The 144,179-nt window shown below is 35.7% G+C and overlaps 2 protein-coding genes across 2 annotated transcripts; both read left to right on the top strand.

Moving 5' to 3' along the window:
- Positions 1-17,400: 17,400 nt before the first annotated feature.
- Positions 17,401-25,751, top strand: LOC137922915 (uncharacterized). The gene is made up of 5 exons (XM_068766026.1): positions 17,401-17,504; positions 20,145-20,413; positions 20,760-21,416; positions 22,856-23,296; positions 25,324-25,751. Exons 1-5 carry the CDS (start codon positions 17,498-17,500, stop codon positions 25,669-25,671), a joined length of 1,722 nt encoding a protein of 573 aa, XP_068622127.1. The 5' UTR covers positions 17,401-17,497; the 3' UTR covers positions 25,672-25,751.
- A 29,209-nt stretch (positions 25,752-54,960) lies between these two features.
- On the top strand, positions 54,961-127,994 carry LOC137923052 (uncharacterized). The gene is made up of 19 exons (XM_068766174.1): positions 54,961-55,047; positions 55,860-55,976; positions 59,847-59,905; positions 60,592-60,819; positions 62,172-62,236; positions 64,553-64,581; positions 90,573-90,675; positions 91,405-92,206; positions 93,112-93,307; positions 94,458-94,897; positions 95,510-95,755; positions 97,179-97,408; positions 98,127-98,514; positions 99,089-99,234; positions 101,202-101,309; positions 102,673-102,807; positions 102,910-103,040; positions 103,883-103,966; positions 127,917-127,994. The coding sequence occupies exons 1-19, from the start codon at positions 54,961-54,963 to the stop codon at positions 127,992-127,994; spliced, it is 3,672 nt and encodes a 1,223-aa protein (XP_068622275.1).
- The last annotated feature ends 16,185 nt before the right edge of the window (positions 127,995-144,179 follow it).

The raw sequence follows: 144,179 nt of genomic DNA, 5'->3' as shown, positions 1-144,179 counted from the left end.
TATTTATCTATCTACATATATATGTCACGATATCTCTTATACCATAAGTCGTTAGGGGGCAGGCGATTGAACCTCGACGCGCTACCGAAGGCTCTCTCTGATGAGGCGTTTAGGCCTCATCTTCTTGCTTTTATAGAAAATGTAGTAGGATAGATAGGAGCAATGCTTGATAACATTGCTTCCTTTTTGAAAGAGAAGGAGAGCCGCCATACTTGCGGTTTTGTTGCAGGGTGCTAAAGTAACTAGGCAAAATAAAACTGGCTTACAGGAAGTGTCGCGAGGGATGGAAGGCGATGCATTATTGTAATGTGGGTGAATGCTTTATGTTGAATGTATGCTGAATTATAGAAAATATGAAGGATGAAAGAGGGAATAAATATCGAAATTGTAAAGGATGAGAGAGAGAGGGTGAAAGTAGGATGATAGATATCCCTAATATGGCGAAAAGAGTATTTTTAGAACAAAACAATGTATGATAACTATAGGATAATTTGTTATATACGAACTGTAATCAACACTTTTGTGAATATGAATTTATGTGGTATGCCAGACTATTTTTAATAGGTCATGCGGTAAGATAATAAACAAAAGAAACACATGCGTTCGCCGCTGTGCTCGAGATCTCACTAGGACGATGGATATTTGCGAGCACCGACGTCATCGATGGTCACCGCCTGCGCACACGGCTCTGCGCTTTGCACCCAACATCGTTCACTGCAACTCTGCTAGATGACGCAGAGTAACACTGTCAAAAGAATGCTGTCTCTCCCATGGGAGCCCTCGAGAAAAGAAAACATAACCTATCAAATAATAACCCAGACTGAATACAACCTCAGTAGGTATTTTAAACCTATGTAAAAAAAGGTTTAACTACTGTTGGCACTTAAAAAACCTTCACGGTAATATATCGCTAGAGATGTAAGCTTTGTAAATAATTTTCCTATTATATTTAATGGAATCAGGCGTTACCTCGCGGAAGTCCATCCTAAGTAAGAAAAGGACCAATATTTAGCCACTTCCGCACATGCAGTGGTAGTCGTGCAATAAAGTGCACCGCCCGCCAACACAACACACTCTGTGTTTGGCACTAATCGGTGTAACATAACTCTTGAAGATGTCCCGTGGAGGGGTGAAACACGTGTTGAGTAATTTGGTGGTGGCGGTTGTGTGATTCGCATTGTTTGCCGCATACGCATTTATCAGCGGGCTGGCGGGCGGTGCATTTTGTTGCACGACTACCACTGCATGTGCGGAAGTGGCTAAATATTGGTCCTTTTCTTAAATAAGTTTCCTTTTCGGTAACTTTAAATGATAATAAATAAATAAGCAAAACTGCATGCCTCAGTAATCGTGACTAATGCTCCAATGTATTTCTACTATAATTAAGTGTTAAAAAATATGAATTTGATAAGAGTTATTTAAGAGATAAAATCTCTACCGAGAATTAATATGGACGATCGCGATCAAATCAACGAACACCGTTGTACACAATCTTTGAAATCTATCGTTACGTATTAATGACGTAATATTACTTATTTGTTGAATGATAATAGATTCTCGGGATTTCACTGTCTTTTTTATTCTACACCTTCATATATTGATCCTATTTTTTCCTTGACCTCCAAATTTAATGATTTTACCTTCTTCATCGTGACCTCCAAATTTAAAATATATATATCTATACGTACTTTTGTATCGTCAATTATTGTAACATTACATGGTAATTTACCAACGGCTCGGAATGCTGATTTGAGAAGAACCTTCCAATAAGAAGAGACGTGCCTACGAAACTCAACTTTCTCTTTTGTAAACAGACCTTAACGGTATTTGATGTATCGTGATTTCACACCACAGATGCCCGCTGCAAGGCAAAGGCCGCCCACAAAAATTTATCAGTCGATGATAATGGCCACGCTTAGCCGACGGGTTGGAGATCGCAGTATGGTATTATGGTATGCAGAGGTCGCAGCTGCAAATCATCTGGAAACTTGATTATCAGATGTGGCATTCCTATATATTTAATGCACGAAGTGTGTATTACATAAGATTGTTTTCCAGGCATCGAACCTGTGATCTACTACTGTTTGGTGTATACATTATGATATTAACCGTGTACATAAGTCAAAGAATAAAGTTCAATACATTAGATTAACTATAAATTCATTGCATGTTATAATATATTTATTTAATAATATACTTACACGCTATGTTTCTATTGATGTTTTTGCTGCTAGTCTGGCTACAATAGCATCATCGGAATTAAGTTCACGAAACGGAAAAATCTGTGAACTTAAAAAAATATTACTTGATAAACTTATTCCAGTTGCACGATTACGTTTGCACTAAGACAAAGGTTCTACACGTGTTGAAAGAGGGCTGTGAAGTTCTCTCGTTACCAGGCTTTGTTAAGTCGATGGTACAGAACGAGCAGTCATGGAGCGCCGGTATAATCTCGGAGAGAGACAGAGAAAGAACATCTGAGCTCTCCATCCGCAGTCGGAGACCTGGACGTCGGAGGGTATTATACCGCGCCTTTCTCCAACCTATTTATCATGGCCTTGGCGACGGAGTCCGGGTGATCTGACGCAAGTAAGGAATCTAGGCCCTGGGCCACCGCTGTTGAAACTATGGTAGTATACAAAAGCTTCTCCATAGTTTCAACAAAAGGCGATAAAGAAGACCGTGGAATTTTAACCGGTAGGAGTCCGGCATATCCCCCCCCCCTACCCCCGCAGCGGAGTGGTATCCCATGCAGGATTTCCTCACGAGTAAAAAAAGGTTTGAGATGTTCTATAAATGTATAGTGTAATTAGTGTGTGGCTTTGGATGGCAGCGTGGATCACTTGGCAATATTTGATATGATAAGGATCCTATGTCGGATCTTGAATTCTGATCCGATTGTAATATACCTTTAATTTATGACTTAAAACAAAGAAACGAAAGGTTTTAGATATCTTGAAGAATTTTTTATGTATGCATACATTTGTTGGGCATTTCTTTGTCAAAAGTAGGAATATCATTTGGCTCAGGTCAAACTATGTTGAACAATGTTTTGTGTCTTAAGCACTTTAAGACTCGATTGGTCGTAATTATTCTTAATTCTGTGACAAAAATTCAATTGATATCGTTCCGCAAACTCCGTATTCGTCTGATTTGGCTCCGTGCGACTTCTGGCTGTTCAGCAAAATCAAAAGGTCAATGCGTGGATGACACTGACATGATTGAAAAGGTAAAAACCGAGACAAACTAGGTTTTGAAATTTATATCGTAAGAAGACTATTCCGAGTGTTTCGACAACTGGAAAAGGAGATGGCAAAAGTGTGTTTGATCTGACGGGGATTTTTCGGAAGGGGTTGAAATTTATTTGGAAGAATAAATAAAGGATTTACATTTTATAAATAGATGCATCCTACTTTTTGATCGCAATATTATATATGTTATATGTTATATCTCTTATCGCAAGTTTACTATATCTACGATATTTTTAAAGGTATTTGTAAATAGAAAAGTTTACAGAACAAAAGCTTGTAAGCAGGACATTCGTATATAATATATAAGCCTAATGTTTCTGAGGTCATGTTCCCAATATATGTAAAATCGATGGTAGACTATCAAATTGGACTCATGGTGACATCATCAGATAACAGGTTAAAGGTGTTGTGAAGTATGATTTAAGATCTTATCCCTCGATCCTTCTTTCTCTAAAGAACTAGCAGAGGAGTCTGCCAATTGCTACACTGTGGATGTTGGAGGTATACCAGGCCGAGTATGGAACGATCTGCCGGCTTCCTTATTCCTGAAGAATTATAACCCAGGTCCCTTCAGGGTCAGAGTGAATAGGTACATAGTCGCATCAGATGAGTTAGTGGTCAAAAGCAGACGAGGGTGTTTTTAAAAAAAATCTTCGGAATCGAACCCGTGACCTACTTTCTACTTGGTACTTTAACGCAGAGCTACCATTGCTTACATACATATACTCGTACACACATATATATATATATATATGTGTATATATATATATATATATATATATATATATATATATATATATATATATATATATATATATATATATATATATATATGTGTGTGTGTGTGTGTGTGTGTGTGTGTGTGTGTATATATATATACTACTACATATCGTTTTGTATGATTTAACTGAATCTCTAGAATCGAACCGGTGCCCTACGCTGGTTATTCGCAGTCATTAACCACAATACTATCAGCTCCTAGAAATTTTCCTAGTACTGACACAAAGTACATTATCAATAGATAATGTGATAAATTTTTCCATTGTTTTATTTCGGTACAGATTTTAAAACAAACGTTACATTCCGTATTAAAGTTTTCAGATTGATATAATTCGAATTATATTTTTTGTTAATATTTAAAATCCAATTTTTAGTTTCGATCACATCAAAAACATCATCGAAAACGGTGATAAATTTTTATTACGGGATAAGTGAATAGAAGGAAATCACGACTCGAGGATCACACGACGAGGCAAATCGCTCGCCCAAGTCATTTACACTATAGTGAAGTTTAGTGTTTATTTAATGAATTTTAGTTGAGGCATTTATTAGAAAATAATGAATATAGGACCTCATAAGGCTCAAGGTCGTCCAGAGAACAATGGAGAGGGCTATGCTCGGCTCGCTGTGAGATCGAACCAGAAATGAGCTCGAAGAATTGCTCGTCTGAAATGACAGTGGGCGGTGACGCTCGTGTAACCGGTGGCTGTTGGGGCCTAAAGATTCTCAGAGATGTGGGCAGACCCCGTACTAGGTTATTGACGGCATACTTAAGGTCCCAAGACGTCGTAGCGTAAGGCTGGTCATCATTGCAATCTTTGTGAATGCCTATCCTTTGCAATGGGCGTCTATCAGCTGTAAAGAAGATGGGAGAAAGAAGAAGGGAAGAGAAGACCAATATGCCGCAGCCCCATGCTCTGTTACGATCAGATCTGTACCACAGTAGCCGAAGGAATACACACCTAATACCGGCACAGATGACGTAACAGTGTGCGATATAAGAGGAAACAATAGCCTCTCTGATAAAAGAAAAATCGACGAAAGATGACTTCCTGTCATACTGTAGAGAAATAATTAAAAAAGCAATTCACAAAAACCAAAGCTAAATAAGATTAATAAAAATGTGAATAAAAAATAAGTAATAATGATAATAACTCTAAGTAAATTGTAAATAAATAAAATTATAAAGCTAATGTGCAATAAATATAAAACAAAAAAAAAAGGAATGTATATAAACAGAAATAAAATGATAAAATGCTAATGTGTAACGAGAGAGGAATGGAAGGTCACAGAGCGAAAGAGAATGGAAGAAGAAATGTGGAATGAACTCCGAATAAAAGTTCATAAGATGCATAAATGAAGAGTAAGAAAATAAAAAAGACTGTGAAAAATTAAATAAATGTAAACAAAAGTCCCTGTCCCACACCAGATGGGGGTACGAGAGGCTCCCAATAGCGGGGGCCACAAAAAAAATAGTGTGCGATAAACTTTCCAAGAAAGATCCACTATATATAGTGAAGAATACGTTGCATGGAGGAGGTCAAAATGCACCATTACTGCAAGCAATAGACAAACACTTGAATCATACTGTCAAAATCAAAATACTAAATGTATTGTAATGTCTTATATTTAAACTAAATGATATAAGTACTATTTTTTAGTCGCCTGAAATTCCTTGCCTGACCTTTTATATAAAGTAATTATTTGTGCATTTATTTTACTTATCTTGTTTTATTTTGTTTATCTGTTCAAAGCTTTGTTTTTTACCTTCGTTTGTTTATATATCTGTTTATTCCAGATTCGATCTCGTGGTGAAATATCAAGTCTAGCCATCTCCACGGGTCTTTAAGAGATGTGATCTTACTAATGAGGAATCTTTTATAAAGATTTGGTAATGTTTAACATGATTTGGTTTCGGGTCGGCAAGATATCTGAGATACAACGTTGATTTTGATTTGAAATCGATTATCAATTAACAGATGATCAAAGTTCGATAGAGTTGCCCGAACTGTTTTTGTTGATGACGCGACCAACATTCCTCAAGGTCTGAACAAAAATTGCTGCAGACACAATTAAAAGAATTGAAAGTTATAAATTGAAGAAAACTGTAAATACTGCAATATATGTAACTGTAAATAACAAAAATAAGTATATAAAACAAACTGTGAAAATAGATAAAAAATTAAAAACTGAGAACCGAGACGATGTAGGAAAGGTATCGAAAAAAAAATGAAAATTGATATAAAAGAAAAAGGTACAGGGAGAGTAGAAAGCAAGAAAAAGAATGAAAGATCATAAGACGAATGACAGAAGAGCGCAAAAATAAATAAAAATAATGTCCTTGTCCCAAAAAAGGTAGGGATACAAGAGGATCCCATTAGCGACCATTAAAAAACCCATGTTGGACAGGTAATTTGTTAACAAAAGCATTTTATTTATTAAGTTTTGATTGTAACTTTATTTACTTCTTTTGTGCTTCATATGCTTCTACAATATCTGTGAATTTCCTTCAGATTTCCTCTTATAACCCTCTCAGCCTTCCGAAGACATCACAGATTTGTTTTAACTATCACATATATACTTTTCTATCGCATACCTAGTTCCTGGAGTACGACTTGGGTCCATATCATGTTTTTATTTTGTTCTTTTTAGTAAACACCTGAATTAATTATAATTATTATCTCAGTTTCTATTTTTGAATCACAGTTATTGAGATCTTATCCGAACATGTCTTCCATAACTAAATCTTATTACTACATATTGTACTGTGTCCTATTGTTCTGCAACCTTAGGAATATATGGCGATGTTCTCCATCACCAACATGAGTGACCATATTACTTGCCATAATGTTTCCTCCTAACTCTATCTCACAGACAGACAGTCCTTTAAATACGGGACAGTCTATGACCAGGTAAATCCGTTGATTTTTTTCTTTTTTCATGGATCCTGTATTTGGGGTCCCAATCATATTGTAGAGACAATGACCTTAAATTTTCGAGTATAATATTTTTTTCATTTATTTCTTTATTTACAGTTTTTCTCTTTCTTCCTTAACAGCATCTTTCGTTTTTCTTCTTTTCTTTCATCCGTTATAAAATCTTCTACTCCTTTTGCGTTGTTGTCATCTTTTCACCTACACCCTTCCATACCGTTACTCGATTCCTAAAATATTATAGTTTTTCCTCAGTATTATTATTTTAGGTGATATGAATAGAAATCTCCCATTTATTCTGATTCCAATGTTTTATGAAGTAACACAGTTACAATACCATTATTGAAAGAAAGGTCTCCTTGTTAATAATATATAAAATACAGAATGAAGGCGGTTTTACTAACAGAGAAATGGTGAGGCGAAGTGTCAATGATGTGTATGACGAATGAATGAGATATCAGAATATCTGTGTGTGAGTGATGTTTTGTGGCGGTGATAATGTCGCCACATCACAGTTATCCCATCACATTTATTTATTTCGTATTTATTATATACAATTTTAATTGTTTCATTTGTCTAGTTTATGATTTACCTTGGATCTTGGAGGCTCCGAAAGAATGCCGAAATTGAGACTTTAGTAGCACAGCCAAATATCATTGGCGAAATAACGCTCAACGAATGCTGGCTGGCCGTTGGCTTGGTCACTTGGAGCGAATGGGATTGGATCGGAGCGTGAAGGTAGCGTACCTGGAAAAACCGAGGAGTCGAAGACCCAGGTATCGCTGGATCGATCGCGTTGAGGCAGACTTGCGCGAATTGAATGTCAACCAATGGCAGACGATGGCGCAAGATAGAGGAAAGTGGAAGTCTCTCGCTTCGGAGGCCAAGACCCACTTTGGGTGACTGAGCCAGCGGAGTAAGTAAGTAAGTAAGTATGATATACATTAAATTCGGCCGATTGCTTGATACTTATAATAGGTAAAAAATATCTTATTATCACTAGTCATCCGATAGAAGACCGCTGCAAGGCATACGACTCTACTAAAGCTTGCATATGCCACAAGTAATTTTATTGCTTTGAATAAAAATACAAATTCGAAAATTCCTTATCCAATATATGATCTATTTACACTTCTTATAGGCACCAAAATAAGTTAACTACCTATTCGGAAAATGAAAGCATTAGATTTGAAACAAGAGAGATAATCTCAGAGGTACTATATGTTTATTTTTAATATAAATTTAATAAAATATCTGTAGGCGAATACATCATAGCTGATGTCTGCGTAATTCTATGCAGTCATTTAGTAAACTTTTTTTTTTCGCCTCCGTTTTTGGGGACCCCACGTTTCATGTCTATTTAGTTGGGAGCAGGGATTTATGGGTGCAATAATGATGTCAGTTTCCTTTTTTATTTACAATCTTTTTTATCGTCTTTCATTATTTTACGTTTATGCTATTACGTTTTATTCATTTTTTCCATCACCCTTCATTCTATCCTTAGTCACTTCATTTTATGTCTATTTTATTATTTTCCAGATATCATAATTTTTATCATTGAAACTACTACATATGTTTTCTACAATTTTCTTCGGTTCTCTTATTTATATTCTGTTGACATTTTATTTATTTTCTAATTTTGACAATGTCATCGTTCTTACATTTAACCTCATATTTGGCCTAAGTTTTATTTCTTGCCGTAACTTCATATATGACACTCTTATAGAAGTTGAGGAATGTAGTAACCATGCATAAGTTCTTTGTCGTTCTATTTTTAAATATCAAATAGGAGTTTTTAAAGATATGATAAAAGAACACTCTAAGACAGAGTTCCCTAAACTTTTTTGTGACGTAGACCCTTTGCCATGTTTTTCCGTGTTCGGTAGACCCCCTACTTACCTGATATTGATTTCCTGTAAATTTCTAACTCTAGTGAAGTTAAGTGTTAAAAACTTAAAGTAAAAACACGTGTTAATTTATACATTTATTAATTGAATTTAAATTAAAACTACTCAAAATAAAATTTTGTATCTATTATTTAAAATATACGTAACATTAAATAAACTATAAATAAAATAACATAAGCAATAAGTCAACATTTTTAGTGAGAAGGATGAACCTGATGCTTTAATAATAAATTATCAACATTTGGCGTCAATTTTGTAAGGGTTAATCTTAAATCTCCTCGGCTAATGATGTCTAGTCTGTGGACCCCCATTCTCATTTCATGGACCCCCAAATTTTTTTTCGCACCCCTTGCAAGTTGTCATAGACCCCTAGGGGTCGATATAGACCATTTTGGGAATCACTGCTCTAGGGGCACTAAAATAGGATATTGTGTTGCATCTGTTATTTATTGGGATTTATGTAATACCTTTTGCATATATATATATATATATATATATATATATATATATATATATATATATATATATAAATATATATATATATATATATATATATATTTATATATATATATAGGTATGTTTGTATATATAGTTGAGGTCCTTGGAACCCGTCATCGTGGCGACCTTCTTGGAAGACACCCTGCAGCAGGTGCCTATAGGCTGAGAAAAAAATGATTCCGAAGTAGTAAAACCGATCAACCTAGTTAAAAATAGTCCAGTATAGATTGCAAATAAATCGTATGATTTCATATCTCTATTACCGTATATAAATTATCAAAACGATAAAATTTAACACAAGTTTACTTTTAAACACAGATCGTTGTTGAGCGAGGCTAGTGGAAGGATATGAGGGGGGTATATTCATTGATTAAATATAATTATTAATAGATCTAACAAAACGCATAAAGTGCAGTTGGATGTACCAGTGACACGGTCAAGATTATAATTTTATCTCTATTTCCGTTCAACATGTTTTTATGTTACGGTAAATGTATTAATTTGGTCATTTTTCGTTGTTGTCGAAAATAATCTGTTATACGTATAAATTATTGTGCTATTATTTAAAATGTAGGAGTAACCTAGTATATTGAGGTTTTTTTTAAATATCACCATAATCTTGTCTGCCCTTTACAAGGCAAAGGCAACAATGACCAGTCTTGCGTAAGTAAGAAAAGGACCAATATTTAGCCACTTTCGCACATGTAGTGGTAGTCGGTAGGATGTGGGTGTAACATAACTCCTGAAGACGCCCCGTGGAGGGGTGAAACACGTGTTGAGTGATTTGGCGGTGGCGGTTGTGTAATTCGCATTGCTTGCCGCATACGCATTTATCAGCGGACTGGCGGGCGGTGCATTTTATTGCACAACTACCACTGCATGTGCAGAAGTGGCTAAATATTGGTCCTTTTCGTAACGCCTGATTCCATTAAATACAGTCTTGCGTAGCTAGTCTTCAAGCGACCTGGACTATCTTCTCGACTGTCTTCGGTTCACTTGTTGAAGAACAACTCATGTCATGTCTACCGGCTTGTGGTAGCTATTCAAGAGCCTTTCGACCCGTAAACAACATTATATTTTTAATTATTATGTTGGTACACATGTACGATCACAAAGTAAGGCGAAATTGTCATTTAAAATTCCCGGACATTTGGAAGGCAGGTATTTATTTTTCCTAACTTCATAAGACTGTTTACACATTTGTTAGACGTCTGTTTGTCTAAAACGTTTAAATATCGAGTTACATATGTTATTATCAAACATGCCAGATCTCAATTTGTGCGAAAGTCGTTCAATTCGTTGAAATAAAAAAGCGTCAAAACCTCGACTGATATCGTTCCACAACCACCATATTTACCTGATTTGACTCCTTGCAACTTCAGGCTATTTAGCAAACTCAAAAAACGGGGATGCCTTTCTGACATAATAGAGGAAATAAAAACCTAATGGAATAAGGTCTGTACTGAAAAAAGACTATTCCGAATGTTTCAAGGATTGGAAAAAGCGTTAGAAAAAGTGCTTTTTAACAGACCAGATTACGTTGAAGGGGATGAAATTGATTTCTTAAAACAAATGAATATTTTATATTTAATTAACAATTTCATCTTAGTTTTGATTGCAGTATAAAGAGTTTTATAAACATTATTAATAAAATGTATTTACATTGCACTTGTTTTATTGTATCTTATAAATAAATAATTACCACTTTGCGTCGTGGTGACGTTCCAAAAACATGACGCAAATCGAAGCGCCGCAAAGTGAATTAAGATTTTCTATAGCAAACCATGTATATATCGAAGATAGGTTCCTGGGTTACGAAAATACTACTTTTTACCAAAGTAAACGTTTAAAAAGCAAAAATAATATAACTCTGCCAATAAATAAATTGGAAAAATATTTTTTTTTGTAACCAGAAACAACACAAAAAAAATTATATAAATTTATTGTTCTTTTTTTTTAAAAAAAAGCACAACACACTAAAATAAGCAAAGTGAAAATAAAACTGTATTCAAATTGCGTTGATTTTTAGTTAGAAACGGATTCCCCGAGTTTTGGTGGCATGGCACAATTAGAAACAAAAGTGTTGAGATCTTTTTGAAAAAAAAGAAAATATCAAAAATAAATTAAAGACTCGAAATCAAAACAACGCAACCTCGAAAATCACAGTGAAAATTAGTACTAATTAAGCAGCGACGCAACTTCGAAAAAAACGCAAAACGATGTATTGGTGTATTTGTTATATGTATAATACTTTGAAGTCGTATATTGGGAATATAAAAGTTATTAATTGCGATAATTAATGCGACATGAAAAAAAACGTGTGGTTAATAAAAAAACTGTTTTAATTTAATAAATCAAATTTAGAACGTCACGTTTACATTTAACTCAATTTAGAATAACATTAAGGAATCTCTTGCTGGTTTAAGGGAGTTAAAACTACCTTCAGGTAGTCTGCAAAGCCAAGGTGGTAATTATTCATTGTATCCAGCAGATTTATAATTTTGATTGAGTATTTTTAAGCACACAGCCTTGAAGAAGGTTGCGCGACGGAAACCTTTTTAAAATTAGGATCTCTTTTGTTGTCTAAAGTCGTAAGAAAGATGTTTCTTCTTCTTTTAATTCTCTTATTTAAAAAATTCTCTTCTTATAATTATCTTAATCATATCTTTTTGTAATATTGTATAAAATAAGCTTTTAATGTCGTTTCGCCTATAAAGTAACACATAACAGAACCATTATTACGGAAACTTTTAATGTAATTTTAACTTACGTGTACTGTTGGTGTATGTAAATAAATAAATAAATATATGTCTCTTCCTAAGCGAAGGCGGAGTGTCGGGGGGAGTCAATTAAGTCGGGGGGAGGGGGGAGTATCGCGGAGGTGGTGGTGATGTGATTGTGGGAGATAATCATTCTTCACAATCAAGGGTTTATTTTGGAATTTTTTTGTTGCTGGATGTACAGACCAGATCCGAGAGAGAGCTGATGAAGGCTTGTGATTACTCTCTCTTTGTATCTCCTTGGACTCTAGGTCTTGGAGTACATTGGTCAGTTCAGGTGGAAAAGAGGAGAAAGAAGGTACATTTTCTTTTACTTGTGGTGTAAAGGTACATAAAATTTATCTTCCTAGAGGCTACATAAGCTACAATCGCTGCAATTGCTTTAAATCAGACGTTTAATTCGGTACAAATCCATTATAATCTGTCGTTGTAAGTGTGATGTGCAACTTTCCTGCAAGTAAAAAAATTAACAGAAACATTTAGACCGTATGATTTTGTATACTTTTAATTTCTGATACTGATAAGATATATTATTAGATAGAGATGAAGGATCCTTTCTTCTCTTCCTGTTTAGATAAGGACATCGTACCGATGATTATAATTACAGTTTTTTTACACCTATATATCCTAGTAAATTAATAAGAAATGCTGAAATAAATTACATATGAAAAATTTTTTTTTTATAAAAACATTAAAGAGTCTTATTTATACATTTATATTAAAATATTACAAATTTTAAAAAGAAATGTTGTCATTGTATAAAACATAATAAAACAGGGCGGTAAATAAAATTTGAATATAGTGATATGATTGCAAAACGCCTTGGGGTAGTGTATCTGACTGCATGCAAAAAGATAAAATCAAAATATTTACACATAAAATGTCGGCATTGTTGTCCCTACAGGAAGCTGCCACCGGCTAGTAAGGCAGTTCTGCTACAGTCTGCGAGAAACTCAACAGTTCCTCTTAACAAATCTAATATATAAAATTCTCGTGTCACGGTGTTCGAACTTGAACTCCTCCGAAACGGCTTGACCTATTTTTACCAAATTTTACATGCGTATTCAGTAGGTATGAGAATCGGCTACTATCTATTTTCCATGCTCCTAAGTGATAAGGGTGGTCCACCCCTAAATTTTTATTTTTATATTTTAAACAATTTTTTTGGTTTTTATTTTATTATGATACAGCATAACAAAATACATACAACTCTAAATTTTCACCCCTCTACGATCAACCCTTACTTTTTATTTGTTAATTAAAAACTTTATTTTTTTTTTTGCAAAACAACGTTTGCGGGATCAGCTAGTAGTTTTATAAAGAGTGCTTGAAAATAATAAAATTTAGGGCTTTCACACCAATTTGCAATTAACCTGTATTAAGTGAACCGTATGATTGTTCCATATGGAACATTATTACGATATCATGGAAGGTTCGCACAGTCATAAATTATAGTCCAGTAGCAGGAGAGCCTTTGCCGGTCGGCACTCGCGGGTTAGCAAGCGATGATAAAATATGATGGTTCAAGTGGCAGCTGTGGACTGCGTTTTTTTATTTATTTTTTAGAAAATCACGAGCAGTGGTTGCCTAGCGGCAGACGACTGAATCGCAATGATTTCGATTCCAGGTTGTTCATCAATTATATAGAATTGCTAACAAATAAGTTTCAAGAGATGGGCAGCAACACACATGCAGGGATGCGCAGTGCCCTGGAAACGTTAACTAAAATGAAAATAGACAGGAAAGCATCGCCTTAATGATGGGCGGCGACAACCTTCGCCCATCATTTCTGTCGTTTGCTCGCAGAGTGGTGAGCAATGCAATAAAAAATAACAAAACCAAATAGGAAAACTTGAACCAAAATGAATAATATGCACATGTAAAAGAACTTATTAAATAATAATAGAATGTAAGACATGACAAGAAAGGCGATGAAAGCAAGAAGGCATGAAAGAACAAAAAAAAATTTCAAGATATTGTGAAGGATAAAAGGAAAGAATAAAAGAAATTAAGAAGAATGAAAGTGAGTGTACAATAAAGATAAAACCTTGAAAAAATTATTTGTAAATAAAGTCCCTGTCTCAAACAAAATAGGGGTACGAGAGGCTCCCAATAGCGAGGCCATAAAAAAAAGAGATGGACAGCAGAATCCTCTGCGTACCACAATACCACACTGCCGACAACCCGTCTGCTAAGGCGATTATGGTATATCCCCCCATAGATTTATTTACAGGAGGTCTAAACCATAAACAACGTAAAAATTCTAATGAATTTCAAATGATGAATAAGGAATGAAAGAATAAAATGAAAGATATTGTGAAGGAAAAAAGGTAAGAACAAAAGAAATTGAGAAGAATGAAAGTGAGTGAAGAATAAAGATAAAAATTTGAAAGACTTATTTGTAACAAAGACCCTGATCCCATCAAATTAGGGGTACGAGAGGCCTCTGATAGCGGGAGCCATAAAAAAAATAAATTTTAAAGGCTTGTTCAATCAGTTATATATAATATGATTAAGGTATTTGTTTTTTCTAATATACATTTATAATCTTTCATTTTTAACGACTCTCCATATAGATTTGTAGAGTGATAATGTATATAAAAATTATGGTTCCACTGTTTCTACTAAGAAATAAAAATAGAATGAATCATTTAATAAAACAATTTTTTTATTTTTCAATCAAATCAAAATATTTTTTTATTATAGGCTGTTACAAACACTTTCAAACTCCTTTTGTCGCTACAGGAAGGTACCTGCTGGGAAGGCAGTTTTGCTAGTCTGCGAGAAACTCAACAGTTATTGTTTACAAATATAGTTTTATAAAGAGCGCGCGACAATAATTAGCTTCCTGAGTGTGCATCGACAACATTTAACTTCATGCATTAACATCAGTATATAATAATATACTTTTTTTAAAAAATGTTTTTTTTTTTTTGGAAAATGGCAGATCTGAAATTACAAGTTATAATATAATAATATATTAGTCTATAATATAATAGTCTTCAAAAAATAATATATTTTAATTTTTGAAGACTAAAACTAATAGATGAATAGATAGTTATTTATTCCCTTCGTTACTTTTAAGAAGTTTCATTACTCCGTAATGGGGAGATGTAATTATCACATGAAAGCGCTCAGTATTTCCGGCTACAACGAACACATTATTTCTTAAAGTATAATTATTACTGCGCGTACGAATTTAAATTTAAATTACAAAATCAAATCAAACATCATCGAGGCAATCGCTTCCATTATGTTAAGGTCAAAATTGTAAATGATCTCGTTTATTTTCCTCACCACCAAGAAGGTACAAATACGTTCACGGGTGATCTCTTGCAGCTTTACAGCAGGCATATGTAGCTGTTATTGACCAAAGGCTTTGTCTGTGTGATAAGATGAAGTCTGAAAATCTATTTTCAATGCCTTCGTATTCGAGAACCTCTCTTTCACTTCTGTATGTGGTATAGTGACTTTGTTCACTAGGTTAGGTTTGAGTTTTGATTTTAATTTCTTTATTTTCTTTCGTGCTTTATTTATTCTTTAGTTCTTCACCATATCTGTGCATTTTATTCAGATTACCTCTTACATCCCCCTTCTGCATTTCCAAGATATCATTGAATTGTTTTTACTATCACATTACTTTGCTTTTACAGACTTTTTTACTGCGTCTTGTTTTTATTGTCTTTGTAGTAAACACAAATATTAATTATAAATTATATCACAGTAATTGAGGTCTTGCTCGACCTTGTTTTACGTAACTAAGTTTTATTACTTCGTACTGCACTTCCTATTGTTCTGGAACTTTAGTAATATGGGGCGATTTTCTTTATCGTCCAACATGAAGGCGATGTTACTTTCCATAATCCTTTCACCTAGCTTTATTTGACAGACAGACTAAAATCCTCTAAATGCTGAAAATAAATATTGTTACTATTATTTTAAATATTGAGACCTTAGAATTTTTCATTTCATTCATATCTTAAAAATATGATAGGTAGATTTGTTTCAATAATGTTTTCTGTAAAAAAAATTATTAGCGATCTTCTATTATCCTTCTCAATTTCTTTTGCTGTTTCTTCTTTCACTTCTCACATTTTCTTCTTTTTATTTCAATGCTTTATTTGATTTTTCTATTACTATTACTGTTTCTAATATTATTCGTTTTGTTTTAATTCCTTTTTTACACGACCTGATATATTAAATTTTATTATTATCTATAAAGTTCTTTATTATTTTATAGTAATATTTTGAAAATTTATGGCCGCATTCTTTATTTCCCATCAGAGAGACGGTACCATTTTCTTTCCTTTCCTGTAGCTCCATTTCTCACTTCCATCTTTCTCTTGCAAACACAGGACAGTTCGTTATTGCGTGCACCTTGGTTTGGTCCACCGCTGGGTCACATTTACACGTGGGACTCTGTACTATTGGAAACATCATCATTTGGTGTAATTCCATATCACACTTTCTCCCTATTCTGTTGAATACTGATAAACTGGCAGCTTTCCATCGATACTCCAAGATTTCAAGTTCAGTACTCACCAAAGCATCGTTACCAATCATCTTGGTTCGTCTCTGGAGTCCAATGCTTCTAGCTGATACTTCGATCTATTCCACAGATGACTAAAATATTCCATACATGAAACTTAACAGCTGCCCTGGTGTACCAAGACTTTTTAAACCACCCAAATTTGAGTTTCTTTAAAATTGTTTGGTTTTTGGAATTGGAAGTCATCATATATCTTAATCACTGTAAATCATGGATGCACAGACCGCGGCCCGCCGGTCGAATACTGGTGGCCCGCCGATAGCAAAAATAATACTCTCGCACATTCCAAAAAAATTGAATTCTATTCCAGAATAAAACCAAAAAAAATTAATTACCTTTACTTCTGGCGGCTGGCCCGCCTTCAGTTCATGATTTGCCCGAGTGGCCCCTAGTCTTAATAAGTCTATGCGATCATGCTTTAAATTATAAATATATAGATAATAATACGAGGCAAACAACAGAAAGCCGTGAACAAGGATATCTACATTCACAATCTTTTGTTTTATTTTCTTTTTTATAATTACACACGGACATACGTCTTCCGGTATAGCTGAGAGTGGATATAGCCTTCGTTATCGAAGCGCCGATGTAAAGTGTTTATTCGTGTACTAACAATGTTTTCCTTACAAGATTTCGGAATCTTTTAAAAGAGATTGCATTGCCGAAATTATCACGATCCTGATAACGTAGTCGAAGCGATATATAACGACGCTGATGAGAGTTAGAACAGTAACAGTGAAGACCAGACTCGAGCTGGAGTGACCCTACGCATCGGAAGCTTCTGCGTCAAGCGGACGCGATGTATGGTACGTAGGTTTAATAATATATCTAAATAAAACCATACCAAATATAAAGCAACTCAAGTGGCCTCCACAAGCAAAAAGATGTTGTGTGGGTAGATCTTCCACTAGTTGAACCAAGTGGCCACCGCGAGCCAGCAGATGTGGTGTGGGTAGATCTTCCACTAGTTGAACCAAGTGGCCACCACGAGCCAGCAGATGTGGTGTTGGTAGATCTTCCACTAGTTGAATAGAGGACATAATCGTCGCGGGAAATAGTTGAACGCGGGCAGCGTAAGACAGGTCATGGTGGTTTTTGGGGGGACATACTCCTTCCAGTGGTGATGTGATTATGATGGTGACAAAATAACTAGTTCATTCAGCTATCAAAAGAACGAAAAAACATACGAAAAGACATATAGTAGTCTTTGCATATCATTATATATTAAATCATATATGACTATGCATTTTAAATTAGTTCAATTATCTATTATTTATAATACTACACTTTATTAATTGTAGTAATAAAAAATATTTACTATCCAACAGTTAAGAGAAGCTATAGTACCCTTTGTATACAGGATGTTCGATTATGAAAGTAAATTCTTTGAATACGTGAATGTGTACCTCATCTGCTACCAATTAGTGTATCGTACGTTCTATTAAAAAATTAAAAGTTTCAATAATAATACATAACGTAATATAGTAAAGAAAACCGTTTTTAAAATTCGAACAACTACACATTAAAATTAATTATTTTTTACTATCTGTGCAGATAACATTGACAATATATACTTATAACAGTTGTAATACACTTTAAAAAATTATTTAACATGTATGACTGTGATATATCTATATTATGTAACATACAATCATTATCTTGAAGAAATTTTACCTTGCAAGCTTTTATAGACTGTAAAGAGGGCGTAATAAAAACCAAATATTTTCAATCCATCCAAAGGTTGTTTATAATAAAACCAGAGCATCCGATAAAGCCACCAATTATACTTCTATATTGTTTACGTGTTAGTTGTATTTTGTTAAAACATTTTTCTCTCTCGATAACACTTCGACTGATTTGACTAATTTATTTTCTTTATGATTTCATTTGGATACAAAAAAATGTTTTTACGTGACAAATAGTTTATTAAAAATAACCATTTATGCTTTACTTTTAATAAGTATTATAATTAAAATCAATTGTTTCTCTACAGTGATAAATGTAACTTAATATATATGAGTTTTCCACTTATGTACAGACTCATCACGATATTTCAGTAACTATTAAACTTAAAAACATAAAGTTTAAATATATATATGGTTTTAGACTAGTAGACATCAGTTAAGAATGGATTTTACATAATTCAATCCGCTAGGGGGTAGAGGTGGCCGTTAATTAAATACCCAAACCGTGTAGTGTTGGAAGTGTGTTGAAAAAGTAAATTCTTATTATTAACAAATCATTAATAAATAGTGTTAGAAAAGCTGTAGTTATACACTGTTTAAAAAGACTTTGTCATATTAAAGATATTTCAAAGTTTAAATCAATTATTGCATTGGTAATAAGTAGTTGTATGTTTTTTAAGGATTTTTTTATGAATTGTGTTCACTTTGTCGGTTATATCTCTGGCACAGATGGTATCGTATTTATCGTTTCAAAGCAGCAATCGATCTCGCGACAACATATTATAATTTAAAATAAATTATCTAAATCGATAATCGATATTTTTAATCTATATACAAAGGACCGCCTCGATTATCACGTAATAATTTTCATAATTTCACAAAACAGTCGATTAAACTTTTTTGAAATCTATTCCATTTGAAAAAGGTGTGTTACGGATTAAAAATTGAACAATAACGATTCAACGTCATTCTAAATTTTAAAAAAAATCTTTATAAATTTATTTTAAAATTTACTTGACTGCACCAAAGAGGTTAACAATTTCATCAAGGAGGTCACTGCAAAAGCACGTGTAAATAAAAGTATATGTTTATTTGTCTCATAGCTGCTTAGAGCGCCATCTATTGCCCTTTTTAGTTGTAGTGATGTTGTCAATATTACAGATGACGTATGAATTATAAGTCTAGAGCATAGATGCGGCCTAAACAGAGTATATATGGTTATTTCAATGATAAAAAAAAACATAATAAGCTAACCGAAAAGTTTTCCTGTTTTAATTATGAATAATCAATTTAAAAATTAATAAAAAACTAGTCATTTATTATTAATTTTTGATGCAAAGTTACTTTCATTGGTGCGTCGAATTTGATGCTTTTAAAATACGGGTATATGCGAAATAAAATTGATGCCACAGCAGTCAATAAATGCATTTGTGATTTATTATTCGATATTGCATATGCAAGCCGTAATGAAAATTGATACATCATTAATATAAGCCTCCTAAAACGTTTTAAGTAACATATAAAGAGGATTAATAATGGTCAAAATTCCACAAACAAATTCGTGTTCAAAATCCACACGAGTCCTAGTATCGTGATGTTTTTATATCGTATTAATAATATACTTTTTCCTTTGTTCCTTATTTATCATGTAGTGAAGACATTTACTAGCTAAATAAGAACAACTTTTTTTAATAGCTTTGTGAACTTGGTACTGCCAATTCCTGTTATAACCAAAGAAATAATAAATGTTTATTCATCCAGAAAAACTATTACTTGTGATGCTCCTGGCGGCGGCCCGTGGGATGCCGTGGGACCAGTATGAAGTCCAGAATCCTGTAATTCCGGATGACGAGGACCTGTTCAACGATGACCGACGCGTGGTCCCCGACGAAAGATGCCCAGCGAACCAAACCCATTACCTTTTGCCCCACGACTATGACTGCACTAAATTCTACTACTGCGAGTATGGTCTGCGATGGGAGACACCCAGGAACTGTGCACCTGGAACTGAGTTCTCTGCAGAACTTCAAGTAAGCACTCCTTCTTGACATATCACTGCTTATCCACACTAGATTTATATTCGGAAATTTGTAGTGCAAGCATTTATGACTTTTATACCATCATGAAACTCAAAATCTACGAACAAACAGTAACGCTGTGATTGAAGAAAGATATGTGTAGATATATATTTTTGCATTTAAACTAAAGATATACAATTTAAATGATAATAATAACATAGAGACAGGAAAAGTTTCACGTGTAAGATACCCGGAATTGGTTACAGTAGTCCGTACTAATTCTATAGTTGTTGTTTAGAGAAATAGTGGTTTTTTGATTTTATCAGACGATTCCAAAGATTAAATTTACCATTTTCAGGTGTGTATCCATCCCACGCTGGCAAACTGTACCCTGCCGGGGTCACCTCCACCGCCTACAGAGTCGACAACACCGACACCGACAACCACTACCACAACAACAACACCGGCGCCGACAACAACTACAACTTCAACAACAACAACTACTACTACGACACCAAGACCTACAACTACTACGACTACTACAACACCTGCACCCACCACAACAACTACGACTACAACACCCGCACCTACCACAACGACCACAACCACTACACCCGCACCTACCACAACAACCACAACCACTACACCAGCACCTACAACTACAACCACAACCACTACACCAGCACCTACAACTACAACCACAACCACTACACCAGCACCCACAACTACAACCACTACACCAGCACCTACCACTACAACTACTACAACAACACCAGCACCAACTACTACAAGCACAACAACGACTACCACACCAGCACCGACAACCACGACCGAGGCCCCGACAACTCCACCTTCATGTGGTCCCATCACCTTACCCAACGGATGCCCCGCAGACTTCACAGTGTACCAACTCCTGCCCCACGAGTCCAACTGCTCTCGGTTCTATTACTGCGTGCGCGGAGAACTAGCGGAGAGGGAGTGTCCTAGAGGCACCCACTTCAACGCCCAGCTGCAGGTATACCTCAGAGTTATTACTTTTATGAAAAGAAACTATAGCAGAATGTATGCCGATATCGGTTGTTTCAAAGTAACTTTGAGATGTTCATAATGGTACTTCTAAAAGATTGATTAAGTTCTAATAATAATTTTGAATCCACTGTGAATCTATTTACTACAAATTGTTTAGCAAACTAGTGGTGGAAATCTGAAACGAAATCTCCAAGTACTTGTTGCAAGAGTTTGACAACGACGGAACAAAGATAAACCTCACCGTATATATCTGATGAAGAATAGCAATTTCAATTCGGTTCCTAATATGTTATTAAAGCCAGATTCAACAAGACAATGGCGTCGTCTGAACCATTTCAAAAGATTTAACTAAGAAGCAAGTTTGATGATGATTTCGAAAAGTAAAAGAGACTTATTAACGATATCATTTACACTATTTAAACCTTTGAAATATTTAATGGGGTATAAAACAGACAGAAATCTGTACAACCAACCAGATTTATTTGTAACATTGTACATTCTCACTTATAAATAAACTAGCTTTGCCTGCGTCTTCATCCTCGCGGAATTTAACAAAAATTTGTTTTTTTTTTCAATTAATAATTTTTCTAAAATTAATGTAGCCTAAGTTACTCCTTATTACATCAGCTATCTGCCAGTATCAGTCCGCACATAATCTGTTCATCTATTTCAGAGATTAACTGGAACAAACAGACAGAAAAAAAATGTTATTTTAGTATATGTACCATATATATTCATATGTATGTAGTGAAAAGCGGTTATTTTAATATTACAAACAGACACTCGCATTTTATTAATTTATATAAGTAGATGACCTAGCTGTTCCTGTGACTTCGTCTGCGTAGATTTTAACATAAATATTTTGATTATTTTTTTCTAAAACAAAAATACCTTAACTTACTCCTTATTACATTAATTACCTACCAGTATAAGTCCCGTTAAAATCGTTCCGACCATTTCAGAGATTAGCCGGAAGAAAAGATATATATATATACCCCACAGGTCGTTTAATGTTACAGATTTAAATAATTGTTATAGTCATACAGATTAAGATAATTGTCGCTTCGTATAGATATACTTAGAGCTTTATGTTTCAATCCTAGAAGCGTAGCAGTCCTTATTGCTGAGGGTCATCTTCTACTCTCAGGCTTTTAGAGCGTTTAGCTCCTCTGAGGTCCTGTAGTCGCTTCGTCCTTTAAATACTACAAAATCGTCAGGATACTCGATCGGCTTCAACTGTTCTATGGCCAGGCTAATAATCATCTTTTTGCATCCAGTCATGGTGCTGGCACGGTGGAATTGTCCTGTAAGTTGCCTTTTACAACATTCCAGGTAGAACAGGAATAATGCTATTCTTCGAGGTAGACTCGGAAGTCACACCGAGGAAATTATTTTGAATTACATTTTTTAAATTGCATTGGGCAGGTTTGTGATTGGCCAGTGAATGCTGGTTGTGATCCCAACGCTGGAGGAGAATGCGATTGTGGAGATGGAGGTGGCGGCGGCGGCGGCGGCGGCGGCGGCGGCGGAGATGGTGATGGCGGCGATGGAGGAGCTGATGGCGGAGATGGAGGAGACGGTGGCGGCGATGGAGGAGATGGAGGTGGAGATGGAGGAGATGGAGGTGGAGATGGAGGAGAAGGAGGTGGTGATGGAGGCTGCGGTGGCGGCGACGGCGACGGCAACGGCGACGGTGATGGCGAAGTAGAAGATATAGAATTATTGCCTAACGGCTGCCCCGCTGACTTCGACATCCACAAACTCCTGCCTCACGACTGCAACTGTACCAAGTTCTACTACTGCGTGCGAGGGGAGAAGGTGGAGCGTTCATGCCCAGCTGGTCTGCACTTCAACCCAACCTTGCAGGTGACTTACATCGTATATTCTTCATCACTTAAGTGTTGTATTAAAAATATCAGCTTATTTTCTGGTACGTAAGATATATGAAGCTGTAACAGATTCGTCTACTGGATGGAATGGACAATCGGATAATTCGACGATAGACGAAATAAAGCACAGGAAAAAGGCACAGAGGATACTGGTCTATCAGTCACTGTGATTAGAAATTTGTGTAAAAACCTTAAAGGAATGAATTCAAGTTAATTAATATATCGTACACTATCTAAAATTCAATTGCTTCAGTAATAATAAATAACTTAATGATAGTAGTAAAGTAGAAAGTATAGTAAGAAATAGCGCTTACAAAATTCGGATTGCTAAGTATTAAAATTATTGTTTACTGTCTGTCCTTGCAAACGTTGTATTGTCAGAATTTATTGGTCTGTTGCATTGCAATAGAAAAAATGAACTAATGTCACATATCTCACAGTGATTGCTTTATATAAGTTGATTGGATATACGTGTTATGATTCTTGCTGACAAATGAGCTGTACATTTACCAAACTGCTTGTACCATATATATAATGCAGTACCTATAAGACATTTTTTGAAATTGACTAGCATTTAGCAGGTGTCCAGTGTTGATACAAATTTTGTAGTTGAACTGGATTTTTACGCCAAATTTGTACTGTACCCGGCGATTAATATTGCACATCGGCATCTTAGAGCACTATTTCTGTCTCACACTACCTATGTGACGGTCTGTCAGTTGTTGTTTTTCGTGCGACAGCGATAAAGCTCTACGAAGCCGAAATTAGCCGATCGTCTCTTTCCAATGGTCGATGTGCAATGTTTATCGCCGGGTATTGTAAATAGCTTCATTGTCAAATTTGGCAATTCCATAGATACAATGTCAAAGATTTTTCCAGATTCATTCAAGAAAACCACAGAAAATTTGTGGCATGAAATGTTAGAATTAGTGAAATTTTTATTATTTCTTAAAGCATTTTTGCTAGAGCGAGAGATCAAAACATACATGAAAGCGACAAAAATCAGAATCCTTATGTCATCAATCATTTCATTTATTCTTAGCTATATTTAAAGTTGAAGGAAATTATCACAGATGATCCAAATTTTTTTAATTTGCATCTTGCGGCGTTTTCGATCTACAAAAATGATCATAACTGTAAAACTGAATTAGAAATAATTTAATTGAATACCCTTTATTATACACGCTAGAAAATACATAAATAGTCATGTAACAGTAAAGAAAAATTATAATGGTCGGCCTAATTACACGAGAAAATCTACTAGATAACCATAGTATGGAAACAGAAGAGCATAAATAATGGGTAGTTAACCTTTACACCTATAAAACACACATATATATGTTACATTGATAATTTTATTTATAAATATGTGAAAATTCTTATAGTTTACGTATAGTAATATCTGCTGGAATACAACATTTATTGAATAAAGTTGAATTAGTTGGTAGATTAGCAAAGAAAGCATGTTGTCTTTCAGGAAAAGGATTCGTACCATTTCAGTCTTAGACGAGATGGCTTATTCAAGATGATTTCTTTAACTTATACATATAGATTAATCTATAAAGGCTGCTCCTTTATAGATTAATCATCAAAGCGCCCAGTTTAATAGAAAATAGAATTGTATTGAACTTCCCAAAGCAACCTTCAACTTAAAGCCTGATATGAGAAGAGCCAATAACGAACGGGAATTCTTTCTGGGTAATTTTACAATATCAGAGCAAGTTATTTTCAAGCCCCTCCTTCGCATTATAAGTATCTGTTTTATGAATTTGATGGATTAACTACAAGATAATAAACGGAATCGTATTGTAATACCGTATTCAGTTGTCTACATGAGTCACTAATATTATGAACCCCAGACAAAAGTTTTTATTTGCTAACCTTATTTACTTGTCTTTGTTCCTTTAATTGTGCATCGTTTAGATTCTGATATGTATTGATAATGTTCTGTTGTGTAATAAGAGGTATTTGTGTTTGTAGTAATGTGTGATTTATTTTATACAGGTGTGCGATTGGCCTGCGTCCGCAGGCTGTGAAAGTGGTGGCGGTGATGGTGGCGTTGGTCCCCCAGGCAGCGATAACCGCTGTGAAACCGGCTGCAACGTGATGCCGTGGGCCCATGAAACTGACTGCGACAAATTCTGGCAATGCGACGGCAAGACCCCAAAGCTGGTGGTCTGCTCTGAAGGTTTACACTTCAACGCAAACACCCACACTTGTGACTTCATATGCTACGCCAACTGCGAGAGGACTCACATCCAAGCTACTTCCCTAAGAACAGGCCTGAAATTATACATACCCTGGGATAGGGTAGACCATGATTGGGTCGGACGATATCTTAACATTTACTGAAATTCGTAATTAAATTTGTTAAAACTGAGGCAAATTATTTATGGAAAAGTTTCTTTAATAAATCAATGAAAATATAACAATTTTTATTTTTAAAACTAAAATAGTTTTCGAATATATAAAATCAGCATTTCACTTTTATTTATGATTATTGTCACGATTATTTCATTCTAAAAAATATTTTTATAACGTTGTCATATTTTTTCATAAATTAAATAACACGCCATCTAGTACCCTCTTAATATAACGCGTAAATTTAATTTTATTTCTTTCTGTCAAAACTAAATAATTTAATATTTTATACTAGATGGCTCTAGTAGTCTCGAAATGTACTTTATACCACAATAATTATATAATAGGTGTATTTAAAAGCTTCAAAATTTGAGTACTAAATATTGAAATATAAACGTAATGAATAACTATTTTTATAATTATTATAATGTTTAATTTTATTAATGTTAGCTTTCTGCTGCTCGACAACAGATGTCGCTACAAGTCATTAAAATTGAAAATTTCTGGTCATTCGATTCATTATGGAATTCAAATTTAAGTTGCCTATTTCTTTCAAGATTAGAGTCTGGCAGGCCTGTACGTAATCACTGCTTGCCACTGACATCTGGAACATATCATCGTGCAGTGTGTATAAGAATGGGCAAATATAATAATTTATATGGATTGACAAAATTTAAATATTACTATCCATTACGCATAGCGAATGACCCGCATTCATAAGACTAACATATGTGACACTGAATCTTGCAAACTGACTTTATGTTGCGAAATTATTTCGTACTCGATTTATACAAGATCCGTTTTTTTTCATCGTCAGTTCTGTTTTAATACTTCCACAGCTGGACATTGGATTCTCCTGTAGATTTACTACTACTACTACTCTCATAATCCCATAATATGCAGCACAGGGTCTCTTTTTAACTTGTGTTTTCTTATCATTTTCCTCTTCTGTTCACACCTTGTATCTCTTTCTTCGCTACACACTTTTGGTATATTACAGTACAATTTCAATTTTGATTTTTATTTAAGTGCTTACACTTTTGTTATATTATTTCCATATTTTCTTTGTTCATATTAACAATTCGATATCTTACCTTATTCTAATCTGAACTACGTTGTATTTTTAATTATCTCCTCCACCTATAATCACCTCCTTTATAATATTTCGGCAACACCTCAGAAAGATATGGCCACATTCTATGTCTTCCAATAGGGAGGTGATAATGCCACTTTCCTACCTTCTTCCTAACTCTAGATTACAGTGTACGCTTACACTTGTAAATACGGGATAGCAAGTGATCGTGTGCACCACGGTCTGGTCCATCGCAAGGTCAAGCAAATAATAGAAAAAAAAAATCGAAAATAACAAACGTGCATGTCTTAGAAACATGAGTCATAATAAAAAAAATGTTACTGCGACTTCCGGCGACCTGAATTATGGCGTCGGTCAAACTAGTCGGGGTCTATCGTGTCTACCGTCTCATTGCCACTTCAGACGGTCAATTCTTCAAGTAATGTCGGTGATTTTGGTTCATCAACAGATCTCCTTATTTCTGATTCGATAGATCATAGCCTTATCTATTGCTCTCTGGGTGATTTTGAGCCTTCTTTATGGCCCGTGGTAGTTGACCACTTGGATCCGTATGTCATCATCGGCAACACACAAAGACCTTCGTCTCCAAACACTGGTATTTTGGATAAAAAGAGTTTTCAAGGCTTCCTGAACGCTGCCCATATTAGTTGGATTCTAGTAATATCTTTCTCGAAGTTGGATTAACCAAGTTAGACGGTTTGTCCCATATATACAATTTCAAGCGTAGCACCTCCATATTTCAAAATACTTCATAACAATACGACATTTTTTTTTTATGTATTCGATTTAGAACTTGATTTAGAATCCAGCCCAACTGTAATATCTGATGTAGAAAAAATTAAAACTTTTTTAATTATTCTGGCCATGGAAGATAAGATGATTCGAAATAGATATAACAGTTTTAAAACAGTGAATTTATAGCTCATTTATTGTCAATTAATGTTAAGTACAACATATTAAAAAATCAAAGGTTTCAGATATAATAAATAAGGTAATGATAACATAGTTATAAATAGCGTTATTAATCCAAAATGATTTATTAAAGCAGTGATAGCCCAGCGGTATCCCAATCCCAAGATCCCAAGATCCCAAGTTCGAATCCTGGTATACAATGATATATAATTCATACTTTGTGCATTAACTATATAGAATTGCCACTGTCTAAAAACAAGTTTCCAGAGGATGGACAGTAGCGCCCTCTACGTCTCATAATATACTGCGATCGCCAATTCACCTGCCAAGCATGACGATTATAGTATACTCTCCCATAGATATCTTTGGGGGAGACCTATGTCTTGCAATGGGCATCTAAGAGCTGACACAACATATATTTTAGGTAGTGACATGATTTTTGGAGATCTTTCAAAAAAGAGAACGTCAAGACGCTAAACTGACACTACCTAAAGAATTCTGAAGAGAGCGAAGGACGTGGAGTTCTGAAGATGCAAATTCAGAGCCATATGGCAGAAGTATTATCACCCCCTACTTAAACACTCCTTATATTTGCTGAACCTTGGCTTGATTGGTCAATATAGTCCAGCTGTGGAGAATTATTGTTATTGTCCACATTTTGGTGATTGCTTTATATCACCCATAGATATTTTTGGGGGAAGTCTATGCCTTACAAAGGAGGTGTACTGAAACGAAGAAATACTTACAGATCTATATCCATTGACGTCCAATGCTGTGACTGGAGTGATAATGATTTTGTTACAACTTAGAAAAGGCGCAATCTACAGTGAAAAGGTACTTAATAAGCTCTGCACAAAATAAATTGTTATTGTTAACTAATAATAAGAAATAGAAAAAGAAATGTGTAATAAAGAATTAAGAAAGTAAAATAAATGTGTAAATAAAGATAAAAGATAAATTAAATGTAAGATAAAATTAAAGAAAAAAAAATAAAACGTACCTAGCCACCTTAGAGTAAGAAGATGATGGAAGAAAGGCGAGGAAAGAAAGAAGGTATAAAAGAGCAAAACGAAAGATATTGTGAAGGACAAAAGTAAAGAATGAAAGATATTGTGACGCGTGAAAAAAGCGACAAAATAAGAAAAGACTGAAAAAAAATTATTGAACGATAAAGTCCCTAACCCCAAAAAGTTAGGGGTGATATATTAATCCAATACGTAGTATTATTAACCGTCAATCGAATCGTTTCCTTACTTGAAAGTGTAATTCATAATTTACTGAACGAACTCAGTTCTGTAAACATGCAATTAAAAAAATTCCGTCGTCAAATGTTATATGTCTTACTTTTAAATAAACCTTAATGTAGCATTCAAGAATTTTTAGTTATCGAAATACGTGAAACTCGATTTGTTGACTCATTTTCATGATTGATATATGTACATATAAAAAATTGTTAAATTGCATTTAAAAGAGCAACTGTTGAGTTTTCAGTCGGCTCTTTTCAGCAGTTCAGTGTTAGCTGGTGGTATCTTATTACTTATGTTAAAAAAGTCAACAATTCAAAAGCGCATGTAAATGTCTACTTACTACTACTACTCCGCTAGCTCAGTGGGTCTTGTCCTCCGAAGCGAGAGACTTCCACTTTCCTCTATCTTGCGCCATCGTCTGCCATTGGCTGACATTCAATTCGCGCAAGTCTGCCTCAACGCGATCGATCCAGCAATACCTGGGTCTACCCACTGGTCTTCGACCCCTCGGTTTTTCCAGGTACGCTACCTTCACGCTCCGATCCGATCCCATTCGCTCCAAGTGACCAAGCCAGCGGATTCGTTGAGCTTTATGTTCGCCAATGTCTACTTGAATAAAAATATTTTGATTTACATTCTTATGTATACAAGGATATATATACACAAGTCAATGTAAGTAAATGAATATACATAGCAGTCATTTGAAAGGACCCGGGCTAAAGTCTTCAATTCCAAGGTGAAGTACTGCTATAAAGATGGGAGGTGTGGAAGGTAAAGAGCTCACGTCAAGAATGGTAAGTATAGAATGTACTGTAGTTCAGTGAAGACTGTAACTTGCGCCGAATTAAAATGAACAATGCATAGAAAAGTTTTTTTTTTAAAGTTGTACCTTAAAAAATATCGGCGCCCTCTATCGGGGAGCGACGTATTGAAAGAATGATAGTTACAACGTTGACGCCGAACGGACAAAGAGCCACGCCGCTGTGTTAGTTACACACAAAGCAATTTGCAACAGCGATGGAGCGGAAAAGGCGCATTCAAAAGCATCTCTATAATCCAGCGCATTCATATTTTGTTGGAAGCGCTGAGTGATTAAGCACGGAGACGCGGCGCGGACAAAGCATCGCCTGCGGCGCTTTGGGAGACCGTGACAAATTAAAACCGCGAGACGCGTGCCATTTCATGCGCCGGTATGCGGTTTAACTTCATCGATAGTGCCTGACGTAGATTAATTCACCAAATGATCTGCCTAGAAGTCGGGTCATTATCATATCTTGCGCTGCTTACATCTAACGACATCTTCACTACCAGCTTATAGTTGCTACTCCAGAATCTTTCAGCCCCGACGACTGTCAACAACACGAGCAATACGCCCCGTCCACTTTTTTTCTCGTGTGGGAATGCTGCATGGGATACTCTTCCACTGTGGGGCCAACGTAAGGCTTATGCTGTAATGTCTTCTTGAATACATTTTGTTACAACTATGGAAACGCTTTCGTATACTACCGTAGGTTCAACGTAGCCTAGTGCCTCAACTCCTTACTTGCCTCTGATCACCCCGAATCCAAGGCCATGGTCTTCGACTGCGGGTGGGGAGCTCAGATGTTGTTTCTCTCTCTCTCTTCGCAGCCTCCTTCTGAAACCTCACTTTTTCACAGAAGGTTATGCCAGCGCTCGATGACTGTCCGTTCTGTACCATCCACAGATCATTCCCTATTGCCGCAACCTTTTTATATCTTCTCATCCGAGAATAGTCTTTATTGTCAGGTCCTCCATAGTGCACTCGCTTAAAGCGAGTGATCTAAGAGCTAGGTGGACTTGCAATCACATAACACAGTAGAAGGTAGCGGTCTATTCCTATACTCCTAAGGGAGTCTTCAAACTTCACAGCGCCCAACCACCTCGAAACTGAAAACTGCAAATGCCACTAAGGCTAGTTAAAAAAAACATGATCGTAATGAATTAACAGAATAAAATACTCGGTATAGATATATTTAGCAGTGATAGTCCAGTGGTAGAGGATTGAAACTTGCGACTGTAGGTCGCGAATTCGATTCCTGGAATACAATCTTATATAATTCACACTTTACGCATTGATTAAAAAGGTTTGTCATAGCTAACCAGTTTCCAGAGGATGGGCAGCAGCGTTCTCAACGTAATACCACACTGCGGCGATCACAGTGTAGTATTATGGTACGCTATCACTGCTCGATCATATTTTCACTTCACCAGAATAATTCTCAGCAATAACCTGTATCCATGTCCTGAGCTAGGAACTCTTTCACGGTGATTTTCCGTACCTATTTCGATGGTGTATTACTTACGCTGTGATCATTAATGTTACATCATTAATATTATATAATTAGTACTATATCATTAGTATTTAATGGAATCAAGCGTTACCTCGCGGAAATCCATCCTAAGTAAGAAAAGGACCAATATTTAGCCACTTCCGCACATGCAGTGGTAACACAGAGACTCTGTGTTTGGCACTAATCGGTGTAACATAACTCCTGAAGATGCCCCGTGGAGTTGTGAAACACGTGTTGAGTAATTTGGCGGTGGCGGTTGTGTGATTCGCATTGTTTGCCGCATACGCATTTATCAGCGGGCTGGCGGGCGGTGCATTTTATTGCACGACTACCACTGCATGTGCGGAAGTGGCTAAATATTGGTCCTTTTCTTACTATATCATTAGTATTGTATTAGTTATTTTATTAGTATCATTAAATGATAAGTCTAAATTATTTTCAGAATCAAAGCAGTTTTTAATTCTGCCAGATTCAAGCCGTCAAATATCAAATAATGAAATCTTTATCAATGGTAGCCCAGTGAGTTGACACTTGCTATCGTAGATTGCGGGTTCGTTTCCTTCAATACAATCTTATGTAATTCACATTTTGTGTATTAATTATATAGCAATACCACTGCTTATAAACAATTTACCAGGAGATGAACAGCATAGTCCTCTGCGTACCATAATTCCACGCTGCAATCGCTAACAAGCGTGGCGATTATAGTATATCCCCCATCGCTTATATATATATATATATATGTAGTCAGTTCTTAAATACAGTCCTAAAGGTAATTTACATATATAACTACAATAAAATATTTTTTATATTATTTTATTGGGTTACATATAGCAATCGATGACATGAACAGTCATTTTGAATAAATTTTGACTTAAACCTTTGATATCTATATTGATAAAAAAATATGTAGAAAATCTTTGTTTTAATTTTAAAATTAATTTTAAAGTTTTAACAATGTATATATATACAAAAGCAATGCTACTAAAATCCCGTTACCCTACTGAAATAATGAGATTCGAATGTAAACATCTGTTAGCGATTGGATTAAGATATTAAGGAGTTCCGGCCAGCCCTCCTCACTCCGTCAGAGGGCCTCTCTTCCCACCGTGCCAGTAACAATGCTTATACTGCGGCTAGTCGCTTGGTTGACTTAATCTTTTTAAATACCCGCGTCTCAATCTTTAAAGTTAAATACAAAGGGCTGCGATAAAGGTAATCTTTTTACAATCTAAATTTAGATTCAGTCTAGATATATACATACGTATATATGGTATATATTCGATATGACAATAAGATAAAAAAAAGTTTTGTTTTAATTTCAGGAGCGAAATCTTTTAGATGTTAAAGATACTCTGCCTCTTTTACCAATTAAAACAACCCTGAAGGTCAACCTATGCACGTTGTGACCGCTGTATCTTAATGTTTAACTTTTTTATTATTTCTAAATTACTCGTGTGCTATTTGTAAGGGCTTGTTTTCTTTACGATTCGCTCAAAACTATCGTAGTGATATATCAATGGTACGACACCAAGCTGATCCATGGTCTAAACACCCTCGACTCCGAAGGCATTTGGACTTATCCTGAACGCACCAACAAGTCCATCCATGCCTAACTTAACATCAATGAACTTACATACAATATGTTACAGACGATTCTTTACTTTTTTTGTTTCGGGGGGAGGGAATCTTCCGGACGTTCAAGATGCCCCGCCTCTGGGGGGAGGACAGGGGTATGTGGGATTCCTACCCACTAACCCCCCCCTGCGCTATACAGGGGACTGCGGTATCTCCCGGTCAGGGATCGCCACGCGGTCTTCCCTCGCGCCGTGCTATTTTTCGATAGCCCGTCCCGGGGTATGCGTGTATACGCTACCCCCCAAACCTTCGTGGTGCTATCACGATGGTTCGAGACCACATCGTACCATCGTCCGCCACAGAGTCGCCGAGGCTAGTGGGAGTTTAGGGCCCCCACCCTGAACTCTCCGAAGGCCCCGTTTATGGTAGGGGAGCACCATTCACCGGAGTTCCGTAACTTATTTTAACCTTATTTGTAAATGAAAGGAAGTGAACAAAAGAAAGAAGATGAGACAGTGAAAATTAAGAACAATAAAAGAAGCTAAATAAATAAAACAGTAACTATTAAACATTATTGGTAAAGGCTCCCAATAACGAAGCAATTAAAAAAATAGTTTTGCCCATTTCGCGTGGATAGTCAGATAATTTCAACAAACTTAATAGTTGTATGTCAAGTAGAATTTAAAAGACCACGTGGGCATTCAACAACCCGTTGCTCTGATCAAGTACGTTACAAGATTTTCTATTACTATCGCTTAGAGGAAAACATGGGATGACACGAAAAGAACATATCATTGTTTATCATGGTGTTTCAAAAGTATGTTTACTATGAAGATGTTCTATAATGATTTGTTCTATATTTAAAGAAAACATCTGTTAAAACAATTACAAACCACTGAGTTTCTCGTTATTTTTTCTCATTAAGTGAGGCGTTACGAACTAAACTAAAACTAATATATATATATAAATAGAAAAATAGGTGAGTAGCTTATCCTTGTTCTGTTTTAAGAATAAAGAAGATAAAATGCGCTAATACCTTGCAAATACCGCATCCGAAGGAAAGTGGACAGGAATAAAAGATATTGTGAAGGAAATCAAAGAAAAGAATGAAAGACAACATGAGTATATATTGGGAAGAAAATATGAGTATAAAAATTAATTAAAATTATGAAGTAATTGTAATGTAAATAGAAACTTTCCACCTGTGAAAATCAAGAAAGAATGCGAAGAAAAAAAAACGTAAAATCATCACCAATACTAACTATTGTAGACAGTTCCTATCTAGATATAACAATTCATATAACAAATATATTACTTCATGTGTAGTGATCATCATTTCAGCAGTATGATGTCCACTGTTGGACATAGACCATCGCCATAGATTTCCAATAAGACCTGATGATCTTAACAATATTGTCTGTCTACTTCGCTAAACATACCACGATGAGCTTGTCTGTAAACTTAATTCTAGAACCTTAAGGTGCCTGTGTACGCCCACAGCTGGGCATAGGAGGATAATCGTCACGATAACTGCGGCTTGCGGCCACGTTGACTATGTTATCCATCTAGCGAGGCAATGTGACTACCGGCTTGTCGTTACAACGGCCTTTGGTTGCACCAGCAATGTGCTCCGCCTAATGCTAATAATACTATAAGTATTGTATATATTGTACAAAAGAAATATCTTGACGTGTCTTTAAGAAAAGGTTAATATAGTGTAGTGTGTCCGGAGTACGTTGTGAGTGCGTTGTCAGTGCGTTGTGAGTGCGTTTTGAGTACGTTGTCAGTGCGTTGTGAGTACGTCAGAGCGCCCGCAGCCCGCCGCCCGTATTTGCGCGTCACGGATTATTTATATTCGCTCCACAATCGGCGCGTTACCGTTAAATGGAATTTAAAAGCTTCGAGCGCTTTGCGGCAATGCTTTTTTGGACGGTTTCATGCAACACGTCATAACGTAAGCTATATACATATATATTAGAGACCTAGAGAGAGAGGATTGAGGTGAGGAACATCGCCTCCTTGGTGGACGACGAAAAACATCGCTCTTTGTTTCTAAAATTCAGCCAAAGGTACAGGATGTTATAGAGAGAAATAAAACAAAGCAGCACGGATCTGGTATATAACTAAAAAAATATAAACATCGTAGAAGGATGTAATTAAATAGACAAATAAGTGATATTAAACCAAAGACAGGAATTAATATTTTCAACGATAATATATAGAAAATGCTCTATTTAATACATTAAGACCATTTTAAAAGTAATTACAAAATAAAAGAAAACTTATCGATATTTTTTCCTCTCGAATTCTGCTCCTATGGCATGTGTAAGTGCAGAAGTGTTCAATACTGGTAAAAACATAGAACTGTTTTATCATATTTTCTATAAAATCCTACTAGATGGCGCTAGTGAATAAGTATAATAGATGTAGTACTGTTTTACCGACGTTTTTTTCCTTTTTAAAACCAGTCTTTATACGCGTAATAAGTGCTCCAAAAAATAAATAATTATGTATCACAAAAATTGTGTTTCTGTCTTTTTGAATCTTGAACTACATCCTACCATCGTCTGCAATTATAAAAGAGAGTGGATCATTTTAAATTGGAAAACTATTTTTAATCAATTAATAAGATGTAACTGGTATTTAGACGAAAAGTAAAAAACACATCCAATTCAAAATCACAAAGTCCAATTAAAGTATCTTATTTTTCGAAGAGAGTTCGTGGTGTACCAGTTATAACAAAATTAAGTGAAAAAATATAATAACTTAATAATAAATTTAACTTGCTTCACTACAGCATAACATCGTCCCGAGCGCGGCGAGCCCAACGCAATTAGAGCGTGACTGTACCGATGGGGGAGCGTGATAGATTTGTAATATGTCCCGGCACACTTGCACCCAGCTCTACCAAGCAGCCCCAGTGTAAGCAACTCCAGATGTTCCTGCTCCAGACTTCTGTGGTCCTAGAAATATCGTCACGTTCATCGCAGACACTACAAATATATATGATAATAAACATGATATAAAATTATGTTCTAGAACAGAGTTCCCCAAACTTTTTTGTGTCGTACACCCCTTACCATGTTTTTCCGTGTTGGGTAGACCCCCTACTTACCTGATATTGATTTCCTGTAAATTTCTAACTGTAGTGAAGCTTAGTGTTAAAAACCTAAGTAAAAACACATGGTAACTTATACATTTATTAATTGAATTTAAATTAAACTGCTCAAAATGAAATATACGTAACATTAAATAAATATAAGCAATAAGTCAATATTTTTAATGAGAACATGGGATGAACTAGATGCTTTAATAATAAGTTATCAACATTTGGCGTCAATTATGTAAGGGTTAATCTTAAATCTTCTCGGCTAATGATGTCCAGTCTGTGGACCCCCATTTTCATTTCATGGACCTCCAAATTTTTTTTCGCTGACGTAGACCCCTTGCAGGTTGTCATAGACCCCTGGGAGTCAATATAGACCACTTTGGGAATCTCTGTTCTAGAAGAAGTTTCAGCCTATACGCCTCCCTAAAGATTTCTCTGAAGGAATATATCATAATCGCCACGCTTAGCAGGCGGGTTGGCGATTGCAATGTATTTTATTATTATGGTACGCAGAGGAAGCTACTGTCTATCCTCTGGGAACTTGTTTGTGAGCAGTTGAAATCCTGTATAATTGTTGCACAATGTTTGAATTATATAAGATTGTATCCTAGAAATCAAACCTCTCTCTACCGCTTGTATACCATTGTTCTACTTGAGTTTATTTATGTTTAAATATAGTATATATATATGTTATGTTATTTTGCTTCATGACTTTTCGACATTATTTTGGCAACGATATAGTGATGTAAATTTTTGGATTTCCGTGAACCTGACATTGTCAGACCTGATAAAAATATCCCGAGATATAATTATACTAACTCGTTTCTTTTTTTAAAATGTACCTTTTTTTTCTTAATTTTTTCAGTCAATTGACGCCCACTAGCATAGGCCTTCCCTGAGGTCGTCAAGATGTCCAGCGATTTCCCGTGACCTTAAATATCTCGTTGTCCACCTAGTGGGGTACTTCCCCACGCCGTGTTCACCAGCCCGTGGTCGCTTTTCGACCCCAAAGGCAATCGCTTTGACGAGCGACGTGCCTCATCACCTGCCACTTGAGGCGAACAGTTCTTTTTATTGTGATTAAAATCAGGCAGCCATAGATATTCTATTGTAATGTTATTTTTAACTACCGGTCATATTGGATATTTATGAAGGAGGTTCATTTCAGCCGTGGACGTTGAAGGCTGAAAGATGATAACGGTGATGAAACCTCGATAGATTATTTTATTTAAAGATATTGGTCTGCCGTTTTATTTATTTAATATTTTATACCAAGTACATTAGGAGCTGTTGGAAAAGCTGGCGACTATAACAAAGGTATCTCTATTCCAGAATCATAAGTTCTGCCCGTTATGTCGACTGGCCACATGCCACTCCTACTTCAACTTTTCAAATTTTGGTTACGTTTAGTTAGACTACAATATTTAATGGAATCAGGCGTTATTTTACGGAAGTCCATCCTAAGTAAGAAAAGGACCAATATTTAGCCACTTCCGCACATGCAGTCGAAGTCGTGCAACAAAGTGCACCGTCCGCCAGCCCGCTGATAAATGCGCATGCGGCAAACAACGCGTATTACACAATTACTACCGCTAAGTCATTCTACACGTGTTTCATCCCTCCACGGGACATCTTCAGGAGTTATGTTACACCGATTAGTGCCAAACACAGAGTGCTAGACTAGGTAGTACTAGAGTAGTTAGACTATGCTTTCGTTCATATAGAAATCTCCTCATTCATGATTCAATCTACTAGAGAAATTCCTGAATACATTCGATTACTAATATAATAATTTACATGTAAATAGTAAAAACAATTTACTCTCTCATTGCAATTCAATGTCGGACATTGTATACGAGACTGAGCTTTATCCACGATTGCTAATTAAAGTCGCTGAACACTTTACCTTTGTCCCGGAATGCAAAAAAAAAAAAACGCAATCGCTAAAAGAAAAAGTTTAGCAGACTCGAATCCATCACAATGCGGCTCGCAGTTACAAAATGGCGGCTAATAACAACCGAAAAACAAGTCGGCGATGTTCATAAATGGAACCTCGCGGCCGGAAACGTTTTGTTTTTACCGCGGTAAAGGATCGAGCGTTCCATTTTTGAAAATTTCGAATCTTTTATTTCGAATTTTTATTCTATCCAACCATTCGCGACGGTTGGCGCGGGCACTGGCCTCGCTTTCAATATTCATTATAATATTAATACATTAATCTTGGACACGAGGAATTAATTTGGAATTATTATTTGATTTTTATTACATTATAATACTATATTTAGTTTCCAGGTTTTTATGTACATAAGTACAAGTTATATAGATGTGAAGGTACAGTTACACCAATACCTCGCTTTGCGTCGTTTCGTTTTACGTTTTTTTCGAAGTTGCTTCGCTGCTTAATTAGTACTAATTTTCACTGTGCGTCATTAGATTTTCGAGGTTGCATTGTTTTGGGTTCGAGTCTTTAATTTTTTTTCTTATCCAAAAGATGGCAACACTTTTGTTTCTAATTGCGTCACGCCATCAAAACTCGGGGATTCCCTTTCTAACTAAAAATCAACGCAATTTTAATACTGTTTTATTTTCACTTAGTCTTGCTAATTTTGGAGTTCAGTTTCAATTACGTAGTGTGTTGCAATGTAGTGTGTTGTGCTTTTTTTAAAAAGAGAATAATGAATTTATATAAATTTTAACGTGTTAATTTTAACGTTTGACCATCAATAGCAGGTTTTGCTTTATGCACCTAATATAATAAGGCTTTTAGGGTAACGGTCTTTGTGCGAAAATTACAATAAATTAATTTGTGAAACACGCCCTGTATGTATATACATGTGTATGTATATGTACATATACATATACATATTGAACTATATTATACTTAAAGCCTGTCTATTTAGCATGAATACAATCAGTATTTTGTTTTAATTCCCTCGTAAGCGTGTACGTCTGTTTATTTGGGGCAGTTGGTATATCCGTTTACGATCTGTTCGTTAATGCCCGGGTATTTGGTTCGTATAAGGTTCTATAACAATAAAGATCACTCGTTGCGGAGGCTGTATAAATCCTTGCTATGTACAGGAGTGTAAGCCGCGATGTATACAGTTCTGTGCGGTTACATCTTACCGTATTAAATGCGTTGTAGTGACGCCGATGTGTGTTGGCGCGTGAGGTGTTTTAAACAGGTTCATTGATAAGTTGCATAAATATAAAATATGTTTATTTAAGTAGGCAGTAACATAAGCTTTTTATCGTCGATTATTTTAACATTATAAGAGCAAGAATCTCGACAGTTGCTCTTTTTAAATGAAATTTAACAATGTGTTAATTTGTCAAGAAAGTTTCACGCATTTCAATCAATTAAAAACTCATTAATAAATTATTAGATTAATGTAATAATATACTTTTAATTTTTACTAAGAAATGGAAGGTCTAAGATATCTCGTGGAAATTTATTATATATGCGTACACATAAACCCACGAAAGACTTATTAACTTTAAGGTAAGAGATACGATTGATGATAGACTATCTAATAAAAGTGAATCTATAATTAAATAATAAATAAATAAATGAAAAAGTACATACATTCATACATACATATGTATATATACAAACATAAATAAACATATTTTAAACCATAACACATTTAAGAGTGATCAATTTATATAGAATGATGGTAATAAATGTAAAAGTTTGAAAGCTTTTCACCACTTGAGGATTTTGTGCCTATAATCTCTGTATATTCACATTTTCGGCTACACACTAGTCAAAAATGTTACTTCAACGTATTAACCTCTAGAAAGGCCTGTCCTAGTGTAGAGTATTGAATTATAAAAGTTAAGATATAAAAAAATATTTTTTACTAAATTAAAGATGTGGTAAATGTTGCTAATTATCTTTAACGCAAATATAAAAGAAACTAAATGAGGTAGATAATTATAAAAGGCGTTAACAGTTGTTAAGATATATAAAGATGCGTTTACATAAGACTAGGTTTTAAGAAGGTACAGATTTAAATAAATATTGATTAATGTAATTAAGAAATTACTTGTTATTCAACATCCATTTTAGAAAGTAAACGAAAGAGACAGACAGTTTTTAATACAAATATATATATATTTATATATATCAAATCGAGTTATATGTTTGTTATAAATAATATGCTGAAATCAATAATTCTATTTAAAGAACCGTTAAAGATTCTTCTTTGATTAACAGATATACACCTCTGTAACTCCTAGTTAGTAATGTTTTAGTTTTAGATTTAAATAAAAATGTTATTTTTAAATTGGTTGATTTCTTAGGCAATATACCAATGCATATAGTCAGCAGTACATTCACATAAAAAGGCCACAACCGTAAACCCGCCGCGTTGTCTCTATCGCATCACCTATCGATACATCGGCGTATTAGCGAAGCACAAGTCACAAGCGGAAGCGGGGATTCAAATATTTGACAGATATGCTTATATATACTCTGTGGTTTATATTCAAATTTGTTAATTTTAGCGTTTTCTCCTAATTTTCGCATTATTTCCCGATGTAAAACCTTTAAAAATTTATAAATATGGCTGGATTTATCAATACGTTCGTAATATTTGCACTTAGCACCATCCGGAGATTATTGTTCAACCACCATATTCGCCTGACTTGGCTCCGTGTGACTTCTGGCTGTTCAGCAAGCTCGAGATCAATGCGCTGACGCCGTTTTAACACGATTGAGTAGATGAAAACCGAATCATACGTCTTGAAGGCTCTACCGAATAAAAAAAACTTTTCCGTATGTTTCGATTGGAAAAAGTGTCGACAAAAGTGCATTATATTGGACGTGGATTACTTTAGATCGAAACTAATTTTAATCAACGAGAAAAACAATAAAGACTTGAAAGACGGTTTACTGCAAAGCGAAAGAATATAATGCAAGGCTTATTACTTTGCAAATGAGTAAAAATCGCAGTAGAAACAAGCGTGCGTCCAACGCACGAGTATAGCTAACAATGGCGGGCGTCGGCCGGAGATAGCCGAAGTTGACCGATGCGCCGGCGCAGGCAATAAACGCTCGCGTTAATGTAGGTGCGATCTTTGCGTTAGTACAATGACTATAGATAGATTGGTGTAAAAATCAGGGAGGAGTCAATAGCCTCCCTGATAAGCGGAAAAGACACTAAAAAAAAGACTTCCTCGCATATAAAACTTAAGGATAATAGATAATATGAAATAAATGTGATAAAATGTAAAATACAAAATGTGATATAGAAAATGTGATAATAATGTTAACAAATAGAAATAAAGATATAAAATGTAATGTGTAACGAAGGAGGAATGAAAGGTCACAGAGCAAAAGGGAAAGAGAGCAGAATTGTGGCATGAAAGAATAGACCGAAAGAATATGTGAAGTATGAAAGGCGAGAATGTAAATAATAAATAATAATGTGAACAAATAAATTTGCCCATAAAGTCCCTATCCCACACAAGATAGGAGTACGAGAGGCTCTCAATAGCGGGGGCCACTAATAAAAAAAAAGACTATAGATACGTTTGTTCTTGTAACTTGCACCATGTTTGTCTTAGGGTAATACGCCGGGTATTGGGCCCCTCGGCGTTTCGACTTTAGGGCTAAAGCAACCAGTTTACGACACCTTGGTAACGGGATTCCGTAGTGATCCGGCTTGAAGGACCAATATTGGTTCGCGGGTGATTTCACCTTCGGCTCGGTAATTGAAACTCTGTATCCCATTTTGTTTTCTATTAGAGCGTCCAATAACCCGTTACGTGCGGTATAATTTTGTTTTATACCTGCCCTTCGGACCTACGTTACGGCTTGTATTAAAAGTCTCTTAAAACTCAAGCATTCTCGATGTACGCATAATGTATTAGATGCGATAAAAGATAATTAATTAATTATATTTATGTGTAATGGATTATTGGGTCAATATATTTATATATACAGAGACTCTGTGTTTGACACTAATCGGTGTAACATAACTCCTGAAGATACCCCGTGGAGGGGTGAAACACGTGTTGAGTGATTTGGCGGTGGCGGTTGTGTGATTCGCATTGTTTGCCGCATACGCATTTATCAGCGGGCTGGCGGGCGGTGCACTTTATTGCATCTTCAGGAGTTATGTTACACCGATTAGTGCCAAACGCAAAGTCTGACAGAGTCAGAGTCTGCGGACGTGGCTAAATATTGGTCCTTTTCTTACTTAGGATGAACTTCCAGGAGACTGGACTTAGGTTGTTACACTTCTTTTCTGTTCGTACTATAAAAGTATTAGTAAACCGCTTAGTGCGGCTGGAAGTAATTTTAACCGTGTACGGATGTAAATCCGTGCGTCTTGTTGTCTGATGGTAGAAAGGAGAGAGAGAAAAGTATTTGGTGTAATTCCGCTGCAAACTCTCTCTGCAGTCTGAAGAATACAGATAAACTGGAAACTTTTCGTTGATCCACAAGCTTTAAACCTTAGATCTTGTGAAAGTATCTTATATATATATATATATATATATATATATATATATATATATATATATATATATATATATATATATATATATATATATATATATATATATATATATATATATATATACCTTGTATATGTCGAGAGGCAGTCGATTTGAAATGTTACTTTCATATTATTTTGATTTAAATTTATCGAAAAGGTTTTTAATGCAAGCCTTGTACTTGTGCCTTTTTCGTGCCAAGCCCCATTTAAAACTTTCTAAACTTCTCACGCCCCCATATGTATCTTACATAATTGATTTCAAATATCATGTATCAAGATATTCATATACTGGTGTAGATTGCGCGGCTGTTATATGCTTAGATTTATGTCTATATGCTTGTGTTTATTACAAAATATAGAAAAGAAGACATAACTATTTTAAACACAAGAAAATAAAAGAAGGAATTTTAGTTAAATTTAAATCCAGGGCAATTGTGCTCATAAATAATCAATTCATAATTTTGTTTCGTATCATAAAGACAGATTTTGCTCGCAAAAAAAGCTGAAGAAGCTGCTGAAAGAAACTAGAAGACAGTATATAAATTAGAAAGTAAGTAAAGGATCAATATTTAGCCACTTCCGCGCATGCAGTGGTAGTCGTGCAACAAAGTGCACCGCCCAATAGCCCGCTACAAAAGCGCATGCAACAAACAATGCGATCTACACAACTGCCACCGTCCAACCGCTCAACACGTGTTTCACCCCTCCACGGGGCATCTTTAGGAGTTATATTACCCCGATTAGTGCCTTTTTGACTCTGACTAGTTTCGGACTTCCGCAAGGTAACGCCTGATTCCATTAAATATAAATTAGAAAGTAAAACACCTATAATGAATTTTCAATAATAGCGACGATGGTGAAGTTCATAATAACGGCATTAAAATGCATCCTCTAAGGTTGACAGGACAAACAAACGGGGAACCCCCGGAGTGCAGTTCAGTACAGTTCCCGCCGCGGGCCGCCGGCATTCGCCCCCGAAACCGTCACGTATTCGGAATGTAAATGCACCGCCGAGTCTCTCTGATAAATAAAGAAGAAGGTTAAACGGCAGAGCTGGGCGTAAACATCGCTGTTTCAGGGTTGCCACTAACTCTGCTTTTATATTTATTTTAATATAATTTAAAATTTGAATTTGTTTGAAAATCGAACGTATTTTTTGCAACCAATCATAAGACTAGGACTACTACTCCTTAACTTTGACTCTATTCTCTTTTCTCTCATCAAAAATATATATTTATATGCACACACTTTTTATGTTTCTCAGAAGAATCTAGATTACTGATGTAATTCTAAGAATTGGCCGTATGAAGTAGTAGTGGGCAAGGTACAACACTCGTGCAACCTTTCGACCATAGTCCGGTAGAGAAAGCGTAAGTAGCCTTCCCACTAAGTGGACTGACGATATGGCTTAGGTCGCCAGGAGTCGACAGATGCAGGAAGCACAGAATATGATCGTGGCGACCTGGGGGAGGCTGAAGAAAAAAAAGATTGCACACATCGACTACTTGTCTTGAGTGATATGACCACTCTATTTTACATTTATTTTAGTTATGCAGCAAAATAATCACTGTTGTCAAAATGCTTTCGCTTATCTGTCAATCCATCGGTCTACGCATGCGCAAAAGGACGCGCGGTGTATGATTTGTAGGCGGCTGTCAAAACCGCGTCTCGCGCCGAAAAATATAAAATGGCGAACGGCGTCATGTGACATGTGTTGTTGTTTGTGAATTTGTATTAAATCTTTAGTGCTGTAATAGAATATGGAATTAAACACTATCTTATATGAATATCGAATCAATTTTTAATATTTACAAATGAGTGGTAAAAGTTTTATTCAAAAATTATTTCATTCGCATGGCAAATAATTAATTACGGCGTTGGTGTATCTGAAGTTGTAGGCGGATGACTTTTTAAATAAACTGTGTCTATCTCTCATCCAAGCGTTTTAATTTTTGTACTCCAACTCGCTAGGTGTTGTCTCTAACATTGCCTACCTATGTTAAACTCTACCACGGTTATAAATATTTTTTTTAAACACGGTTCAACCCTAGAAGCTAATACGTGAGTGACAGACGGTCATAAATTACAAAAGGTCGCATGATCTGCCGGGACCCCGCGTCGGGGAGCGGGTAGTGGATTCGATTCCGAGTTTATTGCCGCCACCTATAATATCTCGTGGGTACGCCCAAATAAATTTAATTTCGTCCTTTTACTACTTTCGCGTACTTACTATATCTTATTTCAGTACTTTATATTCTGGCATATTGATTGAGAGAATCAGATGAAGATGGAACATAAAAGAGGTTTCAGGGTCGACATGATGATGGGTGTATCTAATACCACACCTTTTGTTATTACGATGTTCATCCTGAAGTAAAACTTGTGTGTTCCAGACGGAATGTTATATTTGAGATGCTTCCAGACGTTAACGCAACTAGCCCAGGAAGAGATTCAACATAGCCCTGGTCATGCGCATCCAGGTCCTTCCAGTGACTTCTATTGTTGAATTTCAATGCAAGATATCAAAATGTCAATAATTATTCAATATGCAAAATAAAAATGTCAGTGTGAGTGGCCAAATTACCCGCGCCCCGGGAACGGCAAATAAAACCATGCGATCCGATCAAAATCTAATTGAACACTAATTTATTTTATAAAAAATAATGCATGTGCAGTTAAAAGTCGCGAAGCAAATATTAAATTAAAATGCATGTACTTTGTACACCACCAGCTGTATTAATTACAAAAACGAAATAGGTTCATATATATTGTACATACATGACGGTGAAGAACAAACAAGTTATCTGTTTAGTGTGATGGTAGTTTAATTTTAAGATAAAGAGATGTATTCGGCGGTCGAAGGTAGGGGGTAAGACATCAAACTAGAAAGTGAACAAGTACATTGATGAAAGCTGAATGCAGGCCACTTCCAACCGGTCCTTTTGGAAAGTGTATTCCCAACAGTGGACGCCATTCGGCTGGACGATGATGAGTAGCTTACTCTTAGTAGGACAGTCCTAGCTGAATCATTAATACCACTCTTGCGTCGCATAGCAGTCAAATGATTGATAATCGTGATTTAATTCTGTATAATTGTTGATAAAAGTTAAGATAGGCACATATGTAGATGTTAAAAATGTAAATAAAAGTAAGAAACATTACGTTACCTTAAAAGTTATGACCAATCAAACTGTGCGAGTTGAAAGGTTTCTGTCGATTAATGGTAAACGTACGTAGTGTGTGGAATAAATAAATAAAATGTAACAATTAAAAAAGAGTATCTCATTTTTACTAATTTAATGCATACATCGTTTAGTAAAACATCGATAAATGAAGTGATCACACTAAAATACGTGTTTGTTATTTTGTCGAAACAATAAAACGAATATTTATTCGTTCGAGTAGGTATCTAAACTAGTTTAAAATTTTATATACTATTGCCAGGCATGTTTAAAATAAACACATAACGCCCAAAATTTCATCCTTAAAATGTGGTTTATATTTCTAAGACATTACTATTCATAGTTTTAAATATACGATTAAAACATTTTAGTAAATCGAAAATGTGTAACTGATGTATATATAACATTGTTAAATATCATTTTAAAAAAGTAACTCTTGCATTTGCATTTCGAAACGATGGTCGTTTATTATTTATAATATAGAAATAATTGACCCCTAATTGAGTGAAGGTTTTGAATTTGAATAATTTTTGTCAACACGAAGTCTGGCCAAGAAGTAATTTTTGTATAAAACAACCGCAAAGGCGATGAAAAAGGGGTTTATTGTATTAGTCAGGGGAGAGAAAAATACGCAGACACATGTAAACAAGTTTATGAGGACGTGTTGTCCCAGGGGGCGGGCAGGGTCGAGCCAGGGAGGGCTGTAACAGGTGAGGGAATGTCGTGACTCCTATAGCTCGGTGCGTGGGACCAATGAGCCCTTGGAGACGTTTGGTTCAACAATTCTTCCAGTGGCGACATAATTCTTGGATTCAATTCTCGATAAATATTTTGTAAATTAAGATAAGAGATTGTTCATTGTCATGTTACCAGCTGAAAAGACACGTGGCTTCAGTCAGTTGGCAAAAGGAACTACGGGTCCAGTTTTTGGACTATAATTCTAGGGGAACCGCTGCATTATACTATACTAATGCATGGTCGGTATTGGTGATTAGTGTCGGATTCGTAGTAGCTATGTGGTTGACTCCTTTTATTATAAGAAACACATACATATATACTTATATGTATATATATATTATTTTATATTTTCCATTTCCCTATCATTAATATTTACTTTTTATTTTACTATTTGTTTTATTTTTACATTACTTGGCCGGTCCTCACCGGCGCGGTTGCGTTATTCGTTTTCCCTCACTTTACCTGGGTGCAGCTAGCTGCCGTTCTTTGAGCTTCAAAAACAAATGTTTTCTATAAAGGCAAAGAGATGCGGTCTAAACTCTTCATCGAAGAGAGCTTGTTAGCGCACCTGATTTGGTGTGTGGTCAGGTGTTCGGCCTCGCTTGGAGTGAGTGGTCATCATCACCGCTGGCTGATCACGCGGTTAAGAGCAGCAGTTAGTGTTAGCTTGCTGGCTGGCAACCAGAAAGTTACCGCAGCTCGGGTACTTGCCAGATAATAGTAGGTGTGAATTACATGTTCATTAGCTACTGGATCTCTGATCAAAACACAGTAATTAACTATTATGGAACTCTTTAAAAGAAAGAATAAAGATTTACTAATGCAGTATATAACTTAAAAATCCTTTATAAGGTAAAAGAAATTATAACTAGTTTATATTTTTATATCATTTTAAATTCTTTGTCGTCATCGTTTAAGCCGATAGACGCCCACTGCAAGGCATAACCTCCTGTCAAAAGGGGATATACCATGATCGCCAAGTTTGGCAGGCGAATTGGCAATCGCAGTGTGGTATTATGGCACACAGAGGATGTCGCTGCCCTGCTGTAACTTGTTTGTGAGCAATCGATATACTATATAATTACTGCGCAAAATGTGAATTACTTAACACGTTCACTGCGGCTTGAGGTCGATTCAGCCTCATGGTAAACTTTGCACTAGTGCGGCGCGTAAAACTCGTGTTTTCTCTCTAGTGCGGCGGCTGTTTACACTCAACCGTATGAGGTATGACAAAGACAAATATAGCTTTCTTTATGTCTGCGAAGCATTGACTCAATATTGTAAAAAAATATTGATGAACATGAAGCAGAAAAGGCCTCAACCGCACTACTAGGAAGTTCAGCTTGAGGCTGATTCGACCTCAGCCGCACCAGCTGAAAGTTCTTCAAAATTGGGCCCGCAGTGAACGTGTTAAGATTGTATTCCGGGAATCGAATACTCAACCTACTATCGCAAGTCTATGTCTTCTACCGATGCCACTGCACCACCACATCCGGGTATATTTTAGACTAGATTTCTTGACGGGAATCGGGAAGAGTCTGTGCCAAAAATTCCAGTGCAATATCCGGATAATATGGGATCATACCTGGCATCCAAAGCGAAGATTACATTGTTAGTGCGTTCTTTATGACATACGGAGAGCGAGTGTGCCTTATAACTCCATCGGGGCACTCACTTTAAAGAGTTCTGCTGCAAGAGACGACAGAGGCAATGGCTAGTGTAAATAGGTCTCTGTTCTCTTGTACTTTTTTTATGGCCCCCGCTATTGGGAGCCTCTCGTACCCCCTATCTGGTGTGGGACAGGGACTTTTTGTTTTAATTTATTTAGATTTTCACAATCTTTTTTATTTTCTTACTCTTCATTTAAACATCTTAAGATCTTTCATTCGGTTTTCTTCCACATTTCTTCTTTCATTCTCTTTCGCTCTGTGACCTTTCATTCCTCTCTCGTTACACATTAACATTTTGTAATTTTATTTATGTTTATTTACATTGTTTTTTCGCTTCACATTAATATCACATTATATCACATATCACATTCAGGCCTGTAATGTACTGTACCCATTATTAAAACGTAACGCTGGGGAAATTTGTGGACAGTGTAATGAACAAATTAGGAATAGAGGTATATGTAGAGAGGGTATGTTTAATCATCATCATATGACAAGATAGATGTCCACTGTTAGGTATAGGCCTCTTCTAAAGGACACCATAATGACCTGCCCGTAATCAGAAATTTCCCATATCCTTAACTAAGTCTTCGATCCACCTAATGGGAGCATTGCGAACACGTCTACCAGATAAATGGCTAGTAAACTATTGGTTTTGTCTGAAAATGTCTAACTCATTTGAAAATGGAATCAGATCTTATAAATAATATTTCGCAAAATATTAAAACTACAATTTACAAAATTTAAAACACATATTAAAAATAAATTCACGGAAAAGGCTTATTATTTAATAAATGAATTATTAAATGACAAGAATCCTTGACAGTGATGTCGCCTGATTATTTTTAGGCTACATCTGATAAAGTGTATATGTATTATTCTGTGCTAAACTTTATTAATACACGTGTTGTTGTAGAGTTTCTTCCTGCTTCTTCTCCACAAATGTAATACCTTACGAAGCAGAGTAGAGTCAAAAATAGAATAGATTAAAAAATTAGTTGTAAATGAGTTGAAGATCAATAAGAGTTTTAATGTTGAATCAAAGTATTTTATCTTTATCTTCACCAAAACCAATAAAAAATCTTTTTTACAATTTTTTTATTTATAACACGTGGTCGTGCGTGATGTGTAAGAAATTGCTTTTTATTATCACTGGATACACCTGCACAAGAGTGTGAATAGTAAATAATGGCATTATTTTATGTTTAGTTTTAACTAGACTTATTTTTATTTTAATTATAATTATGATTTAGATAATATGGATCACAATTGTATCACAAATATAGAAAGCTCCTGAAATGAAAATAATTTAATGTAGTTCAATACATATCATTCATGTTTTCTGATATAAATACGTATATATAATTTCCGATACTAAACCGATACATTGCAATAACATAACGGCAGAGCCCGGGGGAATTCCCGTAAGTTGTACGGCAATTATTTCGCAGCAAGAGTAACGCTTCAAATATAATTTTATTGCTGGCAACCCTCTAATGCGGTGCCGGGATACACGCAATTTCTCTGAGTGATACCTTTTTTATGTGAAAGGCTTTTTTATTAGGTTTTAGTGCCATTATAAACAAATAAATGACTGACAGCATGCGATGGCGCCTTTTCATTTTTATTCTGTTTCTTTGATATTACTATATCGGTACTCGTTTTATGCGTTTTCGTTTTTACACGGTTTTCCAAAAAAAGTTTTATTTTTTATTTTAATAACCAATTTTATTACCATCTCTCATTATGTAAATATTTCTGCTTCAAACATCGAATCGGCACAAATAATTTCGAGTGATGAAAGTGAATTCGAACATTCGATTCCGAAAAAAGAATGAGACTAATTTCTTTTTTGTTCTTCTGTTTAATGTATATTGTAATTAAATATTAAAAAAAAACAGTTTTTCCGTAATATACTAAATATTTTAACTTGTCAATGCATTTCATTTTTATTTCTGTGTACACCTAAAATTATTGGAAAAAAAAATAACAACTGTTAAATAGCAAAATCATGCATTTTCTGCAAGTTTTGCGATTTACACGGTTTTGACTTGAAAATTTTTAATTTTAGATTTACATGTTCTTCTCAGGAACGTATCTACCGTGTAAATCGGGGGATAGGTATATTTGCAAAGTAAATCACCTCCCGACCCTTTTTTTGGAAAGTTTTTCGGGCATTACATCACCTATGCAGGTGATCAACAGTGTGTATTCCTCTACAACTGAGATATAGAATGTGTTTCACATCTGATCGGGTCAGCTTGTCGGGCCGCGGTTTCATAAATGCCTTCCATATTCTCCTACCATGTGAGCACGAATAATTTTTACATTACGTAATCTTTTATTTTAATTCTCGTCTCTCATCCTTCTTTCTATATTATCTTTCATTCCTTCCCATTCATTTCCATACATACATCGTACCGTACACATACCATATTATATCTTTTATTATCTATTTAAGTTAGAAAAGGACCAATATTTAGCCACTTCCGCACGATTATCTGTGCTTGGCACTAATCGGTGTAACATAACTCCTGAAGATGCCCCGTGGAGGGGTAAAACACGTGTTGAGTGATATAACGGTGGCAGTTGTGTAATTCGCATTGTTTGCCGCATACGCATTTATTAGCGGGCTGGCGGGCGGTGCACTTTGTTGCACGACTACCACTGCATGTGCGGAAGTGGCTAAATATTGGTCCTTTTCTTGCTTAGGATGGACTTCCGCAAGGTAACGCCTGATTCCATTAAAAATTATCTATTTACTTATATCAAGTTTTATTTACTATTAAAAGTCCATCAATTGTACTAATGGAGGCACCAACCTTACAGATAGAACAAGAAATAGAGTGTGTGTCAATGAGTCGTTTTTCATATCAACAAACATTTAAATTTTACCCCCCCTCTCCTTCCCCCTAATAATTACTTTTAAACAATAGTATATAAAATAACTGTATATTCCAGAACAATCAGTTTTCAAAAATTACGCAATTAATTATAACCGTTTTTAGGATTAAAAAGTCCACTACTGAACATGATGTTCCACATAGATTTCAAATAAGATATAGTACATATATAGTACATATACATTATACATTTCCATTCTGGAAGCTCTATGACCCTACTATTCCCATCTGTTAAAAGACAGATATATTTGTAACATCCTTCTGGAATAAAATTCGAAACACATATATGATTAATATTAAAAATATATTTATGTTTTTAATTACAAACTTTTTGTTTATTTAATTAAAAAAAGCAAAACATTATGACATTAGTGTCACCGTCAAATGACTTGTCGACAACATGGGAATTAGTAAAAAAAGGTAAGTCGATTTATTATAATTTAAATTTATTACTAAAATCATTTATATCACTTATATTACTTCAACAAATTATACAGCGTGATTTTATAGCTTATATACTGTTAATGTAATGTATGGTAATCTTATTTAAAAATCTATAAATGTAAAAAAAAACATATGTAAAATTTATATTACTACATAATTAAATTAATTATTTTTTACTATTTGCCCCTGCAGATTTACAGCCACAAATTATTGGCCTTTCGCATTCCAATAAAAAAATAACGTCACATATTTCAGAGTGATCACTTTATACAGGGTAATTAAGAAAAGAATTAAAAGCTTCAATTTTTGCTGACAAATGAGCTGCACATTCATTAAAGCTTTCAAATGTGTAACCAATCATCCTGTATATCTTAATTGACAGACAGAATGAATAACAGAGAAGAAAAATAAAATACTGACTGCTGCTTCTCAATGCGTCAATGAAAATGTATTGTTTGTATGTTATATATATGTATGTATATATAAAACTTCATCGAATTAGTATATCTCTTTGTGGTCAGTGTATACACTCTTTACAATAGTATCCTACTGTTAAATTTAAATGAAATATAAAAGATAAGAAATGATGTGAAACTTCATATGCATTAAAAATATATATTTCTTTAGCGTGTTTCATGTGTCAGGCATTATCAAAACAAACGGTGAAATCATTTTTAAGTCAATTTGAGAATTAATGCATCTTAATTTAAATAACGAATGTTTAAATTTTGAACTACAACTCTGATCAGATAATTAAAAAGGTTATTGAATTATGATGACGTTTTGAAAAAAATGTTTGACAAAATTGATGATTATATCTCTTCCAGCCACAGTATACAGTCTGACAAGGAAACGCAGTCTCCTATGTTGAAGATATTCAAAGACATCATGCACAGGGAGAAAAAGTGAGTTATTTTTTCTTAGAGTCACATTGCGTTCTTAATAAGCGTGAAATTGTATGCCATAGTCTGTATAAAATGTTTCGCCAATATTGTATTTTTAAACGGTATTATTTAGTTTGCCCAGTACGGAATTTGTTTATTTCTTTGGGTCAAAATTAGAAATTGAAATTTAAGCACCTTCCCGTTGTCAGATTAGTCTGAAATTTGGTACACACATTTAATTTAGATGACAATACAATATAATAAAACCAATAACATTATAAATCTAATATGGCCGTCGATACAAAATGGCGGATTACATATTTTTCCTTAACCCCCTCAATATGGGTATCAAATGAAAGGGCTACACTAGTAAAACACGATGATTATGTCAAAATTTAAAATTCAAAATGGATGCCGTTCCAATATGGCGGACTAGGTACATATTTTTCCACAACCACCACAATATGGGTAACAAATAAAACCGTTTAAAAAACCGTTTAACTTAAAAGTTTTTTCACCGATTTTTAAAGGTTATGTAGTGAAAAACCTTGGAGTAAAATGGCCAATTATAATTATTACATGTATAAATGACCTAACAAAGTACATATATAATAAAAAAAAACATAAAATTGTTGTAACACTTTAACAGACTACGTATGTGTCAATGTTTAAACTTACATAAATAGGTAAGGTTTACTTGATTAGCTTAATTAACGTTAGGTTTATTGAACTGTTCTGCCATCGTTCTAATGATGTTATCATAAAATCGTGGGACAAAGGCCACGCGTGGATTTGGTAATGAATTTGTTGTAATTGACATTCCACTAGCTGATTTAGACTTCACGCAACTTCATCGAATCTCAACTCTCGGAAACCAGGCATCCCTGATCTAAAGGGAGAAAAAAGGGACTATGCCCGTGTAGGTATATAGAGAATAAAGTGTCGTCCTATGGGAAATGAAGCCTCGCGTGAATTTGGTCCGAGGACATATATAATTACGATATATTTTCCAACCAAGATATGATAGAAGATGAAATTCGTTCATTCAACATTGGAACTTTTAACGGAACTCTTATTGATCGTCAACTTTTGACTCTACTCTGCTTCGCAAGGTGTTATAGTTGTGAAGAAGAAGCAGAAAGCAACTCTACAACAACATATCTTTTAATAAATTTTAATAAAGATTTATACATGTATACTTTATCAGATATAGCCTTAATGCAATCAAAACATTCAGGCGACATCACTCCCAAGGATTCTTGTCATTTAAATATTTGTTTAAGAACATTGTATACGTTATGTAATTCACACGGTGGTCGTATATATTTGGTATTCTCCTATATGTCATTGTTATTAATCCGTAAATTCATCATTTCAACCGTATGATGTCCACAGCTGGACAAAGTTTTCTTAAGATTTCCCGTGTTCCGACAATCTTAACAAAGTCTGGTCTACTTTATGGATTGATGCCTTACGTTTGCTAGTACCATATTTTCCGTAGGTCATTATGTAGCTTATCCATTGTAACTTCTAATATATTCAGGCGTTACTTTGCGGAAGTCCGTCCTAAGTAAGAAAAGGACTAATATATAGCTACTTCCGCTATGTAGCAGTAGTTGTGCCCGCAGTTGTTACACGGTTTAACATTACTCCCGTGGATTCCCCGTGGTGGGGTGAAACATGTGTTGAGTGATTTACGGTGGCAGTTGTGTAATTCGCATTGTTAGCCGCATGTGCAGTTATCAGCTGGCTGTCATGCGGTGCACTTTATTGCACGACTACTGCTACATAGCGGAAGTCGCTATATATTAGTCTTTTTCTTACATTGCTACTTCTGCTTGTCAATTCCCTTTGGGTCTGTCATTTCTTTATGTTCGTCTTCGAATCTCCTCATTCATGATTCGAATACGTAGAGAAATCTCAAGAAAAGTCCTCTCATAGCTCCTTGAGCCACTGATAAAATTACCAATGAGATTCAAAGTTGATTTGCTTCTATAATATTTGAATAACAGTTTCGTGTTTTGCAGTGATTCAGAGAAAGCAAATTTAATAAAGAAAGACAAACATGAAGGTAAGAAGAGGAAAACTTACTCCGGACCTCCTCCTCAGTCAGAGGCGGTAAGTTTTTCACAATATCAAAATTCTTGTTTGCCAAGGTAAAGAGACGAGTTCAAGGACGCTCACCATCCACGAGGATCAGGGGCTAAATAGCGGGGAGGTCATCGTTGCCTTAACAACAGACAACCTCGGGCTGTACAACAGTGTCCATGAGGTGGTAGCAATATCAGGTCACACCAACTCGCGCGTGTATTGCACGGACGAGACTCAAGATGCAATCGCAAGGTTCATCGATGTGAATACGGCAACCGCACAGATACTGGCGCACAATCTGAGAGTGACAATATGGAGTAAGCATGAGAAAGTGGATGCATGAATCGTAATTTTAAAAACTGGAAATTTACTAGGTCGTTGCTGATAACAAACAAGAGTCTAAAGATTTAAAAGAATATATATTTAGTTGGCTTAAACTTAGTGTTAGTTTACGATTTAAGTTTATGAGTCCTTAGTAAATACAGTTACAAGCAAAAGCGCAAGCAAAAGTTTTTTTTTTGGAAATATTAAATATGTAACATAGATTCGACTTGATAAAGGCTCAAAAGCTCAAAAGATCGCACTGATGATCCGTCTTGCATTGCCAGATTATGGCGACTTTCCCCGACTTTGACTATGCAATCGGTCGACCTGGTCTCTACCAACGCCGCGTGTACCGGCTCCTAGTCGAGGATAGCGTATAGCATAGATGCACAGACCGCGGCCCGTCGGTCGAATACTGGTGGCCCGTCGACATCAAAAATAATACTCTCGTACATTCGAAACATATTGAATTCTATTCCAGAATGAAACCAAAAAAAATTATTACCTATACTTCTGGCGGGCCGGCCCGCCATTAGTTTATGATTTGCCCGAGTGGCCCCTAGTCTTAATAAGTCTGTGCAACCATGGCGTATAGGGTCAGAACCTATGCTGTAGAAGTTTTCGTGTATTAACACGTTCACTGTGGGCCCAATTTTGAAGAACTTTCAGACGGTGCGGCTGAGGTCGAATCAGCCTCAAGCTGAACTTCCTAGTAGTGCGGTTGAGGCCTTTTCTGCCTCATGTTCATCAACATTTTTGCAGCCGCCGCACTAGAGAGAAAACACGAGTTTTACGCGCTGCACCAGTGCAAAGTTTACCATGAGGCTGACTCGACCTCAAGCCGCAGTGAACGTGTTAAAATATTTAATAACTGAACTATACACAATTAACATATCATAAGTGTTGTGGGAATCCTTCGGTTGTTCAAGATATCTTCCAGGATTCCTACCTACCGGTGGTCGTCCTCTGGACTCTGTGAGGTTAAGGATTACCTGCAGGTCCTCGTGCTGTGCTAGGATACTCCATCCCCGGGGTAGAGTGAACTCTACCTGTCATGTTATTTTTAGATCACGATGATCAATCGTCCATCTCGGTAAATCAGAAGTGTTATGGTAACCTAGAAAAGTAAGCACTTAGATGACCTCCTATTTTAAGGTATTTTTTTTTTAATTTTCGCCCCCTCTAGAGGTCTTGCGACTCAAGCAGCACGGAACGGTTCAAACGCAACCAGGGAAACAAAATGCCCGTCGAACTGGAACATCAGCTTTACAAACATCAGAATTCGGATAGAACACAAAGTGTTGTAAGTCTACCTTTATTTGGATATCTGTTTAATTTATTATATATAACTAGCTGATCCCGCAAACGTTGTTTTGCAAAAAAATTAAAGTTTTTAATTAACAAATGTAAGATAAGGGTTGATCGTAGAGGGGTGAAAATTTAGGTTTGTATGTATTTTTGTATGCTGTATCATAATAAAATAAAAACCAAAAAAATTGTCTAAAAAATTAAAAATAAAATTTAGGTGTGGACCACCCTTATCACTTAGGGGTAAGGAAAATAGATAGTAGCCGATTCTCAGACCTACTGAATACGCATATTAAATTTGGTAAAAATCAGTCAAGCCGTTTCAGAGGAGTTCAAGTTCGAACACCGTGACACGAGAATTTCATATATTAGATATACCATAGGTTCTATTTACAAGTTAACATGTTCATTGAGTTAGGAGATCTAAAAGGTCTCTTGGCTTTTGTTTTATACGATGAAAGATTTTTTAGCGAAGTTATTAACCCACTGTGAAAGCGACTGTATCATTTTTGAAGCGGATGAGAACATGGAATAGTTTTAATACGAATATGACATAATATTATAAAAGAATGAACTTTAATAATATACACATATATGCAAAAGAATTGAAGTGTCTGTTTGTAATATTGGAATATTATAAACTTTTTAGTACATACTTATGAATATATATGTATATATATACATGCAGACTGCTTTCGTTCCTGTACAAAACCTGTGAGGGAGATTCATATCTAGCAATAAATGTTTTAAGCCTGGTATGATTATGATGAATATATATATATACTCCTACTGTACATGTACCAAAATTATTTTTTCTTTAATTTTTGTCTGTCTGTTTGTTCCGGCTAATCTCTGAAATAGCTGGAGCGATTTTGGGGGAAGTTACACTGGCAGGTATCTGATATAATAAGGAACTTGGGCTACTTTTATTTTGAGCTAATCGAAAACAAATTAAATAATTTTTTAAATCCATGCGAACGAAGTCACACGGGCACAGTTAGTATATGTTGAAAATTGTCGTTTCATGTATGATTTACAACTGCTAATGTATAAAGATAGGTTAATATGTGTTAATTATATATATATATATATATTTATATATATATATATATATATATATATATATATATATATATATATATATATATGTTGTCGTTCTCAGTATATATTAATCATCACAATCATCAATTCAGACATAAGATGTTCATTGTTTTACATAGACTACCCCATGGATTTCCACTAACCCGGTTCAGCCTTAATCCAGCGGTTTCCAACCACCATGACTGTCCACACCAGTGATTCCTAAAGTGGTTTATATCGACCCCTAGGGGTCTATGACCACCTGCAAGGGGTCTACGTCAGCGAAAAAAAATTTGGAGGTCCATGAAATGAAAATGGGGGTCCACGATAGTGGATCTCAACACAAACACTGATAGTACCTATTTACTTACATACTATCTTATAATAAACATTTACATTATTCATAAAAGTACCTATGAAGTAAAAAAATATTATATATGTTTATAAAATTGTGTAAGTTGTAGGATGTTGGTATTCGATTTATGGTCGCAATATATTTTCATAACATAACATGTGTTTTTACTTTAAGTTTTTAACACTAAACTTAGAAATTTACAGGAAATTAATATCAAATAAGTGGGGGAGTCTACCCTACACGGAAAAACATGGCAAGGGGTCTACGACACAAAAAAGTTTGGGGAACTCTGGTCTACACCGACTGTTCGCTAAGAGTGTGGATATCTGTTGCCTCCATTTTATAACCTTACAACCTTCGTAGCCACTACAACTTGCTAATCAGCTGGCTGTCTCTGTTATTTTTGTAGGTCTAAATATCTTCTCATTGCTAATTCATTCATCATATCATAAATATAGCACATCTGTATTATTATTCCATAGAATTCCATAGAAATAAAGGCTTGTTGATCCCATTACTCTTTGAACTTTAAAATATACACTTTGTTTCAGCCTTCCAACACCGAAAAGAGGGAGAGCTGGTGGTTTTGGGTAAGAATCGTTTATTTACAAAAGTAACGAAACAAATTTAAACATCGCCATTAAATCTGTTAAGAGTTTTAACACCTGTAATGGTTCACTAAAATAACATATTTAGAGCTTGATTTAGATCAGAGTTCCCCAAACTTTTTTGTGTCGTAGACCCCTTGCCATATTTTTCCGTGTTGGGTAGACCCCCTACTTACCTGATAATGATTTCCTGTAAATTTCTAAATGTAGTGAAGTTTAGTGTTAAAAACTTAAAGTAAAAACACATATTAATTTATACATTTATTAATTGAATTTAACTTTAACATCAAATAAACAAATTTTTTACTTCATAGGTACTTTTACAAATAATGTAAATGTTTTGATATTATAAGAAAGTATGATGTAAGTAAAAAGGTACTATCAGTGTATGTGTTGAGATACACTATCGTGGACCCCCATTTTCAATTCATGGACCCTCAATTTTGTTTTCGCTGACATAGACCCCTTGCAGGTTGTCATAGACCCCTAGGGGTCGATATAGAACACTTTGGGAATCACTGATTTAGATCTAAAGATAAACTTTTCTGACCCTGTACCATATGACAATTGCTTGATAAATTTCTGTAATACTTTACAATTGTTTCTTCAGTGAATGCTTCTTAGGTAGATATTCAATTATATCTATGTATTTTTTTAAAATGATTACATATATATCTCATAAGAAGGCTTTATTTAGGCCACCCAGGGTCGTCAACTCATCGTCATTGTTTCAGCACACAGATTTCCACTGGCAGGCACAGGTCTTTCCATAAAATATCTATAAGGGAACATATTATAATGGAAAAGTTTGGCAGATAATTTAGCGATCGCAGTGTGGTATTATGGTACGCAGAGGATGATGCTGACAATCTCCAGAATTTTTTTTATTCATAAATAATAATTAGGAAGTATCAACGTAACTTAGAGAGCAATAAAGAAGGCTGTTTAGGTTTTTGCTGTGAAATCAAATCAAAAATGATGAAATCCAAAGTAAAAACATGATTACCGATATAGCTCAAAGAGATGCTCGACTAAAATTTCAGTAGGAGAAATACATCGCCTTCACAACCGATGGCTTTTAGAGCCGAAAGGTCAAAGGTTGATGTGTTTGAAGTTATGCTGCTAACCGATTCAGGCTTTTACAGCTTTATCGAAATTGAATCCGCAGAAACAGGAGGTCCGCGGACTAAAATTTACGCTGGGTGATCGTACCCCAGTTACAACGAAGACTCACGCATGAAAAGAGTCTGTATCCGTGTAGGTGTACAGTGTAGTGTAATTTATGCGAAGCGTGGACTACTCGGCGGTGATCATTGGGGGTGGCGTTTGCCTTGGGCGTCCAACAGCTGAAAAAAAAGATCACATATTTGAATATAACTCTCTGTGTTTGGCACTAAGCGGTGTGACGTAACTCCTGAAGATGCCCCGTGGTGGGGTGAAACACGTGTTGAGTAGTTTGGCGGTAGAAGTTGTGTCATTCGCATTGTTTGCCGCATACGCATTTATCAGCGGGCTGGCGGGCGGTGCATTTTATTGCACGACTACCAATGCATGTGCGGAAGTGGCTAAATATTGGTCCTTTTCTTACTTAGGATAGACTTTCGCGAGGTAACGCCTGATTTCATTAAATATTTGAATATCAACCTTGGAAATTTGATTGTCTTATTTAGATTAAAATTTTCTAATTCGCAAATATAACCAGTGTAATAAATGATTATTTGTCATTAGGATAGGTCTTTCGCCTCAAGTTCATTGCTGCAGTTTTCTCCTTGTTCTGATTTACTGTGTGGTTTATCTAATGTGCGCATTTCTTTTTCGATAGAAAGAACCTATTGGAAAGAAGAAAGGAAACGATGATACGTGCTCTTGTGTATCTTGCGCGTAAGTTTAAAATATTCTTTTAGTTATTGTCATTCTTATTTTTTATTTAAAAAAAACATACCAGTAGCAAATGAAACTGCTTCTTTTAACACGTTCACTGCGGGCCCAATTTTGAAGAACTTTCAGCTGGTGCGGCTGAGGTCGAATCAGCCTCAAGCTGAACTTCCTAGTAGTGCGGTTGAGGCCTTTTCTGCCTCATGTTCATCAATATTTTTTTACAATATTGAGTCAATGCTTCGCAGACATAAAGAAAGCTATATTTGTCTTTGTCATACCTCATACGGTTGAGTGTAAACAGCCGCCGCACTAGAGAGAAAACACGAGTTTTACGCGCCGCACCAGTGCAAAGTCTACCATGAGGCTGAATCGACCTCAAGCCGCAGTGAACGTGTTAAAGAGAGTACACCATTCAAAAAATTTCTGATTTACAATAGCTAACATAAAATTCAATTCTAAAGACTAGACGCCTTTTGCTTTGAAATCATTAAATATTCCAACTATGAAACAATTTAGACCTGTGTTAATATGAACAGATGGTTTATAAAACGCTTTTTGGATAAGATATCTTTGCAATCTAACTGTTAGATAGATCCAATTAGATCTTCCTTTTTTTCTTCTTCTATTTCAATCCTATCTCTATCCTCTATTTGTTCTTCATCATCTGTTATAAGAGCAATAAATTTTAGGTTAAAGAAGGTGATCGGATCTGATTATGCGTGCGTTGGTTGCATCGCACTGGTGTTCACCATATCGGTGATGGTGGCGTTCCTCGTGGTGTTCAAGAATGCCGGCCCTGGTTGTATTTCCTCTCAGATGGAAGCGCGTACAAACTCTGCAGCGAAGAAGACGGAACTGCTCAAGTCTAGGAGACAGTTTAGGAGCGATAGATCCAGTTTTGATGGATACAGTGGCCGGTGAGTTTGTGACAACCTTACCTTTGGCGTTCAATGAATCATCTAAATACTTCTTTAAGTCGTGTTTTTTTTATTTTATTTATGGCTCCGTTGTTGGGGTCTCTCGTTGAACCCCTAACATGGATGGACAGGGTCTTTATTCACATTATAATTTTTCAAATATTTTAAATCAATGTCCATGCTCATATTTTGAACTGATGTCTTTCATTCTTTTCTCTAATTTCCTTCTTTACGTTGCTTCTCTGTTTGCCTTCTCTCCGGAGTTTAACAATTCTCACGTTTATTATTTGTTTAATAATTTATTTATTCTTAATACTTATTTATTTTGGCACTATCAATATTGCACTTTATTTACATTTCTAATATCATAGCTATTTTATCGCCCTTGTTTATTATTTTTTTATTCCCTTTCTTTTTTCCAATTACCTTTTTAAAGAACTACAAAAACATGATATTTCTCTCTATGCGCCAGTGAGGCGATGTTCTCCCTTACTCTCTCTGCAAACCAACACTGGTATTTTTTTCTTACCGCGACAAATACGGAATGTAATGTTGGAATCTATTTTAGGATGCCTATCTATGTTTTTAAGATCGGGGTATTGTTTGTAAAGAATTGGTGTATATAAGCGAATATACGGTTTATGTGATCTCCATGAATCTTTTACACTGTTACCAGGCTACCAGCGGGGACTTACGGTAGAGAATCTTGTTTTATAAATCTAAGCCTCACTTGCAAGTGTATAGTCATTTAACATACTATGGGAAAGTTATGGTCGGTATTTATCTACGAGATAGAATTAAAAATGAGGAGATCCGTAGACGAAAACTAGTATATGAGATAGCCCAGCGAATGGGTTGTTTGAAGTGGCAATGGTTGTGTTACATAACGCGTAGAATAAGTGGCCATTGGAGCCTTGATGCGTAGCCTAGTCTTCTTGAATAAAGAATCTGCTAGCACAGAGTAGCACGTTCACTGTAAGGGATTCGAATAACAGATAAAGGAGGCCTATATCTATCAGTGTATATGACTAAAATAATAATAATGATGATTTTATTCAATTAAAAAGTTCTGGAGTGAAGACCAGGGAACGGTATCCAAAGTGAAGTCCCATAAGTTGGAAGGACATTCTTGTTAAAGTAAACTGAAGAACCTGGCGATTTCCAACCGATGTCATTTGGAATTTACACAGGCATATGTGCATTGGACGTTGTACTTGTAAAATAGTACTGGATATACATTTGCATGTTTATCAATGAATAATCATAGATTTAAGACCGTATACTTGAGAATGATAAACCTATATTTTATGCCAATTGTTGATGCATTTTTTAAGTTTGTGATAAATTTTCAGAAAACCCTGGAACGATTTCTCTACTAACCCTTGGAGGAATTTAGTTGGATTGTCAGCATCAGGGGGTGAGTTAAATTATACATAACACATATGGTAACGGTAGTCATAACCGATTTGCTGGAGGCACAACGTTGTAGATATTTTCTTTTTTTATCATTTATAGCAGAGTTTCCGAAACTTTTTTGTGTCGTAGACCCCTTGCCATGTTTTTCCGTGTGGGGTAGACCCCCTACTTACTTGATATTGATTTCCTGTAAATTTCTAACTGTAGTGAAGTTTAGTATTAAAAACTTAAAGTAAAAACACTTGTTAATTTATGCATTTATTACGTTTTTACAAGTTCAAAATGTATTGCGACGACAAAGCAAATGCCAACATCCTACAACTTACACAATTTTATAAACATATATAATATTTTTTTTTACTTCATAAGTACTTTTATAAATAATGTAAATGTTTTGATATTATAAGATAGTATGATGTAAGTAAATAGGTACTATCAGTGTATGTGTTGAGATCCACTATCGTGGACTCCCATTTTCATTTCATGGACCCCCAAATTTTTTTTTCGCTGACGTAGACCCCTTGCAGGTTGTCATAGACCCCTAGGGGTCTATATCACTTTAGAGGAAAAGCATTTGACCTCTGTCTCGTCTGATGTTAAGCGATGACTAGGTCCACGATGCTACATGCTTGCCTAGAAGCCTATTCATTCTTGTCTTGAAGGTTCCTAAGTTATTTGGCAGGAGACAATGACGTCGGTTGTACCACTCCTTGGCTGTTCGCACTATAAAAGTATTAGCAAAAAGCTTAGTGCTGGTGGAAGTAACTTGAACTATGTTTTCTCTGATATTGAATGATAATGTTTCATTAAGTTTATCAGGCACTGTCTAAGTGCCATAATGTATAGATTATTCGCATTCAAAGTATGGTACACCCTATTTAAAAATCAATGGTCCTGTTATTGATATCTTTGTTCGAGACCTCTTGTAGTGGTCGCATATGGACTTAAACAACGGCGACGACGAAATTATGGCAAACATTGAAATTTTTACAATTTTAAACGAAACTAATGTAAACATATAAACGTAACATATTGTTTGGTTAGTGGCGTGCCTGTTAAAATAAATAAATACATATATATTTGTATTCAAAAAATATTTTATTAAATATATAATAAAATCAGGCGTTACCTTGCGGAAGTCCATCCCAAGTAAGAAAAGGACCAATATTTAGCCACTTCCGCACATGCAGTGGTAGTCGTGCAACAAAGTGCACCGCCCGCCAGCCCGCTGATAAGCTGACACAAAGTCAATGCCCCGTGGAGGGGTGAAACACGTGTTGAGTGATTTAACGGTGGTAATTGTGTAATTCGCACTGTTTGCCGCATGTGCATTTATTAGCGGGCTGGTGGGCGGTGCACTTTGTTGCACGACTACCCCAGCATGTGCGGAAGTATATATATTGGTCATTTTCTTATTTTATTAAATAATTAAGTTTATTAATACAGTGTTTAAAAGTTTGAAGTTAAAATTAAGTGTAATACTTGGTTTGTTGACTCATTCACGAGGTTGATATTGTAATGTACATATGAAAAATTATTAAATTGCATTTAAAAGAGCAACTGTGGCAGGTTCTTCTCAACAGATCGGCGTTCCGAGCCGATGGTAGTTTACTGCTTATTAAACGGTTTTATTTAGTTCGACCCGTACGGAATTTATTTGTTTATTTATTTGGGTCAAAATTAGAAATTAAAATTTAATCAACTTCCCGTTGTCAGATTGATCTGAAATTTGGTACACACATTTAATTTAGATGACAATACAATATAATAAAATCAATAACATTATAAATCTAAGATGGCCGCCGATACAAAATGGCGGATTACATATTTTTCCTTAACCCCCTCAATATGGGTATCATATGAAAGGGCTACACTAATAACACAAGATGATTATGTCAAAATTTAAAATTCAAGATGGACGCCGTTCCAATATGGCGGACTAGGTACATATTTTTCCACAACCACTACAATATGGGTATCAAAAAACCAGTTAACTTAAAAGTTTTTTAAATGTATTTATAGTAATAAAATAAACGATGATTGAAAAGTATAAAAAAGTTTACTTGAATAAATATATTATGAAGTTGGAATTTTTTATAAAAAATTTGTCGACAGATTCGCAGACACTGTAAAGAGTTATTGTAGATAGCTATCTAGCTTATTTTAGACAAAGGACGTCCGGCATAGGACTTCATAGATTTCAGAAATTTCAGTTATAAGCGGCCTGCATTCAACGTCTTCCAAGGAACTTATTGACGCTTAAAATTGTTAGACATGTTTCTATTGAAGTGTTAATTTTTTTTATTTAATTTTTCAGATTTCCCCGACTCCAGTTTACGGGATCCGGTATGATTTTCAATAATTTCTATTTTTATTTAATGAAACATCATTTTATATGTCATGTAATATATGAAATAGAATACATATTATTTCGTCCCTGACTCGTACGGACATTCAATTGACTTTCGGTACAGCGACTTTAATTACTTGTAACAGTCACATATTAAAGTGAATAATTATAACTATCCTAAAAATATTTTATCATCATTTTCATCATCATATCGCATAGAGGTCCACTGAAGGGCGTAGGCTTCCTCCAAATATATCAAAGGAGCAGATATACCACAATCGCCAAGATGACATCATGAAATACCGACAAGAGATAGATTCTCATTTGAAAGGAGGTATAATTGCATTGAGCTATTCTAAAGTGATGTAATAATAACTTTAATTTAAAAGAAGGTTTGTGGGGTCCCAAAGCCCTTTGATTGAGTGAAGAGTCAACAAACTCAAGGTGGCTTTTTTTCTGAAAACTTAAAAATATCCTTATTAAAGTAGTAATAGCAATTCATTTGTCAAAGGCTTCCTATAAAGATGTTTATGGGGGATATAACATAATCGCCACGCTTGGCAGGTGAATTGGCGATCGTAGTGTGGTATTATTGTATGCAAAGAACGCTGCTGCACATCCTCTGGAAATTTGAGCAGAAATCCTATATAATTAATGCACAAATTGTGGATTATATGTGATCGTATCTAGGAAATCAAACCGTAATCTATTATCACAGGTGTTAGTCTACCATAGCTCTGAAAATTCATAATGCTAAATTGTAATATATAGACGATGTTTATTATGAATGGCTGCACTGTCGATGTTTATTCATGCTGTAAGTTTTAGAAAATACGAAGTTTTAAGATAACTAGATAAGTTTTCTTCCGTATCTGAAATGAAACAATAGTTTTGTGAAGTAAACAGATTATCTGATACAAACGCAATGATATATTTGTAAACTACTTTGGCTAATTATACTCTCGTAGGAATAAAACCATAACGAATGCCGACGGTTATTTTTAAACGGTTTTATTTAGTTCGACCCGTACGAAATTTGTTTATTTATTTGGGTCAAAATTAGAAATTCAAATTTAAGCACCTTCCCGTTGTCAGATTGATCTGAAATTTGGTACACACATTTAATTTAGATGACAATACAATATAAGAAAATCAATAACATTATAAATCTAAGATGGCCGCCGATACAAAATGGCGGATTACATATTTTTCCTTAACCCCCTCAATATGGGTATCAAATGAAAGAGCTACACTAGTAAAACACGATGATTATGTCAAAATTTAAAATTCAAGATGAACGCCGTTCCAATATGGCGAACTAGGTACATATTTTTCCACAACCACCACAATATGTGTATCAAAAAACCGTTTAACTTAAAAGTTTTTTAAATGTATTTATTATTATTATTATATATGGCCTAGTTTGTGGGGACTTTCGTATCTTATGCTATGAGAATGACTTTTTATCTCAAAATATTTTTATCACAATTAATTTTCTTGGCATTCTCTATCTCTTGTTTATCACATTATCTATCACTTGGCTTGTACTTACATAACATTGTCGCAATTTTCATTTACATACATTTTTACATTTCAATTACATACATTTTTACAATTTTATTTTCTAATTTTAATTTACAATTTCCATCTATTATTTAATATTTTAATTAATACAAGTTTTTATTGACAATTAAAATTTCATTACATTTATTTTTGAATTTCGACGGTTGCAAGCACGTTAAAAAAAATAAAACATTATATCCCACGAGGTCTAATTGATAAACATAAAGATTAAATTAATTTATTAAACATGAGAACTTTTAACAGAACCCTCATTTAAGCTTTTTTTATATATATATATATATATATATATATATATTTAGTCTATTTCATTTTTGACTCTACTGCGCAAGGTGTTATAATTGTGGAGAAGAAGCAGGAAGAAACTCCACAACAACACATCTTTTAATAAAGTTTAGCACATATTTATACATATACACTTTATCAGATATAGCCTAAATGAAATTAAAACAATCAGGTGATATCACTGTCAAGGATTCTTGTCATTTAAATATTCGTTTATTGAATAATAGGCCTTTTTCGTCAATTTGCTTTTAATATGCGTTTTGAATTTTGTGAATGGTAGTCCTTTAACATTTTGCGGAATATTATTAAAAAAATATCTGATTCCTTTTTCAAATGAATTGGAGACTTTCAGACAAAAAAAATGGTTTACTGAAATAAATAATGCAATGATAAAACAATAAAAAGACGTTTTTAAAATTCGTATTACTATATATTAAAATAGATTATTGTTTACACTCTTTCCCTGCAGACTTATTGCCAGAAGTTATTGGCTTGAAATTTCAATATAAAAAATAAATTAATGTAACATATTTCAGAGTGATCAATTTATACAGGGTGATTGTAAACAGGTGTAATAGCTTGAAAGCTTTTTAATGATAAAAGAGGCTATATATTAACCCCTTTAACCCTTAATAATCTACAGTTTCAATTTTGTTACCAATCTTATAAACCGAATGTTCACATTACTATTAGTATTTTTATAGGTTGGCTGTACGAATTTTACTGTTGTATAATATTCTTTCCAACGAAATTAAAAAAAAAATCTATTTTTTCCTTCATCTAGACCTCAAAGCAAACACAGTAATATTTAAAAAAATCACTTTCGTAAAAGGCTAGTAAGGGTTAAACGTTGCTTCTATAACTAGTCATCCTGTATAAATTGAAATTCAGTTAGATTAAATGAAAATATATTGGGACAACGATGTTGTGTGTCATTACTTAAGATATAGCCGACTGGAGGGCCGAAGGGAGCAAGACGTAGCTCACCGCGCCACGGACCAGGATATAAACCCTTTCCGCGTTTGGGGAGACATTTTTATCAATCAACCCTTCAAACAGCACTTACCACAATTTATCGAACGAAACTCGAAGAAACTTTCCAAAGCAGTAGAAAGAGAGGTGTCAGGTTGGTGAGGATAAACGATCGAAAGAGGTCTGCCTAAACTTATTACGCGGGTCGTCAGCCCCGAGAACCGTAATTTGCTCTACTTCCTATAACGCGATATATCAAGTACTAATAGGGTGGATCGGTAGAACGCTGGAAAGAAACATGTAATAATTAAAAATTATTGCCTCAAACAAAATACGTGCTAGGCCAGGGATGTGCAACATCAGGCAGGCAGGTGTTTATATGGACAAATATTTCTAAAATCGTACTTATTTGACTTTTCCTCATCAATGTATTGTTATAAAACTAATTAATAATAACTACCTAACAAAACTGAGCGATCAACAATTAGAAAGCTGCAGATGTATTATACATACGCTTATGTAAAGAAAGGTGCCATTCTTCTAGAAAAGAAATTTATTAATTAAATTTCAGTGTGATCGCTTTATACAGGTTGATGGCAAGAGATGGAAAAAATGTTAAAGATTTTTGCTAACAAATGTGCTATATATTCAAGTCTTTAGAGCTTTTACATTTTATTTAATTTAATCTACCTGTAGATTTATGTAAAATCGCATAACCTATGTAAATATAGATAATTATAGATTTTTCCGTTACATTATTTGTGATTTCAGCCCATAGTCCACTTCAAGGACTATGCCCCCCCTCATAAATATTTATAGGGAGATATACCATAAACGCCACGCTGGACAGACAGATTGGTGATGGCGATATTATGGTACACAGAGGTCGCTGCTGTTCATTCCCTGGAAACTTGTTTGTGAGCAGTGGCAATCCTATACTATTAATGCACGAAGTGTTAATATTAAATTATATCCCGGGAACCGAACCCGTGATCATTCATCACAAGTCTCAGTTCTTACCGCTGAGGTACTGCTGTTACGTTATTCAGTGACCGTAACTCTCTTCTTCTCTTTCTTCTTAGTCGCTTCTTTATGAGTGAAGGTCGTGGACCAGCATGTCAGTATCTGCTAACATCTTTTTCTAGACGGTTCTATTTTGCGAAAGTTTTATGTAGCCGTGTATGGTGGTGTTGTTCGCTTTTGAAATTGAAGTCCATCGAGTAGGTGACCATCTATGTCGTTTACGCTTCCACAACTATAAGCTTTTCTAGATTGTCCGAGCTTAGCACTGAAGTAACAGAGTATTCTTCGCTGGCAGTTTGAGGATAGTTGAGTCTTTATTTTTAAGGCGTGTTGTCCATATTAAATTAAGGTGCTAATGTTTGGATATTCAAAAATTTATTTGGTCAAAAAAAATAATTAAAAATTTTTACGAAAAAAACCTTTCGAGTTGCAGTAGTACTCGCATTGTACTCCCTTTACGACAAAGACTTGGATTACGCGGGACAGCCGGCTAACCGCGTGAGGTATGTACAGTCGCGCACATAAATCTCAATACGCCAACCATGTTACAAACGGTCATAATTAATATAATATATTTTAGTGCATTTTTCTTTTCTCGAGCTATACAAATGAAAACATTTTTAATACTTGAATTTAAATATTACTTTTACTATCATCGTGATAGTACATTTTTCGTATAAGAGTATATATGAAATATTAAATTTCTGTTCTGTTTTATTTGAATAATTATATTAGTAATGGATATTATTAACCAAGAATCGTCTATATATATCTCCCGTCCATGAGAAGAATAACAGAAGAGCACAATTTAATAGCGAGCTGTGGTAGACCAGCGGTAGAGGACTTCGACTTGCGATCGCAGATCACAGGTTCGATTTCACGGATACAATCTTATATAATTTTTTGCATTAATTACATAAGATTCACAAAAAAGTGTCCAGAGGATAGACAGCAGCGTCCTCTGCTCACCACGATACCAAACTGCAGTCGCCAACCAGCCTTCCTAACGTGGCGATTATATTATATCTCCCATGTCTTTGTTGAACGTTTATTGTTATTGTCGTGAAATTATGTGAAAAAGTGATAAATATACGAATACGTATTTGTTCAACAAATATAATTTTAAAAAAACTGCATCCATGATTATTACGATGCCAATATTACAATCATAAAAGAATTGTTAATTTGGCCCTATTTCATTTTAGATTGCAGACACTTAATTTTTCTTTTTTTTTTTTTCGAAAATTTCTATGGCATCTTTTCAACCTAAATCAATTTACTATATATGTTGTGTAGAGTGTTTTGTTCAGCTGTGAATTTTGTTATAATTTCGTAATTTAAATAAAAATTATTATTGTCGTTATAAATGTTACATCGAGTGTACCTATAGATGTATAAAGCCAATCATCGCTTCTCGCCTTTTGTAACGGCGGCGCTTTGTACGCGACTGTACCGTCGCGGCCGGGACATCTCCCCCGTACGTCGCGGCGCCGTTGATGCATTTGTATTGCATCGCTGGTCCCCTAACACCATTGTCTCGGCTGTGACGTATTAGACTGCGAGATCCTCTGATGCATATCTACGAGATGGTAGACTGTTAAAAAGAGACAGTTATATATTATATCTAAAGCAGATTTTTACATGCTTATCATAAAGTACACAAGTCAAGAGCTCGTTCAGTGTACTTTTCATCAAGATCAAGATGTCAGGATAATTTGCAGGCTTGGCAGGAAGGCTTGATGGTGACTTTACGAAGTCATACGACATGTACAAGCAAGCAAGCCTCTATAGTGATAACAAATGTACTTCCCGTCGCCGCCATCCATCGTTCTTCTATATACACACTATGAATCATGTATATTTATACATATATATAGGTATATATAATACATTCGTTCGTCACACGATCTCCGGGTCCAAATTCGTAACGTATGTGATTTCGTTTAATGTATATATAGCTATTTAGCTATATATATTTATCTACCTCTTGACATGTTCCTTTACCTTCTTTTTCATTTAAATTTATCATAAAGGCTTTATTTCAAACCGAGAAACTGTGGCTATAATATGAGTAAATGAACAACAACTTGTAACTTAAAGAATTCATTTTATTTCTTCTTAAAAATCATATAAACTTTTCAATGCAGTATTTATACCAGGCATTACCTTTCAAATAGGCCAGTATTTCTAAAGTTTTGTGAAACCATCGCCAAATACGTAACAAAAATGAATAAATGAAATTGAAATTGGGCGATAGAAACAATAAAATGCAGGAATAAATTGTATTAACTGATAATAAAATGGAATATAAAACCCAAAGATCTGTGATAAATTAGAAAATAGGTATACTGTGATAATGTTAAATGTATGTAAAAATTTTAAAAAGAAAATGAGGATATGAACGAATGGCAATCAGAATGTAAGAGAAAAACAGATCGAATTGTGGTATGAAAGAATAGAACGATAGACTATGTGAAGAATGATATATGAGAATGAAAATAAAGTCTGAAAAATTTGTAAAGATAAAAAACAACCCCGTCCCAATCCAGATAGGGGTGGAACCAGAGGTAAATAAATACATTTAAAAAACTTTTAAGTTAAACGGTTTTTTGATACCCATATTGTGGTGGTTGTGGAAAAATATGTACCTAGTCCGCCATATTGGAACAGCGTCTATCTTGAATTTTAAATTGTGACATAATCATCGTGTTTTACTAATGTAGCCCTTTCATTTGATACCCATATTGAGGGGGTTAAGGAAAAATACGTAATCCACCATTTTGTATCGGCGGCCATCTTAAATTTAAAATGTTATTAGGTTAGGTTTTATTATATTGTATTGTCATCTAAATTAATTGTGTGTACCAAATTTCAGACCAATCTGACAACGGGAAGGTGCTTAAATTTCAATTTCTGTTTTTGACCCAAATAAATTAACAAATTCCGTACGGGTCGAACTAAATAAAACCGCTTAAATAGAATAAGCATTTGCCGATTAGGCCAAGCTATTCTCGAGTTTTTTGCTCAGCGATACGTTTAGTGATATGTGTAAATAAATTTTTAATTATTTTAAAATAAATTATAATTTCTTTTACTATTTGAAAAACAAAGTTATAATATAAAATAATCAATAGGTCGTAAATCACAATAAGAAGCCGTTGTACATCTGTGCACTCTAAGGGTTTTAAAAAACAATATCTCAGTGCCCTTAAACACAGGAAGATAATACAGTTTTAAACTTTAACACTATAATAGCAAGGTTTAAAATATGTTTATTCGCTGTGTGGTTTTCTAAATTGTTTAAGATGCTAGAATCCCTCTCGCAAACGATAAATATTAATATGTTATGTTCAGAGGTGTAATGGAAGTCAATTGGCGGCAACTTCTTTATACAGGGTGTTGTTACAACAGTGAAGGCGTTTACCTTCCTTTATCTGTCATATGTATTGTCTCATATATAGCAAACGGTAAAGGACTTCCACCCACTAGATTGGTACACAACCTTGGATACTGGCCGCTTCAAATTGGTTTTTTTGGAAATCGTTTAACACGTTCACTGCGGCTTGAGGTCGATTCAGCCTCATGGTAAACTTTGCACTGGTGCGGCGCGTAAAACTCGTGTTTTCTCTCTAGTGCGGCGGCTGTTTACACTCAACCGTATGAGGTATGACAAAGACAAATATAGCTTTCTTTATGTCTGCGAAGCATTGACTCAATATCGTAAAAATATATTGATGAACATGAGGCAGAAAAGGCCTCAACCGCACTACTAGGAAGTTCAGCTTGAGGCTGATTCGACCTCAGCCGCACCAGCTGAAAGTTCTTCAAAATTGGGCCCGCAGTGAACGTGTCAAGAGAATCCCATGTTTAGTCATTTGGCGTCATACTGATGACATATTTATGAACATAAAACAGATGTATATTGTTATATACACTGGTAAGAAGTCATAATATATAGAAGTAAAAACAAAGGAAAAGTCGCGCGGATAAATATGCGGGTCCAGAGTGGCGTGTAGCCAGCAGAACTGGCAGTCAGTCTTTGTTAGACTACCTCGCCACGCGGATTTCCTCGCTGATTTTTTTTTATATGTGTATCTGTTGTTGTGTGTGTTTATTACATAGTAGAGTGTGCCAAAATATAATAAAAAAAAAATATATAATAAAAGAACATCCTGTATGTAACGGATGCGCGACCGGGTAACAAATCATATCTGGGCTCGGGCGCCTTAAGGAGGTATTTATTCTCCACCGGAGCGGCTCTAAGTGATTTGCGGCCCGCGGTGGGACATTGCAACTCTTTTTTTTTTCTCTCTCTCTTTCCACTCACACGAAGCGAGATTTATTTGTCAGATAGTTTATGGACCTCAGGAGAAAAGCGGGATCCGTCTTGATTATAACTTGCGAGACCCTTTAGCCCTCGTAAATGTGTTGTGGACTTTTTCTAACTATATCCGAGCGAGACGAAGGCGACGTCCGGGAAAATTATAGAAAAAAATGTAGGTTTTAACTGGTTTACGTACACCTGCCTCCATTTTTCTCGAATAATACGCGTTTATTTTTATATATTAGGTCGGGGAAAAATCTTTTCGCAATTTGTAATGAAATCTCTTTGGCGGTATATATCTGGCTGGTTTTTACGTCATTAAAAAGGTTTCATATTAAAAAAGGAAGCAAGAAAAAGTTGGTTTATAACTATTTTTAAACGGTTTTATTTAGTTCGACCCGTACGGAATTTATTTGGATCAAAATTAGAAATTGAAATTTAAGCACCTTCCCGTTGTCAGATTGATCTGAAATTTGGTACACACATTTAATTTAGATGACAATACAATATAATAAAATCAATAACATTATAAATCTAAGATGGCCGCCGATACAAAATGGCGGATTACATATTTTTCCTCAACCTTACTTTTACTAGTAAAACACGATGATTATGTCAAAATTTTAAATTCAAGATGGACGCCGTTCCAAGATGGCGGACTAGGTACATATTTTTCCACAACCACCTCAATATAGTTATCAAAAAACCGTTTAACTTAAAAGTTTTTTAAATGTATTTATTTATTTGTTTTTCTTTCTGTGAAAAATTACTGAATCTTGTTCAATAATTTTAAAATTTTGGTTAGCAATTTAGTCCAGGTCCAAAAAAACTTTTTGGCGAATAAAACAAAGTTGATTTATGTGGAAATTTTGATATAAAGGATGCAACTTGCTCTGGTAGCAAGGTTGGGAATGTAATTGACAGCATACTTGTAAAAGTGGATAAAGATCGACATATTATTGATAATGACTATGTCATTGAAGTATTAGGAGGACCGAAAAGTAATGTCGTTTCTGTCGACATACTTTTATATGTCGCTCCGGCATTGGAAATTTTGTATACCAGACGTCAAAAGGTTGTTGATAACGAAGGTGAATATATTGTTGATTAGAAATAAAAACTTTTTAAAATGTAGTCGTGTGAATTTAACTTAAGAAAACGACATTGCTTTTCGATCGCTCCAATATATTATATAATATTTAAGACTAAATAAAAATACTTGGATACCATATAAGTTATAATGGACTTCAAAAAACTAATCGTATATTTATTATTCTTGATTTTTTATTGAGACGTAATGTACTATTTATGATATGGAATCCGGCGTCATCTGGCTTGAAGTCCATTAAGTAAGAAAAGGACCAATATTTAGCCACTTCGCACATGCAATGGTAGCCAAACACCCGCGTCTCTGTATTTAGCACTAATCGGTGTAACACAACCCCTCAAGATGCCCCGTGGAGGGGTGAAACACGTGTTGAGTGGTTTAACGGTGGCGGTTGTGTAATTCGCATTGTTTGCCGAATACGCATTTATCAACGGGCTGGCAGGCGTTGCACTTTGTTGCACGACTACCACAACATGTGCGAAAGTGGCTAAATATTGGTCCTTTTCGTACTATTTATGGTATAATGTCTAGCGTATTTTGTAGGAATCTGTATGTATACAATTAAATCCCAAAATCAGTTCCACAGATTATTTATTATTGAGCAATCGTCGTGATTCATATCGATATCAGTGACAATGGTACAGCGCCATCTAGCGGACAATGAGTGTATTAAAGATGGACACGTAATGAAACGGAATAGTTTTTAAGTAGGTCTATTAATTGAGATAATAATTTGATCACGTGTTATATTGATGTCTGGAAAATTGAGCCGACCCTTGTCAAACGGTAAAATGATATTTTAAAAATTACATGTTCACTCGAATCGATATCTGAAATCGATTTCAATGTTCAAACCAATGAGAAGTTACTGCATAATGATCTTTGTTTATACATTTTATGATGCTACGCTTAACGATTTGAAAATTATAACAGTGCTTAAGCAAGAAATATATAAGAACTCTGTATATGATTAATAACTAATTTCAGTTGCGCAGTATTAGGATAACTATCAAATATCTCATCTAGTATCCCTCAATATCGACCATGCGCCTGTTGACTCGACACAGGTAGATCCTTCTCTAGGTGGATCAAGGATAATCGAGGTCGCCGGAAGTCGCTGGGCTGGATACAGGTAGCGTAAGGCATGTAGAAGGCTTCTATCAGCTAAAAAGGAGAAGAAAACGAAAGAGCTGATATCTCAATAAGTCTAGAATTATTGAACATATAATTATCTGCTGAATTTTTAGTTTCAGGAGGGAGTTTGACAAAATAGGACGTTACATATGTTGACTCTGGAACAGCAGCACTTTATTTAACTTAGGATAGAGACTTTGTCTTACTTCTTGAGGTTTCTCTATCTAAGTCTCATTAAAAGGAGGCTTCTATTAAGGTAGTTGGAAAGGTGCATTCACTCCAAAATAAACATCCAACGTGCACTGTCCTCGCCAATGCAATGCACCGGTGGCGAATAATAAAAAAAAAATTAATGCGAAGTTAAAGAGTATCAACAAGTATTTAGGGTCTGGAGTGTTTATGTACAAACATAAGCGCGTCTGGCTCGACCAAAACGCCGCACCGCCATTCTCATAATGTTATAGTCTAGGAGTTAGTAACGTTGAAACTTGATAATTAATAAGTAAGAAAAGGACCAATATTTAGCCACTTCTGCACATGCAGTGGTAGTTGTGCCGATTAGTGCCAAACACAGAGTAACTAATAATAACACTATACACACTACTACAATAATAGTAACACTAATCGGTGTAACATAACTCCTGAAGATGCCCCGTGGAGGGGTGAAACACGTGTTGAGTAATTTGGCGGTGGCGGTTGTGTGATTCGCATTTTTGCCGCATACGCATTTATCAGCGGGCTGGCGGGCGGTGCAATTTATTGCACGGCTACCACTGCATGTGCGGAAGTGGCTAAATATTGGTTCTTTTCTTACTTAGAATGGACTTCCGCGAGGTAACGCTTGATTCCATTAAATATTGATAATTATTTTTTTACTAAAATTTGTTAATAATTTTGTTGATATTATTTCGGGAGATCACGTCATCGCATTCATCATTATTTCATACATATGTAGTCCACTACTTGAGATATGTTCTTCCGATAGATTTCAAATAATTACGGTTGAGAATGGATTGCATATAACCTCTTCCGAGGAACTTAAGTCTCCTTGTGGGTTATCTTACATTGTTCTTCTCAGTATGTGGTCTCAACTCCAGAACCAAGCTCCATTAGTCATCTGATGAGGTGTATTTGATAGTAAATAATAATAAATTGTATTTAAAAACTCTGTGGGTCCATATGACACTAGTAAGTTGGAAACATTTTTTTTTCTTAAAAACATATTTCAGGGTTCGGAAAAATGGAAGCTTTTCTGGTCCAATATCTCTCAGTGCCTGTAACAGTGATGATTTAGGGCTTTCTATCTCTGGACATCATTGGTAAACAGTCTCTAATATTTTGTACAACTTAATTATTTTTAATTAACTCCGTAGAGAAATATTAAAAAGCTCCGTCTAAAAGAATGCTTTTAATTAAAACATATTTCTAGATTTATCCGCGTTTAACTTTTTCATAAACACCCGAACAGAGTGCATTAATCTGTGCTACACGATTATTATCTGTGGCACGTCAAAACGCGAAAGGCGGGGGACCGCCATTTTGCGCGCGCCATTTTTAATAAGCCGCTAATCGTGTAAGCAAATGGCGGCAATTCAATCTCGCATCGCCTTAATTATCTCCGCGTATATTAAAACTAAAATGAGATGAAACGAAATTAAATGAATAACGAAGTAATGGAAACGGTAGAAAAATGTTTCTTGGCATGACAATAAGACCGTGAACCAAGCTTATTGCATCTACTAGGCAATTAAAAATTTATGGTTGATAAAATTCAAAACTTTATTACAATATTATATAGAAGTGTCAAATTAGCACTTAAAAGAGAATCTACAATATCTGGCGATAAATATTGGCGGTGTTTGGAAAGAGACGATCGGCTAATTTCGGCTTTGTGGACCACTATCTCTGTCCCACACTGCCTATGTGACGTTTTGTCAGTCGTTGTATTTCGTGCGACAGAGATAACGCTCTACGAAGCCGAAATTAGCCGATTCTCTTTCCAAAGGTCGATGGGCAATATTGATCGCCGGGTACTGTATAAAGTTTCTTGTCGTTTTTCTTAATACAACCAACATATAAAACTTTTCAGTGTCTATATATAAAATATATTAAAACGTAAGTTATATCAATATATTGACTATTATTACATACCTTTCAAAGTCCTAATGTGCTATTCGAAGCCTATTTGAAACAAAAAATATTTATTTCATTGTTTTAATAGACTCTTAATTAGAGTATGATCATATGTACTGGCTGAACAGATGGCTCGACCGAATTTGAATTAAAAAAGATAAAAGATAAATTTCTATCACTCAACATTGGAACTTTTAACAGAACCCTTATTGATCCGTCAACTTCTTCGTAAGGTGTTATAGTTGTGGAGAAGAAGCAGGAAGAAACTCCACAACAACACATCTATTAATAAAGTTTAACACAGATTTATACATATACACTTTATCAGATATAGCCTAAATAAAATCAAAACAATCAGGCTACATCACTACCAAGGATTCTTCTCATTTAAATATTCGTTTATTGTATAATAAGCCCTTTTTGTCAATTTACCTTTGCATTTTGAATTTTGTAAGTGGCGGATGTTGAAACAATTCACACACTTAGTTATTTACACAGAATTAGCCGCCAACCTTTTTACTACTTTTAACTTAACTTTTTAACTTTTAACATACGCGTACGCTTAGAAAAAAAAATTCGCTCCCGTGATCGGTCACGTGACTTTGAGTGGTAGTGGGTAGGTAGCATATAAATGGCAGAGCGGTGATGGACGGAGCTCACAATTTTTGTCTTTCCACGGGCTCGATTTCGATGAAGCTGTACAAAGCATAGACCGGCTAGTAGCACAACTTCTAGCGGCACAGCAAATACAGAGCTCACTCGGTGTTTAGCTCTGATCGGTGTAATATCTCCTGTACATTCCCCGTGAAGGGGTGAAACACGTGTAGAGTAGATTAACGGCGGTAGTTGTGCTTCGCATTGTCTGCCGCACGCGTATTTATCAGCGGCTGCCGGGCGGTGCACTTTATTGCACGACTACTGCTGCATAGCGGAAGTAGATATATATTAGTCCCTTTCTTATTATTTTTGATACACGAAATGTAATATTTTTTCAGAAACTGCGAGATAGAGACGATTTCAAAGGGTTGACGCTTTTAGAAAAGAGTGTCTGGAAATGTTCAGAAAGCTTTCATTATTCTTCATTTCAGATGGACGCCCACTTCAAGTTATAAATCCTTCTCCCTCCCCCCAAGAGATAAGCACGATGAACAGTCGTACATTGCCTACATTCAGTGACTTCCCACAACCTTAACTGCATCGTCTGTCCAGCTTGTGACGGGCCTGTCCAAGTTTCCGTTACTTGATTTAAAATTTTCAAGAAACATTTGTACTGTCATTTGGTTACTACACTATAAATGAGTTCATATATCACACTATGGGAACGATATATTCGCCACTAGGATATTTTAATGTAATTTTAGGATAGTTTAAGTCTGAGACGTTTTGATTTGAAATAAGAAAAGGATCAATATTTAGCCACTTCCGCACATGCAGTGGTAGTCGTGCAATGAAATGCACCGCTCGCCAGCCCGCTGATAAATGCGTATGCGGCAAACAATGCGAACTACACAACCGCCACCGTCAAATCACTCAACACGTGTTTCACCCCTCCACGGTGCATCTTCAGGAGTTATGTTACACCGATTAGTGCCAAACACAGAGTACGACTACCACTGAATGTGCGGAAGTGGCTAAATATTGGTCCTTTTCTTACTTAGGATGGACTTCCGCAACGTGACGCCTGATTCCATTAAATATTATCCATTGCGTATCGAACTAAATACTTAGCCAATTACAATTCCAGTGCCAAACATAGAATGATTTGAAATGTTACTATGTTGTTGTATATTTTTGAATTTGAATTTGGAAATAGAATAGGTTTGAATATGTTTGGCTCCTGAGCAGTAATGTCCCATCGCAAGCAGCGTCTGGCGAACGGAAGTTCAACTTTTCAATGGGCAGAACAGACATTTTTTATACCTCGTCAAGTCCTTTGTGTATTGTTGTTGCTACCGTCTCGGGTCCGGGTGCATTCATATTAACAAGTCTTCTATCAACGTAAGCAAAATAACATTTCTCCGTCCCTCTGTTTCTAATGTATGATCTGCTTTCATGTTAAGTAATTAATACTAAGTGGTTTGTTTATGGTTACACGCTTATGTATCTATATAGAGCATTGATGAAACCCCATTCGTTATTAACATTACCTATTATTCGAAGCTTGTCTGTGAAAACAATTATGTGCACTTTTGCTTCGGTTGCTTTCCTTGGTGCCAATATATTATACAGTAACTAGCTGATCCTGCAAACGTTGTTTTGCAAAAAAAATTAAACTTTTTAATTAACAAATGTAAGATAAGGGTCGATCGTAGAGGGGTGAAAATTTAGGTTTGTATGTATTTTTGTATGCTGTATCATAATAAAATAAAAACCAAAAAAATTATGTAAAAAATTAAAAATAAAATTTAGGGGTGGACCACCCGTATCACTTAGGGGTATGGAAAATAGATAGTAGCCGATTCTCAGACATACTGAACACGCATGTAAAATTTGGTAAAAATCGGTCAAGCCGTTTCGGAGGAGTTCAAGTTCGAACACCGTGACACGAGAATTTTATATAGTGCATTTATTTATTATTTTATTTATATAATTGTCCTCTAACAATTAGTTTTTCTTCTTATGCCCACGCCCACGTTTCGTCCGCCAAAAGTCGCCAAGGTGACCGTTCTTGCGCTGTCAGCAACCAGAAACTTTTCACTTTCATTCATCGTACGTTTTACGATAAGACGATCTATTTAATAGTTATTTTGTATTTAAATCTTGATTTCTATTAGTCAAAAAAAGATTACTTTATGGTATCGATTATCAATTATAAAAATTGTATACTGTATGAACGCTAATTCTAAAACTTAGTTGTTATTTATATAGGGGATGATTTATTATAGACGTAAATGCGTTAAGGCGATTAATGTATCCCCATTTACACCCTTTTAACAAATAATTTATTTTTCTGCTGTAATTCAATAGGTCTAAAGCTTTAGGTAGTACAGTCTGTAGAGAAAGATAGTAAACAATAACTTTTACATTAATTGACGATAAATCAGGAATAGATTTAGTAATTTGGGTCAGATTGTCTTCAGGTAGTAACAAAATCGAAGTAGAAGTGTATATATTCATTCGAGCTTCACCCGTATTTATATCGACGTAAGTAAAGAATTATATTTCTGTGGAATTTTCTGTTTTCGATGCGCCAATAACGATGACGTAATGTTGCCCCTACAACCTCTGTATGTAAACGGAGAGAAAGTGGAAATTTCAGTCATAAAGATCGCAGTAGACGGGGCAGGGGGCGGGATAATCAACGCACCGTCTGCAATCGGCCTACGCTTGGCGGGCAAAGTGCGGCCCGTCGCCGCGTCCAGAACAATAGGCTGCCCGCGGGCGAGGCGGCTGCCAGATTAAAAAAAAAAACGCGCCGACGTCGAGACGGCCATGAGATGTGGCGAACGGGATATCTGCACCTACCCCGCGCTCTGCAACAATTCCTGTACACTTTGAATACATTTTTACGTTGATGCTTTATTACTTATTCGTTTAAACATTATTTTCGACTTTAGATCACTTGTTCATAAATACATAGAATTATATCATGTTTTGGCGAATATAAAGCTCAACGAATCCGCTGGCTTGGTTACTTGGAGCAAATGGGATTGGATCGGAGCGTGAAGGTAGCGTACCTGGAAAAAACGAGGGGTCGAAGACCAGTGGGTAGACCCAGGTATCGCTGGATCGATCGCGTTGAGGCAGACTTGTGCGAATTGAATGTCAGCCAATGACAGACGATGGCGCAAGATAGAGGAAAGTGGAAGTCTCTCGCTTCGGAGGCCAAGACTCACTTTGGGTCACTGAGCTAGCGGAGTAGTAGTAGTAGTATATCATGTTTCCTCTAAAAACCTACTAGATGGCGCTAGTCGGTATGCCTTATAGACGTAGTACTGATTTGCCAACGTTTATCTCTCTTTAAAACCACGCTGTAATCCGTGCTCCGAAAAAAAAATAAACTCGACAAAAATTCTTTACTTTTAAAAACATCTTTATTACAGTAATAAAAGCAGTTCATTCATATGCATCCCCAAAAGATATATATGAGCAATATACCATAAGAGCCATGCTTGAATGATAGGTTGGCGATTACAGTGTGGTGTGTTAAACATAGATCGCTTTCCATCTTCTGATAAACATGTGTGGCAATTCTCTATAGCTAATGCAATTGTACCCCGAGAATCGAACACGCGACCTATGATTGCAAATCTGTCTTCATCGCAGAGTTACTAGAGCTTATTGCATTACAAGCGATTACAAGTGTAGTAGATATTTTAAACTTCGAATTAATATATTTTATGGTACGAAACCACGTGAAAGCCTTTCAATCAAAGGACTGTCGATATGTTAAACTGTTTATTGAAATAAATTACATTTAAAATGATTGATCTAATTTTAATATACTTTTTATTTTTATATTGCACGACTTAACAATATAATCTCGTATGAAATCACAAAATTAATTTTATTAAATAAATTTATTAAAAATCTATGACAATATATGTTCTATATATCATAGTGAAGCTTGAAAATAAATTCCTCTTTTGTAAAAGCGACCACAAAAACACTCGTCAGAATTTTGGGATCTTTGCAAATCAGGGCACGTTTGGTAGGAATACGGGAGTCAGGTTTATTCTTGTATTCTATCATTCCCCTTGTAGCCTTCAGAATTGATCATGCATTGTCCTAAGTGAAGTTAAAATCATAATTTTAGACATCAACTGCTGGAAGCTGGATTCACTCAGACCAATTAGATACGTACTTATCGTCCTGTGTTCAGCGTGTTTCGACAACTGGTCACCTGTTGAATTTGTGGGCAGACGTCTTATAGTATGCTTGCTAGATCGTGATATCCACCCCCTGTAAATAACAATTTTATATAACTACTAGCTGATCCCGCAAACGATGTTTTGCAAAAAAAAATAAAGTTTTTAATTAACAAATGTAAGATAAGGGTTGATCGTAGAAGGGTGAAAATTTAGGTTTGTATGTATTTTTGTATGCTGTATCATAATACTCGTAAAATAAAAACCAAAAAAAATAAAAATAAAATTTAGGGGTGGACCACCCTTATCACTTAGGGGTATGGAAAATAGATAGTAGCCGATTCTCAGACATACTGAATACGCATGTAAAATTTGGTAAAAATCGGTCAAGCCGTTTCGGAGGAGTTCAAGTTCGAACACCGTGACACGAGAATTTTATATATAACTATATAATTTACGTAACATTGTAATTATTAAGTAAATAAATGCATATTTAAATGTCTGTATCAACTCGCGGCAAAAAGCCAGTATCGCCTTATGCCCGCAGTCATTACGTCACGTACAGTACTTGACATTGGAAACTTTTGCTTGTAACAGATAAAAAATAACAGATGAAATTTAAACTACCAATAAAATAGGTTATAGAAGATTTTTACTATAAGAATGTGTATTTACAATTGTATTTCAGTAAGAAATATAGGCTTTATTGTCTAATTAAAAAAGAAAAAATCGTAGAAAAATCACACGGGCGTGAAATAATGCCCGCGGGCGGTGAAGGGTAAATCAAGGTTTAAATTTTTGGTGTCATTAAAAATCTTATTACTTATACCATGTAAAGAGAGTCAATGGGAATTAAATTTATTGTAAACACGTACACCGCCTATAAAGAGGTTCATAATTTTATGGGGCGAAGGATACGTCTGAGAGAGGTGAGATTGATATGCAGGCATTACAGGAAACTCAATTAGAAAGGCAGTATTTATCCACTTTGACGCATAAATATAGTCAAGTTATTGCTCTGCAGGTGTGTAAGGGAGCAGGGCCCGGGGTAGCAGATGGGTAGGTTAGTGCACCTTGTTATTTATAGCTGTTTAATTTATTTCTAATTGCTATATTGCTTTTAACGCGAAAAATGCTATATTATCTCTGTGTTTCAAAATTAAATAAACTAATTAATTATGGAAAACATTTTGAGTTGATTTAGACCAGAGTTCCCTAAACTTTTTTGTGTCGTAGACCCCTTGCCATGTTTTTCCGTGTTGACCCCCCACTTACCTGATATTGATTTCCTGTAAGTTTTTAACTGTAGTGAAGTTTAGTGTTAAAAACTTAAAGTAAAAACACATGTTAATTTATACATTTACTAATTGAATTTAAATTAAAACTACTCAAAATAAAATTTTGTATCTGTTATGTAAAATATACGTAACATATTAATAATTTTTTACTTCATAGGTACTTTTATAAATAATGTAAATGTTTTGATATTATAAGATAGTATGATGTAAGTAAATAGGTACTATTAGTGTATGTGTTGAGATCCACTATCGTGGAACCCCATTTTCATTTCATGGACCCCCAAAATTTTTTTCGCTGACGTAGACCCCTTGCAGGTTGTCAAAGACCCCTAGGGGTCGATATAGACCACTTTGGGAATCACTGATTTACGCCATGACTACACATAAATGTATATATAAAACTGGCCATCTCCACAGACTACGTATTGTTGCAGACCTATCTCATAATTATATATATATATATATACATATATAATATAAAAGAATTATATAACCTATAAGGAAAACGCTTTATTAGAATTTTTTCATTTAATATTCTTTATTGTACATGTCAGGACACATTTAAACAGTTTCACAATATACAAAAAAGTACAAAGGGCGGTCTTCTCACACAAGGCAATCTCTTTCAGACAACCATAATATGGAAAAGGTAGAAGTACTAATAATGGGTAGTTGACGTGTACAAATCATATATATTTACAAACGAACATATACACAGACATATATACCGAAACATGCATATATATGTATATATCATATGTATTATTATAAATATAATACAATTATAAATAAAAACATCTAACTGATTTCGATAGCACTTGCCTCAGAAAGTAAAAGAGGAAGAAAAATAAATGAATTATCAGATTTATAATAAAACCTCATTGCCTGTACCGTATGTAGCTGGCTGATTTTAGTGTTATTAAAAAGGTTACATTTAAAAAAAAGCAACAGAATTGTTTTGAGATATTCAAATTGTTTATCGTAGAGTGAACGAAATATACTTTAGTTTACTGAAGATATATAATCTGTGATAATTATATTTGTAAAGAGTACCTGTTGGATTTCTCGCCGGTTTTTCAGCAGAACAGCCTTCGTTACTAGTCGTGGCTTCCTGAAGGACTTACAATGTCGACATTTTATGTTGATATATGTATATATTGTTACATATGTGTGTGTTTTGATACAAGCCAGGAGTCGAAACGAACGAACTATATTTCTGTATTTAAAACAATATAAACAACTGTTATCATTCTTTTGATATTTCAATTCAGAGCTTGTTGGAATACAGGATGTTTTGTTATAGATATAAAATCTTTAAAGAGGTAAATCTATAGCTCATTTCCTGTCAATAAATATATGGTACATCCTGTAGAAAACAATGGTTTTGGAAATTATAAATGACGTAATGATAATATAGTAATAAAAGGCTTTTTCTAAATTCGTATAGTATTTGAAATTAATTATTATTTACTATATGTTCCTGCAGATTTAATGCCAGAAGTTATTGTTCTGCATTACAATAGAAACAAATAAATTAATGTCACTTTTTAGAATGAAGATTTCACTCAGTAAAAGTGTTTTGAAATAGGTGTGAAAAATATAGTTTTTATTGGAAAATGAGCTATATATAAATCAATAACCATCGCCATTTTTATAAAATAAAACTTTAGTTAATAAATGGTATTGTCGTGGTTTGACTGAAGGCCAAGCGGTACGAAATCCAAACGCAGCTAAACACAGTTTAACTATCGATCAGTCGAGAATTGAAGTAAAGAAAATATCGCATAACTTCGTTTGTTTCGTTGCGCCCGTCCTTCACCAACGCGATGGGTTGAAGCGAGACGGGTGTACATTTAACGAGCCACGTACGTCACATGTTAATAACGACGTCTTAATCACGCGCCGTTAGTTAAGGGTGGAGTCGGGCCCCGGCGGATTAAGTGTGTATATTTAATTTTCCACATTCACAGTGAAAACTTATACGATTAACACTTTCTGTGCCGAGAAAAATCCAGGCCGTGTTTGTCAATGCTGTCTGACATTAATTATTTCCGTAAATAATGGTTCATATTGACTTTTGTTATAACCAACATTTAAGTAAACGATAAAAGCATAAAAATAACTTAGTAAATTTTAAACAGATTTATGATTTTTAATAGGCCTGAAGGGAAACAGCACTGAACGCGTCGGCAGAGAACGTGTTAGGTGACATTTATATTAATGACTTTAATAGATAAAGATAAAAGATAAATTTAGTTTATTACACACTAGAACCAACACTTCGACACCAACGATACAATCTCCTTCAACTTATCATGATGGGAAAGGTCGCTGTTAAAAGGAAGGTTGGTAGGAGAAAGAAGTAGTGGCTTCGTAACATTAGAGAGTGGACCGGAATCGCCAGCGCTGCTGAGCTATTACGCAGAACCAAAAATAAGGAAGAGAGCAGGAAGCTGATAGCCAACCTCCACTAGTTGGAGAGGCACTTCAAGAAGAAGAAGATACACTAGAACTTTTAACAGAACTCTTATTGATTGACAACTTATTTTTTTTATATATATTTTATTTTTAACTCTACTCTGCTTCGAAAGGTGTTATAGTTGTGGAGAAGAAGCAGGAAGGAACTCCACAACAACACATCTTTTAATAGAGTTTAACATGTTATACATATACACTTTATCAGATATAGCCTAAATGAAATCAAAACAATCAAGCGACATCACTGCCAAGGATTCTTGTCATTTAAATATGCGTTTATTGAATAATATGCTTTAATTAAGTCATGTTTTTATCTTGGCCACTTACGCATATCATTACAGTAGTTAAATCAATTCATTCTTAAGTTGTACTGTTATTTAAACAAAGTTTAATGCAGTGAATATAAAGATTGTCCACTAAAAAATACATTTTTTTCTTTTTTATTTGTGCGGATTCATGACATATTTGTCACGTTTTGGCACTATACTATATTTTTTAAATGATGAGGTATACCAATAAAAATTACTTTAAATTTCTAAGCAGAAATAATCCGATGTAATTGTGAATCATATAATTATATCTCGGGAATCAAACCCACGACCTGCGATCAGTCTGACTCCTCTATCACTGAGCTACCACTGCTTTGTATATTTAAATACAAAATAAAACTATTTTTCCAAAGCACACTTACCTACGCATTGATATTTTTTACCCCCTATCTTGTGTGGGACAAGGGACTATTCAACATGATTTAATTTTTTCACATATTTTTTTATTTTCATTATCGTCTTTCATATATCGTACGATCTTTCGTTCTTTTCATTCTTGCCACAATTCTTCTGTCTTTCCCTTTCGCACTGTAACGCCTTTCATACATCCCTCATTACTCTTTTACATTTTTATTATTTTATTTCTATATAGGATTATTACAGTATCACTTTGTTTTACATTATTTATTTGTTTGATTTTTGTTGTTTACATTTTTATTAGCTTTTATTTCTATCTATTACTATACTTATTATTTTTCTACGGAGTAGGAGGAACACGCATTGATATTACTTAAAGTATGGTGGTGTACATGACAAAAACCGTAGTGAGATTGTACCTACCCCTTAACATACTTACCCTTACGCCGCGACTCTTGCCCAAGCCTTATAGACCAAGTTTCGGGTCGAAGTTTCTCGAAAATAATTTTGTATTGAACACTTCGATTACTAACAGATGTTTGTCAACACCCTTATAAATAAGGGTAGTGTTGAATTATCGATATGATTGTTTGCCCGTCGTTTAGTACTGGCCTATATCGGTTTAAGTTATTTTATTGGAGAAGTGTGACGTCGTTTCAAGTTTTAACTTTAAAGTATATGTTTAAATTACTAAAAACTTATGTGATAATGAAACAATGAAAGTGACCACAAAGAAAACCTGCCTGAGTTTGTCGTGGGCTTTTCTCAGATCAAGTTGCGTTTGGAACCTTCCTACCTTCAATTTGAAGTATGCCAGTATAAACGAATTTCATTTGAGACTAGTTCCTATCAAAATTGGACTCTTCTGGAAATTCTTCTCATGTTCTTCTATGTTATGTGACGACATGACAAAATGCCAGAAGAAACAGCATGACACGATGATTACATATCTTTTTTACTGACTAGGATTTGTTGTTTTTAATTACCTTATCTTTTAACGTTACTGCAAGAAGATTTGGCACCTTTCTTTTTACTCTGATTGCCATGATATGGGTTGAAGCATCTGACATTGAATATATTTATCAATAGTACTTTTTGAAGGCGACCTCCATCGAGCATCGCCTTGTGACTTTAACCCTTTCGTTACCGCAGTACGTTCTGCTGAAGTAACGCTACTGACCCAGGATTCCGCCTCGCACACGTTTGCGGTCTGCCCGGCGTGGCAGTCGGAGCGGCGGATTCTGGCGGACGAGATCGGACAGGACCTTTCCTTGCCAGCAATCGTGTCGGCGATGCTGAGTGGGTCATCGGCGTGGAGGGCCGTGGCCTCTTTTTGTGAGACCGTCATGGTCCAGAAGGAGGCAGCCGAACGGGATTGGCAGAGGACAGATCCCGCTCGGAGACGACGCCGTCAGCGCAGAGACGTGCCTCGCGACGGCCCTCCGAGGAATGGTGCTCCCCTACCATGAACGGGGCCTTCGGAGTCGCGGGAGTTTAGGGTGGGGGCCCTAAACTCCCATTAGCTTCGGCGACTCAGAGGCGGACGATGGTTCGACGTGGTCCCGAACCATCGTGATAGTACCACGAGGGTTTCGGGGGTAGCGTATCCACGCATACCCCGGGACGGGCTATCGAAAAATAGCAAGGCGCAAGGGAAGACCGCGTGGCGATCCCTGACCGGGAGATACCGCGGTCCCCCGTTTAGCGCAGAGGGCGACCACCGGGGGGGGTTTTAGTGGGTAGGAATCCCACATACCCCTGTTCTCCCCCCAGAGGCTAAAAAAAAAAAAACGCTACTGAACAGCGCGCCGCGAAGTGTGCACATTGCATGGCAGTTACATATTTAAAGATTTTACCGGTATATTATTTAAAAATGGAAGTTAGGATAATTATTAGTAATTTATTTGGCTGTCATAAATCTTAAAACAGGGACAGCCTATATTATAATTTTTACGTTCATATTTAGATTCCAGTCTTTTGTCATTTGCACCGCAAACAACTTATTTCGATTTACTCCTAATGATTTATAAATTGGAAATAAATACGTTTAAAAACTTTTAAGTTAAACTGTTTTTTGATACCCATATTGTGGTGGTTGTGGAAAAATATGTACCTAATCCGCCATATTGGAACGGCGTCCATCTTGAATTTTTAAATTTTGACATAATCATCGTGTTTTACTAGTGTAGCCCTTTCATTTGATACCCATATTGAGGGGGTTAAGGAAAATATGTAATCCGCCATTTTGTATCGGCGGCCATCTTAGATTTATAATGTTATTGATTTTATTATATTGTATTGTCATCTAAATTAAATGTGTGTACCAAATTTCAGATCAATCTGACAACGGGTAGGTGGTTAAATTTCAATTTATAATTTTGACCCAAATAAACAAATTCCATACGGATTGAACTATATAAAACCGTTTAATATTTATATATTTTATATTCGGTCAATGATGCTTTTTTATTTTTAATATTAGTTTCCGTATACATACTATACTTTTGAAGAATTGTTTTTTAACCAAAGGCGTATTTAATAAAGTGATTGTGCCCTTAGAGGAATCAATTCAAAAATAATGCAATATAAGTAACGGCAAATGGATGCCACCTAAATGCAACGTTGATACACACGGCGTTTGCAGTGTATGCCGTCTAACTCCGGCGCTGGTAACGAAAGGGTTAAGAAATAGATAAATATATAAAAACACTAGCTGATCCCGCAAACGTTGTTTTGCAAAAAAAATTAAAGTTTTTAATTAACAAATATAAGATAAGGGTTGATCGTAGAGGGGTGAAAATTTAGGGTTGTATGTATTTTTGTATGCTGTATCATAATAAAATAAAAACCAAAAAAAATTGTCTAAAAAATTAAAAATAAAATTTAGGGGTGGACCACCCCTATCACTTAGGGGTATGGAAAATAGATAGTAGCCGATTCTCAGACATACTGAATACGCATATAAAATTTGGTAAAAATCGGTCAAGCCGTTTCGGAGGAGTTCAAGTTCGAACGTCGTGACACGAGAATTTTATATATTAGTTTGATGTGTAGATATCGCTTTGGCCACTTAGTGCATCTCGTTACGTACTTTGCGATCAACTTTTAATTACATTAAAACGTGTAACTCGTAAATAGTGGTCCAAGCGGCTCCATTAGCGGCGTTCTTAAAAGGCACATTTTGCTCCCATTCCGTTGTATTAACCCTTCACAATAAATATGTCGTTGGTGGTTATTTAAAAGTGGGCAGGTGGCGCTGAGTGGCCCGACACCCACTGCGCTCGCCTGCTGAATAATTAGTTGTTTTAATTCCACCGGTGGGATTATTTCACGGCTTAATTGCTTTCTTAATTAACATCGCCTGAATGGTTTTTCACTCGTTATGGCCGCCTTGATCGCTCTTCATATAAACACCTTGTAAACATATCGAAGATTTCTATTCAGTACTAATGAACCTAATAAATTTAAAAAAATAAAGTAAGTTCAAAGTGTATTTACAAGGCACCGTGAATAACTAGCCGCTAGCTATTGACTACGCATACATCTGCCACTGGCTTTAAATAGACATGGCAGTTGGATTAAATAACTAAAAAGATATTGTTTTAGGTTTAATTTGCTGTTGGTTTTGAATAATTGAAATAAAACATCGTTTTTATTATCTGTACGGTCTGAAGATTTAAAAAAATGGAGAAAAAAGTTGAAGTCTTTTAAATTTTTTAATAATAACCATATAAAGCATGTATATGCCTATGTGGTAGTATGAATAATAAATGTTATTTTAATTTTTGTAATACATGTCCAGTATTTAATGGAATCAGGCGTAACCTCGCCGAAGTCCATCCTAAGTAAGAAAAGGACCAATATTTAGCCACTTCCGCACATGCAGTGGTAGTCGTGCAATAAAATGCACCGTCCGCCAGCCCGCTGATAAATGCGTATGCGGCAAACAATGCGAATCACACAACCGCCACCTCCAAATTACTCAACACGTGTTTCACCCCTCCACGGGGCATCTTCAGGAGTTATGTTACACCGACTAGTACACCGCAAAAACACGTAGTCCTGACTCTGTGTTTGGCGGTGCACTTTATTACACGACTACCACTGCATTTGCGGAAGTGGCTAAATATTGGTCCTTTTCTTAAATACATGTCCAGAACTACCAAGATGAAACCGCAGCTAAAGCAACTGGAGCGCTGTCGCAGATACTGGAAAGTGAAAAGATGGTCGCTGACGTTCAAACAAGCGATCGGCTGAGAGGTGACATTTGAATTTCTTTCCAAGTCACGTACTTAAAAACTTTAAAAACATGTTGACCATAGCCTGATGGATTTAAAAACTTACCTTAGTTGTATATACAGGTGATTGGTTAAAGTTTTCGTCCAGACATCGTCATTGTTTTACCACACAGATTCCCACTGCAACAACACAAAGCACATGCCTTCCCATAAGATATCTATAGTGGATATACCATCATGGTCACGCTTGGCAAGCGGGTTGGCGATCACAATGTGATACGCAGAGGATGCTGCTGATCATCTTCTGATTTTTTAAAATAAGAAGATAAAAATTAGGAAGACTCAAGTTCACCCATAAAGCAATATTAGCAGAGCATAGAGTGGGCTATGTTTGGAATTTCGCTGCGAGATAGATGCTCAGAAGAACTAATATCAATGACATAGTTCAAAGAATTTCTTGTCTGAAGTTGCAGTGGGCGAGATATATCGCTCGTGCGACCTATGGCCGTTAGGTTCTCGAGTGGCGACCACAAGCCTGTAGACGCGGCGTGGGTAAACTCCTACTAGAAAAACTGATGACTTAGTTAAAGTCATAAGTAGCTGGATGCGAGCAGTGCAGTAGCAGTTATCGTGGCCATTTTTAGTGGCGGCCTGTGCCTAGGTATTGCAGTGGGCGCCTATAGGCTGAAAAGAAGAATAGATGAAATATAACTAATAATAATTTAAATACTGTTAATTGGTTTCATTTCAGATTTCTACACTCGTCTAATTCAAACAGACGCACGGATAAGGAAATTGAAACAACAGACTGAAGAAGCTAATCATATATACAGCTCTGTTGATAACACAAAGCCAATTTCGGACAGGTACAAAAGGTCCCTCATGTCGATCAACAGTCGATCGAATAGCGACACGCTGAGACGCGAAGTAGATTACGACAATAAGATAGACTTGAGCAAATTCAATCTGTTTTACCCTCCATTCGTCGCTGTAAAGGATTATGCAGACGTGAATCAAAAGCCTAGAATAAAGAGGTTGGAGGAGGATAACTATAATGAAGTACCATCCGGGATTCTGATTGAAAACAAAAAAGTGATGGTTCAATATGGACCCATGGATAGGAAACGAAATTTTCCAAAATGCTCGCATTTGCCGAAAGACTCTAAATCACACGAGAAGCAACTCAAGCATCCGTTTTATAAAAACTCACAACGACTAGATGAACTACTTGGTCATATTCTAGATAAAAACCTTGATAAGGTAATAGCGAATCCGTTCAACTTGGATCTGCTATTTGGAGAGAAGGAGAAATGCAAACACAAGCATGAGCAGAAAGGTACGAGCAAAAGCGAGGATGAAGGAGTAAAGCAAACAAAATCATTGGACGAAGGCAAAATTACAGGTGTCAAGAAGAAACATGTTAATTCAGATCCAAAGTCGAGTTTCTACGAGAAAGACGCCCTGCACAAGGATGAAGAGGAGGATACGGATGAGTTCTTTTTACCGTCAACAACCTCCCGCTACGATATCGTACTTAGCGTGTCTACCTTAATGTAAGTATTTTAATATTATATACTTGCTTTTTTCTCGGTTTTGCTTGCGTGGAACTCACCCAAAAAATAGTTTATTTAGTTTTTTTTTTCGTTTAAGAATTTTTCTAAGATAAAGGTAGCCCATGCTACTCCCTATTACATCAGATGCTTGCTAGTATAAGTATTGTCAATATCGGTCTAGCCATTTTAGAGAAACAGACAGTTTCAGAACAAACAGACAGACAAATAAAAATTAAAAATAAATGTTATCTTCTGCGCTGTATATATATTACATAGACAAAAATTTCTATAAGTATGAACTAGCTTGAATAAATTGAAACCAATTTAGGATGATAGGAAATAAATTTAAGAGCTTTAAAGTGGTGAATGTACACTAAGCCTTCTCGAACATCGCCACTATGACCAGATCTTAACTATGTCGTCAGTCCCACGCTGCGTCTGCCAGATTGTTGCTCGACTACCTTTCGTCCTCAACTTCCATCGGCTGCACGAACGATGTGCCCTTCGGACGAGCTATTCTTTTAGCTTCATCCGTGATCTGAAAATCCAATCCAATCTGAAAGTCCTTATTTTCTCTATTGTTCTCTGGGTGACCTTGAGTCTTGTTTTGAGTCCCGTCATAAGCGACCAGGTCTAGGATCCTTATGTCATCACTGGCAACACACATTGGTCAAACAAATTCGTCTTAGTAAAGCTTGCAGGAAGTCACTGGTTGAAGGCAGCGCAAGACATATCAGAAGGTCACTGTGGCAATCTCTAGAAGAAGCCTGTACCTTCTAATGGGCGTCTATCAGCTAAAAAGAGAAGAAGAGCTATACATTCATCTCACTAAAGCTTGGACACTTATTTCTAATCAACCTATTAAGTATGTTAATGATATTCCTAATGTAATATTTCTACTTCAGAAACTCCGATACTACTGAAACAGGTAAGATATCAAAGCACGACGCCGATGTATCAGTAAGCAAACGCAAGTTGCTGCAGATGAATGAAGAAGATGACGAGAACCTCGGCTACGAAGACTTAAAAGAAGTTCTATCAGACTATACGGATACACACGATGAAACGGACAAACAAGTTGAAAGAGATAAGCGTGCTCTGGTAAGTTTAAATAATTTTAATCCAGCTATAATGCACTGCAAGGTATTGCACTTTGTTATATCCAAAATATATACAATTGTTATAATAATAATAAGAGTAGTAGATAATAAATAACAAGGATAATTTACCAAGAATTGCTAGTGCGTCAGATCGGCTGGGCAAGCTAACCGCTCGGCGCAGGCGCATCGTGACGTCACACCCAAATTGCTGGCCGGATCATACACACAATGATCTATAACTCAAGTTATATGTACAAAAATGCACAATCATACTTTTTGAATTATTGTACATTGTTATTTTAATATTACGAACATACACTAGAATTTAATTTATTTTTATAGATTAGTTACTTCTTATAATATTAGCTACCTGCCAGTACAAGTAACGTCAAAATCGATCCAGCCATTTCAGGGATTAGCGAAACAAACATAAAGTAATACAAAAATTTTAAAAATGTACTTTTCCTGTATTTACCGTATATATATTAATTTCTTATGTAGAAAAAAGCGGCTACATTTATATTATAAACAGGCACACCAATTTTATTTATGTTTATAAATAAAAAAATTTGTGTGCTAGTAATAATGTTCTATTATACTTTTTTCTATCATAAATCGGTTAATGAAATTTGAACTACATTTGAACTACTTACAATTGAAGGTCGAAGACAGTTTCCAATAAGCACTAAACTATGTATATGTAGTCAAGGGTTATATGCACGAAAAAGATGCCTGCCGTTTTACCCCATAGATTTCCAATAGCACTAGGAAGCGGTAAGCGATCTGTCGCAATATCTGTACAAAGTAACTTATAATAATACGGGAATCCTAAACCACATCATATGAAAACTTCTACGTTCAACATCTTTCGTTATTCACATCTGTCACTCTTTTTCTGTGCATTTTGTCCAGATTTTCTCATACATCCCTCTCCTGTATTCCCAAGGTATCACAGATTTATTTTAAATCATCCCATTATATTGTTTAAGCGTTTAAAAAGCTTGGGAATGAATTGTTTCAAACTTGTTTCGTGCTCTTTGATCAAGACTTACTTGTTACTATTGTAAAATTAGGTTAAATGAAAACATTTTAGAGGAAGGTAATCTGTTTTCTATTAATGGTATAAGGTTAATTATAAAAATCGTCCACAGGACACTGAAACAAATGCGAAGGATAAATCATTAAACAATAACTACAAAGCTCCAACAATACATAACACGAATTGGAAAGGACCGATGCAATTGTATCCTGATGAACTGAACCTGATGATAAATAATGCAGCCATCCAAACACTCAAAGACGAAATGCTGAATGATGTAAAAAGGATGTCCGATGATAAGATGAAAGTCAAAACTGCTGACACTGACTACGTGGAAGATTATTTAAATGATAAATATTCAAAATTAGCACAAGCGTACAGTGATTACGGAGTCCTATCTGCGAAGAAAGAGTTTGTAACAATTGAAAACAGTTTACCATCCGTCAGCAAAGGCTACCATCACGAATACCGTAAGGAACCAACGCCAACAGAAAGAGAAGCGACTGCTAGAAACGAATCTTTCAAGAAGCGACGAAGTGCAAAATTGCGTAGGTATTTATTTCAAATATTAAAAGATAAAAGATTAATAATAAAATTCGTTGGGACTTTTAACAAAACTCATATCGAATGTCAACTTATTTAACGTAAATGCCTAATTGAATAAATATATTTGAAATTCGAACACATGAAAAGTGTTATTCTACCATTCATTCTAGATACATAGGTATTTTTGAATCACTATAAGAAATCTGAAAAAGATGTTTCCCGCTTTTCGTTGCTTAAAAATTAATATATGATCTCTGCTAGAATCTAATGTTAAAAATGTTGAACTATGGAAGGTATTATTATAAAATTTCTAGAAGTAAAACATTTCATAGGACTAGCTTTCTGAATATCGGTAGCGGTAGAGGACTCATGAACGTTTTTGCGGGTTTGATTCCCGGATATATATGGATACGATAATATTTATAAGTAACAAAAAGTAACTAATTAACCAAAGAAATTATCTAAAATTTTAGCCTCCCATGAGTATGAAGGTGAGAATTTTCAAATTAAAATCTACAATGCGTCAGATTCAAAAGAAATATCCGATATTTCTTCTCTGTTGAATAAAAAGAATAATAATTTGAATAAAGAAAACAAAATAGAAAATCTCATCAATAGATTCAATAACTTGAAGAAAAATCTGGTGCTCGAAGATCTAAGTAAAAGAAATCAACTTGAGGTATCTACTTCAAGAAAGCTAAGATCTTTAAAGTCTGTTGAAGATGATCTTGAACAGCTTAGATCAAATATAAGTGACAATAATACTGTGGAAAGTCCAAAAGAAATTTTGCAAATTTTTTCCGATTGGTTTTTGACCCTTGCCAAACTCTCTGGGGAGTATCAGGATAACTCCACGCAAATCAAGTGAGTAATGAGCCATTTTTTATGTCATCTGTTGTGTATTGTAGTGTTTTAGTGCTACTTTAAAGATACTACTAGAACTGTAACCGTCATAGCCCAGTGGATAAAGTTGAAAAAGCAGCGGACGCCTAGCGTGCAAAACAGATGACCAATGGATCAATTTAGATTCTGAAGCAAAAATTATAGACCGGTTTTAGTAAATAGGAAAAGAAAATAAGCTAGATATAATTGTAAAAATAAAACTGGAAATAATTGAGGCAAAATCGTGATAATGTAGGAACAGTGGTCTGTAAACGAAGATGAAGGAAGAAAGGTGATGCGCGGCAGATGATCTGAATATGAAGAAAGATAGAGATTGTGAAGGATGAAAGGAGAAAGTGAAATAAAAGAAAACACCACCAAAAAAATAATTTACCCGAGTTCTTTCCTGCCACACGCATGGCAGGGGAGAACGAGAAGTTCCCAAAATGGGGAGAGGGGGGCATAATAAAAAAAACAAACTGGCAAACGGAGCGTAGGACATACACACATGAAATGTATAGACGATCTTATTATAGTAGAAGATAGTGAATGCAGGCAGCTTAATACAAGCCGTAATGAAAATCTATGGGAAAACCTTTGAGGACGTCTTACGACTGATTGATTCATCTACAAGTGTACTAAATATTATCCTAACACGTCTTCTTTTGTTTTGATGTATATCAAATGCATGACAGCTAAGAACAGGTTTTTTTTTTAATTTACTCTGTAGTTTGTATGAAATAAAGAAAGTTGGTTTTATCGGCTGTTTTTCTTTCCATAACTGCATTGTGCCTGAACGAAAACATGGCTGAGAATTTGATCATATTATCTGAATATGTCGCCCATATTCATAATGAAATCACATCAAAATTTTTAAACAAGAAAGCGGAGCCAGTAGAACCATTACCGAGATTTGCACTATGCTACGTAAGAAAGGGACTAATATATAGCTACTTCCGCTATGCAGCAGTAGTCGTGTAATGAAGTGCACCGTTAATTCACTCAACACGTGATTCAGCTACACAGGTCATCTTCAGGAGTAATGTTACACCGATCAGTGCCAAACACCGAGTATCGGAGGACTGTGTAATTCGCATTGTTTGCCGCATGAGCATTTTTCAGCGGGCTGGCGGGCGGTGCACTTCGTTGCAAGACTACTGCTGCATAGCAGAAGTAGCTATACATTAGTCCCTTTCTTACTTAGGATGGACTTACACAAAGTAACGCCTAAATCTATTAGATACTATGCTTCCTATTGAGAGTTTCATTTATATTAAATAGATTTTGATTGGTCTTTACAAACATATACATTATAAATATCTGTAGATATATAAGTAATGCAAGAAATTTTAAATTTTTATCTCTGTTTACCTTCTTCCTATTAAAGTAATTGCTTTTGTTTTAGAGAAAACAATGCAACACAACCTTTAAAATCAACTCAAGCACGGAGTAACGTTACTAAAGATATCATGTATCCAATGTATGATGCCGACATGATAGATAATATTGGTCATCGATCCAGGGTGCTGATGACAATACAAGAAACCAATGAGAACGTGAACATTACATCACTATTAAATAAAACGAATTTAAGTACAAAAAAAATATCGCCAGCCATCAAGCCTAATAAAGAAGGTAAAACTTGTCGCTTTTCACACGTGAACTATATCTTAACAATTTTGATGATTTAAACGGATAAAAGCATAGTTCATTTACTGCCTTAATATTTGTATACGCTATCCAAAATTTATTGATTTTTGAAATCATAGATAAGGTATTTAATGGAATCAGGCGTTACCTCGCGGAAGTCCATCCTAAGTAAGAAAAGGACCAATATTTAGCCACTTCCGCACAGGCAGCGGCAGTCGTGCAACGAAATACACCGCCCGCCAGCCCGCTGATAAATGCGTTTGCGGCAAACAATGCGAATCACACAACCGCCACCACAAAATTACTCAACACGTGTTTCACCCTTCCACGGGGCATCTTCAGGAGTTATGTTACACCGATTAGTGCCAAACACAGAGTCCACTAAAAGAAAGAAGTCCATAGAAGGAAGTGGCTAAATATCCTTTTCTTACATAAATAAGGCAATGAACATGTAGTAAGAGAAAGCGTTTTAAAATCCAGATCACACGAGAAAAACAAATCAATGTAACATATTTTAAAGTGGTCACTTATACAGAGTGATTTAAAATGAGTGAAAAAGCTTTTTTACGTCAAATACACTATGCACTTGTGAACCATAAACTAGCTGAGGAATGAACAGCATATATAAATTTTTCAAGCTTTTTACACCTATTAACAATCAATATTTATTATTATTCTTTAACTAATAATATGAACTTTATAGATAAGCAGACAAAGATGACAAGTGTAAAAAGTAGTAAACAAACAGTTCCTGTACATGTTAAACTAAATGCAAGCAGTAATGTTAGCTTAACCACTGCAACACTTGACGTTAAAGACAATAAACCCGTTGTTAAAAGGAGTGTAGACAGCAACCTGATTTTCTGGAATGATTTATACGACGATGAGTACGGTGTTAAGATTGATTATTTCGACAACGAAATGAGGAACAAGCACTCGGCTGATAAAGAAAATTTCGTAAAACGCTCCGGGCAATGGTTCAACAAGAAATGGAAAAAGTTTGGGGACAGTATTCGCACGGGCTACAACTCGAATAAGACTTGGAGGAGATCTACGAAGAGGAAGAACTTGCGTAGCGTTACAGATCTCAGGTGCTTTAACATTATCATTATGCCAGCCAATGTTTACAGGTCTTCGGAAAGATCGCTACGATAAATTATTGATCCCTTTGCATTCAACACTATAACAACAGCATATAGCAACGAGTAACGGTAGTCCAGTGGTAGAGAACTGAGATGTGTGATAGTAGGTCGCAGGTTCATTACACAGGATATTTTTTCTTCTTTACTGCAAGACGTAAGTCTCCCCCAAAGATCGCCATGATGAACCCATTTAGTGACTCCTCACAACCTTAACCAAGTTGTTGATTCATCTAGTGGAGGCCTGGTCTCGCTGCGTCTACTGGCTTGTGGTCACCATTTGAAAACCTTTCAGCCCCAACAACATTATTAACAATTAATATAAGACATGTGATCTCAGACAATGTTTTTCGTTTGAAGACAAAACAAATACTAAAAAACATTTAGGTCTCTTATCAATCTGAACTATAACTTAGTTTTTATGTAAATTCGATTATCAAATGCATTTTTTTATTATAGACCTAAAAGAGATCCGAGTGGCTTGTTTTCTAAGAAAAAAGATGTGAGTATAATTTCTTTTTAATAGTCAAAAGTCTAGAGTTATTTATAGCACCCAGCCTTTTCAGGAAGAAGATTTGGACAAGCCGGTTGACTTTCGTTCCCTGACGGCGAAAATGAAACAGATTTGTCGGGAAGCGGCTCGAGCTGTTCAGAAAACTAGAAATATTAATGGTTAGATCAAAATGATTATCATTATTTCAATGATGCAATGTATACGGATAGAGATAAGAATGTCCCAGAAATTTCCAATAACTAACTTCTTCTTAGTCACTTCTTCGTGACTCAGGATCATCAAACACTTCCCCTACCACTTTTTTACAGGTTCTATTTTGTTAAAGTTTTAAGTAGCCATACACAGTGCTATAGCAAGGTTTTAGGGTCAGTCCGGCTAATAGGTGATCGTCATCTAGCTCATTACCCTCCGCATAAACATTAGCTTCTAGCTTCTCCAAATTATCCTAGCTTTTCTGTGCAATACCGCCTACACACAATAACTAACTAACAATAATAAAAATAATAAACTTAAATTTGTAGGACTCCGAAGGTAAGGCGAAAGAGGTGAGGCGACGTATGGCAGTAACATGAAGAATGAAAGATTTTGTAAAGGATGTGAGGAAAAGAGAGAAATGAGTGAGTAAAGGAACAATAAGAATAAAAAATGAAAAATTAATTTTTATTATTATTGTTTACACTCATTGTAATGTTACTGAACAGGGACAACAAAACAGAGGGAATGGGTATAAAAAAAAAAACAAAAGAAAAAGAAACAATAATAGAGGAATAGATAGAAAATGTAGAGAAGGAAAGTATGGAAATGAATGAAAGGTGTTGTGAAGGAAATTAGAGGGAAGAACGAAAAGACATTGAGGAGGATGAAAGATGAGTATCGAAATAAAACAAAAAAATATTATTTTAATAAAGGCCCTGTCCTTTTGTGATAAGGGTTGAACCAGAGAGGCCCAAAAAACAGATCAACGGACGAAAAAAATCAAATTTTTTCCAGTTTTCGTCATAATGTTTCAACTCATAAACGCCCTGTAAGTATGTGCACGTGTATAGGCCAGATATTTATGGGTAGATAAACCATAATCGCCACACTTGGCAGGCGGGTCAGCAATCGCAGTGTGATATTATAGTACTCAGAGAACGCTGCTGCCCATCACCCTGGAAATTTCTTTGTTTGCAGTAGCAATCCTAAATAATTAAAGAATAAAGTGTAACAAAACCCGTGACGTACGATTGCAAGCGTCCGACCATCAGTTTCACTCGTAACATATCTACTTCAACACATAGTTATATATAAAAACTAGCTGATCCCGCAAACGTTGTTTTGCAAAAAAAATATTTTTAATTTTCAATTTAAAAATAAGGTTTGATCGTAGAGGGTTGTATGTATTGTTGTATGTTGTATCATAATAAAATAAAAACCAAAAAAATTGTCTAAAAAATTTAAAAAAAAATTTAGGGGTGGACCACCCTTATCACTTAGGGGTATGGAAAATAGATAGTAGCCGATTCTCAGACATACTGAATACGCATGTAAAATTTGGTAAAAATCGGTCAAGCCGTTTCGGAGGAGTTCAAGTTCGAACACCGTGACACGAGAATTTTATACATTAGATATATATAGAAAATAGCTTAGAGTAAAATTTGTTATCTATACTTACTTGCATATACTCTGGAATATATATCGTATCGAAAAGTAAACTATATGTTAGTTAATACAAGGTTGAAATTCCTTTTACTCGCACTAAGCGTTTTGCTAATACTTTTATAGTGCGAACAGTCAAGGAATGGAACAACCTTCTGGCGTCATTGTATCCAGCTAGATAATTGCAAGTCTTCAAGTCAGGGAGTGAATAGGTTTCTATGCAAGCATGTAGCTTCGTAGACAACCTCATCGCTTAACGTCAAAGTGTTTTCATATAGTCTATTAAAATTATGTAAATATATGTCTGAATTCTTGACTGTAGTTTTGGGTTTATTTATTTGCGCATTCTTTTTACTACACGTCAATCTAAGATGATGAGTAAATATTGTAAAAATTATAGAATTGTGTAATAGTAACAAATAACATAGAATAACGCATCTAGATTTTAAAATAAAAAAATTAAACCCCTGTATATATTCTTTATCAGTTCGGGAAGAAAAAGGCAGCGAGTATGGAGCAACATCTCTGATGCAGCAACTTGTGAAGCTGATGACGGATTTAGTAGACTTTCAAGTTCAGCAGAAGACGTGCGCGAGTGAGTCGATTTGACCTTGTCGATGGTCCCACATATTTTAATTCTACATGTTCACTAACTTACACTGTCTTATCTGTTTCAATAGTATTGAAATCTTGATATTTTGACACACAAATTTCTCGTCTGTCATTATTCCTAAGGATAAACAGGGTGATTGCTTATAAATATTAAAGCTTTAAAGGGATGGCTGTAGAGCTCATTTGTTGTAATTTATACATATAGGTATATAAATGTGTATATACATACACACATAAATACCTATATGTATAAATATATATCGCATCTATATACATTTACGAACACCTAGCGCCATCTGTCAATGCCGGCCGAAACCACAGTCAGTGAAAGTTCCGTCATCCACATATATAACGTGTATATAAATATTATACACATATGTATAAATTAAAGCAACAATTATATATGATGATTGATTATGGATGTAAAATCTTTATTGGGGGTGAATGTTTACCTCATTAGTCAAGCAAGCCTTTGGCTGACAAATATATAGTTTTATCTATTTAATGGAATTAGGCGTTATTTTGCGGAAGTCCATCCTAAGTAAGAAAAGGACCAATATTTAGCCACTTCCGCACATGCAGCGGCACATGCGCACGTATTTCACACACAGAGTCAAAGTGCCAAACACAGAGTCCACTAACTAATCGGTGTAACATAACTCCTGAAGATGCCCCGTGCAGGGGTAAAACACGTGTTGAATGATTTAACGATGGTAGTTGTGTAATTCGCATTGTTTGCCGCATGCGCATTTATCATCGGGCTGGCGGGCGGGTGCACTTTGTTGCACGACTACCGCTGCATGTGCGGAAGTGGCTAAATATTGGTCCTTTTCTTACTTAGTTTTATCTGACAGCACAAAAAACTTTTACACTTATTTCAGATCTACCTGTATAAATCACTCTGAAATATGTACAATTAATTTATTTTTGCAATTAGAATACGACAAGCCTATGACTGTACAAAGTACAGCGACAGAGAGTAAACATAAACAATAGTTAATTTTAATATGTTGTGAATAATCTTAAAAACGCTTTTTCTATATTAATATGATAAGACTATTTACTATTTCTTTAAACATTTTGTACATAACCATATCATACCTGTATACTTATCTATAAATAAGTAATAGATTTTCACCTATGTACTAACATCACAATATCTCTGGAACCACACTGCCTAGAGACTTTAAATTTGGAATGAACATTGTTTTTGCGAAGTAAAACTCAACTAAGTACAAATTTTAGTAAATTTCACCTGTCAATCTGTGTATATAATAAAGTTCGTTGAACAGATGGAGAAAGGCAAGTGTTTAAGAGATTGCTGTTAATAACTGTTGATTTTCCAGAGCTGCCACCAGACTTAGAAGATTTTTTACAATGGCTTACATCTACTTCAAGTTCAGATGATTATAAAGACCAAAGATTAGATATGATACTAAGCGGGGCCACAACCCATGATTATAACTTGTATAAAACCAAAGGTTAGTTTTGCAATGGACGATATTAAAATAATTGATAAAGATAATTACTCTTTCCATGTTTAAATTACTCGGCATATCATCTACCACTTAATGCTTTACCAGATTCAATGCCATCAGAAGTGTATGTGGCGCCAACAAGAGATGATCAGGATTCCAAAGCGGAGTGTCACGCTATTCTGAGTGAAGTTCAGAATCTTCTAAGTCAGTACGACGAGATGAGTTACGAAGAAAAGGTTTGTTCACAGTTTGTTACTCTTGTGTTCCCCTGTCGTGTGTAAATGGGGACATTTTTTACTACAAAATTGTCACAATTTGTTTTTGATATTTCTACGCTCCTCTTTTGTCTTTCTTACTCTTTTTGTTCTTCTCATTCTCTTCCAATACTTTACATACCTTGTCACCTATCGTACATCGTCTCTCTTCCTTCACCTTCCCTCCAGAATGCTGTAATAATTCTAAATTTTTTTTTTGGTCCTCATTAATTCTTATATTTATTTAACTTTTAATTTGTAACCTCACCGTTACTGTTACACATTTCTATATCACAGTTTTCATTTCAGTTTTTCTTAGTTTGTTCAATATCAATCTCTCTTCTTTTGACTTACGTCTTATTCCTTTTTATTATTCTATTATCCTTTATTATCCTTCTACAGTACTCCAGAAAGATCTGCCCACATCTCGGCTATCTAGCGAAGCAATGTTACTTTTCGCCAAATACGAAACAGCCGGTGAAAAAACAAAACTTGATTTGTAAATTATTAAGTACTTTGTTACAATATTCCAGTTATAGGGTGTCCATTTCTGAATACATGACTTACACATAGATGTCCTTTACGACTGTCCTGCATTTGGTGTGTTCCGAAGAACTTAATTACATCATCTGTTCATCTTGTAATTGGATATCCTGCACTGCGCTCGCTGGACCGTATTCTCCATTGAATATTAAAGCTATAGGATACTTCAACTAAAATTAACCCTTGCTCATCTAGATTAAGTGCTTTCTGGGTTAGGTGTGATGTAGTTATAAGGACTAACGATATTGCAGTGTTTATTCAAACAGATGATAATATTACAGAGTAAGCTGACGGGTATCAAGGAATATCTTGAAAATCAGATGGAGTTTCTAGTGAGACTTCTTCCTTCATACAGCGAATACAACGTAAGTAATCTGATTTTAAGGTTAAGTTAGTAAGGATTTCTAGTGACGACGTCGAGCCGGTTGACGCGGGGTGTTTTTTTTTTTTTTTTTTTTTTTTTTTTTTTTTTTTTTTTTTTTTTTTTTTTTTTTATTCGTACCCCTATCTAGTTTGGGACAGGGTCTTTTGTATCAATATAATTTTTCACATTTCTTATTATTTTCTTTCTCTTCTTTCTTTCCTTATAATGTCATTTCTTTCATTCTATTTTCTATCTTTCATTCCACAATTCATCTTTCTTTCTCATTCGCCCTATTCAGCTTTCATTCTTCCCTCTTTTCTTATTAATAATTACATTTTTATCTTTTTATTTACATTTGGATTTCTTATTTTATAATTATTTTTTATTTATCACAGTCTTATTTCTTAATTTTTTCCCATTTTATTGTCGCTTTGTTACTTACTTATGTTTGTCTTTTATTTATTTCTATTGTTCTTTTAACTATTTCTTTGCAGAGGGTTATGAAATCTTGCTGGTATTCTCCGCCTATCAGGGAGGCTATTGACTCCTCCCTGATTTGAACCCCAGACCGGCACTCGAAGCCGAACCGGAGTCCCCCGAATGCGGGACACCGGGCCACAAGGTGGATCACGGTCTGGTCCACGCCCGGTTCACAGAAGCACGAGGGGTCCTCCTTGAGCTTGAACCTATGAAGGTACTCAGAGAACCCCCCGTGCCCCGTGAAGAGCTGGGCCGAGACCGCGTCCACCTCGATGCTGCGGAGCACGCGGTAGGCTGAGACGGCGTCCGGGAAAAACATCCTCGTTACCGAAGCCGTCGTTCCTTCCACATACCTCCTGTTCCATTCGTCGAGCGACTCCAGTCTCAGTTGCCGCTTGACGAATGAAACAGGGCATCTCTCGTACTCTGGTCGTCTTTTACTCTTCAGGGCCGCTTCCTTGGCCAGCTGGTCCGCCCTCTCGTTCCCCTCCATCCCCGCGTGCGCTTTCACCCAGAACAACCTTACATCCTTCCCTTTCTCTCTCGCTTTCATTACATTCTCCTTCACTCTTAACGCTAAGGGATGGAGGGTGTCCGATCTTGCGACAGTTTCGAGAGCGGACCGCGAGTCGCTCAGTACGGCACAGACTTGCGCCGACTCGCCGGCCGCGTACCCTGTTGCCTCAGCTAGAGCCAGCAGCTCTGCCTGGTATACGGTGCAGAAGTTGCCCAACTTGAGTTTCTTTGTGTATGACTCTACGGCGCCCCGCTTGACGCAGAACGCCGCACCCACCTTATCCTCTATGCGGCTGCCGTCGGTATAAATTACCAGATCGGCAGCCGCGGTGGCAAGTCGGACTTCCTCCGCACTTTCCCCCAGACAGGAGAACTCCACACCAACTTGACCAGACGGGTGTGGTAGTCTCAGGTAGCTGACCGGTACCTCCAGGTCTCGGTCCTTTACCACCTGCCGGGAATGACCCTTTCTTATTTCAAATAAGCGGGCTGCTTCTTGGACCCGAAGGTCCAGGGGAAGCAACCCGGCAAGTATAAGGGCCGAGTGCAGGGACGCGGTCCTGTGGGTCCTCGCGATCTTCTGCGCGAAGCCCCGCTGGACCGCGCCCAACTGCCTGCGGACCAGCAGCTTCCTAGCCGCCGGCGCCCATGCACTCGCTGCATACAAAATCGTCGGCTCCAGCACCGCCAGATACATCGTTCTGATCACCTCCGAGTTCAGACCCCAAGATACCTTCGCAGCCCTGCACAGCTGACGATAGAGGCCCTGTGCCTTCTTGCTCACGTTCTTCACGTGACTGTTGAACGTGAGCCTATCGTCAACTGTGAGGCCTAGTATCCGGACCTCCCCAGTCCGTCCAAGCGGCTCACCCCCCATGCTCAGTAATGGGTAGTCGAACTTTAGCTTGTTGGTTAGCACCATCACCTTGGTTTTGTGTGGTGCGAACCTCAGCTTATTCCTGACCCCCCACTCATGAACATGGGCGAGAACGGCGTTGGCCCGACTCGAGATGTCCTGGGCCTTCTGCCCCGAGAAGACCAGCACGACGTCATCTGCGAACGCCTGGCAGTGTGTCCCGGTCTTTGCCACCTCCTCCAGGAGAGGGTTGATGAGGAGGGTCCAGAAGGTTGGGCCGCCTACGGATCCCTGCACGCACCCCTTGGTGGTCTCTCTGGCCCACTCTGCCCCCGCGTACCGTACGGACACCTTGCGATCGCTAAAATAGCTGTCAACAAGACGCCGCAGATTCGCGGGGCAGCGAGTCTCTGCCAGTCTGCACCGTATAGCAGGCCACCAGGCGTTATCGAAGGCTCCCTCTATGTCCAATGATACCAGCACTGCGATCTCCTTCTCCTTCAGCCGGGTTCGCAGATGCTGGATCAGGTCATACAGGGAGTCTTCGGTACACCTCTGCGGCATGAAGCCGTATTGGTGGCTACTGATATACGGTGCAGTGTACCACCGGATCCTACGGACCATCATTTTCTCAAGGACCTTGCCGAGAATCGGCAAGAGTCCGATGGGCCTGTAGGATTTCGGGTGCGTGTAGTCCTCCTTGTCCGGCTTCCGCAACGCTACGACCACTGCCTCCTTCCATCTCGTGGGGAAGTGGGAAAGCGCGAGACACCGGTTGGAGAGCGCGAGGTACAGAACGGGGTCCACGGCGACGGCCGCACGGCAGATGTCCGCGGTGAGTCCGTCAGAGCCAGGTGCCTTCTTGGCGTTGAAGGTCGATACGGACCATCGGAGCTCCTCCATCGTAAACGGGGGGTCGCATGTTCCATCATGGTCCCCCGAATTGACTTCATCGGCTTTAGCTCTTACAGTTCTGTGGTCCGCATTGTCCTTCCCGGGGTCGTCCTCCGGGAAGAAAACCTCCGCCAGCAACCTGGCTGATCCCGCTGCGTCCAGCACTTTACCTGACTGGACGAGGGGGACGTCCTCTCGCCTCACCTCCGTGCGACGCATCACACGGTGGATCCCGCCCCACATGGTCTCGCGATCCTGTCTCTCACAGAAACGCTTCCAGCTATGGGTCTGAGCGCGCCTCGCCTCAAGGCGGTATGCCTCCTTCGCGTCGCAGTACTCGCGCCAGACCAGCTCCTTACGAGCCGGCCTCGCGGCCCTGATCCTTCTCTTCTTCCTCAAGACATCTGCCTTGAGGAGAGAGAGCTGTTCGGACCACCAGGGCAATTCCGTCCTCTTCCGCTTGGAGACCTTCGGCAGGACCAACTCGCAAGCGTCCCTCACGGTTTCCACATACCGACCGACCGTGCTGTCCAACGCCCCCTTTTCGGTGATCTGATTCACCTCGGTAGGCGTCAGACAGCGATCCGATAGCAGCCGAGCGACAGTTCGATGGAACTCGCCCCAGTCTGCCCTACGGGTAGTGTACTGCCGTGTGGTCCGCTTGACGTCCGTGCCTTGGGACCTCTCAAACTTCAGATTGAACACAATTGCCCTGTGGTCCGACGAGGATATGTCGTCCACGAGGCTCCAGCCCACCGCTCGGTCGAGCAGGGTGGTCGAGCAAGCAGTAATGTCGACGCGACTGGAGTAATGCTTACCGCCCCGATACGTATCAAACGTCGGCTCAGACCCCTGGTTCAACACGTGCACTCCCAGTTGGTCGAGGGCGGCTGCGACCTCCTCCCCCCTTCGGTCCGTGGACCGGCTACCCCACCAGGTGTTATGCGCATTGACGTCGCCACCCAGTACCACGTTGGCTGTCCCCAAGCCCTCCACGGCCGAGCCGATCCGGTCCAGGTATGGTCCGACGGGCGTATTAGGCTCCAGGTAGACGGACACCACCCCTATCTCCCAAGCCCCAGTCCTCAGCCTGGCCGCAGCAACGTTGCCAGACGTGAGTTGGGGACATTGAGTGATATCGATAGTGTCGTCGAATAGCACAATGGCCGCCTTGACAACCTCCCCGTTGCCTCGCGCGACACATTGTACCACCCTTGTCCCTGGGTAGTGCCTCATCTCGCCAATAGCGCCGATATACGGCTCCTGGACCAATGCGAACGCCCAGCCTCTCTTCGGCGCTTCACATATCAGCTCGGCAGTAGCGAGCTTGGACCTTTGCAGGTTTAGCTGCGCCACGCGGTACTGGTGGTGCCCTGCGCGGAGAGTGCGGTGAGTCACCTGGGTGCCCTTAGCAATACGCTACGGACGCCCGTGCTATGGTGTCCCACTTTCTCCGCACAGGACAGTCTTCGTCAAATGCGCCGTGGTCCCACCGGTCTGCCTTAGCTAGTCGGCAGTTCCGGCAGGCGGGAGGTTTCCCGGCTTGCCGATCCGGACACTCGGCGCGTAGGTGCCGGCCACCACAATGGCTGCAGCGGTCTTCGCTCTCCGCGCAATGCCGTTTGGTGTGGCCGTAACCTAGGCACCGAGTGCACTGGACTAGCGGGGAGTGATCATGCACCCGCACTCGCTGGAGGTCCACGTGCATGTAGCCCGCAGCCGTCAGCCGTCCCCAGAGCGCAGGCGACACGCGCATGACCACATGGATCGTCTGCACATTTCGCGCCCTCCTCCTGAACCTTACCTCCGCCCTCTGATCCTCCTCAGAGACGTCGACCAGCAGGTGTTTATTTTGGGTCTTAATGGCCTTTACTATTTCTTCGTTAGTATTATAGGCCATTACGTCTCTGAGCAGAACCAGTGGGTCCTTGTTTTTGACCTCTGCAAGGTTCAGGTCCCTGCCTGCCCTCCTCAGCCCCTCACGCACCCTCTCCAGCTCGACCTCTGAGCCGCAGCCCAGGATGACCCGACCGTCCCGCACCCTGCGGATCCGGTCGACCCTTATGCCGGTCTGGGTGGCGTTTAGAGCTTTCCGTATTTTTCCCAGGACCTGCTCGCCCGTGTCGGTCCCCGACGAGACCGCCACCGAGTGCTTAGGTTCGCACCCCGGTGGCGGTCTTTTTGCCGGGCCGGCCGCCACGCTCGCGTACGTGCCGGGAGGCTTCACTTTTTCTTGTACTTTTGCAGCCACGAGAGACTCCCTCAAGCCCTCCAATTCTTTGGTATTGGCTTCAAGGAGTCTCGCGTGGCTGTCTAATTTCTTAAGGAGCTCGCACTGGCTCGCCGGCAGGGGGTTTGCGGGTGGATCCTTCACTACTGCTTCCACCCGTTTCGCCCCGCTCGCCGGCTGCTCTACTGGACTGACGCGGGGTGTTGAGGCCTTCCACTCGGTGGACCAACCACATAGATAAGGTTGCTGAAGTTGCTAGATGCGGGCACTGCAGTACCCGTTATAGCGAAGATCTTTGAGGGAGGCCTATACCTTGCAGTGAGCGTCCATCGGCTAAAAAGAAGAAGTTTAATTTTAGTAAAAATCATTAAATTATATATATGTTATATGTTGTGTGTGTAAAGTCGACTTATACTATTCTCATGAGGCATGATTTCCTTAATTATTTGTTATGACTAAGGGTCATATCCAATCATACCAGTCTCCACTTCCATCTTTTCTGTTCTTGAAGAGTTCTGTAAATTTTAAGAATTACATCCAGTAGCCCATTTTACTCCAAGCGAATTTTGCTAATAACTCCTCATAACTGTTGTCACTGTTCATGTTGGCTTTCTTGGAACTGAGCAACGATCGTTTTCCACAGTTTTTTTAGTACTATTTCCTTGAGGTTATTAGAATGTCCTTAGACCTCTGTAAAAAATTAATAATATAAGTGCTATTGTTATTCCAATTATACTATAGTTAGAAACATTAATTAAATCGTGTTCATTACATGAAGTTTTTATTTTTGTGAAGTGTATTTGGCGAAAATTAAATTTCGATTTTTTGGATCTTTGAACCCTTTAAGGTCAATTGGTTTTGCATCACTTGTAGAGAGAGTAGAGGCTATAATCTGCAGTTCAAGTCCGGATTGGTGAAGGTCATTTTTCGAATCTACGACAGAAGATTGTAATCCGACTCGACCATTAGGCTACTAAGCCTCAAATGAAATCTTATCATTATCATCACATAAGCTGGTATATGCCCACTGCAAGGCATAGACCTCCCCCAAAAATCATCACGTTGATCGGCCGCGACTATTAATATGTCGTATCTACTCATTGTCGCTATTCTAGAACCTTTCAGCCCCAATGGACGCTGATTGTACCCGCTTACTGCCACTTAACACTAACACTTCTTTGATCAGCGGGCTGGCGGGCGGTGCACTTTATTGCACGACTACTGCTACATAGCGGAAGTATCTATATATTGGTCCTTTTTTTACTTCTTTGACCTACGTTGTCGACCTTCTACGGATTTTCTCATTTCTGATTCAATCACGCATAAACTTCGAGTATAATGCTCTCTATTACGCTCTGGATCATCTTCAACTTTATTGTAAGAATCATCATAAACAACCATATCTCAGATTAATATATTATCACCGAGAGAAACAAAATATACTTATAATTATTTTCTTTACAGGTACCAATACAGATGACGAAATTGCATAGAAAACGCAAAGTGCCCCTTCGATTTAAGCGCCAAATGTTGACAAAAAAGGGAAATATTAGAAACCGGAACTCAAAACAAATAACATTCACGAATAAATTACATGTATTTACTAAAAAGGGGGACATGAGGCATTCGAAGGCACCAGATAACGCTGTCAATACGTTCGTTAATGAAGTTAGGATAAAGAAAGAAGTTGCAACTGAGAAACTAGAAAAAGTACATAAAGACAAAATTCAATCTAAGATAGTTAAGACCTAGAAATTGGCAAAGGACTCGATTTATTCTACTATTTTGACTATAGTAGATTTCTTATATTTACTCTCAAAATACCCGAATTTTTTCACCGTTGACATTAAATAAAACTTGCAATTTTACTACGACTTTAATGTAATCACCTTTCCATGCCTATTAGATTTTCGTGTACAGTTTTGAATTTTATATCTACTTCTTTATTACTCTCGTAGTTTAATAAATTTGCTTTGTCCTATTGTTTATAAAAGATTTTGAAGGTTAGAAAACTCTTTTGTATTCAAATTTAAAATTATAGATTCTTCTTTCACTTTTCTATCGATTTATCGAATTATAAATTTGGCATTCACTTCTATATTTGTGAGCATTGTGTATCAGATATATTTGCAGCATTATAATGCAACCTTTTTTAATGATGTCACTGGTAAGTTTAGTTTTTATTTTTGTAGCAAAATTTGGATAAAATATAAAGTAGACGAAGCTGGTAATCCTGTTAAGTTACTAAGTCTGCAATTCTAAACAGTGTGTAAACATATGTGATGTTATAGCTTCAATTGAAAAGAAATAGACCAGTTGAGATTGAAGTTTTTATCAAAGTTTTCAGTTCGAGATTTTTTTATTCTTCACCATTGTAAGTAGGTTTGTCTACGATCACTTTTGTATTGTTATTGTTAGTTTTGAGTTTCACATCCACGTGTAACGGTAATGCTTTAGTTTGGATAAACTGCTGCGATCGATACATAACGGAAAGCTTGAATGTTTCCTTCTTACAGTTTTACAAATGTTTGTTTTATGTTAGGATTTACTTTTAATGAATTGTAATAAAGTAGTTTATTTCTACACGTTTTATTATTTTGTCTTCATTTTTAAGTTTAATTAACATTTCTTGTTTATTAACAATTCTTGTTACTTTTAACTTTGTTTTAGCTGCAATGTCGAGCTTCTCATAAATTTGCTGGTTTATTTCACTGTTTTGGTCAATGGAAGCAGAGAAGATGTTGTTTACGTATATAATTCACAATGTGTTCGTGATAAGAATGAAGCTTGATAACATATTTTAGACCTTAACCGCTAGTGCTTCAGAATAGATTTTAGACAAACTTTATTTTTTTTTCTTTTGGGTTTGTTTCTTTACTCATAAGTAAAAGTCGTGAGAAGTCTAGATGCGGGCAGCGTAAAACAGATCATCGTGGTGATCTGTTTTACGCTGCTCAGGCGTCCGTTTAGTGATAAGGTGATGAAGACGATTTATATCATCATCGACAATGGATCATTTATAATTGTCACTTTTTGCGTCATAAAAGGATTCCTGAAGAATGTAAAATACCAATAAGACTATAGGTAAAATAAATAAGAATGAAATAACTGAATTATATATTCGTATGTGTATGGTGTATGTTTGTGTGCGTGCATGTGTAGGAGTTACTAAGAAGCACACACAACACCCGTAAGAGAGCGGCCGCCCGCTCCCTAACCACGAACAGTTTGGTCGAACCATGTTTGATCCGGATCTCTCGCTGGCTCGCCTGTAGTCCACGCTGCCATCCCAAGCATGCATGCACACAACACCATCACAAACAAAAAAGAGTGCGGTTTACTACGTGCGAACTTCTTCATGCAACTGATACGCTTCACCAGCTTTTTTTGGTTTTTAAGTTCACGGACCCTTCCGCTCTGTGAACTCAGCTCTGCTGAAGCTGTGAAAGGCCCCGGACTAACAGCAACAACATCCACAGAGAATAGTTTCACTTTAATTTGTTATTAATTAAAATAGGTGCAAAAACTTTAAAGCTTTTTGCTAGAAAATAAGCTATACATTCACCATCTTGAAGCCTTTCCACGCTTATAATAATTCACTCTGAATAGCTTCTTTAACTTTGTAGATTATTTTAAGGAGACGTAACTATATATGATACCTTCCAGGCTTTGTATATTATAAAATTGTATCCATACATCATTTATAACCGCTTAGAACGTGTAGTTAATAATACAGGGTGCTCCTGCATTTTATTGCGCGATACCGTTTGCAGACGGAAGCTTAAAATATTTAGTCGTAGCTGGGTATGCTTTTACGGTATTGCATGCGCTTTATTATGTCCGGAGGGACGGTAGTACTTCTGTGCTTTCTGCGCTGTACAGCTGTAATTGCGTCTGCTACTCGCGGACGGGAGCTTTCATTATTTTTTCTGTTGTGCTTTTAGAACGTCCTGTGTAACAATCAAGCTTTTTATCTGCAAATCGTGGTTTAAAAGTAACATATTTTTATTGTATTTTGTTTTGTTATATGTAGCGTCTGCAGCTTATATAACCGATGGTTTTTAGTGCAGAAAGGTTCACTAGTAGCGACCACGATCTGCTTGACGCCGCATCGGTTCCTACTAGGTGGACCAACATATTCAAAGTCAAAGGAAGTCGTTGGATGTTGGCATTACATGTTATTGTGGCGATCTTTGAGAGAAGCCTGTCTTCTTGTGGGTATCCATCGGCTGAAAAGAATAATAAAATATATTGTATTTACGTAAATATCATATATCATAACATCCTTCAAAATGGTTTCGGCTGAATGATATTAGAACTTTTAACAAACAGACGCTTGGCGAATATTATAGACAGTCCTACCACCTGGGAAATAAAACAACTTACTTTCGTTATGCCCGGAAGTTATAAATGACAATTTCACCTTACTTTTTGAACACTGTAGTGTAATACATAGACCGTTTGTATAACAATGTCACAGTTATATTCTAACCATGGTAGTTGCAATGCTTGTAACGTCCCACATTCGGGGGACTCCGGTTAGACTTCGAGTGCCGGTCTGGTGTGAAAATCAGGGAGGAATCAATAGCCTCCCTGATACGAGAAGAAAAAACCAAAGATGAGTTCCTCCTACTCTGTAGAAAAATAATAAGTAAAGTAATAGATAGAAATAAAAGAAATAAAAATGTAAAAACGACAAAAATAAAAAAATAATAATGTAAAACAAAGTAATATTGTAATAATCCTTTATATAAAAAAATAAAAATGTAAAAGAGTAAGGATGTATGAAAGGTGTTACAAAGCGAAAGGGAAAGACAGAAGAATTGTGGCAAGAATGAAAAGAACGATGTATGAAAGACGATAATGAAAATAAAAAAATATGTGAAAAAATTAAATCATGTTGAAATTGTCCCTGTCCCACACAAGATAGGGGGTACGAGAGGCTCCCAATAGCGGGGACCACTATGTTAACGAAGAAAAAAATACACCAGGACCTCAAGGTTGAAGGATGTGTCTTATACCATCACTTAAAGGGACCTTTATATTTTCGTACATAAAAAAAATTCGTATTTTATCGACGCGGTGTCGCAATAAAATGTATTTATATCCGCTCATCACGCCAACGTCCCGGGACACGGTATATTTATGGTTACTGCGTCCGGGAAACTGCTTCTCTGAAATTATTTCTCGTAGAAAGACATTTCTTTCCCCGAACTGGCGACAACGACGCTTTGGTACGAATAGATGGAACACGTAGACAATGTGCTTGTGCAGAGATCATATAAATTGGTGGTAAAATAAAAATGATAAAAAATAAAAGCGATTCAAAAGTAAAATAATAACTGCGTTAAAAGTTATACTTTTTTGGCATCATTAAAAATAATTTTAATTACATTCAAATAATTAATTATAATAAAATAATACTAGACTATATTAAAAAATTAAGTAAATAGATATTTTTAGTACGGATAGATGAAACATGTAGACAATGTGTTTGTGCAGAGATCATATAAATTGGTGGTAAAATAAAAATGATAAAAAATAAAAGCGATTCAAAATTAAAATAATGGCTGCGTTAAAAGTTATCCTTTTTAGGCATCATTAAAAATAGTTTTTGATTACATTCAAATAATAATTTACAATAAAATAATACTAGACTAAGTTAAAAAAATTAAGTAAACAGATATTAATTTTCTAACATAAAGTTTAATATTTATATTCGCTAATTATCCGAAATTAAGAATAGTTTTTTCTTTACATTCAAATAATAAATTACAATAAAATAATACTAGACTGTATTAAAAAAATTATGTAAATAGATATTTATTTACTAACATAAAGTTTAATATTTATATTCGCTCCTTATTCGAATATTATTTTTAAATTGTTTACTGCTATAGCATCTTCCAGTTAATGACTGAATCAAAATAGATAGTTTATTTAAAACTAGATTTTAAATAAAAATAATAATAATGTCAAATATTTTTATCAGAAACTGTTCATTGAATTTTTTCATTTATATTTATAAATATTTATATTTAGTTCAATTTAAAAATAAACATCCAAAAATGAGTATTTTAATTCGATTGTCCATTTTAATTTTTATCATTTTATTTCTCTATTTTGTTAATACTAAATGACCAGATATAAATAATTTAGCAATATGTCATATTAATCATATCAAAAAATTATATTTTAAATACGTTTAGATAATCTTAATTATATTGGAGCATTTGAAAAAGCTATATGTGAACAATTTTTTTACTAAGATTTACAAATAGTATATATAATATTATCATATATATGATTTGCACTTGTATAAATCTAAAACACGTGACCTTACATGCATTAATGTATGTTGCTCTAATGTTGACAGATCCCACAGATTTAAGTGACGAACTTGGTTTTAAATACCACACCTTGACTACTCACGGGCTACTATAAAAGGTTTCACCGAATTGGGAGGCTGTTTTGGTGTTCGATCGCTTGAGCACATACTTCGGGGCCCCCGAAAGGGGACAGAAACTCCACCCGGTTGCCATTGTCTGGCTACATATGCACTTTAAAAAAAAAACTCAATGTTACCTAACATCATATACGATCGCCCAATTTAAATGTTTATAAATTTATTATCTATATTTTGCGTAAAAGAAATCGTCATTGAAACAAAGAATAGGTTCTCTTTTCAAATAAACCCATGAAGTTATTGTTAAATGCGTTCCAAAATTAAAAACGCAAGGGGGATTTCCCCGGGCAAAGCCGAACGGGAATCGCTTTATCCGGGAGCGAAGCAATTCGCATCACGTAGCTCGAGCCGCCAGACGTTCAGGTGTAAGCGCAAACATACATACAAACAGAAACGTATGTATAATGAATGCGATATACCGCGGCACCGAGGCCGGGTATCAAATTTAAATATACATCGCGACTGTACGTGCTCGCTCATTACCATATACAGGATGTTTCGAAAGTCAAAAACATTATTATTAGGGGTACGGAAATTTCGTATTTACGAAATAGATGCGAATAAATGCAAAATGTATGGTATTTTTCTTTTTTCCAAGTTCTTCCTCAAAATGAGCTAATTGATGAATATGCACACTGTCATAGGCTAATTATTCGGTCCATTAATATAAATAAAAATCCCAATGTGCAGGACATATTGTTGGCCGTCAAATACAACTTTTCGTTTTTTTGCTGAAACAGCATTACATAGTGCAATTAACAGCGTGGACGCTTAACGCTTCTTCTGCATATAAAATCTCGTCGTACAGACCAAAAAACGACGTTTAAAAAGTCGATTTTTTATTTTTTACAATGTTATTTTTTAATTAATTAAAATTGTTTGATGTTAAGATTTGTACTTTAAAATTTTGTTAAATTTTACTTTCATATTTAGTAATAAAATTACTAAACAAAAATTTTTGTTTAATAAATGACTAATTTACCCAAATTTAATAATTTTAAAGTATAAATGCGTAATTTATGCGAAATTTGCAAATTTTGAAAAATATAAATGCCTCTAATTAATATACATTTTTTTGTAACACTATTGAAAAGCCACATGTATATGCAGCTTGCTTACAAATAGTCTACCTAAAAATCTTTATGGGAGACCCATGTAAGATGATGGGGTGATGGTCAATGGAACATTCACGAAGAACCACTTCACACTCAGGACATATAGAATTATATACGACTGTGATGAAAAAGTAAAGTGGAATTGTCTTTTACAACTCCCGGGATGAAGCAGATAAACTTTCTTAGGTTGGTAGTACTGTATATAACATTTGCCTAGAATCTCAACATCAAAAAAGCATCTATCGATGGATACAATCTTATATAATTAACACTTTGTTCATTAATTATTTACTTTGCCTTTGCTCACAAAAGTTTTCAAATGATGGACAACAGCGTCCTCTGCGTACCATAATACCACACTGCGATCATCACCCTAGCCAAGCGTGGTGATAGTAGTATATCTCCCCATATATATCTTTGGGGGAAGGCTATACCTTGCAATGGGTGTCTATGGCCTGAAACAACGAATATATGGTACAATCTATTCAAAAGTCAATGGTTTCAGGAATAATAAATAATATTATGATAATATAGTAAAAAACTGTTTTTAAAATTTGAATAACGTATTAAAAATGAAATATTATTTATTACATATCTGCAAACTTTATACTGCAGAAATTCTAAGTCTATCGCATTGCAAAGGAAAAAAAATAAATTAATATAACATATTTGAGAATGATCACTTTATACAGAATGTTTAATGGAATCAGGCGTTACCTTGCGGAAGTCCATCCTAAGTAAGAAAAGGACCAATATTTAGCAACTTCCGCACATGCATTGGTAGTCGTGCAACAAAGTGCACCGCCCGCCAGCCCGCTGATAAATGCGTATACGGAAAACAATGCGAATTACACAACTGCCACAGAGAAATCACTCAACACGTGTTTCACCCATCCACGGGGCATCTTCAGGAGCTATGATGTGTTATGATGTGCACAGAGTGTTTTTGGCACTAATCGGTGTAACAGATTATCATTCGCATTCGCATTCAGGGGTGTGCGGGAGTGGTTAAATATTGGTCTTTTTATTACTTATACAGAATGATTTGAAAAAGGTGTGAAGGCTTTAAATCTTTCTAAGCTATACATTCAGCTATATAAGGCTTTTACGAATATTACCCATCGGCCTGTATAAAAACATGATCAATAATTAATATGTTTATATTTAATTATATCTTACTTTTAAATAATCCTTACATTTCAAAGTGTTATATCTATAACTTGTAAAAATAATAGTACGAATATATATTAGTTTTAACAAATAACGTTATTTGAACACCATGTATAAACGTAAGTCGGAACGGGCCGGTATCGAAAGTAAGCAGCGGGGTAAGTGCTGTATTTTGTACTGAAATTATAGCATTGCTATTGAATAGTGATGCGACTTATCGATAGATATCGATTAAATTATTATTTTAATCGATAATTCATTAATAATTATTTTAACTATCAATATATATTTCATATATTCATATTTATTTTATAGAACAATAAACAGGTGATAGCTTTGTTACTATTTTTTTTTACTAAACGTAACCTAGGCCCGTAATGACGCCCCATATTATTTACATTTCTATGAAGGTAAAATGCAATATTTCTTCCTTTTTTTGCCACTATATATATTCTCCTAGTATCTTATAACAGATATGAATAATTATGCAGATTAATTTATAGAGTAATTTTCAGATTAATTATAGGGATTTATATATAGGGAGGCCTTTACCTCGTTGTAGGCGCCTTTAACATATATGCATATACTTTACAACGTCATTAAGAACGCTTGCACTTATTATGACCACTCATGTAAGTTGAGAATCTTTCTCTGTTTAGCTTTTAATGACATTAACTTTAATATTATCATCTAGATCACTCTGTGTTTGGCACTAATCGGTGTAACATATCTCCTGACGATGCCCCGTGGAGGGGTGAAACACGTGTTGAGTGATTTATCGGTGGTAGTTGTGTAATTCGCATTGTTTGCCGCATACGCATTTATCAATGGGCTGTCATCACTTTGTTGCACGACTACCACTGCATGTGCGGAAGTGGTTAAATATTGGTCCTTTTCTTACTTTTTCTAGATCAATTCACTCTTTATTTATACTTTATTTCCGACATTTGGTATACACTACTTGATACACATTGCAAAAACTAGAAGGGAGGAATTTATTAGAAAATAATGAATATATATATATATAGGGCCTTATAAGAAGACTTAAATTCACCGAGAGAGCTATGTACGTAGTTTCTCTGCGAGATCGAATACGAAACGAAAAGATTCGCAGAAGAACCAAGATCACCGACGTGACTCGAAGAGAGCCAGTAGACGTGACGTGGAACTGACGACATATATAAGGTCCAGTTATCGTGGCAACCTTTGGGGGAGGTCTATACCTTGCAATGAGCTCCATCGGCTGAAAATAACAAGAAGAATTATAAATATATTAAATCGATAAAACTGCATCAATAGTTCGAGCACATCACTAGCATAATGGTAGCACTATAGTGCAGTCTCGACTTCATAATGTCGATAATGTACTGCGCTAATTGCCGCGCGCTAAGGTTTCTCGTGTGTATCGATACTACAGTTTACTGCCATCACTAGCCGTCCTTAGACTGGGGCGCTTAGGAAAATTATTTGCCCCTATAAAATCTCTAGATCGCAATATATCTAAGAGTAAAAATATTACAGCTATATATACTTAATATGTAATAGACCACATCTCTATTTGTAATATATATGTATATATATATATATATATATATTTATATATATATATATATATGTGTGTGTTACTTGTTATTTGAGTTTTTGTAACTTAACATGAATCTAGCTTAATATTTACCATTAATGATTTCCGTCTTTGGCACATGGAGACTTGACTTCATTCTTCCTTTTTTCTTCTGAATATCATTCATTCGTTCATCGATTGTTCTTCACAAATCCATATAAGATAGCAACGAATGAAAACGTATACAAAATAAAAACTATGTTACTGTAAATATTAAACTTTATTTGATATAGTTATAAATGTAACCGTTTCGTAGGCCAAGATACCGCGTTCCATAATACTTAAATGCCTTAAGACATACACAATTATAACTTTTATATATTTATGGACAAAGTTGTAATGCTCGGCCCCTAAGCGATTCAGATGCGTCTCGGCGGAACTCGCGCGAGATACAATTGTCTTGGATTACAAATACATTGTAGTCATGCAATACGAGATTTTTATAAGGATAATATAAAAATGGGTACAAATTTAATGTTCCCATTCATTAACTTTTATATTTAAATTGTTAGATAAGAAAAAAAACAATAATATATAAATAGCTTTATTTCAGACGGTATGTACATTGAATATAGCTATAGCAATAGTTACATAAGAGCTATGTTATTTTACATATAAGTGATTAACATTTTGCCTTACGGATTTTTATATACACACACATATATTTGTGTGTGTGTGTGTGAGAGAGAGAGAGAGAGGGAGAGAGCGTGTGTGTGTGGGTGTGTGTGACATAAAAAAAATCTGTGCGAACTATTTATAACAGAAATTGGTATTTTAACGGGCTTATTCTTTATAATTATTTAATAACATATCATTTATGCTTCATATATTAATATATTATATTAAAACAGTGAAAGACATATGATAAATGTTAAAAATAAAAATAAACTCGTAAAGCCTGAATTTCGTTTTCAAAAAGTTAACAAATCTGTTATAATGAACAGAATCAGATTTTCTATTAGGGCGGCGATGGTGACGCTTTCTATCTTTTCCTCAACCATCACTTCACACTCCCATCTTTCTTTTAGAAATTCTAAACATGTTTTGTACACATTTTTTTTCTGTGGCCCTCGTTTCTGGGCGCCTCTCGTATTCCCGTTTTAGATACACAGGTATATTAATATAATTTCTTCACAGAATTACATTATTTACATCGTGTTTTTTCTTCCATCTTTATGTCAATTAATCGTTCATCTATTATTGCTCACATATTTATTCCGTTCATACCTCACCATTTTTTCGTTTTACAGGTATTACATTTTATATATTGCTTTATTTTTATCTTTTTACTCTCTTATAATTTATTTCTTGCTTAACGTTCGAAAGATTTCTTTTTATATAAATCTTACTTACTACGTTACTTGAAGTAAGTAGTCTGTTAAGAAGACAATTGTTCTACTCGCACTTAGTTTGTCGGAATCGGGACTCGAATTAGCAATTGGTCGTTAACATATTTAAGTGTGACAATTACATTACTTACAATTATACAACTAGCTGTGCCCGCGACTACATCTGCGTGAAATTTAACAAAAAAATATTTTTTTTTTTCGTTTCAGAATTTTTTGAAAATGTATTTTAGCCTAAGTTACTCCTTATTACATCAGCAACCTTGCAGTATAAGTCCTTTCAAAATTAAAAGTTTGAGTAAGAAAAGGACCAATATTTAGCCACTTCCGCACATGCAGTGGTAGTCGTGCAACAAAGTGCACCGCCCGCCAGCCCGCTGATAAATGCGTATGCGGCAAACAATGCGAATCACACAACTGCCACCGTTAAATCACTCAACACGTGTTTCACCCCTCCACGGGGCATCTTCAGGTGTTATGTTACACCGATTAGTGCCAAACACAGAGTCGAAACAAACAGACAAAATTGGTCCAATCCTTTCAGTGATTAGGCAGAACAAACAGAGTCAGTGTACCATATGTTTAGGTATATTCATATGCATGTAGTATAAAACTGTTATTTCAATTTCACAGACACTCAAATTTTATTTATTTGTATAGATAAGAATCTTTCTGAAATTAAAGTAGCCTAAGTTACTCCTTTATACACAAGTTACTTGCCATTATAAGTCATTTCAAAAACGATATATACATTTCAGAGATTTGCCGAAACAAACAGACAGACAGGCAATAATTTTAAAAAAGTTATTTACGACATGTATTATATACATATTCATATGCATGAAATAAAAAGCGGTTATTTTAATATTACAAATGATCACTGCAATTTTATTTTTTGTATAAAATTTTATAATAAGAAAATGACAATTTTAAGTTTCGTATGGATTGGAAAATTAAGACCGCAAACAACCTTAAAGTCTTATTAGAAATCTGTAGGTGATCTGGAGATCAGCAGTTGATGATCTACAGCTGAAATGATGATGATGATGATGTTGGAACGTAATTTTAACCTTCGAATGACGCTCAGTTCACCCAAATGTGGCCCTCACTCAAGGTCACGCGTCACGTCAATTTCAAGGTCGTATCAAATTAGGCAAGTACTAGAAAGTTCATTAAACTAGCATAATTCGTTCTTTATTTAAAATCGAAAAATCATTCTGTCGGTCTCTCAGACCAACGCGCGGGTATAGGAAGGTTTCGTAAAAATAAAACATATAATGATATACGTAAAAAGATTGGTATACAGCATGGTTGCACAGACTTATTAAGACTAGGGGCCACTCGGGCAAATCATGAACTGATGGCGGGCCGGCCGCCAGAAGTATAGGAAATTAAAGACAATAAAGAATTGATAATAATTAGAATTCAATGTTTTTCGAATGTACGAGAGTATTATTTTTGCTGTCGGCGGGCCACCAGTATTCGACCGGCGAGCCGCGGTCTGTGCATCCATAGTATACAGTCTTATTTAAGAGTTTTATATAATTAATATTAAGTATGGTGAACTATTACTTAGTTAATATTTTTAAAATTGTTATTATAAAAGTCTATAAATACATTCAAATTTTTTTTTATTCACAGCTTATTTAATTGGTATATATTATGTGTTTTTTAATTAACATGGTTGTCGAGTGTTGACCACGAGGCGGTAGACGCGGCGTGATATACCCTCAACCAGGTAGACCGAAGGCACAGTTAAGATAGCTGGTCGTGTGGTCTCGAACCATCGTGACAGCACCACGAGGGTTTCGGGGGTAGCGTATCCACGCATACCCCGGGACGGGCTATCGAAAAATAGCACGGCGCGAGGGAATACCGCGTGGCGATACCTGACCGGGAGATACCGCAGCCCCCGTTTAGCGCAGAGGGCGACCACCTTCCTACCCACTAACCCCCCCCCCCCCCCGGGTTTTAGTGAGTAGGAATCCCACATACCCCTGTCCTCCCCACAGAGGCAGGGCATCTTGAATACCGGAAGATTTCCCCCACCGAAACAAAAAAAAAAGCTGGTCGTGAGCGCGGACAGCGCAGGACCGATCATCGTGACCATCTCTAAGCAGGCTAAAAAGGAGAAGTAAAAACAAGTAAAATTGTACAAAATAATCTGAGAAAAAAATTCTTTCAAAATGATATCATTGACACCTGCGTTATAACTTGTACATACTCGTATAAACAATGATGATTTAATCTAATATATAAAATTATCGAGTCACGGTGTTCGCACTTGAACTCCTCTGAAACGGCTCGACCGATTTTTGCCAAATTTTATATGCGTATTCAGTATGTCTGAGAATCGGCTACTATCTATTTTCCATACCCCTAAGTGATAAGGGTGGTCCACCCCTAAATTTTTTTTATTTATTATTTAGACAATTTTTTTGGTTTTCATTTTATTATGATACAGCATACAAAAATACATACAAACCTAAATTTTCACCCCTCTACGATCAACCCTTATTTTTTATTTGTTAATTAAAAACTTTTTTTTGCAAAACAACGTTTGCGGGATCGGCTAGTTTTAAAATATAATCCTTAATTGCATATATGATTGTTGTGTAACTTATTTTAATATCATTCTTCTGATTATAAATTCTTTTGTATAACACTTGTTAAAAATCTAAGTACAGAAGTAGATTCTGAGAGGCATCTAAAGAATTAAAAGAAACATATGTCTCCACAAAGCGAATGCCGTCGTATTTGTGCAACAACCGTCAAAGTCCACCGTCTCACATTACGCACGTATATTTACGACGTCGACGTCTTTGGGGGTGGGCAGTATCCGTTAATATTTTATACAGCACTGCCAACGACTTTTATTGGCCACCAACGGCCTGGATCGATATGAGATGGCGAGGTCTCACACACGACTACACTTACCTGTGTGTGTGTGTGTGTATGTATATTTGACAAGTGACCTTTACTCCATGTCTAAAGCCTTCCGAAACCAAATAGTTCAACACCTTTACAGGTCTCATCATATTCTTTAATTTAATATATAATTGACAGATATATTAAAACTTTAAGTATTTTAATGACATTATGTTCTACGCAATTATTTGTGACAGACACGAAGTATCCGCGACAAAATAAATGTTTATTAAAACCAAGAGTCCGTGCCAGCGGACTGCTAGCTTGTATTAAATATATGTAGAGATGCTCTAATCTATGTAACTATTAAGTCTACTCTAATCTTTGAACATATCAATCTATATCTTTCGATATTTATTTTAATGAGATGGAACAATTTAGTGTTCTAAATACAACACGAAACATATTCAGACCAGAAATAAAAACAATAGATGCCATTGTTCAAAACCTGTCCATTTCTATCTATCATTGCCTATGCTTAAAAACATGTCGACGTAAAAAAAATGTTTGTAATGTGAAAACATATCGCAGTGTTACAAAGTTTTTTTTTTTAAATATTTTTGTTCATATTTACATTCTCTTTTTAACGTAAAATGTTACCTTTTTATATGTACAATACAATAAAATGGGTGTAGCTTCTCCCATAGATTCCCAATAAAATCGATTTTTATTTCCTTTCGTACTTTCCCATATATATATATATATATATATATATATATATATATATATATATATATATATATAACTCTTTTGTGAACTACTGAATGGTGATACAATACATTACTGTGAATTCTTCATTTTTTCATCTAATAATTTTTCACAAAAACTACCCAAGAACCTTATTACAGTACAAAGGATTTTACTGATAAATAAAGCATGGAAATGTATTCCTCTATCTATTGTATTAACTTCAAATAAATATATTCTTTTAAAAATTTCTTACATGTGCTTTTGAGTCTTCGATTATTTTAACATTATGAGCAGCAAGATGCCGCCGGCTAGCGCTGATCTGTTGAGAAGAGCCGGAAACTGAACAGCTGCTCTTTTAAATGAAATTCAACCAATTTATCACGTGTACATTATTTGCCATATATTTGATGAACTAATAACTCTTGAATGCTATATCATCGCCCCTACTGAATAAACCCGTAATAGCAAAAATCGTATTTTACAAGAGATAGTAAAACAGATTTTTTTTAATAACTTTCATATTATTCAACTTACAAGGTTTATTTATATACCAAATGAAAGCTATTTTTTTTCTTCATCCATGTATATAATTCCTGTTTATATATTCTAGAAATTATCTGAGTTATTAATGAAAATAGATTTTATTGAAATTAAATTTAAATGTTTTTGATAGTAATATCCTATACGATGTTATTCGAGTGAAATTTGGTATTTACCGTCATCAATAAGTTTGTACTACTATATTATTCATGTGTACATTTCAATAAATTTTTAGTTTTTTTTGAGGCATATATTCTTAGTTTGTGATCGATTCTTTTAAACAGGTTATGGTGATAAGATGTAATCGTAAATATAATCACAAAAAAGTACATAATTAGCCAGAAATAACTACAATATTCTACACGTTCTAATTATTCTATTTGCGAGTACACCTATCCCCCGATTTACACGGTAGATACGTTCCTGAGAAAAACGTGAAATTTTCAAGTCAAAACCGTATAAATCGAAAAGCTTGCAGAAAATGCATAATTTTGCTATTAATCAGTTGTGATCTTTTTTTCAATATTTTTAGGTGTACACTGAAATAAAAATAAAATGCATTGACAAGTTAAAATATTTAATATATTACGGAAACACTGTTTTTTTTTATTTTATTACAATACATTAAACAGAAGAACAAAAAATAAAACCAAAGGTGTTTTATTATCCTTTATCCCTGTCAGAAATTACTCTTTTTTTTTCGGAATCGAAGGTTCGAATTCACTTTCATCACTCGAAGTTATTTGTGCTGATTCGATGTTTGAAGCAGAAATATTTACATTATGAGAGATGGTAATAAAGTCGGTTATTAAAACAAAAAAAAAACTTATTTTGAAAACCGTGTAAAAGCGAAAACGTGTAAAGAAAGTACCGTGTAAATCGGGGGATAGGTGTATTTAGTTTCCTTCATTTTACATTAGAAAAACCCTAAAAAAAAACCACAAGGAACATTGTCTATATATGTCGAATTTGTCAGAAACACAATAAGTTTGCAATAGCATTATATATGTTTTCTTGGAGAGGACGACGATATATCTCTTTATACATATATTGTTTGTTATAAATAATATATATGTCTCTATCACGTGTGTTTGAATTCTGTCCACACGTCGTAAATCTAGGATGTTTCTATGCCTTGATTTTGCATGCTATCGTTGGCTGGAAGAATCGAACAAGCCAGACGGGATGCTTCGCTATGTACAGATAACAGATGTCTATGTAGGGTTACATATAAAAACTACCACGCCCTGTTTCGCGGGCGTGGCGAATTTGTAGGCGTGGTTGGGATCACTTCGATGTGTTAAATTTCGGATGCGGTATAATTTTTTTTGGTTTCATACTTGTGGTATTCAACCTTTAAAAGCATAATAATGAAAAACTGCAACATACCACTTTGAATATACAGTATACAGTAAATTCATAGTGTTGTATATTTGCAACATAAGGGTTTTTAATAAATAAATATAAGAGGTATTATAATTTCTATTTCTATTCTTTCCTGAATTGAAGTTTACTTATCTATCTGCAAGATATATATTTTTAAAGGTATAAATACAAGTCATGCATTTAAGAGTTAAATTATTGTTTAGTTTAGTTTAACAGCTAGGGCGATCCGAGGTAGGATCAGAACCTACCTTACATTTAACTGCTACCTTCGAGCAATGATCATTGTCAAAACTGGAACATGTTGTAATTTAAATTTCGAATACTTCCCGGACCCTTAAAACAACCAGGCCTAACTGTTACATCAGCTTCCGAAACAATAGATAGACTATGATTTTGAACTGAAATTAACAATCTTTGGTCGCGGATTCGATTCCAGGTAGTACACTTTATATGTATATGTGTATATATTTGTGTGTGAAGGTTATATCCAGCCTCTCCTTTTGAAAATCTTTAGTGTGAAGCCTGTGATGATGACCACTGTTTATTCACCATTTACAAAGATTATCATTCTGTAAGATTACATGAAGAATGACTGCTATATATATTATTTATTTAATACTCTTTATTGTTCACGCTAGGAAATATATATATAGTTGCGTAATAGTAAACACAAAAGTATATTGGGTGGTCATACCACTCGAGGCAATTTCTTACAGACAACCATATAGTATGGAAACAGTAGATGGATATACATACATACATTTACATTCACATCTATATATGTTCTGAGAGGTGAATCAGAGTAGAGTGAAAAAGTAAATACATAAGTTGTCGATCAATAAGAGTTTTTTCAAAAGTTCCAATGTTGAATTAATAAATATATCTTTATCTTTACATCATACATTTATTTATATATACTAAAAATAAATATATAATTGTAAATACAATAATAAATCAAAACATCTAACTAACTTGGATCGCACTTACTTGAGAAATAATAGAGTGAGAGAGATAGAAAGAAAATGAAATAGAGGATAAATAAACAATCAAAGTAAATATTTCTCAACCGTTTAATAAAGCCTAATAACGTTAGAGATATCAAAATTTAGCGTAACTCAAGGAACTTGTCCAAAGTTAAATTAGGTGCCAAAAAGCTGGATGTTCTGGGGAAGGTTTTGCAGTATTTTACACCAGGATAACTCTTAAGCCTGTATTTACCACACGTCCGGTCATGTATAGAATACTATAGCCATCTGAAAGATGGATCACCGAAGTACCGACTCGGAGCCTTTGGTTGTTTCTAGCCAATTATAACTTAGGAGTCTTCAAGACAAGAGTGAATAGATGTCTTCTAGGCAAGCATAGATCGCCGTCGATGAAGATCAGGTAAAACAGAGTTCATACTTCGCTTGTAAAGCAAAAAAAAATATTTATTCTACATATTATAGGATACTTCTTTTATTGACCTCACTGTGATAATAAATTAATGTTTATTAACAATTATTTTTGTGTATGTTGTTGTTGTAATGTGTGTTTTCCTACTTACAAATCCTATAGAATTGTCTTGGAAATGAATTTGTAGATCACAAACATCTGCCTTATCAAAATTATAAATATGCATCAAAGAAGTAGCCGATGAATGTATAGTCTATTGGAAAAATTTTCTGGGTAATCACAAGATAAATACAACCTCTTTAATCAACCTATTTTTAGGTGCCCGATCCTGCACCAGCATCCACGCTGTACCACAGGATCGCGGCACTAATTCACGTTGCTGAAATCATCTGGTAAACTTTGCGTGGACGATAGAAGCCTTCCACCCTCCGCTGATATAAATATATTACTCTTATTAAAGTTTTAACAGAACTCTTATTGATCATCAACTTACTATATATTTTATTATAAAGTTGAATGCAAATTTATACATATACACTTTATCAGATATAGCCTATATGAAATCAAAATAATCAGACGACATCACTGCCGAGGATTCTTGTTATTAAATTATTCGTGTATTGAATAATAAGTATTTTTTGTCCATTTATGCAGAATTTGGTTAAAAATTATAAAATAAATTTAGTTAAATCTAATATATAAAATTCTCGAGTCACGGTGTTCGAACTTGAACTCTTCTGAAACGGCTTGACCGATTTTTACCAAATTTTATATGCGTATTTAGTAGGTCTGAGAATCGACTACTATCTATTTTTCATACCCCTAAGTGATAAGGGTTGATCACCTTTAAAAAAATTTTTTTATTTTTTTGACGAAATTTTTTGTTTTTATTTTTTTATGATACAGCATACAAGAATACATACAACCATAAAATTTCACCCCTCTACGATCAACCCATATTTTTTATTTGTAAATTAAAATATCAATTTTTTTGCAAACAACGTTTGCGGGATCAGCTAGTACTTTTATATTAAAATACGTTTTGATTAATTAAAATTGAATACTGCATCCGAAAGCAAAGATGGTACGAGCGATGTTATTCGTAGCTTCATGTTCTGTCAAGTAGGCGGGGTACGCTAATGCAATTGGCTGAAGAAGCTACAGGAAAATCAATAGCCGACAGACTTCAAGCTGCGGCTTGTGAATATTACACTGCGGCTTCATGAAAAGTTTATTTGCAGCGAACCACTTCCGCTACGGGGCGCATTTCCGATACCAGACAAAGCATGCGACACCGATATAAACTGCTAAACTTGTCAATCTATGGAGTCAACATGTCAGCCAAAAGATGTTCACTGCAAGGTTTCATCCAATCGTGTTGCTGCGATACAAAGAGGAAAAGCTACCTTCCTTTGTCTTTTTCGTTGGTATCGAACAGGGACGTTCCAATTTCGAATAACAAGTTTTTCAGACATACTTTATTATTAACATTTGTTTTTTCTCTTCCTTCACAGTATCTTTCATGCTTTTTCTTTCTTTCATCTATCATAAAATCTTTCAGATCAGATTAAAAGTACCACAGATTATTTATAACATTATTGTTTCTTATTTTCGTGTTTTGACTTTTGTATCATACATTTTATTATCTATTATTAAATATTTTTAAACTCCTTTAGTCTTCCCCGACACTATATTAATTTTAATAGTTATGATCTAATTTTTATTTCTCTCAGTTATCTTCTTTATAGTTTTTCTGCAGTAGTTCAGAAACGAAAGGCGTCATTCATCGTCGTCCAAAATGGAGGCAATGCTTCCACTATCTATTTCCTTCCCTATTATCTACTAAGATTAGATTTTATATCTTCCAAATGCGGATCAGCCGGTGACCAGGTGCAGCATGGTCGGGTCCACCCCCAGTTCACAAAAGCACATGGGACTCCATGAGCTTAAACCTATTAAGGTACTCTAAGAATCTCCTGAACCAGGATGTGTCTTGATTCTTTATTGAGGGATAGTTGTGAGTGCCGTACATAATCCGACGGCCCCTTCAGAAGAACCGAGGACTACCAGCGAAGGAGTTTTAGGGAGTAGAAATCCCTCATAACCCTGTCCTTCCCCCAGAGGATAGTATACCTTATAAACATCCTGAAGAAGAACCTCATCCAAAGAACGCGACAATAACCAGTCTTACGCTACCTCCATTCAGGGTCTACTCTCGACCTTGACTATGCCAATAGTAAGAAAAGGACCAATATTTAGCCACTTCCGCACATGCAGTGGTAGTCGTGCAACAAAGTGCACCGCCGCCAGTCCGCTGATAAATGCATATGCGATAAACAATGCGAATTACACAACTGCCACCGTCAAATCACTCAACACGTGTTTCACCCCTCCACGGGGCATCTTCAGGAGTTATGTTACACCGATTAGTGCCAAACACAGAGCTCTGTGTTTATCAGCGGGCTGGCGGGCGGTGCACTTTGTTGCACGACTACCACTGCATGTGCGGTAGTGGCTAAATATTGGTCCTTTTCTTACTTAGGATGGACTTCCGCAAGGTAACGCTTGATTCCATTAAATATGCCAATAGTATTTACATTAAGAAAACATTAAAGCTTACCATAGACATCACTACGTTACATGTCACCTAGAAAGCAATGATGAGGTTTATGGTCTTTGAGCTTCACTGCGATATCGAATCAGAAACAAGGATATCAGCAGAAGAAACAGTCAATGATGTAGCTCGAAGAATTGCTTGTCTCAATTGGCAGTATGTGAGACACAACGCTCTTGTAGTTGTCTGCTGTTAGGATCAAAAGGTAACCGAATTATTTCCCACTAGGTGGGCCGAACACATCATCAAGGTAGCGGTGTATCGCTGAATATGGACAACGCAAGGTTGGTTTTTGTGGTGAAGTTTAGAAAAGGCTTTTGCCTCGCAGTGAGCGTTAAGCAGCTAGAATTAAGAAATGAATAAAATAGACATTTATTTTACGACACAATAACAAACATTAAATTACACATACAAAACGATAACAAAATAAAAAGAAATTTAAAAACAAAATAAAATATCTAATAAACTTACATTTTTATTTATTACTGGCTATGCCTGCAATTTCATCCGCGTGGAATTTAAGAAAGAAATTACTTACTTTATGTAGTTTTTTTTTTTTGCTTAAAACCTGCCAGTATAAGTTCCGTCAAAGTCATTGAGAGATTAGCCCGTACAAACAGACAGACAGATAAATTTTTTTAAAAGAGAATGATATTTAGGTATATGTACCATATATATATTCATATGCATGTAGTAAAAAGCGGTTATTTTACTATTGCCGACAGATACTGCAATTTTGTTTATTTGTACAGATCATTTAAAGATCAGATTTTAAACTTTCGTTACAATAATGTGGAAAAAATTAAAACTGAGTGTATGAAATTAATGAATTTACTAAAATAGCGTTATAGTTTATTTTAGTGATTTTATACAGTACTAGCTGATCCCGCAAACGTTGTTTTGCCAAAAAAATTGTTATTTTAATTTACAAATAAAAAATAAGGGTTGATCGTAGAGGGGTGAAAATTTATGGTTGTATGTATTCTTGTATGCTGTATCATAAAAAAATAAAAACAAAAAATTTAGTTAAAAAAATAAAAATTTTTTTTAAGTGTGAACAACCTTTATCACTAAGGGGTATAGAAAATAGATAGTAGCCGATTCTCAGACCTACTGAATACGCATATTAAATTTGGTAAAAATCAGTCAAGCCGTTTCAGAGGAGTTCAAGTTCGAACACTGTGACACGAGAATTTTATACATTAGATTATGTCCTAAATAGTAACTGGTAAAGAAATTTCTTTACTCTAACTTATTCTATAGCGCTGAAATGTACTGAAATGTAAAGACAGTAAATGCATGGATTATTTAGAGATGTGGCCTTGATCATATTAGACGATAGACCCCCCCTCCCCCCCGTCTGTCGGTCTAACACTGCCTGCATACATACCTTGATTATGTCGTGGACTCTGTGTTTGCCACTAATCGGTGTAACATAACTCCTGAAGATGCCCCATGGAGGGGTGAAGCACGTGTTGAGTGATTTAACGGTGGCAGTTGTGTGATTCACATTGTTTGCCGCATGCGCATTTGTCAGCGGGCTGGCGGACGGTGCACTTTGTTGCACGACTACCACTGCATGTGCGGAAGTGGCTAAATATTGGTCCTTTTCTTACTTATGTCGTAAGTTCACTTAGTGGAACGCCACACGTGGACCTTCCAACCCCAACAGCCATCAGCAATACGATGTATCTCATCTACTGCTACTTTAGATGAGCAATCCCTTAAGTTACATCAGTGACTGGTTTTTCTACGGATCATCGTGTTTCTGATTCAATCCCGCCGTGAAGTTTCAAGACCATAAACCTCTCCATTGCTCTCTGGGTGACGTAATTTTGAATCTATGGTAAGGTCACATATTTTTTGAATGTAAATATCGATGGCTTAGTCACGGTCGAGGGTAGATCCTGAATGGGATTGACGCAAGACTGACGGAAGCAATATGATCCAACCAACAACTTCAGGGTGTCAATTCTTCGAGCTATGTGTTTGATGTTAGTTCTTCTGTGTATCTTAAACTTCGTTATTGTAACCGATCTTGCGCTGAACGCCCTCAGCGACTTCCAGTGGTTTTCTATCTAGTGAAAGGTCTACTCCAGCCTTGTCAACTGGCTTGTGATCACACGAGAACCTTTGATTAATCTGGTGATCGAGGAAAATGCTGCACATACCCTAGATGACGAAACTAACTTATAGGCACTCGAAGAAATAAAAGTGAAAATGATACTTTGAAATTTGTTTACAAAGCCTATAAGTACTTTGGTCATTTTGCCTGCAAAAGGCGGAGTAAACCTCGAGAAACATAATAGGCAAGACCAGAGGGGGAGAAACCCAATCCACACTATTCTAGACGGTGAAATTAAGAAGTACACGTAGCCGATAATCGCAGCAGATGAAGTAGAAGTTCGTCAAGAAAAAAGAGATGTAGAGGAAGTCACGATCCTTAGCAATGAGGGTAAATTTACAAGGAAGAGGATTTCTAACGAAGTTTTACTGGACAACGCTGATGATATTGATACAATTGTTTTACTGCAATAGCAATAGCATCATGTAAGAAAACGCAAAAAGGTTTACATACATTATTAGGCTGTTTGTTTTGAGTCAGTTTAATATAAGAAGATTCACCAGAACATTGTTTTTTGTTCTTATATCCTCATTTGTAGGGTTTTTTTCTTTTAATAATTTTTAAACTTTAGTTTTATATTTATGCCCTCTTTTCTCGATTTTTATATTCTTAATATCTTTTCCTAGCTTTTCGTATTTTTCTAACATTCTCATCCTTCTACTAATCCTTCTTCACGTTCCTCAAGGTATCACAGGTATATTGAGTCACTGGTTTATTTTTTTTTGCAGCATTCACGCTCTGTATTGGTGGCCATTACACCGAGATTACTTTTGTGTCAAATTATTTTTTCGCGTTCAAATTCAAATTTCGAAGCCATTATGAATTATTAAAACATATATTAATTGACAGAAAACAATACACTCATGTAAAGTATTTAAATCTATAACTTGTCAACTTTTAAATCAATATTTTTAGTCTAGTAATTTTTCTTTAATTGAGTTAAAGTTAACTAAATAATATCAGAACATGAACGATATGTTTATATTAATAAGTACTTAGGCACTTACAAAGATAGCACTGTAGAAAACTAAATAAATATAAGAAAACAATTCAACATTTTTTTACGTCTCTTGGATTATAAAACTAACAGCACTCGTTCGTGGGTCGTGAACCTCGCGAATTGAACGCGGCACTGCGATTTGCTCTTAAGATTAAATTGAAAACATTTTTACGGCCCGACCCGTTAAGTTTAACTGGCATTTTAACTGCGAACTAACAGATGCAATGGATGGAATGCAAATGAAGTCATTTCAAATTAAGTCCAACATTATTCGACTGCTACCGTCTAGACCAAAGTTGACAAATAAATTTATTATCTGTATTTCATTTCATTATTTATACTATCATCTATTTTATATCATTCATTGTCATCAACCGTGTCCACATAAACATCACCGATTTTTTCCAGAAAATTTGATGTACAAAATATAAAATAAGAAGCAAAAATAAAATATTTGTACATATAATTCAACTTTGACGAAACGAAATTTGCAGACTCCACGGGGTTTTATTTCTATAAATAGATTTCGTTATTAAAGGCCTCTCATTATCTCTTTCTTTTAACAGGAACTTTTAGTGCAATAATTTTTCCATTATTTTTTATCAGCATTCTCTTTTGTCGTCCAGATTCCACGAATTTGAAGTGGTAGGACGTATAGGGTGTCTAGCCTTAAGTAAGAAAGGGACAAATTTTTAGCCACTTCCGCACATGCAGTGGTAGTCGTGCAACAAAGTGCACCGCTCGCCAGCCCGCTGATAAATGCGCATGCGGCAAACAATGCGAATTACAAAACTTCCACCGTTAAATTACTCAACACGTGTTTTACCCCTCCACGGGGCATCTTCAGGAGTTATATAACACCGATTAGTGCCAAACACAGAGTCTTGTTAGAGTTTAAGTTATTTGCCGCATGCGCGTTTATCAGCAGCCTGGCGGGCGGTGCACTTTGTTGCACGACTACCGCTGCATGTGCAGAAGTGGCTAAATATTGGTCCTTTTCTTACTTAGGATGGACTTTCGCAAAATAACGCCTGATTCCATTAAATTCTTGAAGAATTGCTCGTATATCTCGGCCGAAAGATTCTTGAGTGGTGATAGTAAAACGTGGCGTCGGTAAATCACTAATTAGATGGAACGATAACATAGCTAAAGTTGTGGGTAGTTCCTGTATGCGAGCAATGCAAGACGAGTCGAAGCCTTACTGTGGGCGTCTATCAGATGAAAAACAAAAAGAAGTAACCTTAGAATCGAACTCACGACCTTCTATTGCAAGTCCCATTCCTCTATCACTAGACTACCGCTGATTGTTGTTCAGTGCTGTTATTTTGGTGTCCCACAAAGGAGTTAATAATTTTTAATAGCCTAAAGAAAATGATTGTCTATACATAGACAATTTTTCTTTACGAAACTTTTGACTCGTTGAAAAAAAACGATCATTTAAAAATTAATAATTTTAATAGCCTTAACAAAATGACTGTCTATGCAGAGACAATTTTTCTGTGAGAAACTTTTGGCTCTGAAAAAAAAAACTTTCATACAGAAAAGTTTCAATGATTGTTTGGAAATAGATGTAGAAGGTTTAGAGAATTATGCTTACAAATGAACTATAAATTCACTTCATGGTTTTACACTTATAACCTATAATTATAGTATAAACATTAACAATTTTTTAAGGAAACTTTTATCTAAAAAAAAAACCCATAGTTGTCATATGAACTCCCTTCTACTTCAGATAAAATTACACACATTTTTTCACTCACAACGGTCCAACTACAAATCCACTGAAAGTTCAAAGATCAATCGAAAATACATCTGTCAGATAAAACGACCAACACATCCGTCGATTGTACCAGGATATAGCAACAAGTACTTCCGGCGTCGATTATAATACCTTGTCCACTTGTTTGTTTTCGTCCGAGGAAAGATGAGGTTTGGGGGTGTCAGGGGGTGTCGGAGGTGCGGGGGGTGCTGCGTGTGCTGTCTCATTTGAATACCCGGCACGGGTGACTGAGCGCCGCTTGGAAACGGCATCAAACGAAAGAAAATTATGGACATGACTGTAGACATAATTATTCGTTGTTCAATATTACAAGTTTTCATTTCATATCAGATTACCATGTAAATATAGGTTTGACCAAAAAATAATAGTGTAAAGTTAGTTCTTGAACAGTTTTATTGCGTTTTAATTTACAACTGAACATCGATGCGAATCATTTACATATGCAATTACTTTAATTACTCTGTTTGTATTTACTTAGTCTAAGTTGAATATTTAATGTAAAAAAAACTTTAGTTCATTCTTATTTATTTTTACTTGTATTGTATTTAAATATCATCATCGCCAAAACACTCTGGGCAAAGGTATACATCTTAAAACATTGTATTATGTCACTTATTATCTACAGACTATATCTAATCCTAGTAGATCAATAAATGTGTTCCGTTTTATGACCACGCTTCCTACATTCATTGTCATGTATACAAACACATACACACACACATATACATGTATATATATATCTATATATTTATATCAAACATTTCATCACAAATCCATTCCGTCCCAAACAAGAAGGAACTTTTGTCAACTTCTCCTATTAAATTGAAAATTGTATTATGTGTAATAAATATATTATTATCATTATTAAATCGTTTATGTTTAAATACCTAAATATTAGTAAAATATAAAAATATTTAATTTTAATTTAGATATTTGTTTATCAAGGCGTATCCATGTTACGATGTACGCATCTCAGACATCTCAAGGAAAATCTGTATAAAATACCAATTGTTCGGCGACTACTGAAATATTTCGTGTCTCGCTGTCCTCTCAATTCCGAATGCAAATTATAAAGTTTAATTCAAGCGACGCGCATATCGGGCTGCGCTTGACGACGGCTTGTTGGGCACGAAAAAACAAACAGATTCAACCCCCGCATATTTATACAGGGTTAAATTTTATGTCTTGCAAGCGAAATCACAGACATCCTTTTTTTTTGATCACGTACAATGTTGTTAAATGACAAAGCTATATATTGGCCAACTAAAGTCCAAATACTCTAGTCCAGTATACTTTTTAATTATTATTATCACAGTTTTTACGTCTAATATTTCTGTAATTATCTTTTGTTCACGTTTCTATATGTTACAATGTTTAATAAGTCTCTTGATCTATTTCAGTGATTCCCAAAGTGGTCTATATCGACCCCTAGGGGTCTATGACAACCTGCAAGGTGTCTACGTAAGCGAAAAAAAATTTGGGGGTCCATGAAATGAAAATGGGGGTCCACGATAGTGGATCTCAACACACACACTGATAGTACCTATTTACTTACGTACCTATTTACTCAAAACATTTACATTATTTATAAAAGTACCTTTGAAGTAAAAAAATTGTTTATTTAATGTTACGTATATTTTACATAACAGATACAAAATTTTATTTTGAGTAGTTTATATTTAGATTCAATTGATAAATGTATAAATTAACGTGTGTTTTTACTTTAAGTTTTTAACACTAAATTTCAATACAGTTTGAAATTTACAGGAAATCAATATCAGGTAAGTAGGGGGTCTACCCAACACGGAAAATCATGGCAAGGGGTCTACGACACAAAAAAGTTTTGGGGAACACTGACGCCCTAACAATATCCAGTTTAACATTACATTTCGACCTCTTCCTCATTCCTACTCCATATTGCAACCCTCAGGTTGTGTGCCAGTATCTGTGAGGTTGCCGTATTCGCCACACGACTGTAGTTAAATATTCAACACATTTAATAAAAATATTATTTCTAAGTTAAATAACATTTTTCAAGCCTTTATATCTCTACTGTCAAGTTACAGAGGTTTTATTTATCTCTTTCTTCTTCTTTTCAGCAGATCTCCCACTGCAAGACATAAGCCTCTCCAAAAGATCGTCACGATGACCGCTCCTGCGCTGTCCGCAGCTAGCATCTTCTAGAAGGCCTAACCAGGCCACGTCTACCATCTTGGTCACCACTCGAGTACCTTTCGGCCCCAACTACCATCAGTTGCAGCGATATGCCCCGCCCACTACCACAGACGAGCAATTCTTCGAGCTAAGTCGGTGATCTTGGTTCTTCTGCTTATACATATTAACAAGGTTATCATTTTTCAGTTTGCTTTTTATTTACATTTTCATTTATTCTATTTCTCATATTCCTAGACTGACTCTCCCTGAAAGTCGTCTTTATTACTTCACATTATCTCTTCTCTTGGTCTTATTTTAATTTATAATTGAGAAATAAGTATGTATGTCAACTTCTTATATTATTTATATTACTATATTTATTTCTACTGGCTGTGCGTATGTTCAAAACAGATTGCATTTGATATACTATTATATCTATTTCCTAATCGACTCTATCTTCCTTCTTCCTATTTTTATTAGATCCCATACATGCAGTATTATGTCTGATTATATCATGCAAAACATGGTTTTAAGTAGCTGTGACCAGGCCACATGGTGTACAATACAGATGAAAAGTCCTTTAAGATTCTGAAGTGAAAACCACGGAGCACAGTGTAGAAGATCAACCTACAAGTTGAACCTGATAATCTTAATGTCGATGGAAGAAGCAGGTTTGGGAAGCCTATGCCCAGCGCTGGCCTTGATTCTTTATAAAACTATATTTATAAAGACCAACTGTTGGGTTTCTAGTCAGCTCTTCTCAGCAGAACTACCCGAGCCGGTGGTATCTTCCTGTAGGGACAACAATGCCGACATTTCAAAAATCGAACAACGAACAATTTAATTTTGATTTTGAATAATGATATGTACAGTCAGACAAGACAATATTGAATACAGTCAGTTGTAGTATTAAACTTAAACTCATTATCATATTTCTTGTCGAAATAACATCCCTGATTGGATACTTTTCAATGGGTTTACGAATTGTATTTCTTAAGGTTGTTGGAAAAGGCTAGATGCAGACAGCTTTAAATGGATCCGATTGTAACTCCTTTCTATGACCAGCTGTGGGCTTCTTATGTCTAAAATGTTATTAGTCCGTTCACTTTTATACCTCTTTATAATATCTAAGTTCGTCTCAACTTGAAACGTTAACATAAGGAGGCTTTTAAACTCAAGGTCATGGGTGCCTCAGATGCTGCCATTGTGATTAAAATCAGAAGTGACTATAATATATAATTATATACGACGATAAAACCACCGTTCGAATGTTTAAGGTGAAGTATATTACAAAATTATTCATCATTATTTCAGGACATCAGCAGCTGATGATAGACTTCCCCCATAGATGCAATAAGATCACTTTCTAGACATCCTATGATGTGCTTGCTGATTGAGGCTGATTCAAAGTAGGTCTTTGAAAAAGCCTAAACTTCTTTCGATTCTTAAGCGGTTTTATCGGTTAGTTTTACAGTATGATATAAATCGATTTAAAATATTTTTAAAAAAAGTGTTTATAAAAAGTTTAACTATACTCTATAAAGTTTATCAGAAATGTGTTTATCTTGTTTCGTCGCCAAACCGACCTGTCAAATGAACAGATGACAGCAGTTTGCGCGGGAAACGATTACCTAAGATGGCGTCAACGTGCCGTATCCGAAAATCGAAAACTGTTTCCATTGCAGTAGTTTTAATGGAATTATTTAATTTGATAAATAATATATATATTGTTATTATTAGAACAAAAATCTACAGTAGTCCTATAATCTTTCGCTATATTATTTGTCACAAATCTGACTTCGTTCATTTTTTTTTCCAGTTCAAAGCTTTCCGCTTTTAAAAAAAAATCTCCTTGGAGTGAGAGAGACAGTAATCCGTTACATATTCATAAAGAAAGTTGTAGACCTATTGGCGGAAGAATCGGCATAACTGTTTCTTATAACGATTTATATATACAACCACGACAACAACCGCCATACGAGTATGTCAAAATTTCCCAGACGTCATTAGATTTTTTTTAAATGATGCTGTTTAAAGTTAATACTTCCACATATACATCATTCTATGCTTCTATGTAAGTACGTGTTTATTATCAATTATATAATATGTACATAAATATATACATAAATATATGTAGAATTTATATAAAATTTGTATGTGCGTATGTATGCGTGCGCATTGCACATTGGTGCATATGCGTGTGTTTTATAATTATACAAATTCCTACAAAAAATTTCTCCCCTACGTTGATACATAAAGTATTTAAATAAATATGTTACACGATTTGTAAAAAGCATAAATAAATAATTGTAAGGTCACTTTATTCTCAATGACGTCACAGTGCAATGGACACACACATTATTGACCTCAGACGGTGTTATTTTACGTGGGAATGTTCTCGAATGTTAAACATTAAGGATACTATGAGAGAATACAGCGAGAGCTCAGGATCGATTCCTGTTAGTCGTTATCCCAAAGCCAACGTGGAATGTAACGTTGCCTAGGGTTTTTTTAATATATTTATAAAACTAATTATAAAAGAATCTTATCGGGTCTAATAAGATATTAATTATTATTAAGTCTTTTTATTCTACTTTTATCGCATAAGATCATACTAGATAGAAGCGTTGTTGGAGTTTCTTCAGCCACTTCATCCAACGCTTTCCGAAGTGATAGAAGTTATATAAGCCAGACAATAGGAACCAATCAAACCAAGATTCAACCCTCTCGGGCGACAGATAGCGTACGCGACATACATTCAAAAAGGAACACGTACCAGAAATGAAAATAATACAAGAAAAATTTAATGCGCGGAAAAACCTTATGAAGGGAAAGGTCGTGTATCTACCCTTCACTAAGAGCCAGAACACACTAAGAAGGAGAAAGAGTGAACTTCCCATATCAAACAGAATAAAACCTTTCAGGCGCATTTGTGTGGGAATGCTAAGCTAGCTTCTCTACTTTAAAAGAGATCTTCAGCTAGGCAGTTTGCGCCTGTTGAGCTCAAACAAACGGATTCTACAAATGCCATTTGGACAGCTGTGAAAGTCCATAGAATAAATTAAAAATCAATATTTTATTTATGTTTATTTAGGTACATCGGCAGTATACGTATATTATAATTACATTAAAAATTACCGTATTGATAATGGTTCTGTTATGTGTTCCTTTATAGGAGACACAATATCAAAAATTTCCTATATACATTGCAGAAAGATCAGAAAACATTAAAGAAAAACAGATAAACATCTGGCATACGACTTTAGACACCAAAAGATGTCTTAATTTGAAAATGTTTCATCCTGCGTACAATCTTTAAGGCTGTATGTTAAATATTACTCAATTAAAATTATAAATCTGTTATGTATACAGTGAATTATTAAAATGATTTCAAAAGAATTTATAGGAGCAGCTAAAGATATCGAAAATCAATATTAAAAAAATATAACAGAAAATTGCATATTATTCTATCCAACAATACTGGTGTTATTGCGTGGAATTAAATGTTGTGGATGTTCACTCATAGGTAATTGTTTTCGCAGACTGTTTATAAAACTATATTTCTAAAGAGCAACTGTTGAGTTTCTAAGTAAGAAAAGGACCAATATTTATCCACTGCCGCACATGCAGTGGTAGTCGTGCAACAAAGTGCACCGACCGCCAGCCCGCCGATAAATGCGTATGCGGTAAACAATGCGAATCACACAACCGCCACCGCCAAATTACTCAACACGTGTTTCACCCCTCCACGGGGCATCTTCAGGAGTTATGTTACACCGATTAGTGCCAAACACAGAGTGAGCTCAGTCCGTTGCCAAAACGCCGTTGTTTTAAAATGTTGAGTCTCTCGCCGGGCCTTAGCAGAACTGCCTTCCGAGCCGGCGGTAGCTTCATGTAGGTACAACAAGTCGAATACCGTGGGGGTACTCCGGTACGAGTCCGAAATTAGTCTTTTTTAGGCTCCATAGCGGTGGAGTATCTCGTGCAGGTTTTTACCGCGGGAGAAAAAAAGGTTAGTCTTAGGAGTCCAAAAATAACTACACTCGTTTCAAAAATTATCCTCAAGGTGGAAGTCACTAATAAAATAATAAATAATAATTATTTAAATACTCTACGAATGAATAGAGACATACAAACCGGAAATTACGTCATTCAATGCCAGACAGATCTAACCTAATTTGAATAACCGGATAAAAGCCCTCAGGAGTTATTCTCACATGGATTACACTTGTACAAGAAATAGACGCTGAGTAACAGATATTCCGTTATTTTAGTTTTTTATTTTCTCGGAAAAGAAATATGAAATACAAATATGGCAAATGACATTTATATCTGGACTATAAATAGCACTGTGAAAGTGGCCAGAAATACAAAGCGTTTTATATGAACGCGACAGATATATTAAAATTTAAAAATGGAAGCATAGTATTAAATATAACAGTCAATTAAAATAGATGCGATTAAAACCACTATGCCATTATGTTATGTTAAAAATTAACACGTATTCTATTATTATAAAATAATATCTCTCTATTATATATAATACGGAAATGAGCATGACCTCGGGCATGAAGATCTGAATAGACTACATTCAAGCCTAGCTTCAATTCCGTTGCGAAACTTCTAGAATACATTTCAATGAATGGCGTACCATATAATTATACCAAATATATTTCAATTCAACTTTAGCTCGGTGAATTCTATAGGACAGTTCTAAACTCCGGGCGCGTAAAACGGAACGTCAAGCCGGAAGTCGCCGACACCGCATCTCCGGTCGAACGGTAAATTTGAATTTCGAACTGATATCGCACTCTCTTCGGGCAGTCCGCGGCGAGCGCACGTCCCTACTGCGACTGCGGAAATTAACATGCTTTTATTTTGTCACACGCGTAATGTCATATACATACGTTATCTGTTTATTTTATAAGTTGATAACGTAATGAAACGACTTATTTAAAAAATAGATTTTACTTTGGAACAATTAGCTATTTATTAAAATTTCTTAAACAATATCAAATATAATTAATAATAAAAAATCTGTCGAGGCAACTGGGTAGAGACCAAAAAGGTTGTATTTCGCTTACACTTAACATTGTAAAGGAAACTCTAAAAAATATATAATACGAAGGATATTTAAATTAATGTATACATAAATAAATCTTTCATTACACTTTTAAACATAGTTTTTGAATCGTACATATATATTTAGTCCTTTTCTTCATCCCTTTTATTTTAACCTAAACTGTCTTCTCGAAAAGAGATATGAAACTCTTTTCTCCATTCAAAGGTTGTCTAGTAGAGATCGGCTCAAGCGATAAGACTGCCTCTTGTACCTGTATATGAGTTGTTACTTTTTTAATTATAATATATGTTGTACAAATAATAATTATTAATATTTACTAAAGAAAGAAACCTACCTACCTATAACAAAATTTGTGTACCTAATATTACAAGACTTCATGGACCCTGTATAGGTCATGTAAGAACACTTCTCAATGCTGGCCACTACTAATACATCGTTTTAAACAATTTCGGCGCGTTCGAATTTAAATTCGAATTATGATTTTACCTCCACCCGCTAATCGCTTATAACTTGATTATAATATAGTTAATGCATTTTAATTATAGAATAAATTAATAAATATAATTTAAATCGACCAATTCGTTATAAATAATATTTTAATAATTAAAATTTCATATTAATTAGCTATATTTAGTGTCGTAGCACCATCCACAATTTAGTTTAAAACTGAAATGGGGTGTGGCAAACAAATCAGACTGCTGTGAATTGATACAATGGCACCTTTTGAAGGTTACCCACGTCAGATAGACAACAAGATACAATTTCATTAGATCACACGTGTTTTGTTAACTAAGTTACACGTGGCAATCGTCGCCTCGCTTCATACAATACACGCCATACAACTTCCCGCCATCGAATAAAGCATTCCGCCTTTGATAATAGTCTCCCGCCTTTTATAACCGCCATTTTGTTTCTCATTCTAATTTTAAACCGACTCTTATCTTCAACTTATATTTGAAACAAATTGTTTATACAGATCTTTTGTATACAGGCTTACTTTTTATTTGTTCTTAATTTATTAACTTAAAGGTTTTAATCTATTTGTAAGTTTTCTGGTGTACCTCTGTACAAAATAACGCCGGGTACCGCATTACAGTTTCAAAAAATTCGATACCTAAATACGAATTCTATCTGTAAGAGAAATATTGATTATTTATAATTTTAAAAAGAATATGGTAGTAAAATAAACAAAAAAATTACTGGGGTACACAAAGGTAGAAAAATTTTGTTTACAGATGAGAAATATTTTACAGCTGACCGATATATTAACAAACAAAATGGCCGTTATTATGGTGAAGGCTTTAAAAAACTTACCAATCAGTCAACAGAGTATAACGTGAGCATTATCCGACTTCAGTTGTGGTTTAGTTGGAGTGTTAGCTGTAAGGAGTGACCTAGCCATATTTTTTTTGAAAAGGGTTTCAAAATATAGCCACAAGTGTATATACCACTCTTGAGAAAGTAATTAAACCCCTTAACAACACCATGTTCAATAACCAAGAAAGTTTCTTTCAGCAATACTCCGCGATGATTCATATAGCTCGATCCACCCAATCTTGGTTTAAAACGAACGTTCTGGACTTCTTCAGAATTGAAGACTGGCCGTCATCTATTCCTGATCTAAATCCACTGGATTATGATTTATGTTTATTTATACAGAAGGCTTTCTTTAAACACCATGCTAGTATGGAGTCCCTAAACCAATCCATACGATTTTTAATCGGTTTTATTTAGTTCGACCCGTACGGAATTTATTTGGATTAAAATTAGAAATTGAAATTTAAGCACCTTCCCGTTGTCAGATTGATCTGAAATTTGGTACACA

The sequence above is a fragment of the Battus philenor genome, unplaced genomic scaffold (assembly GCF_028537555.1).
Source record: "Battus philenor isolate CCGP_79_NKW_IND1 unplaced genomic scaffold, ilBatPhil1.0.hap1 SCAF_20, whole genome shotgun sequence".
In the NCBI taxonomy this organism is placed as follows: Eukaryota; Metazoa; Arthropoda; class Insecta; order Lepidoptera; family Papilionidae; genus Battus; species Battus philenor.
Note: the sequence above shows the minus strand (reverse complement) of the source record. Positions and strands in the feature narration are given on the sequence as shown.

Excerpts from the sequence above, each read along its gene's own strand:
- LOC137922915 (XM_068766026.1), top strand. Across the intron at positions 20,414-20,759 it reads AGTTCTCTGCAGAACTTCAA|GTGTGTATCCATCCCACGCT; the intron begins GTAAGCACTCCT and ends TACCATTTTCAG. Across the intron at positions 23,297-25,323 it reads ACTTCAACCCAACCTTGCAG|GTGTGCGATTGGCCTGCGTC; the intron begins GTGACTTACATC and ends TATTTTATACAG.
- LOC137923052 (XM_068766174.1), top strand. The coding sequence starts at position 54,961 with ATGGCGACTTTCCCCGACTTTGACTATGCAATCGGTCGACCTGGTCTC. Across the intron at positions 62,237-64,552 it reads TGGATTGTCAGCATCAGGGG|ATTTCCCCGACTCCAGTTTA; the intron begins GTGAGTTAAATT and ends TTAATTTTTCAG. Across the intron at positions 101,310-102,672 it reads TCAGCAGAAGACGTGCGCGA|AGCTGCCACCAGACTTAGAA; the intron begins GTGAGTCGATTT and ends TTGATTTTCCAG.